The sequence below is a fragment of the Arvicola amphibius genome, chromosome 2 (genome assembly GCF_903992535.2).
Source record: "Arvicola amphibius chromosome 2, mArvAmp1.2, whole genome shotgun sequence".
Classification (NCBI taxonomy): Eukaryota; Metazoa; Chordata; class Mammalia; order Rodentia; family Cricetidae; genus Arvicola; species Arvicola amphibius.
Genome location: NC_052048.2, coordinates 161501922 through 161646100, shown reverse-complemented (window position 1 = coordinate 161646100; position 144179 = coordinate 161501922). Strand labels below are relative to the sequence as shown.

Here is a 144179-nt window from a genome sequence, read left to right as displayed (position 1 = left end):
TTACTTAATTTCTGATGTGGGAAGTCCTTCTGTATATGTGGTGCTTTTATTGGTTAATGAATTAAGCTGTTTTTGTCAGTGGCTTAGCAGAATAAAGCTAGGCGGGCAAACTAAACTAAATGCTAGGAGAAAGAAGATGGAGTCAGAGAGAAGCCGTGTAGCCCTGCCTGAAACAGACACTGGATGCTGGATGGAACCTTACCCAGCAAGCTACAGCCATGTGGTGATACACAGATTAATGGAGATGGGCTAGTTTATAATATAAGAGCTATCTAAAAATATGCTTAAGGAATTGGCCAAACAGTATTGCAAATAATATAGTTTTGTGTGATTATTTTGAGTCAGGGTGGTCAGGAAATGAGCTAACAGCCTCCCCCTACATATTTTCATTTTGGAAAACAGTCTGGCAGACTTTTAAAAAGTTGACCATACTTAACATAGGATCTAGCCATTTTTCTCCTTGAATATGAATTACTTCGTAATATTGAATAAAAGCACACAATGGAAAGAATATTCTGCACAATGAGTTGCACAAAAATGTTCATAGCAGCTTTATTTATGATGAATTCCAGATGAAAGAAAAACCAATTTCCATCAATTTGGGTAAAGAAACTACAGAGCATCCATGCAATAGAACACAATGTAGCAGTAAAAAAGAAAGAACAGTTAACACACATCACTATAAATGAACCCCAAAATATTTATCCCAAACATCCAGACAGCAAAGAATATGTACTAACTATATTATTCTACTTCCATATAATTAGGAAATGAAAGCTAGTCCATATAAAGTAGAAGATGGCTCCCACACAGGGAGAGTGAGATTGGGAAGTGAATTACAGGGGAGCATTGAGACATTCTGGTAAATCATTCTGCTATAGGCAGGGTTTGCTGCTCTCTATACTACTGTAGATGCTCTGTTTTCTATGTATCAATTCACCCTCAACAAAACTTTGACAGTAACTTTTTTTTTATTAAAAATATTTATTTATTTATTATGTATACAATATTCTGTCTGTGTGTACGCCTGCAGGCCAGAAGAGGGCACCAGACCCCATTACAGATGGTTGTGACCCACCATGTGGTTGCTGGGAATTGAACTCAGGACCTTTGGAAGAGCAGACAATGCTCTTAACCTCTGAGCCATCTCTCCAGCCCGACAGTAACTTTTTAAAATGATTAATAGCCATATATACAAAGAAAAGAAATCAGTGTATTAAATACACTTAATATTTTTTAACAAAATTAACAAATATATTTGAACTCGTTTCAATATACAAAAACTTTGACAATGTAAATTATCCATAAGTAATAGCTCACAAGTATTCACTCTATTACCCACTATTACTAGCCCCCCATTTTTTATTTTTTTGTTTTTTCTTTTTTTTATTAAAAATTTCTGCCTCCTCCCCACCTCCCAATTACCCCCCTCCCTCCTCCACACCCCTACCTCTCCTGTCCAGAGAGCAGTAAGGGTTCCCTGCCCTATGGGAAGTCCAAGTTCCTCCCCCGTCGATCCAGGTCTAGGAAGGTGAACATCCAAACAGGCCAGGACCCCCAAAGCCAGTATGTGTAGTAGGGTCCAAATCCCGTGTCATTGTCCTTAGCTTCTCAGCAGCCCTCATTGTCTGCCATGTTCAGGGAGACCGGTTTTATCTCATGCTTTTTCAGTCCCAGTCCAGCTGGGCTTGGTAAACTCCAAATGGATCAGCCCCACCATCTCAGTGGGTGGGAGCACTCCTCGCAGTCCAGACTTCCTTGCTCATGTTTTCCCTCCTTCTGCTCCTCATTTGGACCTTGGGCAGTTCGGTGCACCAATGTGTGGCTCTGTCTTTATCTCCATCCATCACCAGATGAAGGTTCCCTCACGGTCCTGACTTTCTTTCTCATGTTCTCCCTCCTTCTGCTCCTCGTCAGGACCTTGGGAACTCAGTCCGGTGCTCCAATGTGGGGCTCTGTCTCTAGCTCCATCCATCGCCAGATGAAGATTCTATGGTGATATGCAAGATAATCATCAGTATGGCTATAGGATCTGGCCTTTTCCGACTCCTTCTCCTCAGCTGCCCACGGAACTAGCTGGGGGCGTCTCACTGGATACCTGGGAACCCCTCTAGAGTCAAGTCTCTTGCCAACCCTAAAATGGCTCCCTTAATTAGCATATATGCTTCCCTGCTCCCATATCCATCCTTCCTATATCCCAAGCATCCCATTCCCCCAAGCTCTCCCTATCCTCCCTTTCATGCTTTGCTCTCCCCATTTCCCCTTGCCCCCAACCTACACCACCCCCAAGATCCCAATTTTTGCATTACAAACTTGTCTGCTTCCAATATCCAGGAGGATAACTATATGTTTTTCTTTGGTTTCACCTTCTTATTGTCTTCTCAAGGATCACAAATTATAGACTCGATGTCCTTTATTTATGGCTAAAAACCGATTATGAGTGAGTACATCCCATGTTCATCTTTTTGGGTCTGGGTTACCTCACTCAGAATAGTGTTTTCTATTTCCATCCATTTGCATGCAAAATTCAAGATGTCATTGTTTTTTACCGCTGAGTAGTACTCTAATATGTATATATTCCACAGTTTCTTCATCCATTCTTCCACTGAAGGGCATCTAGGTTGTTTCCAGGTTCTGGCTATTACAAATAATGCTGCTATGAACTATGAACATAGTTGAACAAATGTTTTTGTAGTATGATTGGGCATCTCTTGGGTATATTCCCAAGAGTGGAATTGCTGGGTCCTGAGGTAGGTTGATCCCAAATTTCCTGAGAAACCGCCACACTGCTCTCCAAAGTGGTTGCACAAGTGTGCATTCCCACCAGCAATGGATGAGAGTACCCCTTACCCCACAACCTCTCCAGCACAGGCTATCATTGGTGTTTTTTATTTTAGCCAATCTGACAGGTGTAAGATGGTATCTCAAAGTTGTTTTGATTTGCATTTCCCTGATAGCTAAGGAGGTTGAGCATGACCTTAAGTGTCTTTTGGCCATTCGAACTTCGTCTGTTGAGAATTCTCTGTTCAGTTCAGAGCCCCACTTTTTAAATGGGTTAATTAGCAATTTGAAGTCTAGTCTCTTGAGTTCCTTATATATTTTAGAGATCAGACCTTTGTCAGTTGCACGGTTGGTGAAGATCTTTTCCCAGTCAGTGGGCTGCGTTTGTGTCTTAGTGACAGTGTCCTTTGCTTTACAGAAGCTGCTCAGCTTCAGGAGGTCCCATTTATTCAATGTTTCCCTTAATATCTGTGCTGCTGGGGTTATACGTAGGAAACGGTCTCCTGTGCCCATATGTTGTAGAGTAACTTCCCACTTTCTCCTCTATCAGGCTGAGTGTGTTCCGATTAATATTGAGGTCTTTAATCCATTTGGACTTGAATTTTGTAAATGGTGATAGATATGGATCTACTTTCATTCTTCTACAGGTTGACATCCAGTTATGCGAGCACCATTTGTTGAAGATGCCCTCTTTCTTCCATTGTGTACTTTTGGCTCCTTTATCGAAAATCGGGTGTTCATAGGTTTGTGGGTTAAGATATGGGTCTTCTATTCGATTCCATTGGTCAACTTCTCTGTTTTTATGCCAATACCAAGCTGTTTTCAATACTGTAGCTCTGTAATAGAGTTTGAAGTCAGGGATGGTAATGCCTCCAGAAGTTCCTTTATTGTATAAGATTGTTTTGGCTATCCTGGGTTTCTTGTTTTTCCATATAAAGTTGATTATTGTCCTTTCAAGGTCTGTGAAGAATTTAAACAAGCCTGCAGCAGGAGCTGGGGGAGGGGTCTGTGCTCTCTTCCAGGGCAGGTTGCCCCAGGGTCGCACACACTCACCAGTCCAGATGGAACTCCTCTGCACCGGATCAGGGATTTCTGGCAGCCCAGGGATGCCGCCTGGACAAAAGGGCCAAGGTGGGGGCAGGGCGGGATGGAATATCACACAGTGAACCTCGCAGCACAATCTGAAGGAGCCCGCACTCCCTTGCAGGAATCCCTACATTTAATATTTTTAAAAGCAAAACCAGGCCTTACTTTCTTTCTATGACTCTCTCCCACAAGCATTGCTCAGTAATGGAGCTCCATTTCCTGTTCTGTAGCACAGCTTGCTTCTAGGACTGAGCTCTGAGATTTTAGATGCTGAACAGTCTCCCTGTGGCTCTCCCTGTCACTCATGTGTATCTCCTATTTGCAGACTTTCACTTTTTTATTGAGATAAGCCATGAAATAGATGTCAATTTCTATGGTATGAGAAAAGAGACACAGTTCCTCACATAAATAACAGTATTCTGTTTGCCGAAGGGCTAGTTGGGATCATGCCACACTCAGTTGCATGCTAATGAGTCAAAGACAACATTATTTATTTATTTATTCATTTATTTTTATTATGTATACAATATCCTGTCTGCGTGTATGCCTGAAGGCCAGAAGAGGGCACCAGACCTAATTACAGATGGTTGTGAGCCACCATGTAGTTGCCTGGAATTGAACTCAGGACCTTTGTAAGAGCAGGCAATGCCCTTAACTGCTGAGCCATCTCTCCAACCCCCCAAAGACAACAATTTGTGAGAACACTATATATATTGTAAAGTACTGGAGTAGTAGAAATTGTTGCTACAGCTGCTATTATTAGTTAATTAGAAGAGGGGCTGATGATTATTAATTCATTTGACTAATTCAATTATTTAAGTGACAGAAAAGGAAATCCTACATTAATGGAAGTATTAATAATAAAATTAATATGAAACTGATACATAAGAATGAGGCACATGCATCATATGAACACCCCATGATGTATGTAAGCACAATGGCATGTTAGTGCAAATAGGCAAGGGTGAGTGTTTATACAAATGACAGTTTTAGGGGCTCAGACTATAAAGATGTAATGCATTTTAAGGGAGCTGAGGATGTTGCATGTGAGATAAAGCTGGCCAATGAATGTCATAAACTCTTATTATGAGGTCAGATAAGCTTGTATGAAACAACCCCTCTCCCACTCTTCTACACATTAGAGGGTATCATCTTAAGACAGAGAGGCCACAGCCTCCTGTGCTCAAAATCCTCTCCAGCGCCTCTATTTTATTTTGCCTACCTCCTTTCTTTATTTCCCTTTGCTCTGCTATGCTTTTGTCAGACAAATAAAAGTTCAATTTTCTCAATCCTTCACTTGTTTTTTTTTTCTGTTTGCTTGTTTTTGTTTTTTTTTTCCTGTGAGAAATAATATATGTCAATCAAATTCTTATAAAACTTCTTGCAAATACATTTTTAAAAGAGAAATGTCACAATGGAAGGTAACCTAGGATTTCAGGATTTTTTTTCTTTTCATTTTGAGCACATAAATACATAAAGTTTGGTTTTTATTCTACTCCAAACATTTCAAAGGATTACACACGAAAACAAGTGTTGTTGGATCCGGGGGGGGGGGGGGGTCACACAAAGATGGGGACAGACCACTAAAGTCTAATAAACCAGAAGCAAACTTTATGCCGGAAACCAGAAACCAGAATCCAGGAATAAAAATAAAATAAAAAAAAATCTCCATGGGACATAAAAAGCTTATCAGGTAGCTGAGACCACAGCCAGCAATGGTGTTTGTTAGGCTGTGGCAGAGGCTGGTTTCTGAAGCTGTCTTTTTATAGTAGGGGCACCAAGCATTAGGTCTGAACAAAGGAATTTTTACAATCTCAAGGTAAATCTTAAATATAGATTGCCTTATTTCACAATCTCTATTAACAGAGTTGTTTAGTTAACTTAGTGTTTGCACTTATTTATTGTCTTCCCTGGTACTTTTAGGTGATGTTTACTGAAGCCCTGTGGTCTCTCCTTTGATGCTGCCAGTTTCACATAGCAGGGATAATGCATAACCCAGAGGTCATATATCTGTTTTCTAAAAGTTGACTCAGCTCATATCTGTAGGCTAGCTCTCAGTTTGCAGAGAGATGTTTTGGCCTTGTAAATTGAGCTATGGGTTGTAAAGTGGGGTAACCCACTGTTAATAGTTAATTCCAAGCTGCTGAGAAAGCTGCTGACAGTCTGTTCTCATTCTCTTAGGCGTACAATTTGATATTTCTTTATTTCTACATTCTTATTTTTGTAATCTACATTTTTATATTTTTATTCTCGGACCCTTCAGTATTTTCTCGCTTCTCAACTGAGGTTTGAAAGTTGTGGAATACTTTGGAAGCAGGTTCGTTTTTCATTTTAAAGGCTGAGAAAGGTCTAGAGCAGTGGTTCTCAGCCTTCCTAATGCTGCAATCCTTAACACAGCTCCTCATGTTGTGGTGACTCCCACCCATAAAACTATTTTTGTTGCCAATTCATAACTGTAATTTTGCTCCTGTTATGAATTATAATGCAAATCTGTGTTTTCTGATGGTATTAGATGACCCTTGTGAAAGGGTCGTTCAAGCCCCAAAGGGGTGGCCAAGCATTCTTCTCTCTACCCTTCCCTGTTGCCTTGTTTGGGAATCGGAGATTGTGGATGCAGGCTCCTGCTGTGAAAACATTCACCCTCTGAGAGCTCTAGAAAGAAACCCTACTGTAGACCCATATTTCGATATGCACAAGAGCCATAGGCCCGGTCTGAGGTGGTTACGTAGCTTTGCAGACAAGCTGTCTCAGCCTAACAACCACCTAGATGTGCTGCTCCTATTTTCTTTTTGTCATTAATGTAGATCACCTGAGGAGAGGTGTTGGCTGAAGCTGATCAGGATGTTTAGTGCTCCTTCCTTTCGTAATTTGGAGGATGTCTTATAGAGATGCTAATTCATGGCCTACGTGACAGCTAGCACACTCGCAAACAGGTGGATACGGACGTGACAAAAGGCCATTCACCTGGTTACTTAGGATACAGCCTAATGTGTCTTCCCACTCAACTAAGGGGATGATATAGAAACTGTTTGGAGAATAAACATCAGATCTTGCCCTTCAAGGATGACCGTGTAAGCTGTGTCTGATGACTCCTGGCGACTCTGTTCCAGTCTAGTTAGGGAAAACAGTTATCTATGTTGGGGCCCTCACGGGCCTCAACACCCTACACTTCTGCCATGTGCTGATTCCTCTCTTCAGATCCCTGCCATGCTGTCTGTCTGTGATGTTTAGATCTGAGCTCTCCTTAAAGTCACTGCCATGCTGTTGTCTGACTTTCTGTCTGTCTACAGCATTAATAACCTTTCTAACAAATTTCTACAATTTGTCTCATTGTCCCTTACAGTCTCCACTAATCTCATCCCAGAACCACCTTCCTCAGAGAACAAATGAATGTGAATTCCTCAGCTTAATGGGTTCTAGTTTTCCTAAGTATAGGTTCCTTTAACTATGAGGCAATCCAATAAATTATTCTTAAAAATTGATTTTAAAAGAAAAGTCCTATATTGAGTGGCAAATTCAGTCACTTTCCAGGAAGGTTTCTGGTTTATACAGGAAAGAGCAGTCAAGGTAAGACTAGATGTCAGATATAACCCTGTTCGTATTCTTTGATCCAAGAGTTTCTTTGAATTCTACTGACAGCATCTTAGTGGTCTGTGTCTTAGCCCCTCACCAAATCTTGCCATTTCAGTTTTCAGCACTGCAAGGAAGCCTTCTTAAAACTTACTTGTCAATACTCTTCACATTTTCTGTGATTTCCTGACTTCCCGTGGCTTACATCTGATGCTGTTTCCACTGTAACCTAAGGCACAGGAACCTGGTAGCTCAACCCACGTCATCACACCTCTGTGATGTCTTAAGATCTTTCAAATGACTAAAACATAAATTCTCCAAGGCTCAATTTAGGAAACACGATTGTTTTAACCATTGTTTCTTTTAGTAAGATGAGAGCCATTTTATCTGGAAACTGATTAGTCAAGCAAGTTGAACGAGGCTAAATACCTTGTATCGCCTACATTTATCTGATAGTACATAGGAATATTTTCCATTGAGAAGTGTAAAATGTGTGCACATGCGTGTATGTGTGTGTGTGTGTGTGTTTTAAAGAAACAAGTTACAGAAGAGTCATTTAATTACATACAACACTGTTTACTTTGATATATTTTGGTTTTAGCTCAATGGCTTATGTCTTATTTTATGCTCAGAATTCAGACAAAAAACATAATCCAAGTGAATGAGGCAAAACAAGCATAACTTTCTTAGCAGAGACCTATTGCCTTTCCCAAAAGGAACTAAAAAGGTCTTCCTCTGCATTAGGGTGACTGTCAGTAATTCTGGTTTTGCATTTCTTCCTTCCCGAAGCAACAACTTGCTCTCTAGCATATCAGGACAACTATAATTCAATTGAGTAGACTTGCAGACCCCACAGATGCCAGGCAGAACACGGAACCCTATTCCTAAATATGTGATTTGTATATTTCCTCTGAGGATCATAGGACATTTTAGAAATTTTTGGTTTTGAAAAATTTTATATGGAACCTAATTTTCCTCCTGTTTCACTAATTAATATTCTTTTTTTCCATTAAATAAAAGGGAAGTATTTATTTTTGCCTTTTCATGAATATGGAGCATCACAGAAAATATTAACTGTACAATGAGCTTCCTATTATTGATAACATATGTAAATAATCAACACTGGAATCAGAATTCCCTAAAGTACACTAAATTTCTTTCTTGCTCTTAAGAAATTTATATGAATAGGATTTGTATTGAACAGAAGAACTGGACAATAACTCATCTTGGCATTCTTGAGTAGTTTTGCTAAAGCAATCCACTAATTAATATTCTGATAAGCATTCTAGTACAGCTTAATCTCCAACACCCATGATTTACAAATTTGAGTTTTAAAAACCAAATCAATATAGTAAAGCATATATATATATGTATATATACATACACACAAACACACACACACACACACACACACACACACACACACATATATATATATATATATATATATCACAAGAAAGAAAATATGTCTATCATGGCTTCAAGATTAGATACTGATTTCTTTACTAGGCAAAATCCTAAGAATGAAAAGAATTAAAAATTGAAAGTATTGCCACTAAGAGAGTACAATGGGCATGGAGAATTGGTTTAATAAATAAAGGTCTTCCTACACAAGTATCAGGGCCTGAGCTCACATCTCCAGGACCCACATAAGATATCTGTGTGCAGTAATGTGCCTATAAATCCTGCATTGGAAAGGTAAAGGTGAAAAGCAGCCCAGAGCTTGCTGGCCTGCCTGCCTATGTGTATCAATGAGCTGCAGGCTTAGTGAGAGAGGCATTCTCAAAGAAAAGTAGAGAGAAATTGAGCAACACTTCTGAGATTGATTTCTGACCTTTACAGACATGTACTTACATGTACACATCAAACACACAGACACACACACACACACAGACACACACACACAGTACAAAAGTGTGCCACAGACTAGGATGAGATTGATCTACATGTACATTTACAAATCATTTAGAAAAAATGTAAATAAAAATTCCATAAGATCTTATTAATACTGTGTTCAATTTCAAGGCTCAAAATAGTGCATTTATAGAATCCCATACATCACTGGTAGAAGTATAAACAATGACCATAATTTTGAAAGATTCTGTTATATATAACAATAAAGAATATTCATTCTGTGATACAGCATTTTATTCCCTTAATATACAACTCAATAGAAATATGTGCACAAAGGTGTTTATAGAAATATTATAATAGTCGAAACCTGGCTAAAACCTAAATATCTTTTATCAATAAAATCGATAAATTGTTGTCATTTTATTGTGGAATACTCTAGGGAAGCTAAAATAAACACCAAATAGCATTGAAGAATTTTAAAAAAAAATGCCGGGTGTTATCTAGACATATATGATGTATGTCTAGAAGTCCTAGAACTTGGGAAATGGAGGTAGGAGGGTCAGGAATTGGAAGGGAGCATGGCCTAGATGAGGCCCTGTCATAAAAACAAAGCTAACAACAAAGATAAAAATCAAAAAAGGCCAAACACATACATATTCCACAGAGAGAATGCTGTGTGACTGTATATGCATGCATATGTATAAACAGACATGCACACACACACACACACACACACACACACACATACACACACACACCACACCTGGCAAAGCTGAACCATAAAGGTCAAGGTGATTGTTATATTTAGAATAAAGCATTCATTGAGCTAATTAGTTATGATTTTTGTTTTTTCTCTACATATGTGGTAAGATTCTGTCCAAATTATTTTTTAAAATATCGGCATTGGAAATTAGAATATACTTTCATGTTTCAGAATATTTCAAAATGATTTGGCTAAAAGGCAAATGCAAAGTGTCCTTATAGATGGAAGTGGAAAGAGAATAGAGGCAGTTGGTATACAGATTTGGCCAAGACAGAAGCAGCCAGTAACTGCTCACCCAAATGTAAACTATAATGAGCGTATCTGTTTATATGCACATTTAACTTGCTAATTCCTCAAACTTTAATTAAACTTTTGTGAAATCTTCACAAAGATGCTGTGGTTCTTAGCATTTAAATTAATGCCACAGTCTATAAACACAATAATGCACATCCACTCCCTGTTTTACAGATAATCTTTTTTTTTTCAGTTTTGAGTCATAAATGGCTAGTCTCAAAGCAAAAAGAGTTTTGACTTATAATTATAGTACATCTGTCTTGGAAATTTGTTTTTCAACTAATGAGTAATGAAAGTGGGTTTTAATTATGAGTATAAAGCTTATCTCAAATTCTAATATCTATATATCTTGAGTATTCCCATTTAATTTTCCACATTTTTGTTTAAGAAAGTAATTAATGAGAAATTTCTGTGTGTGCTCATTGTCTACCCCATAACTTTCTATCTCCCATGTTGGAATATGTTTACTCTTTTTCACACAGCACAAAGCTATTATCATTTAATTAAAAATATCCTATTAAAGAGCTGGCCTCTCACTACACAAAACTTGATGCTAAGTCTAATGAAAATTTCATGTGTAAAACACTCTGAGCTGAGGCAGAGGCATATTTGTAAGCCTTGGATGGACGATAGATTCATGCTGCTGTCAGTGAACCAAGATGTTTGCTTAACCTGGCATCCAGACTGTGCCCATCTTCAGGAAAAGTGCCCTGTGGAAAAATTACTCCAACTTAAATGTAGAAATTTAATGGAGCATAGTACTCCCATGGTCCTATATTTAAAAATTATATTTTGAAATAAACATTAAAATTTAAAAATCCACAAGAAAAAATTCACAATTTGCAAAAGTAGTATCAAAACGAAAATTAAAAACATTTAAAATGTATTAAAATGTAAAGTTAACAAATACCTGTTGTGTTAGTCTAAGGTAGATAATACTGGGTTAAAGGGCATAATCATTTTCATAACTGTAATGCATATAGGTAGATTGTTACTCAAAAATAACAGTAACAAGTTCTTTGTGTGTTGGATTATACTCCTTTAATTGGCTACTTATTTGTCTTTTACACTACATCTAACTTGCTAAAATCACACCATTACCAAAACTGCCACTGTGTGTATGAACTGATGTTTCCAGGAAAGAAACAGCCAGACCTTCCTTCCTTTCTTTTCTTTCTTTCTTTCTTTCTTTCTTTCTTTCTTTCTTTCTTTCTTTCTTTCTTTCTTCCTTCCTTCCTTCCTTCCTTCCTTCCTTCCTTCCTTCCTTTCTTTTTCCCCCTTTAACTAGCTCTCTTGATAGCCATTCATCCCCCACTCATGAACCTCTGTGTCTTATCTATCATCCTTGTGACTACCAGACAAGTGTTTTAGAATGTACCAAACCCATTGTTTTCTCAACAGAAAAGCTAAGAACACCATCAGATAACATGGAACCTATAGAGGAAGAGGTTTCCCTACTTTCTGTAACCCATCTCATGTTCCAATCAAACAATGTATAGTCTCACTCTCTGTGTGTGTCTCTCGATCATGTCTGTGTCAAAGCAGGCATGTGGAGGTCAGATGAGTGGATTCTCTCTTCTACTGTGGGGTCCTGGGATTGAACTCAAGTCCTCAGACCAGTATTGAAAGCACATTAGCCCACTGAGCTCTCTTGTACATGTACTTTTATTTTGTTCTATACATGTAGAAACATCATAAAATATTTTCTACATTAGAACAGCATATACAGGGTAACCAGAATCCATATCCTCTGGCCATAGTCACTAATAATTGGGAACATAATAAACCATCTCATATTACCTTCAAGGTTAAAGGTGGGATGGTTGGGGGGGGTTGTATCTGATTACGCTATGTAATTTACACTGAATATCTTCATCACCTGTTCTCCATTTCTTTTCTTTTCTTTCTTTTTTTCTTTCTGTTTTCTTTCTTTTTTCTTTCTCTTTCTTTCTTTCTTTCTTTCTTTCTTTCTTTCTTTATTTTTTTTTTTTTAGTCTTTGAGTCTGGAACTCACTGATTTGACTTGAAATGCTTGAAGCCCACATAAAGTTAATTGTTGAATCAGAAACTGTAATGCCTTTTGCAAATAGGCTCTATCAACATGAGAAATCAATATGCTATCCATATAGTAAATAAGACATACATTAGAATACTTTTTTATGAACTTGTGAGAGGGCTGCTTCTACAGACTTTGGACACAAGGTTGGGCTTGTTTTTAATGCTTTGTGGCAAGGATTTTCATTGATGCTGTTGATAAGACCTCTGAAAACTAGGTGAAGGTAAACTAAAGGCAAAACACTGGCAATCTTTGGGGTGCAAAGTTATGTAAAGAAACAATCCTGCAAATCTATTACAATAATATTAGAATTTTGGGGGATGGCCATTGGAGACAGGAGGCCAGGCTGTTTTGAAGTTTCCCAGATTAGTCTGGGCTTTCCCACCAGCAGCAGGGGGTGGAGGGGGAGGGAGCTTTTGCATCAGTTATGATAGTGCTGTCCCTATGGAAGCAGACAGGACTTCCAGTTCCGTTCAGTGAAAGTCCTCCTGGCATTGGGATTAGGGTGTGGGAGGCTTTTTTTTTTTTTTTTCTGATTTATATTTGAGTTGAGGATGAACATTTGGGCTTTTATTACCCCCTCTCTTAGAGAAGCAATGTTTACTGATATGTCCAAACTGTCCACATGAGACGCATCTAGATCCCATGTTTCCCTGATTAAGCTTTGCTTTTTTTTTAAGTTTGAGAGGCTGATTTAAGTGCTCGTTTAAGCATTTTCCACATGGAGTAGGTCATGGGAGGCATTTGCTGCCCATTTTTTGCAGCCCATTCTTTAATATCCTTCCCAACAGTTTCCCAGGACTCAGAGTCCAAGGTTCCATGATCTGAGAATCAAGGGTTTACTGTCCATACAAAATTAAGAAATTCAGCAAGTTGATTAGAATAACTATAAGGCCTTTTATCTTAAGCGTATATTGGATGACTTCTATAAAAAGCTTTTTCTTTTTCAATTTGGCTTATCCTATAGTTAAAGATTCTCAGAGAGAATTTAGGAGGGGTAAGAATTTTTCTCTTTACTTACCCCACCCCAAATGAGATTCCGGCACCTCAGGTTCTGGAGTAACCTTTGCAGTGAGATCTTGTCGTAGCTGGACCATTAGGGAAACCTCAAAAATATATTCTAGGAAAAACTGTGTCTTCTAGGACAGTTTCTGATAAGTGCTCTTTTCCATGTAGTCTTGAAAATCACCTTTTTGCTTACCTGTATTCAGGCACCATAACATCGAGGTTTATTTTTGCGTTAAGCCCATTAAACATTGCAGGGTTCAGAAAGATTCACTACCATCTCATTTCATAAGTGCGAAGATGTAATGCAAAATCACAAAAACCCGTATAGAAACTACCAAAGGACTATATTATTTGAACAGGAAAGAAATTTATATTTTTTCTTGAAAACCAAGACTAGTTTAAATATAAATACACTAAGATCTTCCAGGGTAGGCACTAAAATATTTTTTTTTCTCAAAAAGGGTAGATTTCAGATTAAGGAAGGCAAACATCTTCGTAGGATGAAGTATCTTTTGTGCTTATGCCTAAGAGTGATATAACTGGATCTTGAGTTAGATTGAGTCCATCTTCCTGAGGAATGGCCACACTGATTTCTCTAGTTGACTGTACAAGTTTCACTCCCACAAGTAATGTGTGAGTGTTCCTCTTACTCCACATCTCACCAGCATGAACAGTCACTTGTGTTTTTGATCTTAGCTATTCTGGCAGGTGTAAGATGAAATTTCAAAGTAGTTTTGATTTGCATTTCTTTGATAACTAAGGATGCTGAACATTTCTTTTATAGTTTCTTACCTATTTGAATTTCCTCTTTTGAGAATTCTGTTTTGATCTGTACCCTGTTTTTTAGTGGAGTTATTTCTTTAATAGATACCACGTTTTTTAGTCCTTTATATACTTTGAATAGTGTATCTATCCCTCTATTGGATGTATCGTTGCTAAAAATCTCTTTCCATTCTGAAGGCCGCTTCTTTGCCTGAATGATGGTGTTTTATTGATGTACAGAAAAATTCTAATTTCACAAAGTACCATTTCCTAATTGTTGATCTTACTACCAGTGCCAATAGTGCTTTATTTGGAAAGTCTTTTCTATGCTAATGAGTTTGTGGCAATTTCCCCACGTCCTCTTCTGTCAGATTCAGTGTATCTGGTTTTAAGTTGAGGCCTTTGGTCCATTTGGAGTTGCGTTTTGTGAAAGGTGATGAGTACGGATCTATTTGCATTCTTCTCCATGCAGTCATCCAGTTTGACCAGCACCATTTGTTGAAGATGCCGTCTTTTTTCCAGTGTGTGTTTTTAACTTATCAAAAATCAGGTTTCCGTGGGTGTGTGAGTTTATGTATGGATCTTCAATTTGATTCTATTGATTAATATATTTGCTTTTGTGCTAATGCCATGCTGTTTTTATTACTGCAGCTTTGTAATGCAACTTGAAATAAGGAAAGCAGTTCTTTTTACTATTCAAGATCGTTTTAGCTATCCTGGGTATTCTGTGTTTCCATAAGAAGCTGAACATTGTCCTTTCAATATTAGTGAAAAATTGTACTGGAATTTTTATGGAAATTGCTTGGTTAGAGTTACTCCAATATATTTTATATCATTTGAGGCTATTGAAAACTGTTTCCCCCTGGTTTCTTACTCAGACAATTTGTCATTTGTTTATAGAAGGGCTACTGATTTCTGTGAGTTAATTTTATATCCAGTTTCTTTGTTGAAAATGTTTATCATCTGTTGGAATTCCCTGGTAGAATTTTTAGGGAAACTTATATATACCATTATATCATTTGCAAATGAAGAGTTGTCTTATTTTTCTAGCTAAGATTTCAAATATTATATTGAAAAGGTATGGAGGGAGTGGACATGAGAAGGGTGCCAAGTCTGTGTTCCATTTTGTGAGGCAGAACTTAACTACTTTCAGAAAGTGATTGGTTACTTCCATGACATTCATGCTACTATAGCATCAGTGGGCATGTCTTGTCAGTCCTGTCGTTATTGCATAGTTCACAGCTGGGTAAAATTGTTTATTACTTTTCTTCTCTGGAAAGTGCACAGTGCCCGGTAGCACTTTTAAAGCTAGCTACGAGGGGTGAGGTTTTCAGTTAAGTATCAACTTTATTTCTCGGTGTTTGATGATTCAAATGTGTGGTATGTTCTTGCCATCTCATTTTGGAGGTTCACCAAGAACACTTGCAATAGCATGTAGTGTCTGGGGAGTCTATAGGATCTCACTAGCCAACAACTGCAAAATAAAGCAACCAGATCCTGGCACTCAACTTCTTGTTAGCAGGTGTTGTCTGGGAGGGCCATTTTTGACCTTTTATAGGGTAATTCATTTTAATATATGTATATGCATGTATCCAACTTTTTTCTTAATAATGCCTTTTTTAAAAGTCCCTGGTGGCTTTTCATCCATCTTTAAGTAGTCTCTTAAATTCTTAACGATTAATTCATGTTCTGATATTCTGGTATTTTCCAGGATCATATCATACCATCTCTTGCTGACCACTCTCTTGAGATCTTCCAGTTCCTTGAATCCTCTTGCAATAATAGTAGTTCTGTACATGTTCTCCCCTCTTCCAAAGAAGTCCTCCTCTGTACACTTCACAGTCTATCTTCCCCAGATTAATCACCATAAGTATTGCTCCACCAACAGTGATTACCAATTTAAGCAACCCGGCCAAGTTCTTTAGTTCTTCACTCACAGAGCAGTGTCTGCTCAAACAGCATGCAATCAGTTATTTGTATCATTTCTTCACTAAAAATCTTTTCTACTTGATTGTAAGCTACATGCAAGAAGGGACCACATCTAATTATTTACTTGAACCCCTATACATAGAATCCCAGAATATCAAGGCTACAGAATACTTACTTATTGATTAAGAAAATTTTGGTGCCAAAGTCAGGAAAATTCTTGGACTGGAGTTGAGAGCCTTCAGCTTGCTATATTTGTCCAGATATCCAAATAAGAGAGCTGGAGGAAATCTTTACAGAGCAGTCTTCTGCTGGTTTTATAGCCATAAAAGATGTGCAAAAACCTGTTAACTGTGTAGGTAGCCTTCCACAACACTCTGTCTCTTACATATTTTTTGGTGGACTGTGGGTCCTGTTAACCCATGGAGAACCTTGGGTTTGAGTTTGTCTCTTCTCTCAGAGAACGAGGAGGATTACTATCCCCAGATTTGTTTTAGCAGTGCCGAGAAAAGGCAGGTAAGCAGAAAGCAGTGAGTTTATTATACCCTTTACATATATGTAGACACAGTTACAAAGATCAGTAATTATCAGGCTGCAGAAAACAAAGACTACCATGGGTATAGAAATGAATGAGCACTTTGTTTCTTATACAAAGTGAAATTGGCATCCTATCTGAATGGAGGGTGAAGCATAGTGAAAGTAAAAATTGGAAAAAAAAAAACCCTTTTGCCTTAAAAACAATACTTGGAATAGTAATTTCTAGTGCAAAAAATCTTAGCAAGACATTAAGAACACATTCTTCAAAAGATACGAAGTTAAAGTAAATGTAGCAACTTTTCTTGGTCTAGTAAATAAAATACAATGGTTAACTTTTTTTTCCCCATGGAACTGCTATTTAGGTAAAATGTATCTTAACAATCCCACATATGTACCATTATGCCTATATCTTAGCACACATACCTAGTAATTTGTAATACAACATTCATTTTGAAAGAGCGAGGGAAAAATAAGCTGGGAGCTTAAAGCAGGAGAGACAACTGTGGAGTTCAGTGAGAATTTTCCATTTGAATAGGAGATGGAAATGTTTCCCTTCAAGAGTGGACCAAGAAGGCCTTACAGATTCCTAACCACACAACAATAGGCACTTAGAGTGCCAAATATTTATGCTATTTTCTCTCTGAAGCCCAGATATTTTATGCAAAATTTTCATTTGAATTTCAGGCAACATTTCAAAAACATTTTGCTTAAGAAAAAAAATTCTAACCCAAAACAATCAGCAATCTGTTCTTCTCATGTACAACAGAATGCAGCGTGAAGCTTCCATCATCAAGAGCCAGATTCACTGCATCCTGCAGAAGATTCTCAGTTTTCATCCTGTTCATTCAAATAGGTTGTGGAGTATATCCTCTCTATTTTCTGCTTCCTCTCCCTGGACTATAACCACCTGGAGGGAAGGAATAATTTCACTCCTGATTTTAACCTGGCATTCCATCCTGGATGGCGGGTATCAGAGCATTTCTTTACTCAGTTTATAGAAAGACTACTCATGTTGAGGAAAAAAAAATCATGTGTTTTAGGAAATTTTTACATGTCCTGAGGAAGAACATAGATACTTCTTTCATATTTCAAATTATGTATTTTATTATGAGTCAAACCAAGTGCATAAACTTCTCCATTTTTGCAGTTCTGGTGCTTAGAAAAAATGAAATGATAACCAATCTACAATCTGTAGAGCTCCAGAGGCTAGGTTTAGAGTAAGGGAAGAACAGATCTCATTAGGAAAAGGAAATAGAATAGTTATGGATGGATTGAAGGAGGAGCTGGAATGGGAGGAGCAAGTGGAGGAAGGGAAGAGAGGGAATATGGGAAGAGACAGCTAAAATTAAGGGCCATCTGAGGAATGGTATGGAAACCTAATATAGTAGGAGCTTTTTAAAATACATACACATGAAGGTGATCCAAATGAAATCACCAAATAATGGGAGAGACAGAACCTCAGTAAAAAGAAATAAAAAAAGATTAATACCCTCAAGATATGGCTGTGGGAAGAAGTATTTCATATCTACTTCGGTCCCTGAGAAAACCACATTAGGTCCAGGCAGTGACCACAGAAATAACTTACCACAAATGGCCATTCTATATGCCCAAAGTCAGTTATCAAAAGTGCTACAAGAGAATTGATGGCATATTCATTCTCTCGGTCCTTGATTGTGTGCTAGGCAAATAAATGATGTCTGGAGGCCCAAAGTCTCTAATATTATAGGGCACAGGGACTTACTGTACATGACATAGGACTTAAATCTCAGTGTAAGAGAAGGGATGTACAAGATTTGATATGTTTCTTATTCCCTCAAAATATGATACTTCAAAATAAAGACCCTTCCCAGTCTGTTAAACTGCTAAGACTTATTTTATTTAGTGAAATCATTCTGCTCAAGTCTGTAAGACCAACTCCCTTAGTGCATCAAGCAAGCCATCTTCATCCCAGGCACAACCAACAGGGCCAACATATTTACCAGGAAAGGAAAAATCATGAGAGGCTGAGATAATAATACATGCAAACTTGACCAGACAGATGGAGGTAAGAAAGCATGAAAAGTTATCCCAAAGCCATAAGGGTCTGTGCAACAGATCAGAACGTGAGGCAGTCCTTTTGGGGGAATACAGAGGTCTCAACTTAGGTGGTAGCTGTGTGCAGATATAGGGTATAATTTCAAGCAAGGACACATGACATGGCTTCCCAGGCCCATGCCTTCCCCCAGGCTCTTAGGTGTTTATGCATATTTATATTAGCTTGGTAAAAATTAGTCTTATTTCCAGCACTATTACTTTTAAAATTATTTAATGCATAGACTTAACACATTAGTAATAAACAATGAGTCACTAATACTGCATTAGTGTCTCATTAAGGAAAGAAATAACATCCCCCCCCCACAGTGTCATTTAACTAGGAGTGAGCACTGATTTGAATTCTCTACTTCACCTTCCCCATGTATTTTTTCTTATCAGTCATAATGCTACAAGTGGCAAGTAATTGCTTAGCCATCTTTTCATGAGAGACTTATAGAGCCAAGGGGTCTGGTAGTGGCCAAATCAAAAGGTAAGACTTTTTGGTGAATAAAGTGGCTGTCTTTTGCTCTAGATTTTTTTTTTCTGTACCTGAACTCTCTGTTACATACTTGGGGATTAATTCCCTAGTTCAAAACAGTTTCCCACTGCCAGACCTCCATCTCTCGTTCCTAGGTAAATGCAGAGATCTTCCTTCCTGCAATTATCTTTATCAGCAGGCATTTGGCAAGTGTTTAGAGTCCAGGCAAAGAGCATCCCACCTAAGATATTCACAGATCTCCAAGGACATAGAATTATTATTTGCCCAAATTGCTACCCTGCTTTTACCTCACTCTAAAGATTCCTAACTTTTTATGCTCATTTTCACCTCACTTTACTGATGATTTTAGTTCAGGATTCTCAAGGACAGCAGAAGAGATAATTAACTGCTACCCAGAGAAAGACCCACAACACCCACGATCAGAATGGTTGATAACAGTATAGCCCAGTCCTGATAACTCAGAGGCCTGGCTCTCTTCTTTGCTTAGAGCAGTAAGTCTAACTCCAGACCTAGGCCTGTAGAAACTGCACTGTCTGGTGTATGTGCTATCTGATCAAGAGTCATCAGCTTTCCCCTATTTACCTAGGTTACCTGGTCACCTACCTGGTTACCTCTATGCTTCCTAGAAGAAAAGAAACAGTGCGCTGATTTAAAACAAAACAAAACAAAAAACACAAAAAATACAATCTGTGTCCTATTCATAATTGTACTGAAAATAAATCTTTCTAACCACCCAAAAAGGTAGTGCAGTGCACTAACCTCCCCGTCTAGAATCCCCTGATGATTTAATTCGTTTCTTAACTAACTTTCTCCACTAAGGAGTTCACCAGACTTGTACAAGCCACTCCCATGGATCTGTGGGTGTGTGAAAACTCTTATCTGATTTTTTATGGGGCAAAAGAATTCAGGCCTTGGAATTTGCTAGGGCTGGGGAATTACTGGTTTTAAGGATATACAAGACTGGGAATATTTGTAATGGGTAGAACAAAGAAGAATAATGTAGAACTAAGGACAATGTATAAAAAGGAGAACAAGTAATGGGTGGAACAATGAGAAATGATAGATGGAAGAGAGAATAATAAAGACAGGTGGACAGATGGTTCTTGTTGTGAGTAGATTTCTTACCCCTCAGATCTTTACCTTCAAATTTTTAGCCCCCTTTAGCTATTCGTGTTGTTTTTAATTGAACCCTAAAAGGGAGTCTTAAAGGCTAGAACTTTTAAGGCTCCCATTATCAAAGGAGTCTTAATCTGTGCCTATTAAAGATTGTCCTATGAATCTTTCTCTGTGTCTGTCCCTAGCAATGTGTACTGCTTTCTCTTTTTTCAACAACACTACAAGAATCACATGGAATGAGAAATACTTTACAGAAATATTCAAGAGTTTTATAAAGGATCAAGTCACTAACTCCAGTTGACCCAGACAACAAAGAGTAAAACAAACCTTGTTTATCAACCAACACCTGTAGGTTGTGTTCAGTATTTTTTTGTGAATATTTATTTATAAGGTTGTTTTCAACCTATATTTGCTATTTCCAGCAAATGATGATCATAACACACACACACACACACACACACACAAGAGCATGGATGACTATATAATTTAAAATACAGCTGGATGGTGACACACCTTCAATCCCAGCACTCAGGAGGCAGAGGCAGCCAGATTTCTGTGAGTTCAAGACATAGTTCCAGGACAGGCTCCAAAGTGATAGAGAAACCCTGTATTAAAAAAAACCCACACACAAAATAAAATTACAAGATTGCATTAATTTAGGTTGTAAAATGTGATCATAGGGAAAAGCCCAGGCAAGAAAGATTGGTTGTTACATTTGTTACATTGTTCTCTGAAAGGCAGACTAAACAAGCAGACTGAGTACACAGCAGGACAGCACTCTGGAGTTACATCAGGGGGAATTATTAACTCAGCTGTAAAAGTCCCAGTCTCTTAGAATGTGAGAGTTTATTTTTTTATTATAATACATTGCCACAGCTTAATCTCTCATCTTTTTAGGGTGTGTCACGACATCAACCATTTTAAGACTGCTGAATTCTATAATGTAGCCAAGAAAGGATTATTAATCAGACATTTTATAAACCTAATGAAGAAAACAGATGAACTCTCAACTGTGCTAATATAAAATGCTAACTTTGATGATGCTGAAATGCAAAGATCACCCAGTGAATAAAAGAGTGAAATTTTATCTCAAAAGTCACGGCCGGGGACTAATGTTATAGATAGCACAGAAAGTTTATTTGTAGCATAAAACACATTTTTACTGCTATAGCCTAACATGTGAGCATGACTAGCTTGCTGACAATGCGAGATGCCAGTCATTTTTTCTTCTTATCAGGCTCAATGATCATATTGAACACAATTGTTCAGATACATGGAGCGAGCTTTTTAGGTCCACAACTATTAATACACTCTGAAATAGCAGCTTGGGTAGTTCTGCTTTTAATTCAATAAAACTAAGATAAGATGCTTTGTTTACTTAACTGGAGCAAGGACTTCATTACCAGACTTAGTGCTGAATGGTTTTGATAACTCTGTATTCTCCACCCCAATAAACATCATTAACTTTTGTGCAGCTACATTCAAGCATACGAAAACAGCATAGATAATTTTTCTCTTGTTTTCTATATTCCTGTCTCCTTGAAATGGAGAACATTTTAGCTAGTCTTCTATTGTCCTCAGTTCTGGCAATTACAAAATATCAATTGAAGGTTAGGCATGATGTTCAAGTACTTAATAACTTAAAGTTGGGGTGTCTCATATTCAGGTGGCATATGCTTTCTTTGTATAGTCGTGTATATTTTATGTGTATATATTAATAGAACATTCTTCTATAATAGTTCTCGGAAAATAGAGGGTTGCTTAGACTTGAAGACAAGATTCAAACAGTATGAGGTCATAGATAAGAAGCAGTCACTGTATTAATCTGGTAAGAGCTCCAAGATGTGCTAAGTTGTGAGTGCTCTGCTCAGATTTAGTCCCTTTAGAAAACATCAATGTTCTCACATAAAGCATCTGCTTACATCTTCTGGAATGAAATGGCTCCTGGAAGTGTGTCAGCAATCACTATGAGAGAGACTCCTGGGTACTAGAAGAAAGAAGTGTCTCCTTTGGTTATAAATCCCTGACACCCAAATGTTGTGGGATATTTATACATGGTGTGAAGGTGTAGTGCTGTGATTGGTGTAATAAAAAGATGAATGGCCAATAGATAGTCAGGACATATAGATGGTACTTCAAGCAGAGAGGAGAAATTTAGGTGTGTGAGAGAGACCCGAGGAAGCAGAAAGGGTGGCACGTGATAGAACATAGATGAATAGAAATGGGTTAAGCTATAAGAGCTAGTTAAAAACAAACCTATGATAAGGCCAAGTTTTCATAATTAATAAGTCTCTGTGTCATTATTTGTGAGCTGGTGGCCACCCAAAAATTTGACTACACCCAAATTCTGTTTCCTCCTTCTTCCTGTCAGATTCTTTATTGTGCCCAAATTCTGAATACTCATAAGCCTCAGCCTTGTCCTAAATGAACATCTCTTTTCATTTCCTCATTAATCATCTCATTGTGTCCACGACTCTTGATAGCCTTAAATACCCATGAGTCAAATCAACATTTCTATTCCTGATATTTCCCTGGAAGTCATAGATGATGTATTACTTAATATCCCTACAATTAGCTAAATGGCATCTCAGATTTAATTTTACTAAGATAGATCTCTTGTCTCTCTTAAGTCTTTTACAGCTGAGTAGAAGGAACTGATTCCCTGTTACTCAAGGCAAAACCCAAGAATCATTCTGGATTCTAGTTATTCCTTTTTAAGTATTCAATAAATTAAAGAGTCCAAATAGTATTATCTCTAAAATATCCTTTCATCATCATACCCCTGTTTCTAAATATGGTCCAAATGAGAACAATCATAGCATCTCAAGAACTTTTTGATGAAATCCCACATCTACTATTATTTCCCTTTAGTCCATTTTTTCCATGATAATCAGATCTCTATCTCCTCCACTGCTTGCTTCCTCCCTGCTGCTTTGTCTAGTTACAATGCTCAAATGGTTTTCCCACTGCTCCTAGAACGCAATCTATACTTCTTGAACTACCTAGAAAGTCTTACAAATTTGACTGCTGCTTATTAGTATAAAACTAATCACACTGCTCTATCTCTTTTTTATACTGTGCCATACAAGCATGTGGACACACACACACACACACACACACACAAAGAAAACACACACAGACATAACATTTTTTTTTTTGCTTTTTCATACCAACTGCACTGTGGTCCTTCATATTACTAGTGTTAATTTTTTTCTGTGCCATTAATCTTCACAAGGATTACTTTGCTTTGCATGTCAGCCTGAAACAGTTACTGATACTTAGAATGATGAAATACACCAAAACCTCAAACATGGAATTAGCAGCAGACACTGCAAGCTCAAATTCTGGTGACTCATCATCCCACAAGAGAACTTTGGATGAAAGTGTCCCATGGGAACTTGGAGTGCAGACTGTACGCATATTGTGCTTCCAGTTCTAGGGAAAGCGCCTGGAGGAAGCCAGACTACCATTGCATTCACATCTGCCTGGTGGCTTTCAAGAAAAAATTTAAGAGAGAGATAAGATTAGGCAACAATTTGTCAGCTTGCACAAGGTTAAAAGACTATAATACCTCTTATATGATATGTTACAAAGTTAGGAGAGTATAGCTGTATCTACTGTACCAAATATCAGATGAGAATTGCTACTCAAAGCTTTGTGCAAAAAGAAACATCAGTGCCAACAAATAAAGCATCGATTCACACCTGAGGCAACTTCATCCTCTAGCCCCTGGCCTCATAAAATATCTAAAGACCTCTGTCCTTCCCACTGCGTACTGTTAGCATCCATTGGATATTTGCCAAGGATGCTGCTATATATATCCTGCAGCACACAAAAATTCCCTATGCAGTAATAACAAATTAGAAATATGTATTAGCACTGAGGACCTCAGGTAAAAAAAAAAACTTATGGCAAAGAGATTAAGTATGTCTTCCTATCTGTTAATTCAGGTGAAAGAACAAGAAAGACCCTTGAGGTTGATTTGTGACAGTAGATCTGACTGTAACAAAAGAACTCTGATATTTTAAATTTTTATATTTAAGACTTCTCACAAGTTGACTTTAGGCTGGTTATGGTATTATTTCTTCCATGATGCCAAAAGGTTCTGACTCACAGTGGTGCTGATGATGAAATGAAAAGGAACTTTGTACATGCCTTATTCTGAACTGATACATTGGGGCCTTCAAGGGAACCATGCCATAGAGACAGAGAATTATATTTTTAACATTGCCTTAAAATTATTTAAAAATCAAAGGTTTAGGTGTCTTAAAAATTTAAAATTTGAAGTGTGTTTTTGTTTACTACACTTTGAAATTTTTTTTGAGATGTACTGACTTACTATGCATGCACACAAAACTTTCCTGTTCTTTGTCATAGTTTACCTTTGCCTATGTCATTCCTGTCATGCAATCAGTCCTAATTTTCTTATCTAAAACCTACAATTACTAATCAAGTGCTATCAACAGCACAGTTCTTAACAGTCAAAAATACATTAAAAAACTCGCTGTGCTAAAAGATTTTTAAAAATTTGTTGTACCTTTTGATTACCTTTATTTTATCATTGCTCATTTTCATATGCAACAGAGTTAATTAAGGCCTCTCTTTATAGTCACAAGATATGGTGGATTCATTGTTGTTAATTTGCCAGTAATCCTGTCAGCCCTGCTAATCTGAATAACATGGGTGTAGAGTCTTTTATTTCAATCTAGATTACAAATATTAACTTTCACATCATACACATCATACAGAAAATGTATGTGCGAATGTACAGAGTTTATAGAATGAATTCAAGTTAAAGAAGCTGTGGCAGAGTTTAAGAGGCGTCAGTGGAGAGAAATGCAGTAGAGTTAGTATCAGCCATCCTCAGGGAAGAAGCTGCTGCTAGGGCTGTGGGAGTCAGGGTAGAGCAAATGGGCAGAACTAAGTAGGAGCAGAAATAATGGGTTAGGGTCAAGACTGGAGAGTAGGTGGATTAGCGGAAGACTATGAATGAGCTACAGAGGACCTAGATAGACTGAAGCTTCTTGGATAGTCTGGAGTTCCCTGCCTGTGGATCTTCAATGGGTGTAACAGTTATCAGAAGAAAAATCAGTTTGGGGCTGTCATGATCACAGTGCTAGAAACCCGTTATTTTATGTGATCTAAGTTGGAGAATTATACCCTTTCTTTGGTCTATTGTGTAGGGGACATTTTGGGGCCTGTTTTTCCTGATATGATTTTAATACACCCTGGTGCCTCCACAGTCTCAATTGGTTCTGATAAATTTGTAGGGTTGTGTTGTAGGGAGGCTGCTTGTTTCTTCCTAGCTGCTCAGCCTTGAAATAATCACACAGAAACCATATTATTTGCAATACTGTTTAGACAATAGATTAAACTTGTTTCTGGATAACACTTATATCCTAAACTAACCCATCTCAATTAATCTGTGTATCACCACATGGCTGTGTCTTACCAGGTAAAGTTCCATCCAGTGTCTGTCTCTGGTGGGGCTACAGAGCTTCTCTTCTGCTCTTTTTCTCCCAGCATTCAGTTTAGTTTTGCCTAGTTCTGTTTTGCCTTGCCATAGGCTCAAAGCAGTTCTTTATTAATCAATGATAATCACAGCATACAAAGGGGAATCCCACACCACCTCCCCTTTTCTGTTTAAATAAAAGGAAGGTTTTAACTTTAACATAGTAAAATTACATATAGCAAAACATGTATCAAGCAAGAATGATAGCTACAATATTTATATCTACTTTATCTTTTATCGTATAGGAAACCTATAACTATCTATTCTTCAATTCCATCAAAGACCACAGAAGGATATAGTATTTCCTAAGTAAACAGTAAGTACATTTAAGCAACTTCCAAAAATCTAGAATTGACAGATATCTCACTGCCCAGACAGTCACTCAAAGTTCTTATGTACCATTGTGGGCACCCATCTTCACTCTACAGGCCCACAGTATCTGGCAGACTTTTCCATGAATCAGGAAATTTCAAAGACAGTTCCACCTATATTGGAAGTTTGTCAGTCACTTTTTACTATGTCCTGCAGATTGTTTGGCAGTCTCTTTCATGAAGCCAGAACCTTGAATGATTGTCTCACCTTTAGGCAAGTTTAGAGTAATTTCTCTGTGGGTTCTGCATGTCCAGTTTATATGGCATAACATCAAGCAGTCCAGGCAAGAGCAGTTTCTTGCCCAAACTTCATAAGGAGCCTCTTTGATGCCTATCCTCTTGAAGTAGATTGGTGCTGCCAGGAGAAAATGTGTCTCATTGTCATGAAAAGTCCTAAGACCTTGAAACATTTTAAATGCCATACTCTGTAGTCTTTGAAAGATCTGAAGAATCCCTATCCATCTGAAATACATCTCTGTACATGTAGAAAATACCATAACTACAAGCTTAACTATTGTAGATGATTACTTATTAATCATACCCATAGTTCTTAATTATACAATATATTTTTAAATAAACTGCACAATCACAATACCTTAAACAAGAGCAGAAATATACATATAACAAAATTGACCTAAAATTTGTATCAACAAGCCAAGATCCATACCAATGCAAATCTCTATAGCATATCCCCCTTCAAATGCAAACAAACATTTATAAACAATATTTTGGAATTTGGGTGTAGTTTTCTTCAAACTTCTTCTTGCTTTTTGTCAGAAGAAGTAATTTGGGGGTGGTTCACGGCAACCTTTCCAGGTATCTTGGTCCATCAAACCACATTAGTCTGGAATTAATCCACAGGCTCTCATCCTCTGTGGAAGCAAAAGAAGAACCTCTTTTTCAAAGCAACATATCCTTAGGCCCAAATTTTGAAGACATATCTTTAAAGTATATATGTTGGTTACTTAGCTTCATTACAGTAAAAAAAATTTAAAGAAAACACAATAATATACATAATCTAGATTATCTATGTATTTTCTACCTTTACGTGGTCTTATATTTCTTTACTCCTTTTAATCTATGACTGTCTGTATTCTGTTTCTTTAAAGACTTTGTTTTACTTTTTAAAAACCATTTATGTCTTTTTATAACTCTCTATACTTTTTTTCTTCTCTCTCCCAAGCCTACATACATTTATCGAACACTGTGACCCATTTAAAGGACTTTTTCCATCTGAATTTGTCTTTAGTGTGTATCTGTAATCCTTTTCTGACCAGGACTGCTTCTTAAAATGCTAAGTGCTTCTTAAAAACCTTAGTGGTGGCATAGCTAGGGCAAACAAGGCCCTTCTTGCTTGTGTCACCCAGTCCAACATGGCGGGGTGGAGGGTTGCATGCTTAGTACTTCCAAATCAGTCTGTGCTGCATGGGTTGTTCCAGAAAAACAGTGGCATTTGTTTGTTCACCAGGAGCACAAACATCCTTCATCCTCAAAATTGAGTTAAATGTTGCTTTTAAAATAAAGTATCTCAGGCAAACAAACAACTTGAAAAGCCATTGTTTCACACAATATGGAGGCACTTAGAATAGGGCACATCCTAATCACAACAAATGATTTAGGACATTGTAGAACAACAGAACTCTATCCCAGGAGCAGTACGATCTAGATATTGGCTCATGGATGATTAACAGGTATGAACTGATTTTGAAACCACAGGGACTCATACCTAGATGAGCTACTCATATATTTTACACTCAGATACAACTTTAACCAATTACTCTCCTGATTCTCATTTCTCATCTGACAAAGGGGAGTACTGTAACAGACAAGGTTTTGGCTTCTCAAGCTCTGGAAGTGAAAGAACCTTCCCCATACAGTCCCATTTGTTACACTCAGCAGCTCTTTGCTCATCTTTTCAGAAAAGTACACCTATATATCATTTTGGAACAAATTGTTAATAGTGTTCATGTCCCACTTTTTCAATCTATGTTACTAATATTAGTATTTAAGATATATGACTTCAGGGATAATATTCATAAATTAGTCAGCTATAGAAAAATAATTCTGACCATATTTTAAGAGACCTAACTTTATCTAACTTACATTTTTATCACAGGATGCAAAATTTCTACTGATTTAAAAGATTCAAAACTATGCAGTGGAATGGACATGCATAAAATATAGAAACAATTAGATATATAAAATAGGGTAAGCGATAAAATCAAGAATCATCTAAGTGGGGCAGCGTTATTTGCCATTGGCTATAGTATTACAGTTTGTCAAACCTACTTTGTTCATATTGTCAGAAGAAATAGCTTTGATAGCATCATTTATTGTGTCTCTCCTCTGCCCTGAATAAAGTAGAGAATGTTGAGAGTAAGTGTATTTTCCATACACTCTTATTGATTTTTATTTCTGAGGAGAAACAGGATTATAAATGCATATTATACTATTTTAATTAGTATTACGTATGTGACGTGTGTGAGTGGTTGTAGTCAAAAAGATACCTCATGACATGATGAAATATCCACAGTGAGACAAAATTAAAAATGAAAATTGGCCATGGGGGTGGTCCAAAAGGTGTCCTTCCTCAAACTTGTCCAGGAGAGTTAGTGTTGAATGTGGTTTACACTGAACTTGAAAACCAAAAGCTAGATTGTGTCTATGCATAAGAAAAAAAATATTGTTCTGAGTGGAAGTTGGTTTTAATAATCCCCTTATTTGGGAAGAAATAGAAAAGTAATAAAATTGTAACAAATAATGCATTGAGAAAACTTTGATGAAATGTAATTTTTTCTCCATGAAATATAATTTTTTTAATTACACAGTTGGAACTATTTATTTAACTAAACATAAAGCTGGAGATTTCCAAAGGGGTTATGTATGGTATTATATTAGTTCTCTGTTGCTGAGTTATAAATTACTATGGTACAAAGAGCCTAGTGAGGGCTGGGATCTTATGTAGAGGTTCAAGTAAGAGAAAATCCATGATGTTGAAAGTACTCTTTTTGTTTTCCCTTGGCTAAAAGATTCAAAGAGACCTTTTTGTTTAAAAATGTTTATGGGAATACGGGGTGGTGACTAGCTGCCAAAATTCTAATCTAACAAAATATGATCTTAGGAGTGTCCATCAACTTGCCCACAGACTAATGGTTTCAGTCAAACCTCTTGCTCTTCCTTTGCTCAAGAGGAGGTGATGATTTCAGTCAACAGGGTCCTTGGTCACTTTAGAGTCTCTTGGTCACAGTTCACCCTTTGCCTGCAAATAATTCACATCTGTTCTACATGCAAAGTACATTTTCACTCTTAAAATTCTTGAGAGTCATATTCCAGGATAGCGGCAACACATAATCCAAACTCCCATCCCTTAACTCATGTTTCTGGTGGATGAGTCTCCAGAGTCTGAACTGTCAACTGGAGTTCCCCAGAAGCCACTGTTTTACATATGTGGACTATGGATCTAGTAAACAAATTATCCATATTGATAGACCCAACATGCAATGGTGTGATAGGCAAGGGATGAATGTTACTGAATTATAGGTTAGAAAGGTGGGGAATAGAGGGGAAAATGTTGCTGGCTTTTACTAATTACAAGTCAATCTAGCCAGACAAAAATTAGAAGTTCCTTTGAGTTTTAAAGGAAGGAAATACTTTCTTATAACTCTTAGTCTCATCTTCTGGGTTCTTGGTTCTACATTTGAGTTATTTTCTTTTTATTTTATTTATTTATTTATTTATTTATTTATTTATTTATTTATTTATTTATTCATTCATTTATTGGTTTTTCGAGACAGGGTTTCCCTGTAGTTTCTAGAGCCTGTCCTGGAACTAGCTCTTGTAGACCAGGCTGGCCTTGAACACAGAGATCCACCTGCCTCTGCCTCCGAGTGCTGGGATTAAAGGCATGCGCCGCCACCGCCCGGCAACCTTTGAGTTATTTGATCGTGACTGTTCTTTTTCTCCGTCGTCTGCGCTCATTGTGCTCCACAGCAATCTTGTCATCTGGTTCACTGTATTTGTTATCTAGTTCGTGCATCCACTGTCTAGAAAGTAATTATCCTGAGATAGGAAGATTTTGCCTCATCTTTGTTTCTCAAACACCTAGGAAAAGATACTTGACAGAGATGTATTGAACAAATAAGTAAACTTTGATCCTACTTAACCCAGCAGGCTTTGCATATCATTTTGTCTGATATTATATATATATATATATATATATATATATATTATAGTATTATATAATATTATATTTATTATATTATATAGTAGAAGAATAGCATCAGTAAACTATGGGCTAAATATCTTATTTTAAAATATTGTATAACACTTGCAAATTAGAAAAGGATATATACCTAAATACTTATAATTATATACACTATGCTTAATAACTTACAAGCAAGTTTATATACTTCCCTTTACTCTTTCCCATGAATTTTATATTGACAAAAAGAACTCCTTTTTATGTCATGTGTTCATTTTTCACTTATAGTTTCAGGTAATATGATGGCCACTATTATTATTTCTACTAGTTATAACATTGTTGAGCATATGTATCCATTCTAATTTAAATATTAGAATTTTATGGTAGTTTTGTTGAAGTAAATAATACTGCAATGGTTATTCTTCGTAAGTAATACTTTTCTGTTATTTGAGTTATGTTGTTTGGGTAATGTTTCTATAAATTTACATTAGATAAAATTCTATGAATTTGCAGGGTTTCAATTAACATTATCACAACTCTTTAAGGTGTAGTAATTGGTCTTCCAAATTAAAGATAAAAAGGAAACATCCTCATGGCATCTTTTAAAATACTTTTATTAATAACTAGAGTCGTGGCATTATTTTAGTCATATTCTTCAACTTATTCAAGGGAAAAACAGTTAAATTTAGCAATGAACTGGCATTTCTACATATAAAATTCCCTCATAGTACAACAGGCTTTTTATTTTAAATCATTCCCCATATTTGTCTTGATTACTACCAGAATTATGGTTTTTCCTTCAGGGTAACTTATATTAGTTATTCCAAACATGCTTCCATACTTGTACTTAGTTTTAGAAACAATATCAAAGCCCAAGAGGCTGAAAGGGAGCTAACTATAACATGAGCTAAACATTAATGCAACCAGTTCACATCCTCACAGACTGATCTTTCCAATGCATAAGACAGTCATGAAACCACAGCTGACTGTAAATATGTTTCACAGAAAAGGGTTTTTTTTAATGGAAAATATGTCTTTCATTTAGGTTTATCTACCAATGAATACTATCTCCAATATCTTTCCATTGGTGGAAGTATAATCCATATCCATGTGCAATAGTAAGGGGAAAGAGAAGGTCAGAGAGAGACTACAGTTAGAAAACATGACTTCAAGTCCTGGCTTTCCACATTTACAATAAGGGAGTAAATTTAACCTGGTTAATCCACATCTGGCTTTTCTCCTGTTAAAATGTAGCAGTGACTTACTCTATGCTCACTACTGTCACTTTGAATACTTTTGTTCATATCTGTACACCATCATAAGGCAGGGGTAGTAGCCTCTATTTCTCAGATCCCCTCTGATTGCATTATTACAGCGATCATGCTGCCTTGGGTCACAATTTCCTTTCTCTGTCTTCTGCCTTCGTTGCTCTCCAGAGCACATCCTGTTATCTGGTAAACTGTCTATCAAATAGTGTGCGCATCCACTGTCTGGAAGGTCATTTTCTTGAGGAAAAAGATTTTTTCCCACCCGTATTTCTATAACACCTATGAAAAGATACACAAAGAACATTTATTGGATGAATAAATAAAATGTGATCCTACTTAGCCCAGTATTTGCATATTATTTAATCTGTTATTTATTATCTTTTAAAATTATTTTATCGTAAAAATATACTTTAAGTGATGTGACAAGACCTTTTGGTTTTTGGTTTTTTATTTAGTAAATAAGAGGAGCATATTTGGCAAGAAAAAAAACTTTAACAGTGTGCTTGACTTCCTCTGACATTTTCAAAATGTTATCTCTTTTAAAGTGTCCATTCTATTTGAAAATACCAGTAGATTAGATAATGCATTCAGTAGAATGTTTAGGCATGATGGATCCCCAATATGGAGGTTATAATTAGGTCAGCATTAATCTGTGAGTCTAAAGAGCCTTCATATCTAGTCTCGGTCAGCATGGTTCTGGCAGCTGAGGTACATTCTAATACAGTCTTGGTCAATACAGTCTTGGTCAGTATGAATCGATAAGGCTGGGGAACCTTCAGATCTGCTTTGTATATTTTCCTGTATAAGCTCACAGAAATGGACAAACTTTGATCTTATAAATTTGTATAGAGAAAAAGATGTGAAAACAATGTCCTCATGTGATCAAATTGAAACAAACAAATATGAATTTTTTCCCTAGTTCTACTAGTCAGCAGTGTGACTTTTAATAAGGACATTTAACCTACCAATCATGCATTTTTCCATTTAAAAATAGCAATAATATTTCTTGTGTGAGGTTGTAAGAATTTGTGGCATAAAACATACTGTAAAAGTTTTATGACAAGATTGTTTTTCATTTGTTACATAATTGGTAAATGAGAAAACCTTTTTCTTAACAATCTAATTTTTTATTGCGGCCACATGTACATAATATAAAATGCACCATTTGACTACTTGAAAATTCACACTTTAGTGGCATAAATACACACATTGCTATGTGATAGCCATAAAACACACCCTGCTTTTTTTTAAATTTATTTATTTATTCATTATGTATACAATATTCTGTCTGTGTGTATGCCTGCACGCCAGAAGAGGGCACCAGACCCCATTACAGATGGTTGTGAGCCACCATGTGGTTGCTGGGAATCGAACTCAGGACCTTTGGAAGAGCAGGCAATGCTCTTAACCTCTGAGCCATCTCTCCAGCCCCAACACACCCTGCTTTATTTGGAGTGGGGAAGCATTAGCGGTGTCCTTGAATTCCTCTCACACATTCTCAAAATGCTCTTTTAGGGAGTCAAGTCACTGTGTCAAATAATATAAATTATAGAATGGAGAAACAGTAAAATCATTCCACTCCTCCCCTCTGCTTCTGTTGTAACTAAGATGGTGTAGTGAGTTCAGGGGACTGATTTGAAGCCCAACCTGCACAATACCAGGGTGACAATGGCAGCTTTTATAAGTTCTGTTCTTTCTATAAGTGCTCTATCGCAAGTTACAGGGGACAGTGTCTACCTTTTAGGGTTCTTGTAAAAACTGAGATGGTAATATCTATGTCGACTTGTATTTTACCTGATACATGCTAAGTACTCAGAAAACTTATTGTTAGTAGTAATTAAGGTGAGGAAAATGACACTGGACACCTAATCTTGCACCGTCAGACACAAAATTTACAGAAAAACAAAGACAATGTCTCACCATGTCTAACCACATCTATAAAATTCTTTAAATCTCCCTAATATAGGACACCTTTAACCAGAAGAATATTTACTAAAAAAACAAAGCACGTGTCAATGAAGTCACAGCTGTACACAAAAGATTCAGATATTCTCTGAAACAAGGAAATGCACTATTTTCTAGATGGGAATGTGCAAGCCTGGCAACAGTTATTAGTTGCTTTCTGGTTTTCTTTTGGATAGTCTGGTTTGGGGATCTATTGTCAGATAAGACCAGCTTTCATAAAGAAAAGTCTTAAAAGCATGAGCTTCTGTGGTCGGACGGTACCACTTCCCGTGTAGGACAGTGCAGTGTGTGTACGAGCTTGCTGATTTGAAATGGCAGATTCCTGTTTTTCTTTATTACTTTTGTTATTTATTTTTTAAAAGAAAACAATCTTTTTTCATTATACATAACAATCCATGTTCTGCCTCCCTCCCCTCCTCCCATTTCCTCCATTTACCCCTGTCCCCATCCCCACCCACTCTACAGAAATAGTAAGGCACATTGCTTGGGGAAGGTCCAAGACCCTTCCTACTATATCTAGGCTGAGCAAGGTATCCATCCAAAGAGAATAGGTTCCCCAAAAGGCAATACAAGCAGTAGGGATAAATTCTGGTGCCACTGCCAGTGGTCCCTCAGTCTGCCCTAGTCATGCAATTGTCAACCACATTCAGAGGAACTACTTTGGACCTATGCTTGTTCCTTTCCTGTCCAGCTGGAGTTTGCGAGCTCCCATTAGCTCAGGTAGACTTTGTCACTGGATATACCTGGAGTAGGCCTCTTGTTCATTTCCCAGCCACCTAGACTTTTGAAATAACCATACAGAAACTGTATTAATTAAATCTCTGCTTGACCTATTTGCTCTAACTTCTTATTGGCTAACTTTTACATCTTAATTAACCCCATTTCCATTATTTTATATTTTACCACGAGGCTCGTGGCCTACCTGCAAGGTCCTGGCATGTCTATCTCCTGCTGTGACTCCATGGCTTTTCCCTGATTCTGCCTCCTTTCTTCCAGCATTCAGTTCATTTTTCCCTGCCTAGCTCTCTACCCTATCACAAGCCTAAGACAGCATACAAAGGAGAATCTCATATCATGAACCCATCCTGGTCTTGACCTCTTTGCTCATATTCTTACTCATCCCTGTAGTCAACTAGACTTTGGGAGCTCAATCCAGTTCTCCCAGGTCTGTCTCTGCCTCTGTTTCCATCAGTTTTTGGATGAAGATTCTATGGTGATATTTAAGATATTAATCAGTCTGACTATAGGGCAATACTAGCTCAGGCACCCTCTCCTCTACTGCTTAGGGTCTTAGCTGGGGTCTTCCCTGTGGATTTCTGGGAATTTCTCTAGAGACAGGTTTCTTACTAGCCCCTTAATGGCACCCTCAATCAAGATATCTCTTTTCTTGCTCTCATCTCTGTCCTTCTTCCATCTCAACTATCGTGTTCTCTCAAGTTCTCCTCCCCATTTGGCTTCTCTCCTAGTCTTCCCCTTCCACCCTCCTTTCTCCCCCGACCCCATGCTCCAAATTTTGTCAGGCAATCTTGTATATTTTGACTTTCCAGATGAATTTACATGTTCTTCTTAAGGTTTACCTTGTTACTTAGCTTCTCTAGAATCACAAACTATGGGCTAAATATCCTTTGTTTATAGCTAGTATCCACTTTGAGTGAGTACTTACCATATTGATCTTTTTGGGTCTGGGTTGCCTCACTTACAATGGTGTTTCTAGTTCCATCCATTTGCATGCAAATTACAAGATTTTTTTTTTCCGCTGAGTAGTACTCTAATGTATAAATGTGCCACATTTGTTTTATCCATTCTTCAGTTGAGGGGCATCTAGGTTGTTTCCAGTTTCTAGCTATTACAAATAATGCTGCTATGAACATAGTTGAACAATTGTTTTTGTAGTGTGATTGAGCATCTTTTAGGTATATGCCCAAGAGTGCTATTGTTGGATCTTAAGATAGGTTAATTCCCAATTTTCTGAGAAACTTATTTCCAACATGGTTGGCCAAGTTTGCATTCCCACCAGTAATGGATGAGTGTTCCTCTTACTTCACATCCTCTTCAGCATAAGCTATCACTGGTATTTTTGATCATAGCCATTCTGACTGCTATAAAATGGTATCCCAGAGTTGTTTTGATTTGCATTTATTTCCCTGATGGCTAAGGATGTTGATCTTACCAAACAACTCACTGTCCATGGGTTCTTGGATTCTGTAAAATTTTCGGTTTATCAACTTAATTCTTAAGTGTGAAAGAACATATCTCTTGGCTTCATCCCAATAAAAAGAAACATTAACAAGGACAGGCAATAGGACAGAAAACATATATTTTTGTCTCCTTCAGCCAGTTTTACATGAATAGTCTTATACAAATGTGTTAAACTACACAAACCACAGACATTCATTCCTAAAGTTCCAACTATGATTATGTTCATTTGTATTGCTACAAGTCACGTATCACAATTTTAGATTCTTTAAAAGAATGCACATATACAGAAAAAGTATCCACTTTATCCTAGCACTACTAATCCTATATCTAAATGATGTATCAATGTTTCCAAAGCATTGAGCCAAATAAATAGTTTAATGCTCAAATTTAACAATGAAGTAGTAAAAATAAAATCTTTTCTTGAGGTCTGAAGTCTCTCTATGATGAGGTATTGGTCAGTGAGAAAGCCTATCTCTAGGGAATAAAACAGAGAGTGAAAAAGGAGTACAGCTGATACTTTTCTCAGGCTTCTTCATGCATGCATGCCCTCTCCCAACACATACATACATACATACATACATACATACATACATACATACATACATATACCATGTATGTACACACACAGAAAAAGGACTCTACAATTTCCTATTGGACCTTCCAGTTGAGCTATATATAAACCAGGAGAGAATAAAGCATTTAACTGACTCTGTTGTTTCAAAGACACCAAGATGAATAAAAAAGAGCAGGAACCTAGGTGAGTACTCTCAGGAGGCTTCTTTGTGGGAGTTGCTCAAGCCCTTTGAACTTCACAGTTCCCTTCAGTAACCTGAAGTGAATCATGAGGAAATCTTGATGTCCTTCCAACTTCTGTCATTCTTTTGTTCCCTGACTTTGCTGGTGCCCAACTTTGTTATCATTTCTAGTCCTAGAAACTCTTTGGGGAGCAACAGTAATTTACTCCCTCTCAGGTACCAATACCTGTTGCAGGGAGCGGCCACTTGTTTGTCCCAGCCATCTGGCTAGCTTAGCCCCTAAATACCCACACAGAAACTGTATTAATTAAACCACTGCCTGGCCCATTAGCTCTAGCTTCTTATTGTCTAAGTCTTACATCTTAATTTAACCCATTTTTATTAATCTGTGCAGTGCCATGAGGCAGTGACTTACAGACTAAGTTTCAGCAGCATGTCTTATTCTGGCAGCTGATCCATGGCATCTCCCTGACTCTGCTTTCTTCCTCCCAGAATTCAGTTCTATCTTCCCCGTTTACCTAAGTTCTGCCCTATCAGGCCAAGGCAGTATCTTTATTCATTAGCCTATACAAGCAACACATAGAAAGAAGAACCTCCTACACCAATTACCAAATAAATAAGATACAAAAAATAAACTAGAAGAAAATTAAAAACAAAGATGAAATAAAATGTAGCCTTGCCTATTACCTTATACATAGTATTTGCACTCACATAGTGATAGTCCTCAGATACTCATTTTGTACATATCTACTTTTTTTTTACTCATTTCTCTTCTTTTTATGTCAACTATAATGCCATAGTATTCACCCTTCCTTCACCTTCTACTTTGTGACTATATCTCATACTTTCATGTCTTTCACAAATCTTAACTATGTGTCTACTATAAAGCTCACTCCCATCTCTTCTCTATGTATTCATTTGCTTAGAGAAATGATACCCTTTCTTCATTAGCCTTCATTGGTCTCTATTAAATATTCTTTCAAATGTGTAGACAGTAATAGTTTATTCCATAATCATCCATATCCAACAGCTGAGAGAAACAATAATTATGCATCTTTACATCAAATTATTTCATCACAGAAATTTTTGGCCATCAATTTTTATTTTTCAACTATCAAGAAAAATCTAGACTAGATAATTTCTCTAGCTCTTTTATTAGTAACACTACATTTGCTTCAAACTACACATCTTAAGAATATATACTGTTTTTTTTACTAGGTCTGGGTTACCTCACTCAAGATGGCTTCTCTAGTTTCACTATTTGCATGCAAATTTTAAGATGCCACTGTTTTATCATTGTTTTCCACCACTGTGTTGTACTCCATTGCTTAAATGTACCAAATTTTTTTTATCCACTCTTCAGTTGTGGGGCATCTAAGTTGTTTCCAGGTTCTGGCTATTATGAATGGTTCTGCTATGAGTACAGTTGAGCATAGGTCCTTGTGGTATATCCTTTATAACAACTTCATTATATCTCGCTTCCCCTTAAATCCCTGCCACCATGGTCTCTTCCTAATTTTCTGACATAAAGCAAAGGATAACCGGCCTATAGTCCACAATCCTAGAGAAGCTAGGTACAAGGAGAACCCTAAGAGACACATACATGGATTCCCCCTGGGAAGGGAAAACAGACAAGATCTCCTGAGAAAATTCGGAGCAAGGGGGTGGGGAGAGAAGGGAGGGTAGAAGGGGAGAAGCAGGGAAGAAGGGGAGGGTGGAGGAGAGCATGAAGGAATGATATGCTCAAGAAGGGGTAAGGATAGTGAGGAAGAGAAAGGAAAGTGTTATCTTGATTGAGGGATCCATTAAAGGGCTAGCAATAAAACATGGCAGTAGGGAATTTACCAGGAATCCACAAAGATTACCCCAGCTAAGTCTCTAAGAAACAGTGGAGAGGATGCCTACACTGGCCTTCCCCTGTAATCACACTGATGACTACCTTAATTATCATCATAGAACCTTCAACCAGCAACTGATGGAAGCCGATAGAGTTCTACAGTGAAGCACAGGCCCAAGCTACTGTAGACCAGTCCAAGAGAAGGAAGAACATTAATATGAGCAAATGGATCAAGACTATGATGGTGATACCCCCAGACACAGCTGATCTGAGCTAGTGAGAGTGCACTGACTCTGGACTGATAACAGGGGAACTTGCACAGGATCAAAGTAGGCTCACTGAATATAGGTGATAGTTGTAAAACTTGGGCATTCTGTAGGGCCACTGGTAGTGGGACAAGGATTTATTCCTTGTGCTTGAAGTAGCATCCAAGAGCACATTCTCTTTGGCAGGATATCTTTCTTGGCTTAGATATAAGGCAGGGAGAGAGGAAAGGCTTAGTCTTGCCTTGAGGTAAACAAGGGCCTTGTTGACTCCCCATGGAAACCATACCCTTTCTGAGGAGTGGATGGGTGATGGCATAGAGAGAAGGGTGGAGCAGGAGGAGGGGAAGAAGTAGGAACGGGGATAGCTGTGTAAAATGAGAAAAGATTGTATTCAAAAAATTCTTTTTAAAAAAGGAAAAAACCTGAAAAAAATAAGGGTGAAGAGAAAATAGTCAGAAAGGGTTAAATCGGAGACTCAGAGGGCAGAGGAGAGGAAGGAATTGACAGGGAGGGAAAATAACACTAAAGGTCCTTCAACAAGTTGTTTGGAAACTATATTAATTAGTTACATATTTCTGCACTAAAACACCATGACCAATACAACTCATGAAAGAAAAATTTTATTCAGGCTTGTAGTTTCATTGGTCAAGGTCAAGGATGTGCAGTGGACATACGTGGAACGAAATAGCAAGCTGAGAGGTCACATCTTGAATTTCAAGCATAAAGCAGAGAGAGTGAACCTGAAATGCTGTGGGTCTGTCTTTAAATTCTCAAGACTCACCTTCAGCAACATGTTTCAACAAGGCCTCTTAACCATCTGGAACAGCAGCATCAATTAGGTATCAAGGATTCAATGCTTGAGACTATGGGGGAACACTTCATTCAGACTGTCACAGAAACCTACCATAGAGCAAGTTGGATTTGGTGGGTTTTCGAAAATTATAAAGAGTTTGTTGGGTAAGAGAAAGGCTGAGGTGAAACTGGGAGAGTTGTTTGGGGAACACAGGGCTGTTGTGATGAGCAGCAGGCTGCGTTCCCACCCGGCTCCCGCATGGATAGGAGTGGCGGGCTGCCTTCCTGCCACCCGGCTAGCTCCACTCGAAATAATTACATGGAAACTGTATTCATTTAAACACTGCCTGGCCCATTAGCTTCAGCCTCTTATTGGCTAATCTTCACATCTTGATTAACCCATTTCTACTAATCTGTGTAGCACCGCAAGATGGTGGCTTACCGGGAAAGATTCTAGCCTACATCCTTCTTGGGTTGGAGAATCATGGCATCTGACTCACTTCCCTTCTTCCCAGCATTCTGTTCTGTCTACTCCACCCACCTATGTTCTGACCTATCAGACCAAGCAGTTTCTTTATTAATTAACCAATCAAAGTAACACATAGAAAGAAGACCCACCTACATCACAGGGCCTATGACATTATACAAAACTCTTAAAGCACTAATACAAATAAAGTAAAGCTACCGTTATATGACCAACACTGTTTTTAATCTTATGTAACATTTTCTATAGATAAAAACCAACCACATAAACAAAATACCATGGCATGATTAACTCTAGGAAAAATAATAAGCTGTCCAATGTGGTGAATATTTTGATAACTGATTATGGGTGATTCACCTCTGAGTAATGGCTCATAATGAAGTATAAAATCAAAATGGGCTTGGCCAAAAATTGTAATACTGAGATCTGAAAATGGGACATTGATTTGTAATTGAGCTCTGTAAGAATGTGATTTTCCAAGAGAGGAATGATGCGGTTAGGCTAAGTCACCATCTTCTGTAACAGGCAAATATCTACGACTAGAAGACTATGTGTTGTAACATCAACAACTGAATGCCTGAGAAACAGCAATAAACCATATCACTGAGTAATATAAATCCTATAGGAAATACATAAAATTAGAAAAGCTAGAATAGGAATTGAGGCTAGAGATACTCTTTGACTTAAAATTTCTGTTCGTGGTAGTCTAACTAAATATGTATATATTTTAAATGTGTTCAGTTATGGATGAAAAGACCATGAACTTGACCTGCAAACCAAAAAGCAGGGCTTCAAGCATGTGTAATTATTCTGTTAGTGATTGGACACAGGAGAGTTTTAGTAATATGTTTCATAATGTATTTAGTGATGTGTTCTTAGACATCAATGTGACAATAACCATTTTTATTTCTATAGCCATAAAGCATCATGGCCACCAGCATTACTTAAAAATTTATGAAAATAAGTTATTTGCAAAGTATGTTGAATTTGCTAATTAAAACCACAGCTTTAAAACAGTTTTAAAAACCCTGTAATTATGTGCTATCTCATAAATTTAATGAGTTTGTTATTCTGTTCTACAAAATTAGGGGAACAGAATTAATGGCATTTAATAAAGATAGGCAATTGCTAAGCCTCCAATTAGTGTTTACTAGTTATTCATGGTTTAAAAAATTATTTGTTAGGCTAGTTTTATTAGTTAGCAAAGTCCTATCTTTATAATGCCTAGGGGCTCACCTCTGCCTTGTGTTATGTGTTCTAGAAAGCCTTTGAATACGAGTCATCTCACAAGCATGGGAATGTCAGTCTGTTATGGGCCTTGGAGATCAGAAGAAACTGGAGTATTATTAAAATGCTCTCAAAGAGTGCCAGCTGGCATGACAAAGGTAGGTATCCCTAGAGATTCAGAATCATCTCAAAATGCACATTCAAGCACTCTGTGTAGATAAAGTCCAACCTCTTTAATATATTCAAGAGGAAGCAAATACATCAACCAGAAGGTATTCCAGCCTGAATATGTGAATAAACAAAAATTCTTGGAAGAAAAATAAAGGGGGGGGGGTGGAAATTCCTGAAGGCTTCTAAAATCTACACCCTAAGGGTTTCCACAGGATAGCAGGCACATTGAATGCCCAGGCTACAGCAGCTGGAACTTGTTTCCAGGCATCATTTAGGAAGAAGTTCATTTGCTCAGATGGTTCCTTCCTCCAATCTGAAAAGCTGGATTTTGATATATAGCTTTATGGATTAAAACTACCTTTACCGATAGTCATTTAGGATTGTTTTGCTCCTTCTGTTTTCTTTGCATAGGAGAACACAACCAAAGGACACTTAAATCGTTTAACTATTTAGGCGTGTAACTCTTCAATTTATGAACATAGTACAATGATTTTTGCTGAATGAGAAACTCTCCTTTGCATCTACCACAGAATATTTGGCAGGATAATTATAATCATTAAAACTACAATATAGACTTGTTACTTTTCATTTCAGAAACTTGACTTTACTGCAAATTTCATATTATTACTACCCACAACAAGTTTCTTTGGCAAGAAATTGAAATAAAGGAATATCAGGGTCAGATATGTTTCTACTTAGTTAAGTATTTTAAGTAGGTCAATGTAATAACATAAAATTTTAAAGAAAAGAAAGAATTCTAATAATCTAGGTTGATCATGCTAATTTCTGGAATTTGATATTTTCCTCATAAACTTTGGTAGAGGCTTGTTTTTAAGAGCTATGGAAAATTACCCAGTTACCATTGGTATGGGAATGGCATTGTTGATGAGGATCAGGGAAAACAGCATGAGTTTAGTTGAAATGTCTGAGACACCCAGGTGGCTGTGGAGTAAAGGATGATGTGCAGGTCTCTACAGAGTCTACTGTCAGGCACAAAGTCTCAACCAAAAGGGAGGGATGTAACAAGCTGTTTAATTTCCACCTATGTTTCTAATTTTAAATGAAGCTAGGATTGAAATTACAGGCTACGGTATTGACATTTTCCTATGACTCATTGTTATCAGTCTGCCTTTTTTTTACCTAGTTCTTGAGAACAATAGGAATTCTATGGTATTTTGGGTTGCATCTTAAGTGAGAAATTGTACTTCTTAATAGTTATCACAAAGGCCTTTCAACATTTTTTGTCCTAGAACATAGATTCCCACTGTAGTACATATAAAACTATGTATATTATATATGTATGTATATGCATACACACATATAAATACTACATACTTGTACATTATCCATAAAACCATGGGAATAAAAAGACAATGTTCTATTAATTAAATATATTTGCATCATGAAATACAATTGAGCATTTAGTGCCTCTTACAATGATAGTTTTTCCAAAAGTATTTACTTGCTTTTCTCATCTGTGCTAAATAAGAATTTTGTTAGTTTATTTGATAACTGTATCCTATTACTTCAGATACTAATAAGGAATAATTCATTAAGTGTAGATGGTATTGCTATATAAACAAGACCAAGAAACTTAAAATTACAGAGAGGTGTTTAAACTGAGACGCTATGGAAAATACAGCAAGTGTTCCAGTAAATTTGGATTAATTTATGAGTGAATATTATCTGGTTCAAAGAGCAAATGTTAGAATATCTGCTTTCTTGGCCGTAGTGGGGAAGTCCCAAGGTTGCTTAGTTGGTTAGACAGAGTATTTTTTTTAAAAAAATTAAATATTTTGTCCAGTCCATCACACTTTCCCCTCCCTCCTTTCCTTCCATTTCCTCCCTCCCCTTCTCTGCCTCCCTCCCCCCTCCCCCCGCCCCACCAAGACCAGAAAGGGCAGGTCTCTCTTGGATACCAGCCAGCCATGGCATATCAATTTGCAGTAAGAGGAGGCATTTTCTCGCCTATTAAGGCTGGGCAAGGCAACCCAGTAGGACGAAAGGGCTCCAAAAGCAGTTAGCAGAGACAGAGACGGCCCCTGCTCCCACTGTTAGGAGTCCAAGAAGACCAAGCTGCATAACTATAACATATGCACAGAGGGCCTTGGTCCATTCCATTCTTGCTCTCTGATTGGTGGCTCAGTCTCTGTGAGCCCCTATGATCCCAGGTAGTTGATTCTGTGGTATCCTTTTATTTGTGGTATGCTTGACCCCTCTACTTCCCACAACCCTTCCTTGCCCTAGGCCACAGGATTAGCCAAACTCAGCCTGATGGTTGACTGTGGGTCTCTGCATCTGTTTTTATCAGTTGGTGGGTGAAGCCTCTCTGATGAACAGTTGGGCCAGGCACCATTCTATAACAGATTATCATTAGAAATCATTTCACTGACTTTTCTTTTTTGCCAGTCATATTTGGTTCAATCCTAGGTCTCTGGGGTATCATGCCTTTGGGTTTTGGCACTCAGGGGTGAGCTCTCTCTTTGGGTATGGGTCTCCAGCCGGGCTAGTCATTAGTTGGTCACACAATTTCTTTATCCCAGAATGTCTTGCAGGCAGCACAAATTGTAGGTCAAAAGGTTTGTCATCGGGTTGGTGTCCCAGTCCTTCCACTGGAAATCCTGTCTGGTTTCAGGCTTCATATCTGTTTAGCTAATGTCGCCCTCATAGATTGCTGGGAGTTTCCATTGCACTAGGTTTCTAGTTCGTTCCAGAGATTTTTTTTTTTTTTTTTTTTTTTTTTTTTTGATTTTTGAGACAGGGTTTCCCTGTAGTTTCTAGAGCCTGTCCTGGAACTAGCTCTTGTAGACCAGGCTGGCCTCGAACTCAGAGATCCGCCTGCCTCTGCCTCCCGAGTGCTGGGATTAAAGGCGTGCACCACCACCGCCTGGCGTCCAGAGATGTTAAGGCAGAGTATTGTAACAAGTTTTTCTGTTAGCGGGGAATCTCAGGGTGCAGCTTATGGTATCTGGAAACTTAAAAGTCATTTTATGACTAATGTAAGCTTTGATTAGAAAATGAACAAATAATGCCTAACATATATATTATTTACCTGGATACTCTAAATTCATGCATAAATTTGTTGACATATACTTTTGTTCACTACAGTTGTACTACTGTGACAGAAAATGTAGCAAACTTAATGGAAGGACAAAAGTTGTATTTTGACTCATGGTGGAGTTTATGTTTATGTTTATGTTTATGGCAACAGGAGCATATGACTGTGACTGTTCCCATAATGTGGGCAAAAAAGCAGCACTTTAAGGAGCAAGGACAGCACAGGACTCTGTTCTAAGACTTATCTACTCCTGGTGATGTACAAAACACTAACCTCCTTTTGGTTGGACAGTTCCCTAAACAGCACCATGATCTGTGGAACAAGCACTAAAAACAGGAACTCAAGGACTTTCATAAACAATTCAAAACTATTTCTGGCTACCCCAAGATAAAGCTCACATTTGTGAATGTATTTCTATTAAGTTCAATGTTCAAAACCTTTGGGTGTCATTGTCAAATCTTAATATGTTGGAGAAGGGGCTGCTTGTTTGTCCCAGCTGCTCAGAACCAAAATAACCACACAGAAACTATATTAATTAAAACACTGCTTGGTCCCTTTACTCTAGATTCTTACTGGCTAACTCTTACATATTAATTTAACCCATTTCTATTAATCTGCATATCGCTACATGGAAGTGGTTTACCAGCTCCATGGTGTCTCTCTAACTCCGCCTTCCTCCTTCCATGCTATAGGCCAAGCTAGTTCTTTATTCATTAACCAATAAAAGCAACACATAGACAGAAAGAGTTTCCACATTAATGCAAGTTGGTTAAGGACTCATTACAATGTGTACCATTCTCTTACACATATTATTAAAGATTGTTTTTATACAAGAAGGCTAAAGCACCTTTAATCTACATTTGTAACCAGATAGGGTGATAATTTTTCTACAGGTGCTGTTATAAATCTGGCTCACAATTTGTATGTCTTGCAGGCCCTGATTCTCTTTCTATTTGCCTATAATTTCATGCAAAAGGCAATATATCTATTAAGTAGAAACTAGTCAGCTCCAAAATTTTACTCAAAGTCAGCTGGCTTCCTCTTTCATGCTCTTGGGCTAGTAGATGTGGTGTGTCATCTCAAACTTATACCTCTTTATTGCAGTTCCTTGGACTCTTCGGCTCTCCAACTCAGCAATGCATATACTTATGACCCTTTCCAAAAGTCTCTTTAGTTCCGAGTCAGAGTCCTAACTAGTCCATCTATATTTGCCTGAGATTATTCATATCAATAAAAAGTATCACTTCCCAACAACTAGCTTCCTATTTGAACACCAGGTATTTCTGATGGGTGAACTATCTTTTTCAGCAAGTTAAAGATTGTTCAAATGTGCATTGTTTGAAAAAATAACCCCTCTCTGGGTAGCAGGGATATCTATTGTAGGCAGTGGAGCAATGCCCAGGATGTTCAGGCTCAGGGGCACTTTTCTTCAGCAGATTTTTGCTGCCTTGTGTAGTTTGTAAAGTTAGAAGAGGGAACGGCATGGCGTGATGCAAGTACTATTGTGTAACTCACAAATACGTTAACAACAAAATCTGTTCGAAGGCTTGCTTAATTGTTATCCAAATGTGAAAACCTTGGAGGCAATCCTCTGTATTTAGTGAAAATAATTATTATTCCCTTTGCCCTGGTTTCTAGCTCATACACATACCCGTCTATAGCTTGTCTTCTCTTCTGTTCCCTTTCCTGTTTCCCTCCCACAAGCCTCCCCAATACCACAAGCAAGGTAAGTCTTCTTTTGGTTTCCCAACTATTTCTTGACCTGCTGGAATTAAAGAAAACATGGAAGTTCTCCTAGCTTGTCATTAACATAGAAAGTCCTTGCTAAACCTTTGTCTAGCAATAAACATTTGTATGTGTTACTAAGAAAATAAAGGACAGAAAACAGGCTCTCTTCTTTAATGCATGAAAGCAGTTGACCATCTTGCATTCCTGGCTACAGGGTCTGCTGCTGCTGAGTTCGACTTAGACGTAGGACACACAGCCTCACCTTCTGAACATCAGAGCAGTGTCCACTTGTATTTTCGGAATTACACAACATTTGATTTTTACAGTCCAGGAAGCTAGTTACGTCATGAACATCTTCACTTCCTAAATTCAAACATAAATAATAACAACACAGACCTTGAAAGGTATTTGCTTACATATTTGTTCACAAAGTTCTATCAATGATTTCAAAATAAATCTTGGTGGGAAAATCTTGGTTAAAATAGCTCACAGTGTAAAACAAAATGATTGGCTTGCTTGTGTACTGAATAAGCCCAGCATTATTGGGTAAGCCTACATGATCAATACTGGAAGTTAAGCTCAGCACTGAACATTACCATGCTGGAAGTTACATCATTCCAGGCAAGTGAGGACCACTGGTTCATACAGCTCAGGTAGCTTTCTCAGAAAGTGGCCATTACCACTCCATCTATGAAATCCACCATAAGGACTTCTCCCTTTTACTATCCTCTACCTCTGTCATGGACCATTTTGGGATATAACATCATCACCACTCTAAATTTATTTATTTATCTTAATTTATGTGTGTGTTTGCCTGTAAGTGCATCATGTACGCAATAGCCGAAGAGGCCTTAAGAAGGTATCGAAGTTATAAGTGGTTTGTGAGCTGCCTGATAGGGTTGCTGTGAACTGTGTTCAGGTCCTCTGGAAGAGCAGCTGATGCTCTTCACTGGTGAGTTGTCTCTCCAGTCTATCATCCATCTCTAAAGTTATTGTTCTCTACGTTGTTTTTTTTCTGTTTGTATCTTCTCAATAATCTTTCACCTTCAAAAATCTCATTTTGTATATTTTTCAAGATTTCTCATATGATTAGGCTTAAGAAGAGAGAAAAAGAGAGAGATAGAAAGAGAATTATGCAGAGGAAGAGGTGGAGAAAAAAGGATTAGAAAATGGTAAAACCAGGATGAATGGTTTTTGAGCGACCTTTTGCTTCCACCAAAACACAGCTCTTTTCACCACAGACAGGGCACCAGACATGCAAGAGTTAAAGAACAGAGATGGAAGGAAATTTGAGGTAGTTATATGTGCACTTAACTTGAAATGTCTACGTTCTTTGGAAGGTCCCGTCATTTTGGCTCTCAGCCACAACTTTCTCATATCTGTGCTAGATTATTTATACTTGGGCATCTTATTAACACTTCATTTCGCTGGCTTCATCCTGTAGTCAGTCAACTCTCTCTTCTCACTCAGAGCTTCAGACCTCCACTATTTAAAAGTTTCTGATAATCTCTTACCTCCATTTCTTCTTCTCTGTTCTTAACCTTATAAGGCCCTTATTACTTCTTGGGAACCTTGGAATTTTATAATCTAATAAGTTCATAGTTTTTTTCAAAACTTTCATTTTTATTCTTTTGGATATATTTTATTTTCAATAGTTTCATATATGAATATTATATTTATATCATTTACCCTCCCTCTCTCATCTCTCCGATTCCTCCTCTGTCCTCTCATACTTCTCAAATTCATAGCATCTAATTCCTTACTATTATTGTTACATATGTACTTATGCCTATCTACACAAACACATACATATATAAACTTATAAACCATATTCTTTCCCATTAAAGATACTCTGAATAGGAATAAAAAGCTTACTGAGTAGATGGAATGAAAAAGAGGCATTATGAGACTGAAGGTGACCCACTTTAAAAGCCTGTACTACCTTTGAAGAGGACCACATTTTGATTCCTAGCACCCACATCTGGTGGTTCACAAAGGCCTGTGACTTCTGTTCTGGGGGCTCAATACCCTTTGCTGGTCTCATTGGACACATGTTTGTAGCATCTCTTCGTCCCAGCTCAACATATATGCACAATTTTAAAAAATTAAATATTTTTAACAAAGAAAGTTAAGGGGACTAAAATGAGGAAGTGGTTAACAAACTCTCAGTTCCCTTCATCGTAAATAACATAAGATTATACCCCAGAGCTGAGATGAGAACTTTTATATGAACTAGAAACTCCTACAATTCCCCACATTCTATTCCACTTTCAAGGAGGAACTTGAAAAAAAGATGAATACATCATTCAACCAAAATGTGCACTGGGTGTGCGCTGAGATACACTATCAGAGATGAGTGTGTCACTTTACACGGGTTCTCACTTGCTTTCACTCTTGTCTGTCACTAAGGTCTTACCTGAGCTGGTCAGCAGGCCAAAGAGGAGAAATGCTAAGAAAAGGTAATGAATCTTCATTGCAAAGTAGCTCTGAAACAACACAGCATTTTAACAAGTAAGACAGCTCTGTGGAGATGCTTTTAGAATCAGGATTGCTGGACAGAGTGCTATTTGTGGATGATCAGGAGCTTACATTCATTGATCTTAGTTTCCTGGGCAGTCCACTCCCCCACTGCTGCCCTGCAGGCTGCCTGCTTGCTTTGGTCATATTGTGACATAAATACATCATTATTGCATCATCACAGCACGCCTTGTTTATTCCTTTCCCTCAGGGGTCTCAGTGACCACTCACAGAGGTCACCCTCTGGCCTTTAATCCCTTCATGGGTTTTTAGAGGTCTCCATTGTACCACACAATACCATTCCCATGCCCCAGGTGAGCACAGTGCCTGCTGCTATTGTATGTTTCCTCTTTTCTCAGTTGGCATCCTGTTCACGGAGGTAAATGCTGACCTGAACAAACCCATGGGGTTGTTTATCGGACCTGAATCGGGACAGCCTCCAACTCAATGTCTTCTCCACACCTATCCTAAGTACAGCAGACAGTGCTGAAAACCGTGGTGTGGTTATGCTGTTACTGCTTTCAGCTGCTCATCTTGGGTCTTTTTTTCTTTAAATGTGAATTTCCCAAGGAAAGGGGCTATATATCACCGAATCTTGAGCCCAGCACAAGGTCACACATGATAAATGTTCAAAGAAGTTTCTAGAACTGAAAAGCTGATCTTCTTTGTCACTGTTATTTTCTCTTTTATCTACTCCTTTTCCTCCGTGGAACTTGTTCATATCAGAATAAGTCCCTGGCCCTCCGATTGGAGCACAGATTTTTAAAATTTCCCCTCCTTTTATGAAAAAATAAAACATCTCTGTACATTTCCTTTTGTCCACTTCTATAAAGACTAGAATAAAGCCGGGCGGTGGTGGCGCACGCCTGTAATCCCAGCACTCGGGAGGCAGAGGCAGGCGGATCTCTGTGAGTTCGAGGCCAGCCTGATCTACAAGAGCTAGGTCCAGGACAGGCTCTAAAAAAGCTGCAGAGAAACCCTGTCTCGAAAAACCAAAAAAAAAAAAAGACTAGAATATTCCTGACCTAGTTTTTTTGAGAGCCTCTGTAAGCTATATTGACATCAGGCTGGTCACCAAAATATATGAAGAATTCAAGAAACTAGACATAAAAATACCCCAAATAACACAAATTAAAAAATGAGGTGCAGACTGAAGCAGACAGTTCTCAAAAGAGGAAACTCAAATGGTTGAGAAACACTTAAAGGAATATTCAGCATCCTAAGCCATCAGGCAAATGCAAATCAAAATGATGCCGAGATTCTGTCTTACTCTTATTAGCATGTCTAAGATCAATAACACAAATGACAGCTCATTCTGGCAAGGATGTGGAGCAAGGGAACACATGGTAGTAAGAATGAAAACGGGTACAGCCCCTTTGGAAATTAGTATGTTGATCAAAAAGTTGGGAGTAGATCTTGCTCAATATCCAGCTATTCCACTCTTGGACATAAGCCCAAAGGACACTTCATTCTACCACACAAAACACTTGTTTGGCCATATTTAATAGCTTTATTCATAATAGCCAGAAATTAGAAACAACCTAGATGTCTCTAAACTGAAGACTAAATAAAGAAAATGGGGTACATTTACACTGTGGGTTATTACTTTGCTATTAAAAACAATGACATCTTGAAATTTACAGATGAATAAATGAAACTAGAAAAAAAATCATCCTGAGTGAGGTAACCCAATTCTCAAAAGACAAATGTCATATGTATTCACATAAAAGTGGACATTAGCTGTTAAGTAAATTATAATCAAGCTCTACTCCATAGAGCAAGCAAGGTTAGGAAAGAGGAAGGGTCTAGGGGTACACATATATCTTCTAGGAAGGGGGGAAATAGAATAGATTTTATGGGTTCACTGGGAGCATATGGGGAAATGAGAGGGGCAGAGAGATTGGGTTAAGGGGTAGATGAGGTGGAAGACTAGAATGTAGGCAAAGGAGTCTGGAACTGGCAGACTTTTAGGGAGTGATGTGAAACCTAGTGCAAAAGAGACTTCCTGGAATCTGTGAAGGTGACTCTAATGAGTACTCCTAGAAACAGGGGATATGGAATCTCAGCTAAAGGATTTCTTATTGCAACTTGGCAGCAGGGCCACATTGCCCAGTGCAACACCTTCACATGGAGAAGTTGAACCAGTGCCTACATACTGCATGCCTACATTCTAGTGCCTTTGGTGTGCGAAGTTACTCTGCAGGCTATCAAAACAAAAGCACGGACACCTAACCAGCCACAAAACTTTTAATCTACAATCTCTCCTGTCTGGAAAATATGCTGCAGCAATGATGGAACAAAATTTGTGTGAGTATCCAACCAATGTCTGACTTCACTAGAGGCCCACTCCAAGAGAAGGATCCCATACCTGGAACTGCTAGTGTAACCACAAACCAGAGAGTAAATAACTTAGAGACCTAGGTTAAAACCAAACACTACTGACCCAAACAAAGAGTATCAGTAAAATAACTCCTAAGGATATCGAGCTATACTTATAGTCCAGTGCCTTATGCAGTCATCTCCAGTGAGACTTCTGGGGACAGCATATGGGATCAGATGCAGAGAACCATATCTAGACATTAAGCACACAGAAAGTCTAAATGGAAAGTCTCCATCATCTCCATCCTCTCAGAGCTCAGGGAATCCTGCAGAGATTTTAAGAACCAATGTAGATGGAATAAAACAGGAGAACCAAACCCTTTGAATCAACTAATCAAGGCACATAGGAGCTTCTTACAGAGACTGAAGCAGCAAACACGGGATCTACATGGGTGTGTACACTAGCTCCTCTGCATATATATTATAGCTATTAACTTAGAACTGTTATGGGACACCTGACTGTGAGAACAAGTGGGTCTCTGGCTCTTGTGCCTGCTTTTGGGACCCTTTACCTCCTGGTGGGTTGCCATGTCCAACCGCAATATGATAGTTTTTGCTCAGTTTTATTTTATCTGTTGTTGCTGTGTTTGGTTGTTATCTTTTAGAGGTCTGGTCTTTTATAATGAGAGACAAAAAAAGGGGAGTTTCATCAAACTATTTATTATAACAGTCCTCAGTGTGAAGAGACAATATAATATCAAGAGGCAGTTTGATAAACACTTTCGATGACATCAAATTTTATGGTTCACGTTTCCAGTTCTCTAAGTATTTGGCTTAATGAAGATTTAGCATATAAAAAATTTTAGTCATTTATATCTATAAAATCCCCTTGGGAATGTAGTAAAACTGTAGATTCTCCACTTGAAAACAAATCAACCCATGCAGTAATCCATAAAAACCCGTGTATAACCTCAGACTATTTCAGTGCCTTACTCAGCCGCAGGGCAATGCTTGAATATACATGGATCTCTGTTGTAGGGCAAAGCAGACAAAAGGGAAAAGTAGGAAACTCAAATGATCAGAAAGCTGGGCAAAGCTGGAGCATCAGAACCAGGGCCACTGCTGCACAAGAAAGCTGAACAAGACCAAAGACTATGGCATGGGTATAATTTTGGCTTCAGAATACTAGTTCAGATTAATTACTGTCTCACTAGAAATACACCAGTAAAGGTAAGGGGTACAAAGCATTGCCTCCCTACTGTCTTCCACAAACAACCATCATAGAATCACTAGACACCAACGACAAAACTTCTTTAATAATTAGGATAGTTTAATCAATCAATTAATATGAGTTGTCCCACAACATGTTTTTAAATGGGCTATAGTGAATGAAGCTCGAGATCATTTGATGATGTGAATTGCCTTTCTTTCCCTCTTTCTTTTTTCCTTTCATTCTTTATTTCTCTTTCCTTCTTTCTTCATTTTTACTTATCCTTTCTTTCTTTCTTTCTTTCTTTCTTTCTTTCTTTCTTTCTTTCTTTCTTTCTTAAAAGTTTTTTGAGAAAGGGTTTTTCTGAGTAACAGTCCTGGCTATCCTGGAACTCGCTCTGTAGACCACGTTGGCCTTGAATTAATAGCAATCCACCTGCCTCTGCCTCCTGTGTGCTGGGATTAAAGGCATTTGCCACTACTACCTGCCTGCTAAATGCTTGTTAATGTAAACACAACATAACACAAAATTGAGCAAAGCTAATACTAGCCCGAAATTTTCACATAAGTTTCTATGAGAAGCACAGAACAAATATCGTAGTGGATATAAACATGGTGAATGGTGAATGTTCTTCAGCTGCTCAATGGGCCAGGACTAAGAGGTGAACACACACACACACACACACACACCAGGACAATCCAGCCAAGAAACTGAGATCCAATGAGGTAGGGTTATTACTCAAATTACAGAGAAGTGACGAAGCTTCTGTATTCTGAAAAGAAATACAATTATCTACACAGCAAACAAGAGGAACCAGTAGAAAGCTGTGAAAATGTTTATGGAGTTTGGTAACCCAAGCATATATAAGAACATTATATTAAAAGTCTACAGCAATGAAACAGAAAGTCTAATACTTACAGTTGCAAAAGTAGAAGAATACAAATCTATTAAATATTCAAAGTATTTTGGAGGAACATTAAAAATTTAACCAAAGGCCATAAAATTAGCTCTGGATAAATAGAGAAATCTCTGTATCTTTTGGATAGCTTTTTTCAAATGAATTCAATAATATAAATCTCACTCAAAATCCTATCAAGCTCTTTGCTGTTTATGTAACAGAAAAATAATTCAAAAATTCATCTATAAAAAAGACACACTGATATGCAAAGTGTTTAAAAAAGAAAAGAAAATTTGACCTCTACATTTATTAGTAAAATGCTGCATAGTATCAATAACAGAAATTGAATTAACCCTGAATTATACAAAAAAGTCAATTAAACAATACACACAATCTAATAATAAGATTGATGGATATGGAAATATAACCAATGGAGTATATCTTTGTGGAAAGAAACTTTTCTAAGATATAAACACTGATGGTATCGCAGAACAAGGAAAAATTAAACTTTTATCACAACCTAACATAAAATGAAACATCTATGCATGAAAGAATTTGAAGAAAATCATAAAGAAAATTAGTTGATACCGAGAAGAAACAAATTCTTGGATCTATTTTGGATGACATGAGATAAGTTAAGGACAGCATTTATGAAGCCATCTTACTTCAAATCCTAGCTCCTTTACCAGCTATGAAATTGTAATCAAGTTATTTCATTTCCTAGCCCCACAATGGGTTTGCCACGGCCTAATTGTGGAATGTTCCTATAAGCTCATGCGAATTTGTTTGGTTCTCATTTAAATTTTTCTTGAGACAGGAACTTGTGTAGCTCATACTGGCTTCAAACTGAGCATGCACCTAGGTTAACCTTGAATTTCTGATTCCCGTGTGTTTGCCTCCCCAGATCTAGTACTCTGGGAGTATACTACCATTCCCAGAGTATGCCATGCTGAGGACTGAAAGGTTTCTGCACCCCATAAGCTCCTCTGCCGGCTCAATTATCCGAATCAGACCAAATCAAGCTGAATTAGAAAAAGTTCAGGTTTAGTGAAATCAAACGCTCCCAAATGGCCTTCCAGTTCCCCAGAGAGGAGACAGGAAAGGAAGCCCAGAAAACCACGTGTTTGTTCTGGTGTGTGTGTGGGGGGGGGGGGGGGGGGCGGGACGACAGTTTAAATATCCCATGGGAGTGGCCTTAAGCATTTATGAGGAGGGGTTATCCTTATGTGGCCTTTCTTGGGTGGAGTCTGGACTGAGGCAACTCCCAGGGGAGAGAGTTTAGGGTGGATCTTACTCCCACCATTCCAGACTTTTGGGGTATATGGATGCCAGGAGCGGGGATAAGGCCTTCACCCAAATATTTCAGACTCTTTGGATATATGTATGCCAAGGGCTGAGGTGAAGCTTCCATCAGATCAGGGATCAAATCCATGGCTTCCTAAACAAAGCTACGTCTCTAGCCTCAGGCTTATGCGTGTAAACCTGTTGTTCCTTGGCTGGTGCACTACTTGGGGAAGCTGTACAGCTCCAGTGAGGTAGAGACTCATAGGAGAAAGTGGTTCCCAAGGGGCAGGATTAACATTAATAACCTGCCTTCTCTCTTTCTCTACTTCCTACTCTTCTAGGATGTGAAGAGGTGAGGAGCCGCAGCCCACAGTCGTGCTACCACGGAGCCGCTTGCCACGATTCCTTCCTCATCATAATATCTAAAGTTATTTCTCCCACATATTCTGACACACTGATGGGAGAAATAACAAATACAGGTGTTAATAATACTACCTAACTCATAAGTTAGTTAACTAGTTAATTAATAATTGAGAGAACTAAATAGGATAATATACTGTTTTCCTGGGCTGTAATAACAGTTTAAGTTGCCACAAACTAGACAACTTAAGAAAAACAGAAGAGTTTTCCCCCCACATTCCCCACAATTCTAAACACTAAAGTCTGAAATAAAGGATTTGACAGAGTGTGCTTTTTCTGAAAGGTATTGGGGAATCCACCTTTGCTTCTTCTAGACTTTCAGGTTTGCCTACCACCTGCTCTTCCCTGACTTCTAGATGCCTCCTTCCATTGTCTCCCCTCATCATTATAGGAGCATGCTCCAGTGTGTGCCATTCCTGTTCTTATAAGGACAGCAGTTGTATCCTGTTAAAGGAGCACCCTATTTCAGGGTGACCTCAACTTAGTTTATTACTTAGTGCTCTTGTTTCCTAAGGCAGTCATATTGCGAAAGAGTATAGTCTCCTGTGGGACTACAATGTATTCTTGTCACAGAGACACAACTGGAAATGGTATTTGAAAGCCCTTGGAACATAATACAGTCATGAAAGCAGAGGATGGCAACAGTGACAGCATTTATACCGAACTATCTCCCACTTTACAGGTACTTAGTGAAGACTGCTAAATGATAGATCGTTATATGTTTATATTTTTAACTTGAGAAAAATCTCAATTTAGCTCTCTGTTAAACTAGGAACTTATTTTATATCTTTAAGTGCAAGGACGTACCATGGTCTCCTCTTACATAGCCCAGAGTTTACAAAGCTGTCTATTTACAACTACAGTTGAGATGGCAAGATCACTGCATGGCATAAACTACTGATAGCCTGTTTTAGAAGCAGTCACAATGTTACTTAGTCTCTTATTAAACATGTTAAGCTTATTTCAATTCATGCTTAGAAGCAAGATGCTAGCACTCCACCATTTGGGGCTGAGGTCATATTACTGGTGTTCAGGGTTGAAGCTAAGTATTCCCAGGTTCTTGGCTCTTATCCAAAGAATTGAAAATAGAGAGTGCCAAGATTTGCAAAAGATGCAAGGTGATTTTTTTTAAATTTAGCAATAGTTAATTCAGGCTATAGAGCAGTGGTTCTCAACCTCTGGGTCTCGACCCTTTTGGGGTTGCAGATATCCTGAATATCAAATATTTATATTATGACCCATAAGAGTAGCAAATTACAGCTGTGAAGTAGCAATGAAATAATGTTATGCCTTGTGGGGTGGCTACAACTTGAGCAACTGTTTTAAAGGATGATAGTGTTCAGAATGTTGAGAACCACTGCTATAGAGGGATACATTGTAAAGCCTGACATGGGCCAGTGAGTCAGAGTATCCAAGGGTCTTTATTGTCTAGATATTCCTTTTACAGAGTTCAAGAAAAGGAGTTCAGTAGCTAGACGGTGTTTCATGGGCAATTTTCTATTTTGATTAATAGATTAGGTCATTCATTTATATCTCTTGTGCACAATGCATCTGATCTTAATCATATGTACATCCAATTGTGGGTATAAGATGGTAATGTATATGACATTCTTCCTAACACGTATTAGAAGACAGTTTTGTGTTACTGTGCAAATATGATTATGGCTGGATCTGCCTTTCTATTGTTTATACCTTGGTACCTTGGGAATACACTTGAGTCAAAGCTGTCTCAACTAACTTATTATTGAGGTGGAAAACTTACGTTATCGTTAAGCGATAACAGCCCAAAGCCAGTGGGGGACTGAAGGGATCCTGAAGTGGCTAGGGGGGCTCTTTGGAGCTAGGTATCTGTGTAGTACATTCAGGTGAAGGAACTAGGCTGAAAATAAGCTATTGTAAGAGGGGAGGCATAGATGTGTATATCCTAGACAAATGGAGCTTCCAAAGTCCTACACTACATCCTATGCTTGGCACTTCAGGCAAGCTCTATTGATAACAGAATCCCCGTGGGTAACATGCGAAGTGTACTGGAGATTTATAGCTCTGTAGACTTCTCAGTAAGCCATCCCTCCCCATGTCACTGGAACCAGCAGCTGCCACTGCTCATTTTCCGTTTTCTAAAAGAATACTGGCAAAATGCCTGTCATTGTCCATTCTGATAGTGATTTAAAATGCAGAGATGAATGAGAGAAAATTGTCAAAATTGGATTAAATCATAAGGATTATCAAGATGGAATTCTCAAATAAAAATTAAATAGATTTAAGGTGCTTTGAAATCTACGGCAAGCAGAAAAATCAATTCAATTTTCAGACTTTATATGAAGAGACAGATAAAACACTATGTCAAAATTGTGCCTTATTTTCTTAAATGTATTTTTTAAAGGTGTATTTTGGGGGCACCTACAATTTTGGATCTTAAATGTCTTTAAAACAAATCTCTGACCAATTATAACCTGCAAAAATATAGGGGGCTACATCCACCAACACCATATGAAATAAGAAGATTCAATCATTGCATTCTAATTTGAAGTAAATATGTAAGGAAAGGAGCGTTGATAACTAAAATGGTAATGAATGGGAAATGAAGAAAGAAAGGATTATTGCTTCTGTTTATGAAAAACTTAGCCACAGAACTTCACATAGAGAAAGAGGTTTCAGGCAAGTTCAGAGAACATTCAGCTGGCAAGAGACCACCCCATTTTTGAGAATGTCAAAAAAGAAGATGCCAAAGCAAGGAGCTGGAAGGTAGGGAACCATACACCAGAAGGGGAAGTCCTGCACCATCTTTGTTCAAGTAGTTAAGCTGATAATCAAAAGGACTCGGCTCTGTTGTAAGGCAGAGGCCAGTTTACCTAAACATACCCAGAAGCCTATTTTTCTTTAAACTTGGATCCCAAATAGAAAATTTAAAGAATCAGCCAGACACGCTGCAGGAACACTAAGCAGGGACTTTGTAAATCTGGATCTGGATTTAGGGCTAGACATTGTTTTTCAGGGTTTTGTTATTGTTGTTGTTGTTGTTTGTTTGTGTTTGTTTGATTTCTTTTTGTCTTTGGATTCCCTTAAGAAACCACAGAATTTCTCTATCTTCTGAACACTGCTGTTAATCACTTGGTACACATATCTAAGATTATATATATGAATCTGACTTAAAAGATTTTCATTTTAATGGAAATAAATATAATTTAGGTCTATATAATTTTTAATATTATATATATATATATATATTTCAGTTTTAGAGACAAGGTTTCTCTGTAGCTTTGGAGCCAGTCCTGTAGATCAGGTTGGCCTTGAGCTCACAGAGATCTGCCTGCCTCTGACTCCTGAGTGCTGGTATTAAAGGCATGTACCACCTCTGCCTGGGCTATATTTGGACATTATGTATAGGCACAACTATACGCATACTTGTAAACATATGTTCAGGGCAATGTTTACAACAGTTCACAAGCAACTCAGTATCAGGGCAGAGGATGGCTAAGGATGATCACTGCCCTCATGGCAGTGCATGTGTTGAACACAGCTCTGCAGAGCAAGAGTGACTGACACATGTAGATGTGGCCTTGCAGAGGTCAGTCAAGCAAATCTATACTCACACAGTAGAATTGAAATTCTGTTTTCCTCCTCTTCATGTTCATTGTGAAGAGTCAAAGCAGACAATTTTTTTCTGAAAAGTGGGAAAGGAGGGAACAAGGAACAGACTATATTTGGGAATCATAATTCCTATGAGTAGCAGGAGCTATGGTTACATTACAGAAACCTGTGAACTCTCCCCCATATGCATAAACTTATTCTTATCTTCTGATTTATGTTAGAGACAAGGAGTCCCTTTGGGGAAATTCTGATTTTTGAGAAAAAAGTTCAATTCAAAAGTACAGATTTCAAACTCAACTGATGGATCAAAGTAAGAAACAGGTGTTGTGGAATAATACTCATGCATACTGTAAAGATTTGTCACTCCAGCTGGACTAATAAAATGTTGATTGGCCAGTAACCAGACAAGAAGTATAGGCAGGGTGACCAAACTAAGGATGATGGGGGACAGAAAGGTGAAGTTAGAGGAGTCCCCAGCCAGGCACAGAGGCAACAGAAGATGAACATGCCATGGTAATTCAGGTACCAACACTTGGCAAAGCATAAATAAGTAATATGGACTAACTCAAAATGTAAGAGCTAGTTAGAATAAGCCTGTGCTATTGGCCGAGCATTGACAACTAATATGAAGTTGCTGTGTGGTAATTTGGGAAGCAGCTGCCAGGTATTTGGGAACGGGCAGTCAGGCCAAGAAACTAACATTTATAAATAGGGGAATGTAGTGTGAAGCGGCGGGGCTGCGTCCTGCCACCCGGCTGCCGGCTAACTTTACACCCGAAATAATTACACGGAAACTGTATTCTTTTAAAACACTGCCTGGCCCATAGTTTCAGCCTCTTATTAGTTAATTCTCACATCTTCCTTTAACCCATATTTAGTAATCTGGGTAGGACCACGAGGTGTGGCTTACCAGGAGAAATCTTAACCTGCGTCCATCTCGGAGAGGAGCAGCATGGAGACTCACTATGGCGAATGCCTGAAGCGTCTCCCTAACTCTACTTCCTTGTTCCCACAATTCTGTTCTGTCTACTCCACCTACCTAATTTTCTGTTCTTAAAGGGCCAAGGCAGTTTTCTTTATTAATAATGAAAGTAACACATAGATACTCCTCCATCACTTCCCCTTTTTCTGTTTAAACAAAAAAGAAAGGCTTCAACTTTAACATAGCAAAATTACATATAACAGTTATCAAGCAAGTATTACAGTTACAATATTTAAATCTATTTTATCTTTTATCATAACTAAGGAAATCTATAACTATCTATTTATTCTTCAACTCCATCAAAGACTCCAGAAGGATATAATATTACCTAAGTAAACAAGTCATATGCAACTTTCAAACTCTAGAAATGACAGAGACAACTCGCTGCCTGGACAGTCATCCAAAGTTCCTCTGTACCGTTGGGGCATCCATCTTCGGGCTTCAGGCCCACAGTATCCAGCAGACATTTCCATGAAGCAGAAAAATTCCAAAGACAGTTCAGTCACTTTCTGCTGTGTCCTGCAGAACGTCTCGCAGACTCTTTCATGAATCAGGAACCCTGAGAGACCATCTCACCTTTAGGCAAGTTCAGCAGTCCTCTCTCTGCGGGTTCTTTGTGTCCAGTTTATGCAACAGTCCAGGCAAGAGCAGTTTCTTGCCCAAATGGCTAACAAACTCCATAAGTAGCCTCTTCGATGCCCATCTTCCTCTCGAAGTAGATTGGTGCTGCCAGGAGCAGACGTGTCTCATTGTCATGAAAAACCCTAAGTTATTAAAACATTAAATGCCATATTCTGCAGTCTTTGAAAGATATGAAGAATGTCTATCTAACTGAAATATATCTCTACATATCTAGAAAATCTAATAACATGACTACAAGCTTAACTATTATCAATGATTATCCATTAACAACCTATATTTCCTAATAATACATTACATTCTTTAAAATGAACTACAATCACAATAGCTTAATCAAAATCAGAAATACATATACATATAACAAAATTGACCTTAAAATCTATACCAATGCAAATTATTCATATCTATATCATCTCCCCCTTTAAATGTAAAAGAACATTTATAAGCAATATTTGGGAAAATGGGCGCAGTTTTTTCTCTCCAAACTGCTTCCTGCTGAATGGGGGCGTTGTTATTTAGGTCTTTTATGGTATAACCTGTCTGCTAGGTTCATCTCAGTCGGCAGTTGAGCGAAGTAATTTTTTGAGGGTGTTCACAGCAACCTTTCAGGAGGGCGTGGTCTATCATACCATATTGGGATAGAAGCAATCCACAGAGTCTCGTCCTCTGTGAAAACAAAAGAAGAAACTCTTTTCCAAAGCATCATGTTCTTAAATCCAAATCCTGAAGTCATACCATTAAGATGTCCATTTTGGTCTAGACTGGCAGCCCATATAATGAAATGTCTCTCTGTATTTAGCTCCTTTACAGTCAAAAAAATCAAAGAAAACACAACAAAATACATAATCCAGACTCTCTGTGAATTTTCCATTTTTATGCGGCTTATTTTCATTCTATCACTTTACTTTATTCTGTCTCTTTAAAGACTTTAGCCTTTTTTTAGGCATTAACTTTATTTTTTATATTTTCTTCTTCTCTCTCAAGCCTACATACATTCATCCAACACTGTGACTCATTTAAAAGTCTTTTATGTCTGAATCTGTCCTATTGTGAATCTGTAATTTTTTTTTACTATCCAGGAGCACTTTTGTTTTGTGCTTTTAAATCGCTACACACTTAAGAATCTAAGCTGTGACATTCCTAGGTCAAAAATCAGGTACTGCGGCTTGCTACGCCCAGTCCAACATAGCTGAGCCGCTTGTGACTCTGAATCAGTTGCAGCTCTGAGCTGCAGAGCTGCGGGCTGCTCTGGATGTTGGCTCCACCTCTCTCCAATTTCAAAATGGAGGATGTACCATTTTTTACTAGCTCTGGGGCCACCAGGTAGGAGCCGCACTCAGCACTTTAACTCTGAGACTGAGCGTGCAGCACAGAAACTCTTTTCATCCAAGTTACAGCCAAATCTGACGCGCAGAGCAGTCTGAAAACACCTCTCTCTCTATGGCGGCAGGAATCCGCAAATGCTGTCCCGCTCGCCTAAGCCTGATTCCGCCATCTGCCCAGGTGCAGGAAGGGAGCAGTGAGCCATTGGCATGGTCTCAGAGAACTTTCTTTCCGATCCCAAGCGGGCAAGGTTTTTAAGTGGATTTAGTCACCACGTTGGAGCGCCAATCTGTAGTGTGAAGCGGCGGGGCTGCGTCCTGCCACCCGGCTGCCGGCTAACTTTACACCCGAAATAATTACACGGAAACTGTATTCTTTTAAACACTGCCTGGCCCATAGTTTTAGCCTCTTATTGGCTAATTCTCATATCTTGCTTTAACCCATATTTAGTAATTTATATAGCACCACGAGGTGTGCCTTACCAGGAGAGATCTTAACCTGCATCCATCTCGGAGAGGAGCAGCATGGAGACTCACCACGCGACTGCCTGAAGCGTCTCTCCCTAACTCTACTTCCTTGTTCCCACAATTCTGTTCTGTCTACTCCACCTACCTAATTTTCTGTTCTTAAAGGGCCAAGGCAGTTTTCTTTATTAATAATGAAAGTAACACATAAACACTCCTCCATCAGGGGAACAGAGAGGGTCAGAGGAAAGCCTCAGGAAAGATTCCCCAATTGGGATGGGAAGAGTTTGGCAAGGTGCCAGATTGGCTGACGAGCGGGTGTAGTTCTGGATGTAGCTCACATTGGGTGGGGTATAGCTGCAAGGCAGGGTCTTAGGAGTAGGAGAATGCCTACGGGGACTCTCTGAGAGAAGCCTCTGAACAGCAACTCATGGTATTCATGACAAAGAATGGAAGAGTTGTAGGTAAAGCCCATAGAGAACTACCCACATTTAACTGGTGTGATCCTGGAAACTAAGGAACATTCTGAAGGCAGGCTATTTGCTTGTGGAATGAATGTCTACCAATTATAAGTATTGAAGCAATAATAATGAAGGTAGAGTTACTGAGCCCTATGTCATTTAGATCTTGGGAAATTTGTCTGATACCATACCACCTGACCCCCATTCCTCCTTACAGGAAAACAGTTTTCTTATTCCTCCTAAGAATATAGCTTATGTGTAATCTGTAGAGTCCTGGGTTTGCCTCATTCTGAGGGAGTATGTGAAGCTTTTAATAGGAAAGCCAGGCTCCTTAGAGCAGAACTAAATACGTATACATACATATATATGTATATATATATGTGATGGAATTTCTTGCTTTGAAGAAGGGAAGAGAGAAAGAGAGAGAGAGGGGAGAGAGAGAGAGAGAGAGAGAGAGAGAGAGAGAGAGAGAGAGAGAGAGAGAGAGAGAGAGAAACAACAGAATGCAGGTGCCTGTCATTATTTCTATCAACATGCTAACCTTTCATCCAAAAGGGAAAACTACTACCAACCAAGAATAAAATGGCTTAAATGCTTGGGTGATGATTGGAGAGTGGAGAGCTGATATAGTCAGTTCAACCATGGAGATCTGAGCTGAGTTCTCAAGACTTTTACAAAAGCTAGGTCTGTAGAGGCGCTTGTGTCTGTAACCCAAGCACTGGAATAGCAGGCATGGAGACAGACAGATCTTTGGAACTCACTCACCGGTCTTGTAGAATCAGAGAATTCCAGATTCGGTGAGAGTGAGAGATCCTGTCTCAATAGATAGATAGATAGATAGATAGATAGATAGATAGATAGATAGATAGATAGATAGATAAAAAATAAGGTGGAGTGCAACCGAGGAAGACATCTGACATCCATCACTGGCCTACATATGTACTTATACACCCATGCATGTATACCTGCATGCTCATGGACACACACACACACACACACACACACACACACACACACGGAAAGAGACAAATTAAGGAAGGAGGAAAGATAAATGACATGGAGTCCTTATCAAAGCTGGGCAAAAGATTACCTGGAGGACAAGTGAGGCTGCATAGCACTGACCGGGGTTTGAGTGCAGTCAAAGATGTCATACAGATGAAGTTCTGAAAGTCTAACAGTGTAACTGGGATCAAAGTCAAATAGAGTTGTGTGCCAGCGAAACCTCCAGGAGTAAGACAGAAAGGAGCTGACGAACCACATATGTATGCCTGGTCTGAAGGCCACCTAGTTACAGAGTCAATAAAAGAGTGTTCTCATGGCAGGGGTCAGTTCCAAGATACAGGAAATAACCTACCTGGAGATCTGGGAGCATGGGAAGAGTTTGTGGATAGCTTTAAATCGACTAGATGAATTACTTAAATTATTACTTTAAAAGTTGATTATATTGAGTCATCTTCCTATGTCATGCATCAATATTTAAAAGGTTGGATTCTGATGATAGCCAATAGCTATAGTTTTAATTACAATAACTGTCCAAAACAAGTTTACAGAATGAGCAATTGAGAAATATTCCCCAAGTTTCCAACAAACTTAAGTGGGCACTTGGTGAGGAAGTTGGCTATAAGATTTATAATTGTGAATGTTATATGTCAGAACATTCATTTTTGTATTTAAAATGCAAAATTTGTCATCTTTATTATATGTCATCTACTCAGAATCCTTGTGTGATGAATGAGGTTACATAAGAAAGTAATTTCCTTTGTGGCCAGAGACTGTCCTTTACTGTCCAGGATCCAAACAATGAAGGGCCACTCTGTGGGCCCATTGTCTGCTTCCACATCTGCCATCCCCACTTACATTCTAGCATAAAGGGAGGTCCACAATACATCTGACATTCTCCTTTAAGCATCAGGATGACTCAGCCATTCTGTCCTGTGACTAACAAGGTCTGGATGTTTACAGATTACTCCTGTCAACCCAAAAGTAGTTAAAGAGAAAATTACTCACTCCTGGCAGACATTTGTGTGACCTAAGGTTTGAGCTATTTCTTAGAATTTATAACCTTGACAGTTAATTTTGTAGGTCTCTTTTAAAGCCTGTCATTTAGCACAAATTGACGTTTAAGCAGCTTTTTAAAGGTCTAGTGTAAAATTGTTAAGACAACCTGTTTTTTTCTATTAATATCACCTTTTTTATTACTAACGTAAGGGAAAAGAATCATCGATGTTCTCCTTTTAACATTTTCTTAGGAACTGGGGCTCGTGGAGTGCTAGGCTTCCTGAGCCTCCTTATTCCCCCCCGGAAAGGTGAGTGCACTATCCACCTGTTCCGCAGTCCCATGACACAGGACAACCAGATGCAATAAGGAGTCAAGTTGAAGCAGGAACCAAATTTATTACTTAGCTTATATATGTTAAGTGACATCCTGTGGTGTAAGGGCACCTCCAGCCAACGAGAGGCAGCCAAACCCTCCCTCTGGCTGGAGGGGCACCTACCTAATTTTTGCTGTCTCATCCCCAGTCAAATTGGAGCCAGGCTTTTCTCTGACCTACAGGCCTTGAAGTATAGGCTCTGAACTCAAGCCAGGCTTTTTTTTTTTTTTTTTTTGTTCTATAGGCCTCAAGGTACTGAGATAATTTTGGCCCAACAGCGCAGGAGACAGGACATCTTCAATTTTGCTTCCTTTCTAAAGAAAATAACTTAGATTAACACAAATTCTTATATACAACAGGATATTAGAAAATGAAGACCGTCACCAGCTGAGAGTTGTAATGCATTTAATAACACAGGGTTAGAGTCTAGAATGTGTGTGTGTGTGTGTCTGTGTGTGTGTGTGTGAGTGAGTGAGAGAGAGAGGAGAGAGAGAGAGAGAGAGAGAGAGAGAGAGAGAGAGAGAGAGAGATTATTTCAAAATGTTTTTAAAAAGGCTATGCAATGGGAAATGAACAGATATGTGAACTAACAATTTATAGAAGACAATTGTAAAGGCTACATAAAAAGATTAACCTTACTTCCAATATAAAACAAGTCAAATGAACACTGCAAAATGCTGTTTACATCCATAAGAATTCCTGAAAGCGAGAGGTGGTGGCTTGAGACAGTGTCTGCATGCTGAGTGTTCACTGTGACCCATATCTAACCAATGGTCAGGAACTTTCCAAGCAAAAGGCTCTTGGACTGGAGAGTGCTAATTTTCTGAGTAGTTCTAGGCAGGAGGGAGATGACGCCAAGTAGCAGCTTGTAACCTAGGGGAAGAGTCCAGGAGGAGTAACTAAGAGCACAGCAAGATGGAGGAATCCTGTGCAAATCCTTTGTCCACAAGGGAAGGGTATTGTTCTTCCAATCCCCTGAGGAGCTTTTGCTTTGTTTTGGTTTGTTTTTTGGTTTTTTGAGACAGGGTTTCCTGTGTAGCTTTGGAGCCTGTCCTGGAGCTAGCTCTTGTAGACCAGGCTAGCCTTGAACTCAGAGACCCACCTGCCTCTGCCTCCCTGAGTGCTGGGATTAAAGGCGTGCACCATTTTAGTAGGACCACACTAGTGTCTGACTTGGCATGCACTGAACTCTGGGGGGTGAGATATTTTCTTAGCAATTTGTTTCTTTTATTGGTTGCATTAGTCTGTTTCAAGCCTAAGGTTATAGATTAACTAATCAGATAGAATGCACATTTTTTTTTTTAATGAGGGACTGAAGAATACCTGAAGGGTTTTGGTCATAACAATATATATAATGTGATTCTTTGGGGGAAAAACCAGGTTCTGGTTGATAAATAATAGGTACGTGTTAATCCTGAGATTCACTGCAGAAAAACCAGTTCTACCATTTTGGCCAAATTAAAGCAAGCTTTTTATTAAAATATTAAATACTGACTGAGATGTAATTTGTTCATAACCAGTCCATGGAAACTTGACAGGTGAGTGGCCATGATACTCCTGTTGGTGGCCATACATGGAGAAAAAAAAAAACCTATGGCCACTGTAATTTCCCATGAGGCTTTGCTGTTATTTTCTATGAACTACAGTTCCCAGAATCCCAGAAAGTTTTCTGGTCCATGGGCCCATGGGTCTTACCAGTGTTCTGATAGGAAGTAGTAAAGAGGTTCAGACAGCATTTAGGCTTGTTGCCAGCCTTCCCTTACGTGAGATCTAGGTGTGCTCACTTCCCAACGATGTAATTATTATAAGGAGAGCTGATCTTCTGATCTCAAAAGTTGTGAGGTAAAACAAATAAATTCACAAGGCTTAGGACCATAAGTTGGTATTTTTGAAGATAACAACCTGAAGCTCGTACTAAATTTAGCAATTTCAGCTCAGAAAGCATGGAAGCTTTAAAAAAATGCTACTGATAAAAGCTTTGGATTATTAGCTCTAGCTGATAAAGAAATAGTTCAGCTGGAAGATGAATAACCTCTGGGACCCGCCCAGCTACGCCAACGAGGGGACATTGGGTGGTACTTAATGACCTATTTGTGATATTTAAAGAACACAACTAAATTAGCCCATTGGAAAACAGATGTGAGTGTAAAATCAAAGCATCTTGAGACATTTAAAACTGTTTTCCTAAATAAGTCTTGGGTTAAAGGAAAAATCACATTTAAAACTAGTGATAAAACAGAGTGCTACACTTCCTGACTGTGGCATATGGCCAAAGCAACACTCCAGAAATACACATGGGTAAGAACATTTGTTAGAAAATGACATACAAAATAAACAAAATGATCTCTCAACTCATGATGATAAAAGAACAAACAAAAGGAAAAATTGGGAAGAAGAAATTTAACAACTGAAAACATAAATTAATGTGCTCCATCTAGACTAATTAAGATGAAGTGAATTATTTGAAAAATATAGTAAAAAAACAAAAATTAATGGCAATTCTGATGAGAGAGAGGAAGGAAGGCAGAAAAAAGTACTAGATACGATTGTTTAAAATGTGGTCATCTGGGCTATAGAGATGGCTTGGTGGTTAAGAGCAAACACTGCTCATTCAGAAGACCTGACATGGGTTCTCACCACCACGGTGGTGGCTCACAACCTCAGTCCATCCAGCTCCAGAGCACTGGACAACTCTGGCCTTCATGAGCACCTCTCTCTCTCTCTCTCTCTCTCTCTCTCTCTCTCAGAATAATCTTAAGACGAGACTCTCCACCAACACAAATAATTCCAATCAGACCAAATTATACCAAAGCAATGCCCTTGTTTATTGCAACACTCCTGTGTGGTAGGGAAAGCATGGTGAGGAAGGGGTGGGGAGACAAGGGACACACAAAACCCAAAGGCCACATGTTCTTTTTCTCGGTTGCAGCCTAAATAGCCTGTGTGAGTGATCCTGACCCTCCCTGGGGAGGGGTCAGTGCTTGGTGGGCTTTTCCTGAGGTGGATTCTAGACCAAGGCAACTCCCAGGGAGAGGGGGCTTGAAATGGAGCTTTCTGCTCCATTGGCACTCCACTGATGCTCTAAGGATGAATGGCAGGGGCTGGGGTGATATTTACAATCATCTTAGACTCCTTGGATATAGGGGTGTCAGAGGGCTGGGGTCTCACTTTCAATCAAGTATCAATAATATTGATGGATAACAACATAATTGTATAAAAATTCATACTATCAAACCTAAAATTCTATAGAAAAGAATTTTTAAAGATACAGAGTATAAAAATATAATTAGAGATGATATAAAGCTAAGTAGAGAGGTTGTCAAAAAATAAAAATAAAATTTTAAAAAGGTCTCTGTGTAAAAAGAGGCATCAGTTCTAGACTATTTCTTAAGTGGATTCTGCAAAACCTTTGTTGGAGAGAATTTAAAATACTTTATGTAAATTGGGGGTAAAATAAGTAAATAAGTAGTAAAGCTTCCTGACTTGTTCACAACAGTAAAGGTTGTAACACCCGATTCTGTGTTACCCCCTCGGTACAGTTCGCGCGCCACTGTACCTTATGCGAGTCGGACAAGGGCCTGGAGATTGAAAGAACACACAAAGAGACCTGGGTCACTGGGAAGGAGATCAGCCGAATGCCATTTATTTAGCCTTGGGGAAAATCTTAAATACCCCACTCCTGCCCAAGGACTCCCACCTAGGCAGGTGGGAAATTACCATACCAACAATAGAGTCAACAATGCCCTACAACAAATCACCAGGCGGGGCAGAGGGAGCACAGGAACAAACAGGATGCTTAGTCATCTGACCAGAAACTGTCCTCAAGATGAGCCCCGGGCCCTACAAAAGGTGAGCACAACATCAAAGTAAAGAAAGGCTGCTTCAGGTGTCCTTTATGGAAACCACAAATAAGATTGCAAGGATACAAATATTGTAAAGAAATTATAAGCCAAAGTTCTTAAAGTTCCTAGAATACACTAGAGGAATGTATCATGATGAAATGGGACTTTTTATAAAAAGTGAAAGATGTTTAAACAATATTAAATAAGTCAATTCCTTCAAAAATAGGAAAAGAAAAACAAGGAAATTCTTTTCGGTATCATGCAACTGATACTAAAAAATGAGTTGATCCAAAGTAAACTCAGCAATCTAGGAGTATCAAGTGATAAAATACTCCATAGAAAATTAGATTTGGTTTCTTCTGTATTGGCTGTTTTTTTTTTAAATTTATTTATTTATTATGTATACAACATTCTGCCTCCATGTATGCACACAAGCCAGAGGAGGACGCCAGAGGAGGGCGCCTGATCTCATTACAGATGGTTGTGAGCCACCATGTGGTTGCTGGGAATTGAACTCAGGACATCTGGAAGATCAGCCAGTGCTCTTAACCACTGTGCCATCTCTCTAGCCCTTGGCTGTTTTTCTTATACTTGTAACAGATATGTGTGGCAAAAGTAACACAAGAATGGAAGGGTTTGTTTTGGATGTAAATTTGAAGATATATCATCATGGAATGGCAGCTGGAACATGAGGTGCCTGGTCAATGTATCCAGAGGCATAGCAGCTGGAGCAGGAGGCAGCTGGTCACAATGCATCCAGAGGCAGAAAGCAGGGCTGCAGCAGTCTGGTGGTCAGCACACATTCTTCCCTCTTTTTTCTTAGATCGCAGTTTAGAGGACAGTGCTGCCACCATTCAGGGTGGTTCTTCCCCCCTAGTTAAAGCTCTCTGAAAATATTCTCTCAGATATGCCCAGAAATGTGTTTCCAAGGTGATTCTTAATCTCGTTAGGTTGGCATACTAACAGTTACAGTCTTTTCTGGAATTGCTTTGGAGTAAAAGACAGTTTTTCTTCATTCCAAGAAGGTAGCCAACTTATGTTCTAGGTTCTCACTACTTTCAATCAGGATGCAGTCTGTGTTTACAGCTAGAAAAAGAGACAGCCTTTGAGAGAAGTGGGCTGTCCGATTGGAAGTTCTAGTTATAGGAAAGTATTAAACTGGGTTTTACTAAAGAAGGCGGGCAAGAACTTTGTCTTGGTAGACTCTGAAACAAGAGTGCAGTCACAATGAGAACTCAAATGAAGAAGGTCTTAGAAAATGGTGAGTTAACGGGTCAGGATGGCCTTAGTTGGCTGGGATCATTCTTGGGCTCTGAGATGATCAACATCCTATTGACAAATAGGTCATGACCAGGGTTTGTGGGAGCTGAGCTAGCATGACTAGAGCCTTTGACACCTGTTGAGTTTGGGTGCATGCTACAGCATATTCTTTTAAGAGTTTGCAGGTACATATGTGTCTTGGTATACATGTATGTTGTTTGAGTATACATATGTATACATTTATGTATACACTCATGTATGATACTACAGATTCAATTTATCAATTGTCAAGGAGATTTACAATATATATGTGAATTATTTTAAAATTTTAATAACAAATTAGATAATTGTGTCAATGGGGCAAATAAACATTATCATAATGGGGCTGGCTTTCCTGTTACCTAACATCAACCAGCATTTGGCTTTACAGAGAACCGTCCTTTCCACTAGCCACAAAAAAATCTATGAAACACCATGAAAACACCATTATAAGAATTGTCTGAGATGTACATTTAAAAGACGTATGTGTCCTCACTATCAAATAAGCAGAAATTTTCATTTGTAATACAGCTTGCAGAAATATAAATAATGTTGACTTCTTAGAGGTCCATTAATGAAATTTTAAGTGCCCGTGTTATTTAAATGAATATCTTTTCTTCCAGGAGTAAGTTTATAGAAATTCATTTGAGAAAATTCAGCAGTTTTTACAGATAACCTAAACCTATTCAAGAAGAAAAAAATGTTAAATTAATTAGGCATGCCCATTCAATGGAATGAAAAGTAGTCAGTTTTTAATAGATGTATCATATAAAATTATATGCATAGACATTATCCTAAAAAAGAAAAAGAATTCCAGGATAAAAACAGATCGATTACTCACAGAATCCACACCGATTCTCTTATTTTTCTCGGATGGTACAACGACATGGAAGTAGATGGTCTACAACCATTTGTTAGGGGGATAGTAGGTGAGTAACATTGTCACATGGGTTTTTCAGGGAGTTCTACTAGAACAAGGTCAGCTGCTTCCCAGCTGCCTGAGGGAGAATCAAAATTCTAGCTTCCTGAGGGAATAGGTTTTCCTCAGAGACAGATGGTGAAGAATTTTAAGTTCCAATCCTTTGGAATATAAAAACACTGCTTGAGGGAGGGTGGGATAGGAATTTCTGAATTTCTTCCATTAGGATGTCTCTGCCATCAGGGAGATGACTTTATTCCTCCCTAAGTGGGAGCAGGTGGACCTGGGGACACAAGGTAGTCTCTGGCATGTCAGTCTTAGTTCTGGAAGCCAAACAATGTAGAAATATCAAAAATTCTCTTCCTGACAATATTCTTGCCCTGATAAGTATTCAAATAAAACAATACAATGCAGATTTATGATGCTGGCACTCAGTGTAATCAAACATAGAATGCCAAGTGGAAAGTCAAGTAATAGAATATTATATATGTGTAGTGGGTAAAAAAATTCAAACTGGCTATCTTTTAGGAGAGAGAAAGAGCATAGCATTTAAAAATAATGTTTATTTTAGTATATTTATTTGCTATTGAATTTTTAGTAAATCTAAGAGCAACTTAAAAATTTTCTTCTTTTCTGTATTTTTCAGTTTCTTTTACAATAAGTATACATTAATTTTAAAGTAAGTCAGTTTTTTAATAGTCAAATTAATTCACCAAATCTTCCCATTTCAGAACAGCCACAAAATGAACAGATTCCATGTTATCATTTACTGTAGAATTAGGTTTATTGCATTTTCCAAAGGGAAACAGTACATCATTATTGATGGAATGAAGTTCTCTTTTGGTTGATGTTCATCAATATTAGTTTATATCATATCTGCTTAGCATATTTTAAAACCTATATTGTCTGTTTAGCATTGTAACTTGTACTGAGTGGTTTCTATAAATGCAATTGGTTCTTCCTTGATCAATTCAGTCTGTTGAAGCTCAGAGAGCTGTGTTGTAATAGGATTCTCTGTAGTAAGCAACAGTATGGGAAATAAATACAGTATGAAGCAAATAAAAGGAGGCATTTTCCTGCCTGGAGATATAAGAAAAATTTCACATATGGTCTCATTTGAAAGTACCTTTTAAAGATACCTGGTATGTCACATCAGAACGCTGATGTAATTTGATAATTTTTTTTCAACTTCCTAGAGTCTAAAGATCAACTTCTTAGGTCTTTTGTTTTAAGCCAAGCTTCCAGCTTATCAGAGAAATTTGGTGCGTGAGAAGACAGAAGATAAATGCCTGTGATGGAGCTGAGTGGGGTCTCGAGAAATGTTTCTAATAAAACTGGGGCAGGTGTTCAGCTGTACTCTATGCCCAATTATTATAAGCTCAGTTTATGCAAGGAGATGCTGTTAACTAAATTAAGGCAGAAGCTAACGTAACAATTAAGTTTTGAAGCTCAGTTTCCTTAGACTCAAAGTGAAAAGTGCTGTTCTGTTTACACGTCCACTCTCCATTGCTCCAACGTATGAACACATCCTCAAGAGAATGGGGCCAGATTGAGACCAAGGGGAGATCTGCATACACTCTCTAGCTTCAACCACTTTTAGTTTCCTGCTTTGACACGAATTCTAGAGCCACCTGCTGTTACAGTTTGAATCTGGAATGTCCCCAGAGCTCCTATTTGGAGACTTGATCCAGCTACTGGTGCTAATACTGGCAGATGGGAGACTTTTAGAGGTGAGGCAGAGCTGATGCAAGTGTGTCCTTAGAGCAGAGCCCTGCCAGGTTACACCTGCTCCCTGACTCTGGTCTTGTCCTCTGTTTCTAGGTTCACTGTGATGTGAGCTGCTCCAGCTTTGTGATCCTTCCATCATGAATCAAGCTGCTGTGTGTGCCTTCTGGGCCACAATGAGTGGAAACTCTGAAACTGTGTACCAAACACATCATTCACCCACCAAGCTATTTCTTTTATTTATTTATTTATTTATTTTTTCCACCAAGCTATTTCTGTCATGAATTTTCTTCACAGTGATGTGAAAGGAACTATCCCACCAAGCTAGTATGTTCCCATTAGTTTGCTGTATGCAGTTCTTCTGAGTATGGTCTCTGCTAAAGGTTACATTGTATGTCAGGCATGGGATGGTATTATTGTTCAGATCACACTGCTGAAGGCCAGCAACCCTGTCACTTGGGTCTACAGAAATGTCATGTAGCTTACCTTTTGATATTAGAGAGTAAACTCCATAATCAGTTCACCCTAAAGTTTCCGCATTAAGAAGGCCATGGAACTTCTTATCTATTAAGAAGCTAGAGGCTCTTCCACCTTTCCCTGTTCTCAGTCCCCTCTCCTCATGGCATAGACCACTCTGGTTCTTCAATCCATATGTATCCCTAAACTCCATCCCCAGGAAATGGACTTGAGGCTTATCCTTGTTTTTCTAAGACAGGATCATCTTCACTAAACTCTCTAGCCTAAATCCAGTGTTCGTTCAATGTTTCATGTTTGTGGACCATTGGGAACGTTGCTGACTGGAGGTAGTGACAGGATAGGAATGAGGTAAGTTAGAAGTCCATAAAAGGTGATGGACAGTATCAGCAACATTTGGGAGCTTATTAGAACTGCAAATTCCCAATCCCCACCCCAGGACTGTTAAATCAGAAAGTGAAGACTGGAACCTATTCACCCGCACTTTATCCAGCCCTTCAGCCCACTTACATTCAAGAACTGGAGCACTAAGAGACCACAGTCATCAGCATGCAGCTAGCTAGTGGCTTTAATTTTGCCAGCTATCTGTTATTTATGTATCACTAAGAAGGAGGAAGCATGGCGGAAATAATTCATGTGAGAAAAATATTTTGCTATTTTTCTGAAAATAAGTGTGTAATAAATAATCAGTAAAAGGTTCATATGTGAAAGTACCCTTTCAATTTCGAATAAAACACACACCCTCCCAAAATAGCTAGATGAGTATTATTGTCTCCACGGCTTCTTGAACTCAAAGGAACTGAAGATAACAAAGCGAAGGGACTTCCTCAGATACTCCAGAATGAGGGTATCCAGGGTATCCTAGGTCTGTCATTTAGAATGTGCATAACCAGGGCAAGTTACTTTAATCTGTCTGTGTGTAAGACATCTATATTTTAAAAATAGACATATTGATATTATACCTAATTTATAAAGTTTAGTCATGAAGGAAATATGACAGCTAAAATGCTCTGTATCCTGAATATCCATACTGTTTAACATTATATACACACACATGCTCATACAGACACAACATATAATGACCAAGTGCTAAATGATTTTTAAATTTTATTTACCCTAGTAACTTACTAATTATTGATTAATAAAAATGATTACTTTCATCAGAAGAATATGTTTACAAAGAATTTCCTAAACATGCAAGGAAATTCACCTCTTTGTGTCAGTCCATGTACAATGAATGATGTTACACCTAGCAAGGAGATACAGGGATGTCTCTAAGTAGAAGCAATACACCCATACTGAAAATAAACTAGTCAGTAATAGCTTTATTTCCAGGTCCTTTGTTAAATTACATTGGTAAGTCCTTTTAAAATTATTTTTATTTTTAATTTAAAAATTACTCTTCTCTCATACATTGCATCCTGATCACAGTCTCCCCCTCCTACTAGTCCTTCCCCACCTCTACTTTTACCCAGACCAACTCCTCTGCTTTTCTTAAAAAAAATGAGAGAAAAAAAGAAATTAGGCCTCCCAAGGAAATCCATCAAAATGGCTTAACAAGATACAATCAAGACTGAGTATTTAACCCTCATATCACTGCTGGACATGACAGCAGAGTGGGAGGAAAAGGATCCCAAGAGCAGGTGAAAGAGTCAGAGATATACACCACTCTCATTGTTGGGAATCCCACAAGAACACCAAGATCCACAACCATAAGGAATACGAAGAGAACTTAGTGCAGACTACACACAGTCTTCCGGATTTTCGGTTCAGCTTCTGCGAGCCCCTTTGATCCCTGCTTACTTGATTCTGTGGGCAGTGTTCTTGACCCCTCTATGTCCTAGAGTCCTTCACCTGCCTTTTTTGTGGGGTTCCTCGGGCTCTCCATAGTTTTTGGCTCTGGGTCTCTGCATGCATCTGCTCCCATCAATTTCTGAATGACAATGAGGCTAGGCACAAATATATGCGTATAGAAGAATATCATTAGGAATCATTTCATTGACCCTTTCTTTTTTGCCAGTTGTGTGTGGTGCTAACCTGGGTCTCTGGGATGCCCTGCCTCTGGTTCCTGGCCATCCAGGTAGTGTTAGGCTGACTCCCTCTTGAGATATGAGCCTCAAGTTGGACCAGTCATGGGTTGGCCTTTCTCACAAATTCTGTGACCACGCCATTGCTCCACAACATGTTGCAGTGGGGACAGACTGTAGGTTCAAGGTTTTGTGGCTAGGTTAATGTCCTAATCCCACAGCTAGGAGCCTTGCCTTGTTATAGCAAATGGGCACTTTGGGCTCGGTTTACCCCATTACTAGGAGGCTTCACTAGAGTCACTCTGGTAGTTTCCAGGAAGGTTTCTACATCACCTTTCAAATGCTCCCCAATTCCAGTTGTCATTCTCACTACTGTGTCCCTCCACTACCACACTCCACCCACCCTATCTCTCCTGTGCCAGTCTCCACTTGTCCCAGTGTACCTGTGAAATCTGTTCTATTTCCCATTCCCAGGGAGATCCATGTATCCTCCCTGAAACCTTCCTTGTTACTTAGCCTCTTTGGGTCCGTGGATTATAGCATGATTATCCTTTATTCAACAGATAACATCCAGTTGTAAGTGAATACACCCTATGTTTGTCTTTCTGGGCCAAGGTAATCTCACTCAAGATGATTTTTTTTTCTAGTTCTGTCCATTTGCCTGAATATTTCATGATGTCATTATATTTAATAGCTGAGTAATACTCCATTGTATAAATGTACCACATTTTCTCTATTCATTCTTCATTTGAGGGACATGTAGGTTGTTTCCAGTTTCTGGCTAGAATGCAAATAGATCCATATCTATCCAGCCTGCACCATACTCAAGTCTAAATGGATTAAAGACCTAAGAAAAGCAGAATTGCTGTTTCTAAAAGAAGAGAAAGTGGGGAATAGCCTTGAATTTATTGGCACAGGAGATAATTTCCTGAACAGAACACAGAACTAAGAATAACCATAAATAAATGGGACTGCAAGAAACCGATAAGCTTCTGTAAGGCAAAAGACATGATCATTGGGGACAAAATGACACTATGAAAAAAGATTTTAACCAACCCCACATACAACCGAAGCATATATATATATATATATATATATATATATATATATATATATATATAAACAAGAAACTAGATATCAACAAACCTAATAATCCAGTTGAAAATGGGATACAGATCTAAACAGAGAATTCTCAACTGCGGAATCTCAAATGTCGGAGAAACACTTAAAGAAATGTTCAACATTCTTAGCCAATTGGGAATGCAAAACTTCTAGGAGATTCCATGTTATACCTGTCCGAATGGCTAAGAAAAAAACACAAGTGCTAGTTCATGCTGGGTGTGGGTGTGGATTAGGGAAATTACGCCTCTGCTTCTGGTGGTTATGGTGTTATTTTGTTTGTGCTCTAACAAATAAAACTTCCTTGAAGATCAGAGGGAGGAGTTAGCCACTAATTACCAAAGAGGGCAGGCAGTGGTGTCACACACCTTTGATCCCAGCACTTGGGATTTCATGCCTTTGATCCCAGTCCTTGGGAGGCATAGACCTTTAATATTAGCCCCAGGGAGGTGGAGATAGGAATATAAAGTGGGTGAAGACTGGATCTTGTCTATTCAATCTGAGGATTAGGTAGAGGTAAGAACTTTAGTGGCTGGCTGTTTTACTTCTCTGCTCATTCAGCTTCCATCCCCTAATAGTTGACTGTGGGTTTTGATTATTAAGATCAATTAGAATTGTGCTACAGATGGGAGTGCACACTACAACAGCCATTATGGAAATCAACATGGTGGTTCCTCAGAAAATTTAGAACCATTCTACCCCAAGACTCAGCTATACCACTCTTTACATTTGTTTTGGTAGTATAGCCACTGCACAAATACTCTGATGTATAACTGTATGATAATTTTCTAATGCTTTTCTTTGACCATCTTGCCTTGGAGGCTAAAGCTCTGCTGTGCTGTATTTTTGATTCAAAGTAATTCGTATTTCATCAATTATTAGTTGGCTATTTAATCTGACAATGTCTTGAGGCCCTTTTTTGCATATTTAAATACTCAGGAATGTAAACTGTCTAAGCTTGTGTGAACTTCCAGCTTAATGAGCAAGCCTTTCAACACTGTTTCTCAGATGGACATGTTTAAGAGTTGTACTATGAAGTTTCCAAAAGGAAGACTTTAACTGGGATGGGGAAGGCAGTTACATTTCAAGTCCCTGTTGATTTTTTTCTTGTCCATGCAATATACATATTAGGAAACATCCTATTTTCTTCCCTATGTGAATGATATATTATTAAATTTACTTCATCTAGATCACATGGGTCTACATTGTGATGAATCTATCTTGTCAATGAAAACAGATCATAAAGAGTTTCTGACAGATGAAGAATCAAAGTTCTTGATGCCACTGTAGGCTCTTTTCCCATATATTTCTTCTGGCTATTTCAGAAGTGACCCCAAATTCTGGATCTGCATCCCAAACACACAGCCTATGTTAATGTCAATGTGGGTCACAATTTGGAGGTCAGAGGACAACTTTTGAAAGTCAGTTCTTTCCTTCCACCAGAAGATTTGAGGTCAAATTCATGACAACAGGTTTAAAAGCAAGTGCCTCTTGAGACATATTATTACCCAACTCCTGCACCACATAGTTTTTCTTTGGACTTTTGGTCACACAATGAAAAAGGTAAATAACTTAATATAGTTCTACCATGGTTTCTAGCCAATGTATACTTTCCAATAATAAATGTTGTCACAACTATAATTTTCCAAAAGATAGAAGCCATATGACCACCATAATTAAATAATATAATTGTATTTTATAAATTTAAGTAATGTCCATATCTACTGTAGCAGAATTTTAAGAATCTTTAAGACTTCTGTCTCCTGTTTATTAAGTTACAGTCTCTAAGAGCTGTTGTGAAGTAACTTTAGAAACCTAAAATCTTGACTTAGCTGACCTTAAGATACAATGTAGTACAGACAGACCTGTCCTATTCATAAGCATCATTTTATCTGACTGTCAATAGGGAACAGAATCACAGAGATTTGAAATGTGAACAGAATTCAGTGTTCAATAGCTGCCCTTGAAATTGGAGAGAGCTACATGCAAGTCTGAAGACCAAATTCTAAGAGCTCAGTTACATTTCCAGCCAGAAGTTAGCAAGGAAAACATGACCTCATTTGTACAGCTGCAATGAGTAGAATTCTGTCAAAATCCCAAATAAGCCTTCTAAAACTAACCTTATCCTACCTATGCATACATTACTTCTGGCCTCTAGAACTGTCATCTCAGCATTGTTTGAGCTGCTTGATAATTTTGTGGTCATCCATTAAAAGTCAATAAATAACGAATGTACTATCATTCTCAATGGTCATCTTTCTTACATATCTATTATTTCCATGGAGCTTTGTTTGAAGATTCTGACTGATCACAGAAACAGAGAGGCTACTAGGTGACCATCAGGAGAGGTTTGTGGTTCAGGATCATTTGTTTGAGTACAGTTTGTTAGAGGAAAATGACTCATTTAACTTTAATAACAAACCTAAGTAGAAAAATCAGCAGAACTATTTAATCAAAATGACTAACAACTATAGTGGTATTTTATTTGTATTTTAATAAATAAAGCTTGCCTGAAGATGAGAGGACAAAGCAGTCATTCTAGTTAGCCATACAGGCCAAGGAGTGGGGGTAAAAACCTTTAATCCCAGGAATTGGGGGACAGAGGCAGACAAATTTCTGTGAGTTCAAGGCCACCCTGGGCTACAAGAGATTGAATCTGTCTAAAAGAGAAACAGCTCACAGAAACGTGATCCCAGTACTTGGGATCACATACAGAGAGAGGAATATTAAGGGCAAGAGGCAGGAACACAGTGCAGGTGGAGTCTGAGGTCAGTGAGAGCATTTCAGGATTGCCATTTTTTGTCTGTGCCCTGGCAGAAGTAGGATGTCTCTAGTGGCTTGGTTGCTTTGCCTTTCTGATATTCAGCTTGAACCTCAGTATCTGTCTCTGGGTTTTTATTGTTCGTGCTATAAACAATCACTTTCAAAATTTGGATTCATGCTAAGAAGTCTGGGCAGAGATCTCTGATGAAATTACATGCCTGATTCTACAGCAAGCGATATTCCAATAAAAGCAAGCAATTATGAAAACAAAGAGGCAGAACTATGTTAGATGATTCCCCTGGAATGCACAATTAAATTCATACCTTCCAGCCTGCAAAAGCAGGCTTTAACACTTTACTGCCTGCACACCTCAGTCATGCTCAGCTGTGTTTCGTTTTGCCAAATTTTCTGTCTTCTCTCAACTGAAGTACTAGGACTGGAAGATATGAAAATTGGTAGTCTCTGGGGATGACAGGGAAAGGATATTAATGAGAATTCCCCAAGCGAAAGCAGTACAGAGATGTCTCCACTCAGACTGGAAATAGTGAAGCATGATTCTTCAATTAAAGCTTAACCAAGTGAGTAAGACCCTGCAATACAGAACAGTCAAGGAAAATTAAAACATCTCCCCAGGGATTAGACTACAAGTTAAAACAATTAAAACATAAAACTATGAATATTTACAAATATCATTTGCAAAGCCAAAGTTATTGATGACTCAACCCCATTCCTAGGTCACAAGTCCTTAAAGAGCCACAGGGTCTTGCAGGATTTGAACAAAGCATTTTCTGACATAGAGCCACCACAGAGGCAAGGCCAAGAGGCACAAAACAAAGAGTCAATGAAACACTCCTCAGAACCACAGGCATGCTGACTCAGAAAGTCTGACTTTGATCATTATGATATGTGGCTTGAAGGGACTCTGATAGGCATCTCATTTGAAAAGCATTAGCAGCAAGCAGCTTCTTCACTGTTGTCTAGCAAATATGTAGTTCTCAAGCTATAACAGTTATCTCCTCTGCGCTAGCTATTTGGGAGACTTTGGATTTCTGAATTATTCAGCTACCTCCCAATTTTTATGTTCTCTCATGAGTGAGATCATTCCTATCTTTGGCATAAACAGTGGTGAATAAGGTTTTTCCCATAATTCTTTGCTGCACACTCTTATCAGTTCAACATTCATTGAGAAGCTATAATGTGTCAAGCATTGGGCAAAGTATTTGGGATTTAATAGCAAAAGAATTAAGAAATAGCACTTTTCACAGTATTTGCTGCTTGTGACATTAAAAACAGTAAATGCAACACTCTATGGTAAGTAATAGGATAGGAGAATACAAGGAGGAGAGTGTTCTGGGCAGGGTGAATAGATCCTATGGAACTGAAAGGTAAGAAGGCAGCCTGGGATGGTGGGAAGGAGGTGTCTGTTTGTGGGCATGTATATATGTTTTTGTTTATGAACACAGTGATTGTTGGGGAGAATGTGAATGATAGGATCTATAGGAGAGGAAAGTAGAGGCTAAATTATGCCTCCTTCAAGGTAATCTCACTTTAGCAAACTTGCCCAGAGCTATTATTCAAAGGGTTAGTAATTTTCCTAATGTGACCTCTCTGCCAACACAAATATCCCAATCAAGCCAAATCACAACATACCAAATGAAAAAATATACAGGTTTAATAGGATTCCTGCACTCTCAGATGGCCCTGAGGGGGAACCGGGAAGCCCTGAATGCAACCACGAGAGGGAGGGGAAAGAGACCATGCAGAAACTTTCCTGGAAAGTAGTTTAAATAAACTGGGGAGTGGTCAAGATTTTGGTGGGCTGTCTTGACACTCTTCCAGGGAGGAGTCAAAGCTTGGTGGGCACAGGGACATGGCCTCCAAAGATGGAGACCAGAGACCAGGACTTGGGACTTACATTCGAGACTGTTTGTATAAGGGGTAACAGGAAGCTGAGGTGATATTTTGACAAACATTTAGGCTCTCGTAGGAAAAAGGGGCATTGACTCAAGTCTGGCTACTTCCTGCGGGATAGAACAACATGGGGTAGGGGAGAGCTGGGTGTTGGTGGGTCCAAGCTCAGCAAGTGGTGTGGCTGGAAAGGCATCCTGTGTACTGTCATCTGGGAGTCGCCAGGCATCTGTTCCTGGGGAGGTGAGAAGGCAGGTGCCTAGGAAAACAATATTGTTATAACCAAAGATGAGTATGCCAGGATAAGGAGCAGGTAGGCCCTTCATTGTGGCATCTTGGAAAACCAATGGGTGGAAGGTCCTGTCAGCTGGACAGACCAAGTGTCCTGAGTAGGCGCCCGCTGGAGCCTGGAGGGATGGTACACAGCATGGGTGTCCCAAGAGCTTGGCAGCCACGGGGGTGGTGAGGATTACCGTGTGAGGTCCTGTTCATTGAGGTTCGAGAGACCTAGGACTTAGCTGTTTGAGGAGTACTCTGTCCCCTGGGGAGAGCAGGGCAGGTTTAGGAGCATTAGGGTCCACTGCTGTGGGGCAGGAAGATAACTGTCAGCATGTGAATGGAAAAGGGACCTTAAAACGGAGAGGTAGGGTAGGTACCCCGCCAGTGGAGGAGTTTGGACTGGGAGGTGATGGTTAAGGAGAAGGGGCCTGCCATAAAGCAGCTCAAAAGGGCTCAGGCCCATAGGGGAAAGTGGGGTGGCCCTGAGGTGAGTAAGGGCAATGGGGAGAAGAAAGGGCCAAGATAACCCGAGTTCAATGGAGAGCTTGATTAGTTTTTGTTTGATGAGTCCATTGGCCCTCTCCACCTTTCCCGAGGATTGTGGATGGTAGGGGGTGTGGAGTTTCCAGGAGATGTGAGAAGTTCTGACAAAAGCTCCATGACCCTGGAAGCGAAGGCTGGCCCATTGTCAGTCTGGATGGTTTGTGGGCCACCAAACCGAGGAATGATGTGGTTCAGGAGTACCTGAGCCACAACATCTGCTGGAGGCTTGAAACACTTCTATCCATCCTGTAAAAGTGTCCACGAGTGTTAAGAGATCATGGAGTTTTTTTATGAGTAGGCATATAATTGAAATCAACCTGCCAATCTTCACGACTGGTGTCCTCAAAGCTGGTGTAGAGACTGATGTATGTAGAGAACTCATTGTTGATTGGCCTGGGCATGCGTCTGGCAGGAGGAGTGAACCTGTAAAATAGAATCTCAGAGATGGGTGGGGTACAAAAGGGGCTCCAAGAAGCAAAACAAAGCTTTGGGGAAGTGGCTAAGGATATCTCAACCCAGTAAAGGTGCTGGGCAAGCAGGTATCACTAAGAAAGAATGAGAGAAAAATTGTCCTGCAAGAATGCAGAGCAGTGGCAAAGTGTTAAGTGGGGAGGAATGGGTCCCGTCTACCCCCATAACTGAAATTGGTGAGGGGGAACATAAGGCCCAAATGAAATGTTAGAACAGAATAGGTAGCTCCCATGTCCAAAATAAAAGTAATTGACTTACCCACTACCTGCAGCTTTACTCTAGGCACAGATAGAGTTATGGGATATACCAAGTCTGGACAGGGTCAATCCTCTGCAAGGCTGAGAAGTTCAAAGGCTGGCACAGTTTCACTTGTCAATGTTGGTGAGGCTGCACCTTCATGGTGTGACATAGAGGACAAGCTCACATGGGGGCATTGTGATTTCCAATGTCCAGGTTGCTGGTAGATAGGGCATAATCTCAAAGGAGGCGTAGTGCAATATCGTGCCACATGACCATTTAGGCCACACTTGAAATAGCTTGCCTGTGAGGTTGACTTAGGCTGGGCTCCATCAGGGTAGAGTCTTGTGGTTGTCTTCCCTTGTCCCCTGTCCTGGGACCTTAGGGCAGCTGCTAAGGCCTGGGCCTGTGGATTGCTTTTGCCTTGTCTGTCAGGAAGACTCAGCAGTTTCTTCTCAGGCATTAAAAACTTTAAAGGCCATTTTCACCAATTCCCATATAGGGGTTTGGGGACCCTCCTCAACCTTTCTTAACTTTAAGCAGAAGGATTAGTAGAAAAGGAACCTAGCTGCTTTTCTGTCTGAGGGAGATCTGAGAGAGAAAAGGGAATACGAACTTTCATAATGCCATCAACTCCTGTCACTTCCCAGAGAGCACAAAGAAGGGTGGAGCTACGGTGGGATCTGATATAGGAGACTGGGGAGGTTTGGGAGGGGCTAGCCCAGTGTGCAGGGGGTCCAAGGGTGGGAAGATGAGGTAGGAGGGGGAGAGGATGATGGGTAAGGTGGAAGTTGACCTTGAACCTCCTCCAGGGTTGGCAAGGGAGGGGGTAGATAGGGAAAGAGAGAAATATAAAGAATGCTGCTCCACAGAAGGGGGATGGGTAGTGCGGGCTTGAGGGAGGGAGGAGGGGGCCAGTGCCTCTGGCTGCATGGTCCAGCTGGAATTGTCAGGGTTCCAATTCCCAGATGACTGGGAGTTTGGAGCATTGTGGCCTTAGCTATCAAGACCGATGCTGCGAGACACTGGCTACTAAGGGAAGGGTGGGAGTGCAGAGCCCCCAACCATGAATATATGTAATCTCTACCCATTTGTCTTTATGGCGACAAAAATTGTCTAGCTCCCAGAGGACTGGAAGCTCAAGGCTTCCTTCTGGTGGTCAATGTGTAGTGCATAGGGAAATTAACCGTTTGGGACAGAATGTTTTGAACAGCAGTAATTTATAAAGATTTTGTAAGAGGCATTCCAGGGGCGACAGCAGACTTAGTTTTGAACTGCAAGTTCCCATTCTAAAGTCCATGTCCAACCACGTGGCCTAAGTCTTTTACAGCGTGTCCACTAAAATAGCTCTTAGGCCTCACGGGGTCATGTAAATTGAATGCTGGCATCCCTAGAGCAAACAAAGTCCATCTCAGCTAGTCTTGCTGGTCTAGCTTCTGAGCTGAGATCAGACTCCTGGCATGGGCCTGTGGCTTCCACAAGAGTCCGATAATCAACGAAAGTAAGTACGAATGGGTCCTCCAAAAAATCCTATAGCGTAGACAAGAAAAAGGGACTCACTAATATGCAGTTGCTGTAGCCCAGGAGTCGGTTTTAGTGTGGTGTGGAGAGCTCAGATTGTAGACTAGGGCCCTACCCGGTGGACCTCCAAGATGTTAGGAATTTTCCTAACGTGAACTCTCTGCCAACATAAAAAATTCCAATCAAGCCAAATCACAGCATGCCAAATTAAAAAATATCCATGGGATTTCTGCACTCTCAGGTGGCCCTGAGGGAAGCTGTGAACACAACCACAGGGGTGGGGGGAAGGGGAGGGAAGAGACAACGGGGAACTTTCCAGGGAAGAAGTTTAAATAGACTTGGGAGTGGGCAAGATTTTGGTGTGCTGTCTTGACACTCCTCAGGGGAGGAGTCAAGGTTTGGAGGCCAGTGACTGGGACTTGGGACTTACATAAGAACTCTGTTTATACCAAGACAAAGATAAGGGCCAACACTGCTTTAAGGTGGGTTTTACAGACAATAAATTTTTTAACAGTTTAACACTCTCAGACATGACAGCTTTTGTGTAAATTCCAAAAGCTATGCAACTCTTTAGTCTTTAAGAAACAATCATTCTGTATAACACTTTTCAAGAGAGACCGTAAAAGTCAGTAGTAACCCATAAAGATAGTTGCTGTATACTTAGGTGTGACACCAAGGTTGATAGGCTCTCAACTCACAGTATCATAGACTTCAAAAATCATGGCACAATCACATACTAAGAGCAATTAGGTCTTGGTAGTTATAAAGATTCATTTTGAAGACAGCGTCTGATAGAATACCCTCTATCATACTTTCTTTGCCCCAGTTCCAGCAAGTTTATAGTGATCAAGATATAGTGTTTCTGGATCACATTAAATAATTGAGCTGTAGGTCTAGAAATAAATAACTCAAAGTAGAAAAAAGTTTAGGATATATGTATCTAATGTATGCCATAGGAAGAAAATGATGTATAAAGTACAAAGAAGCACTTGATTTGTTAGTTAGAGTTGTTGGTAGTATTTTGGGGGAGGAATGATGCCAATGCCTGGTCTGACAAAGGCAATCACAAGTGGACTGAGGCTGGCAAGTGAGTGCAGGCTCATGCGGAGAGTGAGACGTACATCCATCTGTAGTACGATGTGAGTTCCAGTGAAAACTTCTTTTTCCCAAGCTCCAAAAGGAAGAAGGGACAAACGGCTGTCTGTATCTTCTGTGCGCATATCAAAGTGCATGGCTGGCCTTTAGGCTCCCTCGGTATTACAAGTGTCTGCTACAAATTTTAAAGTCCATGCTAGCATTCTAGCTCCTCTTGCCTCATCTCCTATCCTAAACTTCTCAACTTACAGGCTTCCCCTCCCCTAGCTGCTCATTCACTTTATAACTCTGCTATTTTAGCTATGCTCACTCCCTTTGTCTTTCTGTTTCCCTCCTTCCACCTCTCACAGGGTCTCTTCCCCTACCCACTTTGTTCCTGCTTCTCTCATGGCAAGGTCAAGTCTGCTGGTCATGTTCAGTCTACAGCTTTATCTATCTGCTATGAACACTTCCAGTGGACTCTGGATGTTCTCTTTCTTATATCTGCAATAAAACCTTCCCCTGAACCATACTTTGGAACAGTCATGTTGTGATCCCTTTCTTTCTTTGCTCTCTGGGACCTGACTGGGCATGAATTGCAACTGTATCTGAAATAATAGCTACTGTTATTAAGTTATTGGGAAACTAGAGTTCACTAAATATACCCACATACATTATCTCACTTCTTTTCATTTATGCCAATTATAGAAACCCAGTCCTCACCTGATCTATTGAAACAGTAGTTATATAAAATGAATGCATTTACTTTTTTTGACTATTGTATTCTTATCCAGGTCACATCCTTAGGAAATCAAAATTTCTAGTTTAATACGATTTTAAAGTTTAAAGATGTTGCCTTAGTTAGGGTTTCTGTGGCTATGAAGAGACACCATGACCATGGCAATTGTTATAAAGGAGAATGTTTAATTGAGGTGAGGGCTAACAGTTTTACAAGTTTAGTCCACTATCATAATGGACAATACAATGGCATGCAAGTAGACATAGTGCTGACTACATGTTGACATGCAGACAACAGGAAGTGAACTGTGTATCACACTGAGTGTAGCTTGAGCAAAAGAGATCTTAATGCCCAACCGCACAGTAACACACTTCCTCTAACAAGATCATATTTACTTCAACATGGCATATCACCTAATTGTGGCACTTCCTTTGGGGGCCAATTTCTTTCAAATCACCACAGATGTAGTGCTTCATTATATAAGTTGTCTCTATTTCTTTCACCTGGGCTTATTGTTCAAGTTAGGCTGTATTCATTTTTGAAGCTAACATTTCTATTAGCAAATTATCATAAAACAGGAATACAGGTCAATAATTAATTATGAGCAGGTGTCTCTCTCTAAGACTATCTTTTATAATAGTAATTGGATCAAGTAATAATAGAAATCCACTATTCCACTTGTATATATAGAATTATATAGATAAACCAATCACAGAGATTGCTTACCCTATATTCTACTATTTTTCTTAGTGTGGACACAATCTGATCTCTTTATTCAGTTGACAAGCAATACATATAGAATAACTTTTTAAATGCAAATTTGTTTAATTCTTTTTAAAAAATTTATTAGATTAAAAAATACCAATCAAAGTTCCCACTCTCTCCCCTTCTCCCATTCCCTCCACACACCCTCTCACCCCACCCCTATCCAATCCTCAGAGAGGGTAAGGCACAATGCTTTGTGGAAGGGCCAAGGCCCTCCCTACTATATCTAGACTGAGCAAGGTATCCGTCCAAAGAGAATAGGATTCCAAAAAGCCAGCACATGCAGTAGGGATAAGTCCTGGTTCCATTGCCAGTGGGCACTCCGTCTGCCCCAGCAATTCAACTGTCAACCACAATCAGACTAGTTTGGTCCTATGCTTGCTTCTTCTCAGTCTGGCTGGAGTTGGTGAGCTCCTATTAGCTCAGGTAAACTGTTTCAGTGGGAGGACCCATCATGGTCTTGACCTCTTTGCTCATATTCTCATTCCTTCCTCTCTTCAACTGGACTTTGGGAGCTCAGTTCAATGCTCCAGTGTGCTCTGCCTCTGGTTCCATCAGTTGCTGGATGAAGGTTCTAAGGTGATATTTAAGATATCCATCAGTCTTACTACAGGGCAAGTCAAGATCAGACCCTCTCTTCTCTATTGCTTAGAGTCTTAGCCAGGGTCATCCTTGTGGATTCCTGGAAATTTTTCTAGAGCCAGGTTTCTGCTAACACTATAATGGCTCCCTCAATTAAGATATCTTTTTCCTAGCTTTAATCTCTGTCCTTCCTCCATCTCAACTATCCCATTCCCTCAAGTTCACCTCAACCCTCCCCTTCTCTTCTCCTCTTTCTCTTCTCCCCTCCATTCTTCTCCCACCCCCATGCTCCCAATTTTATCAGGTGATCTTGTCTGTTTCCAAATTCCAGTTGGATCTATATATGTTTTTCTTTGGGTTCACCTTATTACTTAGCTTTTCTAGGAACATGAAATATAGGCTCAATGTCCTTTGTTTATAGTTAGTATCCACTTATGAGTTAGTACGTACCATATTCATCTTTTTTGGCCTGGGTTACCTCACTCGAGATAATGTTTTCTAATTCCATCTATTTGCATGCAAAATTCAAGATGTCATTGTTTTTTTTTCCACTGAATAGTACTCTAATGTGTAAGTGTGCCACATTTTCTTGATCCATTCTTCAGCTCAGGAGCATCTGTGTTGTTTCCAGGTTCTGGCTAAAGATGCTATGAGCATAGTTGAACAAATGCTTGTGTAGTATGATTGAATATCTTTTGAGTATATGCCCAAGGTGATATTGCAGGATCCTGAGGTAGGTTGATTCCCAATTCTTTGAGAAATCACCATACTGATTTCCAAAGTGGTTGCACAAGTTTGCATTCCCACCATCAATGAGTGAGTGTTCTCCTTACTCCACATCCTCTTCAGCATAAGCTATTATTAGTGTTTTTGATCTTAGCCATTCTGACAGATATAAGATGGTATCTCAAACTTACCTGATTTGCACTTCCCTGATGGCTAAGGATGTTGAACGTTTCTTTAAGTATCTTTTGGCCACTTTAGATTATTCTGTTGAGAATTCTCTATTTAGTTCAGTACCCCATTTTTAACTGGGTTATTTATAGTTTTAATGTCTAATTTCTTGAGTTATTTGTATATTATGGAGATCAGTCCTTTGTCCAATGTGGGGTTGGTGCAGATCTTTTCCCATTCAGTAGGCTGCCTCTTCATCTTATTAACTGTGTCCTTTGATTTACAGAAGCTTCTCAGTTTCAAGAGGTCTCATTTATTTATTGTTGCTCTTAGTGTCTGTGCTACTGGGGTTATATTTTAGAGAAGGTTCCATGAGGTAAGAAGTTGGGTATAATTCTGATAGGTTTACCTTTATATGTTATTTGACCCTTTTCCTTTGCAGGCCTTAATATTTTTCTTTATTCTGTATGTTTTGTGTTTTGATTATTATATGGCAAGGGGATTTTTTAAAATCCGAAATATTGGTATTATGTAAGCTTCTTGTGTCATCATAGGGATATCCTTCTTTAGGTTGGGAAAGTTTTCTTCTATAATTTTGTTGAATATATTTTCTGTGCCTTTGAGCTGAAGTTTTTCTCCTTCTTCTATCCCTATTATTCTTAGGTTTAATCGTTTCATGGTGTCCCAGATTTCCTGGATGTTTTGTGTTAAAAAAATTGTCAGATTTAATGTTTTCTTTGACTAATGAGTCTATTTCCTGTATAGTATCTTCAACATCTGAGATTCTTTCTTCTATCTCTTGTATTCTATTGGTTATAATTGTCTCTGTAGTTCCTTTTTGTTTACCCAGATTTTCCATATCCAGAATTCCCTTGGTTTGTGTTTTCTTTATTACTTCTATTTTAGTCTTCAAGTCTTGAACTCTTTGCTTCATCTGTTTGTTTTATCTCAGGTTTCTTTGAGGGATTTATTAATTTCTTCCAATTTTTTGTTTGTCTTTTTCTCCATTTCTTTAAGGGAGTTTTTCATTTCCTCTTTAAAGGTCTCCATTATTTTCATAAAGTTATTTTTAAAGTCATTTTCTTCTGTTTTTTCTGGGTTAGGATGATCAAGTCTTCCTGCTGTGTGGCCACTGGGTTCTGGTGTTACCATGTTGCTTTTTAGGTTGTTGGAGGAATTCTTGCATTGGTGTCTACCCATCTCTTCCTTCAAATGAGGCCAGTAGTGTCTTTGAATCTTGGTCCAATTTTTGCTGTCTGAGTGTTTGGGAGGTTTTTTTGTCTGCTCTGTACTGTTAATATCTGTCTCAGAAAGCCTCTGAGGTCTCTATAAGCCTGCTCTCTTGTTCTTCTCTCCTGGTTTTCTCTCTTGTTCTTCTCTCCTGGTTTGCTCTCTTGGTGTTCTCTCTTAAGGCCCTGAGTGTTGTAGCAAGTTCTTTGTTCCCTCCATATCATAGCAAGCTCTCAGCTCTTAGGCAAGGTGTGGCTAGTAGTTTGGGGGTTCCAGGGGGTGGGTTTGGGTCTTGGGGGAGCCAGCATGCAAGAAACTCTCTCCTGGCTGACTGGAAAAGCCAAAGGAGTTGGGGCAGTGGCCTAGGGTTTTTGTCCCACTTTTGAGGTCCTGTAAGGTGGGGTGTCCCGCTGTGTGACTGTTCACTCACCTCTTAAGTCTCCTCAGTAATGGAGCAAGTTGTGTTTTAGAGTTTTACTGAGGTTGCAGGAGTGTTTAATTCTTAATAGAAAAGCATAAAAGAGATTTACTTCTATAATTAGCTTGAAAACCAATTTCAGGGTGTACTCAGTTACTTGATAAGTGTTGTTGCATAGAGAAAACTTGAAAATATAACCAACCTTTAAGCAGATAATCTCTGTACTTACAGGAAAAATTTTGTCACTCATGGCCCTTCAGAAAGATTCCTGTGGTAAAGTCAAGAGATCAAGTATCACTAAGACAAAGGAAGGTAGAACTTCAAGGAAACTAGTATTCAAACTTAGTGGATGAAACCAGGCTCCATACAGTATAAACATAGAAACTAAGAGCCTACCTAACTGAATTTAAAATAAATATAGAGTGATTAAGTGAATAAAATTCAATGCACACTCTGTGTGCATCAAACACAAAATATCTCAGCCATATTACAAATGACAATGACTATACACCCTTAAGGGAGGGACCGTCATCACAAGATATATGTTCTGCATGAAAATAATGCAATCTATGACTGTCAGATATAAGAGCATCAGGTATAAGACCCTCAGATTGCCACTGAATAGCTGGCACCAAATTTGGTGACCTTCTCTGTTTCAAGATACGTTGTTTCTAACAAAGTTCTTTCAGTTTAAGATGAATATTCAGACCTAGAATCCAGATTTCAGTTCTAGGAAGAAATAGCTTAAGCATAGGGAAAGGAAGATAAGGAGCCTGGGAGAAAACTCAGTTGCCCAGGAACCTGCCTGCAGCCATGAGAACCTGGACTTATGTCTAGAAGCTATGTAAGAAAAAAGCCAAGCACAGTAGTGTGTGCTTGTAGTCTCAGTTCTGAACATGTGGTGAGGGATGGTTTCCTGGGGCTTGTTGATCTCTCAGCTTAGATGTGTCATACCTTAGGAATGATACCTTAGCTTACCCTTTGGTCTCCACACACAGAGATATGTGTGCACTTGTATAAACATGGTCATTTGCACAGACTAGAACATCATGCATACAAACACACACACAAAAGATAAAGAAGCATAAAAGATTAGCATATTCATATATTTGTATATATTTAAGGAAAGAAAGTGTGAGGTTAAGGAAACATTTGGCTCATGAACAGGGAAGTAATGGGTGATTGGTGACAATAAAAGGTGCAGGCTGAGAAAGAAGGGGGCCTTGTACCAAACTAATAATGAGGGGGTAGAGGAGAAATGAAGATAAGAAATCCAATCTATAAAAATAATAAAGAAAAGTTGCTGCAAATAAGGAAGGTAGTTGCTATGCTGATTAATCTGTCTGTAGAGTGCTGTAAACAACTGGTCTGGAAGATTTCTAATCTTAATTGATTAATTTATCATCATAAAATATGATCTCAGATATTCACCTGCCCATGGCTCATCCCAATAATTCAAAAAGCTTTCTAGTGAAAGAGTCCCTTTTGTGAAACTTTGTATGCCTAGAAATGATTAGCTCATGTGTCACTTAGTGGACTTTCATTAACTATCCAATCAATCACTAATTCAACCAATGATAGATCAAGATCAGGGGAAGTTATTTTTCATGTCTAGAAAGAGCTGTGTGTGTTTGAGGCAAAGAGGATGAAATCAATAGAGATGAGAAATTGATCATGTTAAAAGATGGATGGAAACTGCAAGAAGAGAAAGCTCCAAGAAGTATTGATCAAAGATTGTACCCTGTCGTTCCAAAGCCCTGCTTCTACAGATGCTTCCCATGCCTCCTTCCTCTGTCTCATCAATATACCTATCCTTCAAGAGAGCAGTTCTTCATTTCCTTTCATTTCCATGCCACATATATCTCCCTACTCAGTCATAACGTGAAGTAAATATCAATAAAATGAACTTTTGTAAGCTTGCATTGTTTTAAAACTGCTCATAAGCTGAAAGAGAAAAAGTGAGTGTTTCACATCTACCTTCTTTTTTACATGGTTCTGTAGACAATATTTTTTTTTTTCATTCAAGAGGAAAACAGAATGACTTCACTCATTGGTAAAACCTGAATGTAACTGATCTCACAGATGTGAAGAACAGAGTGTTAGTTACCAGAGACTGGGGAGCCTTGTCCAGAGAAACAGGAAAATGTGCGCCAGTTGATACAAGTAGACAAAAATAGGAAAATGTAGTGTGCATCCATAGCACGCATAATGAAAATGTTCTGTTTCTACAATGCTGGAAGGAATAATCTTAACTGTTTTTACTCACAGACTTTATAAGAGTTTGAGGCAGTAAATACTTTTACTCTGATTTCAACAACACACGACATACACATTTATCAAAATATTACATGGTACCCCAATAGTATGTATATTTATGCCACTTAAAGATTAATGAACAAAACCTAAAATCCCAATTTTCCAAACTTCATCCAATTTATTCCCTGAAATTTTTTTTTTATAATTCTAAAGGTGATTAGCTCATGAAAAGAGGCATCCTGATATATTCATAGTTAAAACATGGGCCCCAGTATCACAAAGACATGAGAAAAAAATGATTGTTTATTGGTTAAGGTCAACTTCCTTGTCTAGTTTTAGTTTAGTAGCCAGCACATCATAAGCATTCAGTCAGTGAAAGACTGTCATTATCTGAATCCTAAATTACCTGAATAGATAGAGTAAGCCCAGAAAACAATATTTGAGACAGTTACAAACCCATGGCCTCAGTCTCTATCAGCAAAACTACCACTGACATTATTATCATTGTCCTTACCTGGAATGTTTGAGAATATTTTTATTATTTTTAACTGTATGCATGGCTCTGGGTTTTGGTTGTGTGCAAATAAGTGCAGATGCCAAGAGAGATAAGAGGTATCATATTGCTTGGAGGTAGAGTTACAGGGGCTTGTTAGCTATCTGACTTGGGTTCTAGGAACAAAAACTAAGTCCTCTTCAGGAATAGCATGCATTCATAACCATGAAGCCATTCCCGTAGCCACTAGAATCTTTTTAAAAGAACAAAGATATGGAGTCAAGCTCAGCCTCCTGACAACACACAGAGTTAACTATCGATGTCATCCTGTTGTCTTCAAGATGGAACAGTGTTTAAAAAGCACGAGCTACATGTATTGACTTGACGGTTCGGTAGATAAATAAGCATAATCCATTTTCATTTAATTTCCCAAGCACCCAAGCTGTCACTCAAGATCATTGTTATGCCAATGATCTGGCATTAAATATTGTTATAATTCCTGACATCAGATCCAAAGTGAAGCACTGTTTTAGAGTGACATATCTGTGGAAAATTCCCAGTACTTTCCCCTGCAATCTGGGCTGCTGAGGTTTAATTAAAATAGCCAAATTGCAAGCCGCCTCAGAAGATTTTATAATGAAATTGTTGGCTGGCCTTTAGTGATAATGGTGCTACAGACCATTGCCTATTGTCACATGATCTTACTTGATATAAAATTATTGGTTGGTGATTCAATAAAAGAAGCCAAGACTTTTTATTGCTGTCACATCTACTGCTTTTACTGGCAATGAAAGTAGGGAATTTAAAGTTTCAGTTGTCCTCATAAATATACCTAATCATGGAAGAGCAAGAGGATGGATGGCACCTTAAAGGTCATGCATTTGAAAATCTACTGGAAGCTAAATGCAAAATCTTAAGGATTTCAAATTCTATTCCAATTACTAACAGAAAAATATAGCTTGGTCTAGACCCAGGTAAATCATTTGGAACCCCTGCTCCCACTTGCTTTAATAGCAGGAACAAGGCCAGCCAGGACTCAGTTCTGTTGGCAACTGAGAATCCACTAAGTCATCAGGCTTCTTGCTTTCCTAGTCATTTGTTCTCCAGAGAGTATTCTAAAATATGGCTGGGAAGCTTGTCAAAGACAGGCTACTCTTCTCATGTTACAGATATTAGCTCTGAACCTTGGTAAGGTAATATATGTGCTTCAGCAATTCTTTATCCTTTCCAATATACCTCCTATTTAAGTTACTTGAAACTTCACTGTATTGTTTTGCAGTAGGCACAATGTTCTCCTCTTCTACTTTTCAAACAAAAAGATAGCTATCTAGATGTTAACCAAATAATGCAATTTGGCCTTGCTTCATTTCTCTAGTCATGACTCCAGTTTCTTACTGTGACTTGTAGGGCATTGGGAATATATTATTATGAATAGACTCTTAAAACATAGGCAGTAGAAAGAAACTTGACAAATAGGATGACAACAAACCAAGTCACTTTTACATGGCAAAAAAAAGGGCAATAGGGCAGGCAAGATTGCTCAGTGGGTAAAGAGACTTTCCACCAAGCTTGATGACCTGAGTTCTCTTTCTGGGATACATATGACTGAAGGGAAGAGCCGATTCACACAAGTTGTACTCTGTCCTCCACATGTGTCCAACTCCATGCATACAAACAAAATAAATAAATGTAATTTTAAAATTAACAAAAGCACCCCATTCCTCCGAGCTCCCCCCGTTCTCCCCTTCACACTTTTCTCTCCCCATCTTCCCTTGGCCCAGTCTTGCCCAACCCTCAAGTTCCCAATTTTGCCTGGCGATCGTGTCTACTTCCAATATCCAGGAGGATTACTAAATCTTTTTTTGGGAGTTCACCTTCTTATTATCTTCTCAAGGATCCCAAATTTATAGGCTCGATGTCCTTTAATTATGGCTAGAAACCGATTATGAGTGAGTACATCCCATATTCATCTTTTTGGGTCTGGGTTACCTCACTCAGAATAGTGTTTTCTATTTCCATCCATTTGCCTGCAAAATTCAAGATGTCATTGTTTTTTACCACTGAGTAGTATTCTAGCATGTATATATTCCACAGTTTCTTCATCCATTCTTCCACTGAAGGGCATCTAGGTTGTTTCCAGCGGGGGCTGACTGAGAAGCAAAGGACAATGGCTCTGGGCTCTGATTCTTCTGCAAGGACGGGCTCTGTGGGAGCCTTCTCAGCTTGGTCGATCACCTTCCTGGACCTGGGGGGAGTTGGGAGGACCTTGGTCTTAGCATAGAGTGGGGAACCCTGATGGCTCCTTGGCCTTGAGAGGGAGGGAGGGGAGGTATGGGTGGAGGGGAGGGGAGGGAAGGGGGAGAAGGAGGGGAGGGAAGGGGGAGGAGGAGGGGAGGGAGGGGGGAGGAGGAGGGAAGGAGATGGAAATTTTTAAATATAAAAAAAATAAACCATGAGGAAAAAAAAATAAGCTTCCAAAAGTATTACAGGCATGTTCAAATTTTGTTTGTATTATTTTAAAAAATATTTTGCAAATAATCGCTGTGATTAATATAATAATAATATGGCATGTTTGAAACCACTATTTTTTGGTAGAATGTCACATTTGTAGCATTAATGTATCAAAGACAGTATGGATTTAGACTGTGCTATGTTTAAGGACTTACCAAATAATAAAACAATGCATATTTCAATTATTACACTATTACTATGACAACTAGTATTATACTTAAATATGAAGCCAGGAGATTCATAATCCAATGCTATATTTAACTAGAATATTTCACATACAGAATTTATTTTTGATGAACTAGGATTAATGGAGTTAATTCTTCAAACCTTTGCATGATTTGTTATTATAATAAAAAATTCTTCATATATCAAAAAATAAATTAGATTTCTCCTAAAAGATGAATACAAAAAAAATAAAATTAACAAAAGAAAAAATAAAGAAAAAAATGAAATAATCAACAGACCAAAATGACAATCTATGGAATGGGAGAAAATATTCACAAATTAGGCAAATACATTTAAAAATGTACAACATTGCCAATAGGGAAATAAAAATTACCTCAGACTAGTTAGAAGGATGTGGAAAATGGCTATCTCCCTTTCCATCCCACTCCTCATCCCCTCATTGTTATGCCCAAGCCTGCCTTGATATTTTAATAATCCTGACTCAACTTCCTCAGTGCTGGCATTATAGGTATATGTTATGCTCATTCAAAAAATGGGGGTGTTGGGGGCTGGAGAGATGGCTCAGAGGTTAAGAGCATTGCCTGCTCTTCCAAAGGTCCTGAGTTCAATTCCCAGCAACCACATGGTGGCTCACAACCATCTGTAATGGGGTCTGGTGCCCTCTTCTGGCCTGCAGGTATACAGACAGAATATTGTATACATAATAAATAAATAAATATTTTTTTTAAAAAAAATGGGGGTGTGAGACTCTTATTTCTTGTGGGTTAGAATTGAAAATAGCAGAGTAATTATGGGGAAAAGGTACAGAGATTCTTCAAAGAACTGAAAATGGAGCTACAGGATGATGAAGACCAATGCTTGGGACACACACAAAGGAAATGTGATCAAAATGGTAAAGGGCTATGTGCAGTCACATGCTGCTGTGGGAGCATCTGTAGTAGCCAAGACATGGAAGATTTAGGGCTCGTATGTACAGTGGAATATTGCTCAGCCTGTATATAGAATAGAAGTCTGTCATTTAAGCCAACAGCCATGGTGCACTGGTTAGATTTTTTGTCAACTTGACACAAGCTAGAGTCATTTCAGAAGGGGATCTTCAACTAAGAAAATGCCTCCATCATCACATTGTAGGCGAATATGTGGGGGCATTTTCTTGATAAATGATTGGATATGGGATAACCCAGACCACTGCACACTGTGAGACAATGGTCTTGTATCCTGTAAAGATTTGTTACTTGTATTAGTTTAATACAAGTAATATATATATATATACATATATACATATATATATATGGAGAGATATAGACATATTTATAGATGTATATATAAATATATATATAGATATAGAAAGAGAGAGAGAGAGTAGGTGGCTTCAAAGAGATGCCATGTAGCTGCCAGATAAGAAAGATGCCCATGCTCCAGTACTGGTAAACCACAAGCCTCATGGTAAAATATAAAAATAATATAAACTGGTTAATAAACTGGTAAGAGCTAGCTGAAAATATGCTTAAGCTATTGACCAAACAGTATTGCAATTAATATGTTTTCTGGGTGATTAATTCTGATCTGGGTGGCCAAAAAAAATGAGCAGCCTCTGTCAACAACCGCAGAAGGTGCTATCCCCATGGTCATGGGTGTCATAAGAAAGCAAACTGAATCAGGAAGTTATGGTGCATGCACTTGGGAGGCAGAGGCTGGCAGATCTCTGTGAGATTGAGGCCAGCCTGGTCTTATAGCAATGTCTACACAGAGAAAAACTGTCTCAAAAAACCAAACCAAACCAAACCAACCTACCAACCAACCAAACAAACAAACAACCAGCCAACCAACCAGACAAACAAACAAACAAACAAAACAAAACAAAACCCCCGCAAATTGAGCAAGGCATAGAGAGCAAGTCAGCAATCATCACTCCTTCATAGTCTCTGCATAAGCTTTTCTGCCCCACATCCAGTTCCTACCCTGACGTCCCTCAGTGATGTGCTTTGATTGGTGTCTGTCTATAAACCAAAAAACCCTATCTTACCCAAGTTCCTCTTGGTCATGGTGTTTTATGTAAAGCTAAGTAAGACAGATGATATTAGAGGGTGGTATATATGTTAGACAATATTAATCAGGAAAATAAAGTCAAATAACCACATGTTGTCACATTCATGTAGAAATTAAATCACTTATTTCAAAGCAATAGAGAATAAAATAAGTTACCAGAGCCTGAAAAGTTGATAGGTAGGGGAATGGAGAGATGATTAAAACTTATAGGGGTACAGTTGGACAGGAAGAACAACTGCCACACCGAATTCCGTAAGAGTAAACTTATTTTATGTCCATCAAAAGCTAGAATGTATCAGAAAAAAAAGCATCTGAGAATTAATTCTCACATTACCACTCAGGTATCTCCAAGATGCTGTGCATTTTCTCTTTATCAGGATCTCCTTGAATATATTATTCTTTTGAAAATGTAATTAGGGCAATAAGAATTCTTATTAATGATGTGGCAATGGCCCACTAAGAATATATATTTTTACTTTTTTTTATTTTTTGAGATGTTAATATAATTATGCCATTGCCCCCACCCCCCCACCCATTTCCCTTCTCCAAACCCTCCTGGGAATATACCTTCCCTTTTTTTCTTTCAAATTCATGGTTCTTTTCTCCTCTTAATTATTGTTACATACACACAAACACACACATACATACACATATTTATACCTAAATACATAAGTGCAATCAGCTTAGTCAGAATAATGTTGCTTGTGTGTCTGTTTTAGGGCATATATCTTATCTTAGAACCTTACCTACAGGTTTCAAAATATGTAGCAAATGGCCCATACTAGTCAGAAAAGGCAATGGACACTAAATGGAATAATTCTTTCACTGTTAGTAAAATAGTTGCTGAGTTCCATCTGCAAACCTTGTTTTTACTTGACTTTCTTCCATAGTATAAATACAGCAGCTATGGAACGTGCCCTTGGCTAGGTTTGATCTCATAGATAGTTGTTAATTGTAAAAATATGAGCAAGTATGTTAGTCCCTCAAACCTCAGATTTTTTACATGTGAAATTATAATGGATAAAAAGAATATACACTGCACTGAGCTCTTAACTGGATGTCAAATGACTGGCTGCATTGGGCATACAACCAAATAAAGCTAGTGTCAATACAGCCTTCCATCTGGACAGGCTCCCATGAGTAAGAATGTGAGTGATGAAATGGGTCACAATTTTCCAAAACCACGGTCCTAGGAGACAGCTTGACCAAGAGTGCATACTCAATAAATACATGATAAATAGATGAATCTTCAGTTCATTCAAACATAAAATACCACAGTTTTTTTTCTTCACAAATTTTTATTTGTTCAGTTAATATCCATTAAATAATTATAATCTGCATTTGCTAAATTACATTTCTGATAGTGAAATGCATGTAAAGGAAGAATATGGCAATGTGGATGCTACCAACTTTCGGACATGTGACAAGTTATATATTCTTCCAGGGTCTACTAATTCTGAAAGTAGAGGGGATTTCATACATTTTTGTATGAGTTGCAGCGCTTATACTCCAATAACCAGAGGAAAACATAGTTAAAGATTTCCTTCTGCTATCTAAAATCTCAATGCATTTATCACTAATCCTTCTTCCATGTAAAGTTGCAATCAAGTATTTCCATTTTTCAAAAGACTTTTTGGATGTAAAATAAGGTTTGTATGTTATGAGTCGTTTCACTGCTTGCTGCATCTGTATCTATTTGTATGTAAGCATTGATGCTTCCCGTGTTTACACATCAGATACATTTGGGTCAACAAGTGCACCCCTGCCAGAAACCCTCTGATTCTACATGCCAAATTAGTTTAAATGAATACATTTAACTCTGTCACTCGACTCACAAGAGAATGACCCCATAACCATATTTCTCCAAATTGTCAACATTTTCTATGTACCAAAGTAGGTAAATAATTTGGTATAGTTAGTTCTCACATTGCACACAATACTTGTTGAACATTCACAATGAACAAGGCAATTAAGACACATTTCTATACTTTATTCCAAATGTCATCTTGATACAAAATGGTATATAACCATACATAATTTCTATTTTTAAGGAACATTATAAATTTAAACCTGTTTGTTTACTTATTTGTTTTTGCTACAGGGTCTAGTGTAGCCCACACTAGCTTCAAACTTGCTATCCCACTCCTAGTCTTCCTTCTCCACTTCTCAAATCCTGGGATTACAGTCATATGGCACCAAACTTGACTCAATACTTAGGTTTGTTAAATGACCGTTAGACAATTTCATTTGAAATTATCAACAGCCAAAGCAAACTGCTCATTTCAGTTAACTCAAACCTGGTTACCTACACCAAAATAACCTTTTGCAACAGAATTCCCACCTTTGTAATAGTTATGGAGCTAAAGGAATAAATAATCTATAGTGTAATTTATAAAATTAATTATTTAGAAATATCTTTATTGATCCTTTGAAAATATCTCCATGTTTATTGATCATATTCCTCCACCTTCCCCAAATTATCTCATATCCACCTCATCAACTCTTCCCATATCTGCCTGCCCTTCCCTCCTCACCCTTTTATGGGTCCTCATTAGTTTTAAATCTTGAGCCTATTTGTGCTACTCACACTCTCGGGTGTGTGGCCATCCAATGAAGTATGGTTGACCTACGAGGGATTTTGTCTGCCTTGAATTTGTACAGGTATTGTGGTTTCTGTTTACCACTGAGAGTCCATATGTACAGCTGCCCTGTCATGTCTGGAAAGCAATGTTCTACTCAGTGTCTCTGTCACCAACAATTGTTCTAACCTCTGTTCCACTCAATGATCCCTTCACCTTTGAGGGAGCTGGTGTGAAACAGATACTCTGTTTATGGCTGAGCATTTCACCGTCTCTTATTCTCTTATGCCTGACTGTTGTGGGATCTCTGTTCTTACTCCTAATACTGCAAAAGGAAACACCTCTGATGAAGTGTGAGAGATGAGCTAATCTATGGGTATAATGGTAACTCATTAGGAGTTGGTTTAATATAATTTTCATTAAAATCAGGAACAAGATAGAAATGTCTACTCTCCCCATTCTTATTCAGCGTAGAGCTTGAAGTTGTAGGTATAGTGCTTTTTTTTTTTTTTTTTTTTTTTTTTTTTTGGTTTTACGAGACAAGGTTATAACAGTCCTACAGTCCTAGCCGTCCTGAAACTAGCTGTATAGACTAGACTCCCTTGAACTCACAGAGATCTGCCTGCCTCAGTCTCCTGAGTGCTAGGATTAAAGGCGTGCTCCACCACTATCAGGCAATATAGTATAGGCAATTTTTGTTTGCTTATTTGTTTTTTGTTTTTATAAGCTTTTTATTGATTATTTACAAATGTCACATCATGCATCCCAATCCCATTTAACTCCCTTTCCTTGTATCTGTTCTCTGCCCTTGTAGCCTCTCCAGAAAATAAAATAAAATTTGCAAGAAAAGTCAAAAAACAAAGACAAAAACCAACCAACAAACAAATAAAAAAGTAAAAGCAAACCAAGCCAAAACAAAACCCAAAATTTCGGTGTTCAGTTGAACCGACCCTGAGGGCATGAGAGTAAAAGAGCTCACCTTGCTAACCCTTGTATGCCAAGTTGTGGCAAGGGTGACGGAACGATGCTCCCCCCACCCCTTGCCACCGCAAGCAGGTGGGAAAGCTGGTCCTGTCCCTCACCAACTGCAGCACTTGGGGGAGTGAGCCCTGCACTCCCCCCGGGCAAAACAACCGAGCTGGCACAGGTGGTGCTGGTGCAGTTGAGCTATACCCAAGGACATGACAGCAGAACTCACCAGCTCCCTGCGGCCTGCTCCATTGCGTGAGCCAGCCTGCAGTGCTGGAGAGCTCTGCTAGGTGGTGATATTGAAGGAAGGCTGACAGGCTCACCAACCTGATGGAGGATTCCCATTGGCTAATAAAGAAACTGCCTGGCCCATTTGATTGGCCAGCCCTTAGGTGGGCAGAGTAGACAGAACAGGAAGAAGGAAGTGAGGTAGATGGCTCAGTCAGATGCCATGCCTCTCCTAAGTGAGAGAGACTGCCATGCCTCTCCTCTGAGAGAGAGGGAGACGCAATGAAGCTCCAGCCCAAGATGGACGTAAGCTAGAAACTTCCCGGTAAGGCACCACTTCGTGGTGTTACACAGATTATTAGATATGGGTTAGTCAAGACGTGAGTAAGAGGCTGGAATTAATGGGCCCGGTAGTGTTTAAAAGAATACAGTCTGTGTGTTGTTATTTCTGGGGCTGAGCTAGTCAGGCAGCCGAGAGCTGGGCAGGATGAAAAGCAGGCCTGCCCGCAGCTCCTCACTACACCAACCCATTCACCACCCAGGACCAGAACCCGGGCTGCTAGCCCACCCTAACATCCATTCCATCTATGAACAGTTGGAGCGTGTGAAGGGGCCAGACCTGAAGATCCAAAGCAACGGATCTCTATGACACAGGCATCAACAGGATATACAAGAGGAGTCCTGGGGAAGGCCCAGTATCAATAGTGTGTCATGAGCCAGAGGTCACGAACCAGAACAATGACTCATTGCAACGAACTCTTACAAGTAAAGATGTCTGGACTAAAGGGCATTCTGTGTGATTCAGTGTGTCACACTACAGCTTGCACGGCGAGATTTGTTTGTTTGTTTTCTGAGACAGGGCTTCTCTGTGTAGCCATGGATGCCCTGAAACTTTTTCTGTAGACCAGGCTGGCCTCAGACGAAGAGATCCACCTGCCTCTACCTCCTGAGTGCTGGGATTAACCGCAATGTGTAGCACAGTCAGGCCTCAAACTTGTGATCCTTCTGCCTCTGCCTCCTTCAACAAATCTTACTACCTCAATGGGCTGCTGTAATGCATTTGATGCAATGCATATGTGCTGACTAGTAGTCATACCGGTGGGTCCCAGGGTGTAGAGATGGGCTTTTCTTTCTTTCTGTTTTTCTTTGTATGGAATACACAAAGATAAAATAGGAAAAAGAAAGTTGTTTAAAACATAAACAATCATTTACATTAGCATATTATTCAAAAAACATAAATATGATTTTCCAAATGCTTAAATTAAAGATAAGTCATTAGGGTAAAGGTATATGGAAATAAGCTATCTACATTTCTTGTTTATATGATTAATATTCAGAGCAAACAATTATTAAAGGCAAAGATAAACCCATCTTGTAGATCAGAATTATTCCTAATTCTGAAGAAGTCAATTAAGGAGGTGTTTAACCTGTTCTGAACAGCATTATATAAATCATTAATGTACATTCCATGTAATTCATGGAGATGTTTTATGATGCAAGCAAGAGTATTCACGTGGACCACATGCCCCTGTCTGTTTTTGTGGCTCTTTATTTATTCACTGATTTATGAAGTACAATGTGTTGCAAAGGCTTTACTGGTAATTATAGAAAATGACTAAGGTTCTCTGCCTAGTAGTTCTCATTATCCTGTAACAAGAGATTCTAGAGAATTCAATTATGTAAACTAAAGATTAAGAATCGTGTCCAAGTATGAAAAAAAGCCCATTAAGCAATCTAAATTTCAATTAATTCAGAAAAAGAATCTCAGCCAACATTTGATTGATTATATAGACTAGTAATTAGTAATCTTTTAATGAAAAGTATTGATCCTCTCCCCAGGAAATCTGGGCTATGTAGGAAACTCTCAGTGGAGAAAATAAAAAATAAAATAACTGATTTTTCATTTACTGACTAGTTGGCATACAGCAATAGACTGTCCCTAACTATCAATACCTTCTGTTTTTGAGCTATAAATTATTCTGTCATTGTGTTAATTTCTACCCAAGTTTAGATTGGAGTTTATGAAGGCTTAGGCTCAGAAGCTGTTACTCCTCTTTTTACTGGAATGCTCCATAACTCTACATGAGAAAAATAAGGTTCCTAAAAAGATTCCCAGTGTCTCCTAGCTTTCTAAACCTACCATGTTCTCCTTAGACGACTGAAGCTCCTTGAGGACTTCTGGCTTCCCTGTCTCTCTGCTCAGTGCATCCTTGAATATGGAGCAGTAGTCTTGATACCACCTTTCCTCTCAAATGTTGCTTCTAGATTCTCTACAATTTTGTAAGTCCCACTGTGTATTTAACATCCCTGACCATTTAATTTTTTTAGTTTTCTTCTTCTTCTTCTTCTTCTTCTTCTTCTTCTTCTTCTTCTTCTTCTTCTTCTTCTTCTTCTTCTTCTTCTTCTTCTTTTCTTCTTCTTCTGATTTCATTGAGTTATATATTTTTCTTTGCTCTCCTCCCTTTCTCTTCCCTCCCCTTCAATCCTCTCCCATGGACCCCAGGTCCCCATGCTCCCAATTTATTCAGGAGATCTTGTCTTTTTCTATTTCCCATGTAGATTAGATCCATGTATGTCTCTCTTAGGGTCCTCATTGTTGTCTAGGTTCTCTGGGATTGTGATTTGTAGGCTGGTTTTCTTTGCTTTATGTCTAAAAACCACTTATGGGTGAGTAGATATGATATTTGTCTTTCTAGGCCTGGGTTACGTCACTCAATATGATGTTTTCTAGATCCATACATTTGCATGCAAATTTCAAGATGCCTGACCATTTTCTTTTTGTTTTTGCTGTAAATGAAACCAAGCTACTCAAAAACATTTTTTGTTGCAATCTTTAAAAAAAAGACTTCCTTTTCATACCTCATTTACACAAAAATTGGAAGGTGAAATATCCTTCATGTTTTCCATTATGGTCTCAAATTATTCCCTCTTCGCTTAGGCAGCTCTGGAACTCAGGCTTTCATTGAACTGTTGGTCCAACTGAGATGCTCTCCTATCCTCGGAATTCAGTTACTTTTCTTTCAGAGCCTACATTCAGACTTAGCATCTTTCTTTTCATGCCCACGTCTGTCATTACTTCTTGTGGTACCAACATCTTAATGTCTGCACCACCCTGACCTCAGAGGCTACTCCTAAATCGTCTTGGCTGCTAGTCTTAGAGCTTGTGAGCCTTATTGTTTCACAGTCTTGGGGATCCCATTTTTGAGTCCCAATTTGTATGCCCTGAGTTCACATACTCTATGAGTGACCTCATCCACCGCTGCAGTTCTCCATATTGATCTTCCTCCCGTTGCTGATGCAGTCATCTTCAATCTTCACCTTCCACTAGGATCAGTTATGGCTATCACATTCGTGATGCTCTTCCTTCTATACACAATCCCTAAAATTCTCTGGTTAAATTTGAATATCTCTTATATTTAGATGAGGGTAGGGAATTATTTTAAACCTATGAATATAAATCTAAGGCTATGTTTCTCAAATAAGCTTGCTTTCCAACACTATCAAATAATAATTTCATAGCTCATCCCCTCTCCCAAGCCCCTCTTTACTTCCAGCCCAGTTTTCTCTTGATTTGCAACCTTGAGTCATCTTTCTTGGAAGAGAGGCATCACTAGGTACAGTCATTTCCATAAATTAATTTTTCCATGCCAATACATGGCTCACTATCTCTCTTTCTGTTATAATAAATATCTCTTCTTGTCCTCAAAAGCTATTCTTCCCTCAGCTTAGGTTCCCAACCCATCACCTGTGAGCTATAACGATACCTCCTAATGTATTTTAAGACATGTAAGAACACTAGGAGGTTCATAATTTTTACGTGCCTAAGGAGGCACTATTTTGCTTAAACTTGAATCTATACTTCCCTAACATATCAAATATGAATACTAATTCTTATCTACCCCTGGACTTACTCCATGTGCATCAAGCATGTGGTGAGTCTGGACTCCTGGTGGTAATTTATTAATTTTCTTTACAAAGACTAGATGTTCATTTTGTATAATCAACAAGCAAATCCACTGTCTCTTATGACCCGAGAGCCGAGGTATCAGTATTCTCTTCTGCTCCACGCAGACAATCATGTACAACGTCGATGCTTTTTGTTTTCAATGAGTGAGTATATTAAACATGTAGCAAGCAAAAGTAAAGGAACAGCTTAAAAAGTAGCAGATAGATAGAAGCAGCAGATTGATAGAAAAACATCACCAAGTCAGGTACTTCCAAGATCCACTGGAGGTAACTGGAATAGCCTGACTGGGAGATTAAGCAAAAGTAATATCAATGCAGTCATTGACAACTCTCAGCATGAAGAAGCCACCATGCTGGGGTTCCCAATTGAGATATTTCCAGGCAGAGCAGCCTTCTCTTTAGGGTAACCCTGTGGCTTTTCATTCTCCTAGCACAGACTTCTACTCCATGGGATAAAGAATACTAACCTTTGATGGCTATAGTTTACCTTCTAGCTGTTCTCTGGTCAAGGATTCAACACAGATGTAAGGAACCAGTGTTCCTCAGGGAAGAATTTCAGATGACATTTGAACTAAACTTGCTTCAGTTTGAGATAAGGTGTTTCCTGTGTTCAGAGTTGGTATTCAACAAGCACAAAGAGCACATGACATTTATCAATATAATTTGTACTCTACCACTTTTGAAGGAACATAGATTGACCCCAACAATACTCTGTTCTGTATTCAAGTTGATATGGTCTGGAGACCTGCATTTCCTCAAAATCCCTATTTTTATACCTAATCTTTAAAGTGATAGTATTAAGAAGTATTTATATTTTAAGGATGAGACCTTCTCATGAGGGGTCAGTATGAGGTCATAAATGAGGACTTAGTAGCCTCAAGAGCTATGAGAGAAAATCATGGTTTACAAGCCAATTAGTTTATGATATGTTGTTATACTTGTCTAGATAGATTAAGAAATAGCTACAATATATTACTGTATTTTCTATTTTTTCCAGTATGTATTAGAATCAAAAGTTTAAGAGCCAATGAAGATATTAGAGATAATTTTACAGGCTCAGAAAGCAGAAAGACTAGGTCAAAGTTACAGGTTAAATACTTGTTATTACAGTATTAGCCTCATGATCTCTAAGACAGATGTTTCTATTTGTGATTATGAGGTTCTTGCTAAGCAGAGCAGATATGACCTCTGCTCTTTGCCTGCTATTCCACAGAAGTGTGTCTTATTTTGGAACTGCAATCCTCTGTCATCTGGTAGTTGTGTTGCATAAATGTCATGCTATGCTTCACATAATTTTATGTAATCTTTGCAAACTTAAAAGATACACATTTATATGGATGGCAAATCAAACTTCACAAAAGTATCAAATTATTAACAGATTTTATATCTCTAATGAGTATTATTTTCATTTTTTAAAGCAAGAAAGGAGTCAAAAACGCTAGTTTAAAATGAGAATTCCAAGAGGATGCTAAAAACAGAATTATGAAAACTCAGCAGTGTTGGCCTCTACCCGTGGCCACAGGGAGAGAGGTGGCATCTGCAAGATACTTTTTTTTGAATGATGCAGTTTCACTCCACTGAATTAGACTCCTCACTAATGAACTAATGACTGTTTAATCGCATCAAAGAATAATAAGACTTTGCTTAGTTTATGCTTCTGATACTTTCATTGATACTTTTAAGTGATTTGCATATTATAAAATTTACTAGTTCTGAGTGTACAATTCTATGGCAATTTTTTTTGGGGAGGTTCTTGCTGTTGTTTGTTTTGGAGATAAAAAAAAATCTATGTGTTCAGGCTGGCATCAGACTCACAGCGACCCTTCCATCGTAGTTTCCTGTGTGCTAAGATTACAGACATATACCATTACCCCTTGCTTCTGATGAGGGTTGATGAATGTACTCAACCATGTACTTAGAGATACTATAGGGACATCCAACAATATTGTTCATAGTTATTTTGTTGATGGTACTAAGGCTTTGTCTGTGCCTTCTCTAATTTGGTAGCCATTGATGACATTGCCAACTGAGTGCTTGAAATGTGATTTCTGGGGCGGCAGTGGTGGCGCTCGCCTTTAATCCCAGCACTCGGGAGGCAGAGGCAGGCGGATCTCTGAGTTCGAGGCCAGCCTGGTCTACAAGAGCTAGTTCCAGGACAGGCTCTAGAAACTACAGGGAAACCCTGTCTAGAAAAACTGAAAAAAAAAAATAGAAACTAAATAAGTAACTTCATTTAATTTTAAACTTACAAACTTTAGCATTTAAAACGTAATTTGAATAAGTATGAGGAGTTCCTTCCGTACATTTTCTTCACCCCAACAAGTGACTTACCATCACCTTGCAGTGCTACGCTGGCCCCCTTTACTGGTGCCAACCTGCTTTCCAGTCCTCCGCAAAGAGGAATGGTCAGTGGATGCAGGCTGACTCCAATTAAAAACTAGAAGAGAATGTATATCTGCTCCCATAACTGTACATTTAACTTTGATGTATTTTAATTTATCTATTTTCATGCTTTTTATCCTTCCTTACAGGTCTTACCTACATAAAAGCTGTAGTTTTAGCTCCTATTAGAATAGACTATTTGTATATGGACATCAAATACCTTTAGCAGTTATTTTTAAAAAGACAGTTTTTCCTTAATTCAAATAAATTATCAGACTTGTCCCAAATGCCTTCACTTTGTACAGAGTAGTTTGAGACTCTGGTTTGTCTGTCTGTCTTCACACCAACTAAGCTGCCTTCTTTTGAAAATAGTTGCTATAAGTCATCTAAGTTGCTGTTGAAATTTTTTTTACTAGTACAGATATTATCAGTTGTATTTTGGAATTACCTTGTCAATTTCTATTAAAAAAAATCCCACTGGGAGATTTAATTGATTTTTTTAAAACTCCATAAATCATTTTAAACTTAGTGGGCATTTTAATTATAATACATTGTACAATCCATGAATAGTGCTACCAATTTAGATCATATAAAGCTTTTCTCAGTGATGTTTTGTCATTTTGCTCAGTCTCGGTTGCTCTTCTGGATACTGGACAAATAAAATATATATACCCCCCTTTTAGGTTACAGTCTACACTCTCTTTCTTCATTTATTTTATAATATTTCATTTTTTAGAGTCTGAGATGGAATCCAGCAGATTTTATATGCTAGGCATACATTCTATTGCTGAACAATGACCATTGCAATTCCAGCACCCAAAACTTAATTAAAATAGTATTTAAATGTAATATTTAAACTTACTTGACAACATATTGCAAATATGTGTTTGAAATTTGTAAGACTATGCACTCTTCATGATTCATAAAAGTAAATTCCATGCAAATGAATGCTAATCATGAGTCTAAAAGAGAAGTTAGAAATCTGCTTTGGTCAACTGTATACCAGCATTTTCAGGTTTTATTATCTTTATAACATATGTACTGTGGTGATGCCTTACTTTTGAACTGCTACATTCTAGAAATTAGAAATAAAAGACATGACTAACCCTATTTTCTAGAAAGGGTCTCATATTTGCATAGCACATAGGTAAGAATTCAAAACCACAATAGTTCTGTTAAAATACCATGATTCTGTCTGCCAAAATTTGCTAAGCGAAATTAAGACTCATGAATTCAGCACATCTGTGTAGGATACAAGAGTTAATTTACAAAATCTCCCTTATCACAGAGCAAAAAAAAAAATGTTCAACATTGATCTTTTTTATGTAAAATCTAAAACTAATAAAGTATATGGGAAAACTTGGGATTTATTAAATAAGTCATACCTCTGGTATGAGCAAAAATATTTTGTATAAAAACTCAAAGCAAAAAAGCAAGACTAAATGAGATTTCACCAATTTAAGAAGCTTCTCCACAACAAGAGTGTGAAGAGACACCATGCAAAAATGAAAGAAATTGTTTGCAAATGACACCTCTGATAATGGACTATTAAGGAACTCAGTGGCAAACAAGTTCTAATTTTAAAATAAGATAAGACCTAAAATGGTTTTCAAAGGAAGACATATAAATAGTTGTGATAAAATGTTCAAATCACCAATTATCAGAGAAATGTAAATCAAAGCCACAATAAGATAACAGACCCCTGGAATTAGAAAACAATAGAACATAACAAGTATTGAAGGAGAGGTGTCCTTGCACACTGTTGTGGGCAATTTAAATTAGAATCCACATTTGGAAAACAGAATGGAAATTCTATAAACATTGAAAACATGGCCTAGTAATCAACTGATGGGTTCTATACTCAAAAAAAAAAATATGTGAAATCATTAAACTGAAGAGACACTTTAGCACTAATACCCAATTCAGCGCAAGTCAAAATGGCAAAACTGGAAACAACTCACATTCGCATCAATGGTTGAAATGAAAAAAAAATGCTAATACCAAATTTTTACAATGCATACAAAGGGTGAAATGCTGTCTTTTAATACAACATTTATGGATGAACCCAAAAACATATAAAAAACTTGAAGCCATTATTTTAAGTAAAATCTAAAATAAAAGACAAGAATAACATGATTTTATTTGCAAGTGGGATCTAAATATGTTAACTGCATATCAATTGAGAGTAGATGTTGCTGGGGCAGTGATTTATTGGCTGAACTGCTGGCTGTGCAAGCATGAGAACTTAAGTTTAGATCCCAGGACTTTTACAAACCTGGCTATACTACCACACCTGCAATCACAGCGTTCTTCTCGAGATGGGACATGAAGACAAGAGAATTTCTAGAAGCCCAAATCAACTTCCCTGGCCTACACAGCAGAGAAACAGGGAAATCATGTCTCAAACAGGATGGAAGGTGAGGATCACAGTAAAGTTGACCTATAGCCTCTACACATGTATTGTAGAACTTATGCGTCTTCACTCACACCCATGAACATGTGTACACATACCTTTACACACACAATACACCCACATAAAGATAAACAACAGACGTTGAGAGCACAGTGGTAGTTACAGAAACTAAGGAGTATAAAAGTAAACTGGAAAAATAAATTGATCAACAAGTACTAAATAAAAATTAGAGAACATGAATTCTGGTGTCTTTTTGCCCAGAATATAACATCAATATACTGCATACTTTTAAAAAAAAAAACTGGAGGAAAAGATTTTGAATGTATTCTCTGCAAAATTATGTGGTTGAAGAGTTATATTTAAGTGTCATACAATGTATACATGTATTAAAATGTCAGAAGATACCCACTAATATGCACAATTTGATGTAGCAAATAAATGTTTCCACAATGAATAATCCCCAATTAAGTGAAGCAAGTCCATGTAAATGAACATAAGGAGCAATGAAATACTAAAGAATAAAGCTAATGTCAGAACTGCAAAGTTTATTATCTGAAAAGAATTAAATATCATTGGAGGGAATTCAAAACTTAAATGGTGGAAAGGAATGTCCCATGTTCATGAACATTTTTTTCTAATGGCTTTGTTGTCTAAGTTGATCATCAGACTAAGTACTTAGAATGCCAGGTGACTTTTTGACATAATTTTACAAGGTGATTTTAAAATTCACATGGAATTACAAGGGATTAAAAGAACTAAAATGATCATGAAAAAGAACATTCTTGAAGACTTTCAAGCTATAAAATAACAACAAATAAGATAACACAGTACTAACAAAAGTATGGCTATCTAGATTAAGTACTATATTGAGTACAGAAAAAATAATAAAGCAATTGATAAGATTATTCATAGAAAATTAATGAGTGGATCAGAGAGAGCAGGATAGAAGGAAGTAGAATGAGCACACCACACATTAAATTGAATTTGAACTGGCCAAAATTGCAAGTGCAAGAGGTAAAGTCATAAAGCTCTTGGAAGAAAATAGGATGAATTTTCATGACCTTGGAATATGTTATAGCTCTTTAATTATAACACAAAAGCACAAGAAAAACACAAAAAGTAGACATACTGGGCTTCACTGTAATTAAATAGATGCTTGAAAGCACAGCATTAAGAAAGTTAAAGGAGTGCTTCAAATGGAAGAAAATATTTACAAACCCCATTTCTAAGATGTATGCAAAGTACAAAAGAAGTCTTATTTAATAACAAAAGGCTATGAAGCCAATATTAAATGAACAAAAGGCCTATAAAGACATTTCTATAAGGAAGACATAGTCATTTATACAGCACAATAGGAAATGACAAATCAAAACCAGGAAACACTGTATAATAACTGCTCAGATAGCTCCACTAAAACACATAATTATAGGTTCTTGAAAACTATGATGCTGTAGTGTTGGCAGAGGCTGCTCGTTTCTTCCCTGGCCACTTAGATATTAAATAAACAAACAGAAACTGTATTATTCAAAACACTGCTTGGCATATTAGCTTATGAATTTTTATATCTAGCTCTTAGAGCTCAAATTAATTAATTTCTATTATTTTATATTTTACCATGAGGCTCATGGTTTACTAATAAAGCTCCAGGGCTTGTCTATCTTTTTTGATGGCTACATGGCTTCTGTTTGACTCCACTTTTTTTTCTCCCAGCATTCAGTTTAGTTTTTCCCACCTAGCTCTATTCTACCATTCCACTGGCCAAAACAGCTTTATTCATTAACCAATAAAAACAACATGTATACAGAAGGACTTTCCATACCATTTTCCCTTTTCTGTCTCAATGAAAAAGACAGTTTTAACTGTAACATAGTAAAATTACATATAATAAAACAGGTATCAAGCAAGAATTACATTTACAACATTTATATCTACTTTATCTTTTATCATAACTAAGGAAAACTATAACTGTCTATTCTTCAACTCAATCAAATACCCCAGAAGGATATATTATTACCTAAGTTAACAGGAAGTACATTATAAGCAATTTCCAAAACTCTAGAATTGACAGAGACATCTCACTGCCTGAGCAGTCACCCAAAGTTCTTCAGTAAATGTTGGGGCACCCATTTTCAGCCTATAGGCCCATAGTATCCAGCAGACTTTTTCATGAAGCAAGAAATTTCAAAGACAGTTCTCCCTATATTGGCAGTATCTTAGTCACTTTCTTCTGTGTCCTACAGAATGTCTGGCAGACTCTTTCATAAAGCAGGAACCTCGAAGGACCATCTCACCTTTATGCAAATTCAGAAGTCATTTTTCTGTGGGTCCTGCATGCCTAGTTCATACATCATAACATCAAGCAGTCCAGGCAAGAGCAGTTTCTTGCCTAAATGGCTAAACAACTCCATAAGTAGCCTCTTCAATGCCCATCATCCCCTTGAAGTAGATTGGTGCTGCCAGGAGCATATGTGTCTCATTGTTGAGAAAAGTCCTAAGTTTTCAAAACATTTTTAAATGCTATATACCTTAGATCTTTGAAAGGTTTGATGATTATTTGTCTAAGTGAAATATATCTCTATACATGTAGAAAAACCTAACTAACATAACTACAAGCTTGACTGTTATAGGTGACTATCTACTAACCAGTATTTCTTAATTATACATTACATTTTTAAATAAGCTGTACAATACCTAAATCAAGAGCATATATATATATATATATATATATACATGTATATATACATACATATGTATATATATATAATAAAATTGACCTTAAATTTGTATCAATAAACCAAGATCCATACCAATGCAAAGTATTAATCTCTATATTATAACCCCCTTTAAATGTAAACATACATTTATAAACAATCATTTAGGGAATTTGGAAGCAGTTCTCTTCAAACTGCTTCCTGTTTTTTGTTGAATAAAGTATTTCTTTTGGGGGGTTCATGGAGACCTTTCAGGGATCTTGGTCCATCAAACAACATTATTCTGGAAGAAATCCACAGGTTCTCATCCTACATTGAAACAAAAGCAGAACCCCTTTTCCAAAGCAATTTAACCTTAGAACCAAATTTTGAAGTCAAGATACCTTTAAAGTATATATGTTAGTTTATTTTAGAAGTCCATACAATGAAATGTCTCTCTGTACTTAGCTCATTCACAGTCAAAAAATTCAGAGAAAACTCAATAATATACATAATCCAGATCCTCTGTGTGTATTCCACCTTTATGTGGCTCATTTTTCTTACTTTATTAATTTTATTACAAGTTTAATATTTATTTTATTATCTTTACTCCTTTAATCTATGACTGTCTATGACTCTTTTTCCTCTTTCTCTCAGGCCTACCTACATTTATCCAACAATATGACCCATTTAGAAATCTTTTCAATCCGGATTTGTCTTTATTGTGTGTTTATTTGTAATTATTATTATTATTTTTTTTTTACCAGGAGACCAGGAGCACTTTTTTTTAATGTTAAGCAGGCATGGCTAGGACCAACTCTGCATTTCTGCCTGCCTGCTTCACCCAGTCCAACATGGCACAGGCATGTTTGCTGCCTCTGAGAGCCATTCTCTCCACCTCAGATCCAGGGTTGTATTGCAGCAGGTCTGTGTTGACATTAAGCAAGTTGTAGCACTCTGCTCACAAACCCCATTTAAATGCTCCATAACCAGACCTCCTGAAAGAGTCAGCATTGCTTTTACAACTAGCATGAACAAAGAAGCTTTTTTTAAAGGAGCTGTGCAGTTTTTTGCTGCTACTGCTAAGTCAGGAAGCCTTCTCAGAGCAAACAGCCAGCAAAACAGAGCCTATTTGAAAATATGTAGTTACCAAGAAGCTGCACTTGGCTACCACTTTGTGGTTCTAGAAGTCCTCTTTTCTTTTCCTAAGCTATTTTTGAACTCATGTGGATCCATACCCCAGATGGTGGGTGCCATTCTGTTGGCCTAGGCAGCTTATTTGTTCCTCGGCCACTCAGACCTGAAATAAACACACAAAAAACTTTATTATTTGAAACACTGCTCAGCATATTAGTTTATGCATATTTATAGCTAGCTTTACACCTCAAATTAACCCATTTCTATTATTTTCTATTTTACAACAAGGCTCGTGGTTTATCAGTAAATTTCTAGGGCATGTCTGTCTCCTTCTGGGGCTACATGGCATCTTTTTGACTCTGCTTTCTGTCTCCCAGCATTCAGTTTAGTTTTCTACCTAGTTCTATTATGCGAACCACTGGCTGAAACAGCTTTATTCATTAGCCAATAAAAGCAACACATGTACACATTCCACTATAGGGAAAAAGAATCATTTAGAAAACCTTGTGTCAGATACTCAGGTGATGTTATTTTATGCCAAGAGATAAAAATTATGCATGCCCACAAATGTTAAAAATCGTGTTCTTGAATGTTTATAGCAACACAGTCAAAAGCTAAAAACACTCAAGTGTCCATTAAGGGACAAAAAGATAAATACAATGTGGTATATCTGCCCAATGAGATATTTTTGGGCTGTACAAAGAATTAAGTTCTACAATGGGCCTGAACCTTAATATCACCAAGCTAAATATGTCTAATTGACAGAATCCAGGAACAAAAGATTATATACTTTTTCTGTTCCTGTTATCTGTTATTGGGTCCTGTAAAATGTATACAACACAGAAATTTAAAGGATGTACAGGGGGTTTGTAGTTCAGTGGGTGCTTAGATATAGGACAGAGTAGAATAGGAGGGGATGTAGGGTAGATGACTTTTGCTTATAGCTCAGGTTTTCCTTTGTAGATACCAAACATTATTCATTCTCTGGAATGGAGACATAGATCAATGCAGGAAAGGGTGCTCTTCTAACATGTGAAAGATTCAAGGTTCTATGTAGTATCAAAGAGCAAACAAATAAACTGCTTGAAATATTCAAGTTTTTAAAATTTACTCTGTAATAGTTTTTGCTTGTCTGTGAATATGTTACAAAACTGTTAGATTTGCTCACTTTCATTGTGAGAATTGTATGCCATATGAACTATATGCCATTAAAACTAATAATAAAAACGTTCCATTAAATTAAATAACTTGAAATATATTTAGTTCTATAGCCCCATTTATTTAAAGTCTGAAAATACATAAGATAAAATTGTAATGTTTTGGGAAACATATATAGCATATGTCAAGGTAATATGATCAGGAAAACATATATTTCAAGACAATGAGTGAGCTTGAACAAAGACAAAAATATGAAGCTAAGATCAGGCAGGGGTCTTCAAACGCATCTATAATATTATGTTTTATTATAAAAGAAAAAGCAAAATAGCATGACATATTTTTCAAGGAATTTATTAAATCATTCTTGCTGACTTCAGTAAGGCAATTGGCATGAGGCAATTGTCCTAATTGCCAAACATGTATCGTCGAGTTTATAGTAATAGAAATTCAGTCTATGGGATTTCTCTACTTTGAATGTTTTGAAAAGAAAGGATCTGGGTCTCTGTTTAAGGATGTCTTGCTGTGTTTTACTGCTGAGTATTTCCTGAGCTCTGCTTTTACTCTGCTCAGTCTCTACCCTTTCATACTACATTTTAAAAATCAAAATTAGATGTAACATAATTAAATGAGCATATATATATATATATATATATATATTGAGGAATTTAACAGACACCACTCTGGATTCTACATGGTTAACCCTGAAGATGACCTGGACCATGGGCTCTGATATTGGTAGTTGTGAACCTCAGATAACCCTGAGTGATAAACACATAAACAATCCTGACTTATCAACTTTATGACCAAGTATTTGGTTAGCTAGATTTCTTGGTCTCTTGCTATAGGAATTACAGTATTTTTCCAGTGTCTTTAAATACCTTTATAAACCAAGTGTTAAAAGTCTGCACTGGATCACTTAGTGCCTTAGTTCACAAACTTCACTGCCAGGATATTTACGACATTTTCTGCCTCTATGCTGGATGTTTGCATCTTCATGCGCTTCTCTCTCCTACCTGTTTGTCATGGTTCTAAGGTTCATACCACAGAGTGCTATAGCCCAATGTCTCAATATTTATGTTTCTTATTATATTTATTAAATTGCCTTAAGTGTCTTAACAACATATTTTTACAATTTGAGTCAAAAGAAGGCAATGACATTTTGTTTACTTTTACTGTCTTTACTTCCTATTCTAAATGATAAAGACAAATATTTAGAAGGCAATCTTTGCATTTGATGTGGGTTGTGTAATGCATTATTTTACAGTATCACTAACGTGGTTTGGAGAGTGCTTTCTTAAATGTTAGTTTACATTTTTTCATTACTGAGTCCTCGCTACTTTTGGTGACAGGTATATATTGTCCTTGTTAGTCTGGAAATAAAGATGCAGCAGTCTTCTGATGTCACCACAGAGCACATTAGCATTCCCTGCTGCTTCTTGTCTTGCTAGAACAACATTCCCCACAAGACTAATCAGAGTGCAACTTTTGCTGTCAGCCACCAAAACTGAAAAGAAATTATTTGCTAATTTTCAAGGAAATAATCTCGGGTTGAATCAAACAAACAGAAAAAAAAATCCAAGTCTAATAGGATCTAAAACAGTGGTTCTCAACACCTTTGATATAGTGAATATCAGACATTTACAGCAAACTTACATTTTGAAGCTATCAGTGAACTAACTTATTTGGCTGGGGTCACAGCATTAGGAAGGTTGAGGACTGCTGATTTAGAAAGATGAGGAACCTGATTTTCAGTTTCTGTGGTAATTCTTTGTCCAATATAAAGAAACTGGTTTCAATCGTGACTCGCTTCTCCCTGTCCTAGCTTGGCCAAGGAACCTTTACTCCAGTCCTCAGAGACCTATACCTGGAAGTATGGGTGCCGGAACGTTTCTAAGGATGTGTGTCTTACACAAGAGAACCTTCTTTCCCACGGAACCTGGTGTTTCCTTCGCATAGAGTTTGAAACCTTCCCATCCTCTCTACATCGCTGAAGAAGTCAGATGGCCTATCGCTGCCATCTCTCCTCTTCTGGTTCCTTCTGTCTTCACCTTCACCTGAGAAGGACTTCCTGGACCTGTCTGCAAAGTTGTTTTCTCCTTCCTACCTCAACAGAACTCTATCTTTCTAAGAGATATGTGTGAAAACCACATATTTTCCTTATTCCTGTGCTTTTTCACACGCAAACCCATCCCCATAAGATCTCCCTATAGGGAAACAAGGAAAGGGCACAGAAAAGTCATGTTTGCACAGGTAACATTACAATATGATTTTTGGGAGTAAGGTTGGGATTTTAATAAATTACTGTTTTGTATAAGATGCAGACAACATGACATAACAATCTGAGTTTTGCCTAAAACATTCTTCATTAGACCTGGCTCCCTTGATCCATAGAAGACCACAGTTCATTTTTTAACTTACTGTTTCCAAAGGAGCAGCTTGAAGGATCCAGCAGGAGATAATGTATATTTGAGGTAATGTATGATGATGTGAAATGGACCATCAAGTAAAGAGCCTGTAAATACATAGAACGCTAGGAAATTGTTTGCAGGCCTACAAATGGATGAGAGGCTATGGCTTAAGAGAGAAGGGTTTAGGACCATACTGCACAGCAAGCTCATTCAACAAGACTACAGAGAAAGGCTGCAGATGTAGAGATGAAAGGATCTATGAGGCCCCGGGTAGCAGGCAAAGTGAATTTAATGAGTGAAGGTGTGGACAGTGATTTTAAATAAAGCTACTTAATCATTACCCTGCTGGGAAGGGAACACAGCTGTCTCTCATTAAGAGCTTAAGTACTGTTCATGCACTGAGATCATGGCTGATTACAGCTAAAACTTGGGAGATGGGTTCTGAAGTAGCAGGATGGGATGGTGTTTGGTGGAAAGGGAGAGAACATTTCTTCTTGGTACAGAAAGATAATCCCAGTGGGCATGAGTGTGCTATGTATCTACCTTCAGACTTTCTCTAACCCTCTCTCGCGATAAAAACTCCGAGTAAAGACCTTTTTCAGTAGTTACTAGTTTAATAGGCACATTTGGGTGACCTCCAGAGAAGAGCTCAGGTTCCTATTGGGGGCACAAAGGAAAGCCAGGGGCTAAAGGTGACTCTGGCTTCCCTACACCCGGAATAAACAATGTTTAGATTTCAAGATCTCTGTTGAAATATTTCTTGTCTTTTAAAATTAAAATTAATTTGTTTATATGCGAATTATTTTAAATAAATATTTTTACTAAAGAACAAATGTCTTGTATCCTGCCACATTACTAAAGGTGTTTATCAAATGTAGGAGTTCTTTTGTAGAGTTTTTGGGGTTGCTTATGTACACTATCATATCATCTACAAATAATGAAAGTTTAACTTCTTCCTTTCTAATTTGAATCCCCTTAATCTCCTTATGCTGTCTTATTGCTCTTGCAAGAACTTCAAGCACTATATTGAAGATATATATAGAGAGTGGACAGCCTTGTCATGTTCCTGATTTTAGTGGAATGGCTTTGAGTTTCTCTCCATTTAATTAGATGTTAGCTGTCGGCTTGCTGTAAATAGCTTTTATTATATTTAGGTATGAACCTTGTATCACTAACCTTTCCAAGACCTTTATCATAAAGGGGTGTTGAATTTTGTCAAATGCTTTTTCAGCATCTAGTGAAATAATCATAAGGCTTTTTTCTTTCATTTTATTTATGTCATGGTAATGTGGCAGGATACAAGATCAACTCCAAAAAATCAGTTGCCCTCCTATACACAAAGGATAAAGAAGCAGAGAGGGAAATCAGAGAAGCATCACCTTTCACAATAGCCACAAATAGCATAAACTATCTTGGGGTAACTCTAACCAAGGAAGTGAAAGATATATTTGACAAGAACTTTAAGTGTTTGAAGAAAGAAATTGAAGAGGATACCAGAAAATGGAAGGATCTCCCTTGCTCTTGGATTGGGAGGATCAACATAGTAAAAATGGCAATTCTACCAAAAGCAATCTATAAATTCAATGCAATCCCCATCAAAATCCCATGAAAATTCTTCACAGACCTTGAAAGAACAATAATCAACTTTATATGAAAAAATAACAAAAAACCCAGGATAACCAAAACAATCTTATACAATAAAAAAAAACTTCTGGAGGCATTACTATCCCTGACTTCAAACTCTATTACAGAGCTACAGTATTGAAAACAGCTTGGTATTGGCATAAAAACAGAGAAGTCAACCTATGGAATCGAATAGAAGACCCAGATATTAATCCACAAACCTATGAACACCTGATTTTCGACAAAGGAGCTAAAAGCACACAATGGAAGAAAGAAAGCATCTTCAACAAATGGTGCTGGCATAACTGGATGTCAACCTGTAGAAGAATGAAAGTAGATCCATATCTATCACCATGCACAAAACTCAAGTCCAAATGGATTAAAGACCTCAATATCAATCTGAACACACTGAACCTGATAGAAGAGAAAGTGGGAAGTACTCTACAACACATGGGCACAGGAGACCACTTCCTACGTATAACCCCAGCAGCACAGGCATCAAGGGCAACATTGAATAAATGGGACCTCCTGAAACTGAGAAGCTTCTGTAAAGCAAAGGACACTGTCATTAAGACAAATAGGCTACCTACTGACTGGGAGAAGATCTTCACCAACCCTGCAACGGACAAAGGTCTAATCGCCAAAATATAAAAGGAACTCAAGAAACTAGACTATCAAATGCTAATTAACCCAATTAAAAAAATGGGGTGCTGAACTGAACAGAGAATTCTCAACAGAAGAAGTTCAAATGGCCAAAAGACACTTAAGGTCATGCTCAATCTCCTTAGCAATCAGAGAAATGCAAATCAAAACAAATTTGAGATACCATTTTACACCTGTCAAAATGGCTAAAATCAAAAACACTAATGATAGCCTTTGCTGGAGAGGATGTGGAGTAAGGGGTACACTCATCCATTGTTGGTGGGAGTGCAAACTTGTGCAACCACTTTGGAAAACAGTGTGGCAGTTTCTCAGGAAATTTGAAATCAACCTACCCCAGGATCCAGCAATTCCACTCTTGGGAATATACCCAAGAGATGCCCTATCATACTACAAAAGCATTTGTTCAACTATGTGCATAGCAGCATTACTTGTAATAGCCAGAACCTGGAAACAACCTAGATGCCCCTCAGTGGAAGAATGGATAAAGAAAGTGTGGAATATATACACATTAGAGTACTACTCAGCAATGAAAAACAATGACATCTTGAATTTTGCATGCAAATGGATGGAAAAAGAAAACACTATTCTGAGTGAGGTAACCCAGACCCAAAAAGATGAACATAGGATGCACTCACTCATAAGTGGATTCTAGACATAAATAAAGGTCAGTGAGCCTGTAATTCTTGATCCTAGAGAAGCTAAATAAGAAGGTGAACCCAAAAGAAAACATATAGTTATCCTCCTGGATATTGGAAGTAGACTAGATTGCCAGGCAAAAATTGGGATTTTGGAGGTGGGGGTGGGGTGGTGGTAAGGGGTGATGGGGGAAATGTAGAGAGAAAAGTGAGGAGGGGAGGATGGGGAGACCCTGGGTGACTGGGATTGTTGGGATGGAGGAAGGGTGGATAGGGGAGCAAGGAAGAAGATACCTTAATTAAGGGAGCGATTTTAGGTTTAGCAAGAGACTTCACTCTAGAGGTGTTCCCTGGTATCCATGGAGATGTCCCCAGCTAGTTCTTTGGACAGCTGAGGAGAAGGAGCCTGAAATGGCCCTTTCCTATAGCCATACTGATGAATATCTTGCATATCACCATTGAAGCTTCATCTGGTGATGGATGGAGATAGAGAACCCTGACTGCTCCTTGGACTGGATAGGGAGAGGGAGGGGAGTGGAAGGAGGGGGAGGGAAATGGGAGGTGGGGAGGAGGCAGAAATTTTTAATAATAATAATAATAATTAATTAATTAAAAAAGAAATAAAGGGATATTTCCAAAAAAGAACAAATGTCTTTATCCCATTTTCCTGCTTCTCAACTTATTCCACAAACCCCACAAATTTAAACCATTTCCAACTCCAGAATTTTTACATGTCCCCCCAGTACCCTTAAAACTATGCTCATCCTATAGTTAACAATATTGTATTGTGCTCTTGAAAATATTAAGAGGGCAGATTTTGAAAATATTTTGCTACAGAAAAATATCAAACTAAAAATAGAAACAATGTGTTCCTTCTTCTCTTCAAAATCATCTCCAAGTCAAGCTTCTAGCTTGCTGCTGCCATAGATGAGAACCCAGCCACTTCCATCACCACTATCCCTTCCTCTTTCTTCTCTAGTTTATAATTCTAAATAATTAATACAGTCATTATAACTACTTGAACATCATCCTCGACTCCAGAATCTGCAAGATGAGGGTGCCAGTAGCACCAATCTACCCTTCACTTTGCCCCCTCCATATGTCATCTACTAACAGCAACTTCTTTGATTTTCTTTTTTAAAAATCACTATGATTTATATTTTTCTGTCTTCTTAGTTGCATATTCCATAATTTTAAAATATAGGTTTCTTAATCAAGTGGTTTCTAAAGTAGTATGTTAAATAGGGTATAGCTCTTACTTTAATTTGGAGGGATATTTAACTTACTTTTTTTTTGGTTTTTCGAGACAGGGTTTCCCTGTAGTTTCTAGAGCCTGTCCTGGATCTAGCTCTTGTAGACCAGGTTGGCCTTGAACTCAGATATCTGCCTGCCTCTGCCTCCCGAGTGCTGGGATTAAAGGAGTGCGCCACCACCACCCGGCTTAACTTACTTTTTATTTTGTCATTTTCATATTTGTATACAATATTTTGTGACCACAGTCACCCTCCACTATGTTTTCCCACCTTCTTCCCAACGATTTCCTGCTTGTACCATCATGTTCCTCTGTTCCGCCTTTCTTCTTTCCCTTCCTTCCTCTCTCCCATCCTCTTTCCTCTTTTCCCCTTTCTCCCTTCTTTTCCTCCTTTCTTCCTTCTTTTATTCCCTTTTCCTCCCTCCATCTCTTTCTCTTTCTCTCTTCTCTCTCTCTCTCTCTCTCTCTCTCTCTCTCTCTCTCTCTCTCTCTCTCACACACACACACACACACACACACACACAAACGTGCTCATAGCAACTGCAAGTTCAGCCCTGCCATATCTAGATGTTAGCAGTTCACAGCACCCTTCCACACCCTTTGACTTGTACAATCCATCCACCTAAAAAGAGGTGACACATACGTGACATAGTCCATCAGGAGAAGATGATGCTGATGTCTTGTTTAGGGTTGAGGCCTCAAAAGTCACTTATTCTCAATAGTTTGACCAGTTTTGTGTACCTGTTTTGGCTTTTGCCCCATGCCAAACAAGACTTCTCTCATTAAGACTGAGAGACAGTTTATAGGTATAAACATAAATGTTTATGTCTTAGTTAGGGTTTCTATTGCTGTGATAAAACACCATGATACAAAGCAACTTGAGAAGAAAAGAATTTATTTTGTCTTTTATCTTGTGGTTCATAATACAGTTGAAATCAATGTAATAACTCAAGGCAGGAACCTACAGGCAAGAACTGATACAGAGGCCATGGAGAAGTGCTGCTTACTGGCTGGCTCTCTGTGCCTTACTCAGCACACTTTGTTATATTAACTGGGACTACAGACCAATCTGGTGGGTGCATTTTCTCAGTTGAAGTTATCTCTTTCCAAATGACAACAGCCTGTATCAAATTGACATAAAAACTGGCTGTCACTGTTTAGAAGGCAGTTTAACTCTATGGATTTTTTTTTGAAAAAAATATCAAGTGGATCTCTTGGAGAGTCTTTGATCTTTCCAATCACAGACCTTAAGTCATGTTGAGAGCATCAGACATGTATGCAAGGGTATTTTGATGGAATCATTTTGATGCAACTTTGCCAAATTTAAAAATTATCTATATTTGAAGCAACAACAAAATAAGAAAGGAATGTGTACAGTAGACTTCTCTAGGCCTCATCAAATCTCTGTGCATGAAGAAAAGTGAAAAATGTATAAGATTATTTATGACAATTTTCGCTTTATCTTAAAACAAATGCTCTACGATATGCACGTCAGGCCACCTCAGAATGTCATGTACCTTCTATCATTCCTACATTTATTTTGTTAAGGTATATCTCCAGAGGAAAATATTAGAAAACTCCATCTTCTGAATTTGGGGCAGACTAGACAGCCAATCTAAATGAGAATAATAGCAAAGCCTTACAGTAGAATATGTCTAGCAATGTTAATAGCCCTGTGGGGAGATGTTGTAAAATTACAAAGAAAAATGCTTTAGAAAAATGAAATCTCTTCTGAAAATGCCAGTGCTAAATCTGTTGAATAAAATATAAACTTAAAATAGAATACCATAATCTCCAGTTCATCTCTTATCTTCAGAGAAGACTAAAAAATGTTATTCTCTTTTAAAACATGTTCTCCAAACAACAATTCAAATGACTTGCCTGAAGCCATAGTAGTGTGCTAAAGGGTTTCCACTATAATCTAGCCCCACAAAGACTGAAGAATGCTGTAAATCATCTACCTGCTTCCATCTGGTGCCATAGATTTTAAATTTAAACAATCATTACATTTTAATGAATACAAAATTGTATGTTATGGAGAGGCTTCATATAGTTTAATAATCAATTAGATTGTCCTATTCCATACAGCCTTGTGTTAGGTACGAGTTTAATTTTCCTTCAGGAAGGAAGAAAATGGGCATTTTCTTGTGAGCACACCCTTATGCATATTGTGTTACCAGGATGTTTTACAGAGGGGAACAGTGAAAAGAAATAAAATAAAATTATGTTATTTTAAAGTATTAGATGTCAGTCGATATTGATTTTAAAGTAACATTTGAGGCTATAAATATGCTCAAGACCTCTCACATGAAGCAACAATTGCTGCTTCTGCTTAACCTCAAACCCAAAAAAAAATCTCTGTCTAAACCTTGAGAGGGGGGATTAGGTGTGTTCTTGGTCAACAATGTGTACATGACAGCACAATATGAAAAGTGCTATAGTTCGTCCCAGGTAAGAATTGATTAGCAGCCAGCCTCTGGGATGTCCTGTCTCCAACATTTAATACAGAATGAAAACTCTAACAGAAGAGGGTGATAAGGAAGTTGACAAAGAGCTGACTGAAGGAGGCTAAGATGAGAAAAAAAATTCACACACAGGATGTTGATTACTTTTGCTGGGTTAGTATATAGTAAAGTTGACCAATACCAGTGAAGGAACCAACAGCAGACACAGAGACTGGGGAAGAGCAGTGTGTGTGCACGGGGTAGAACTTTCTGGAGAACAGCTGTCTCTGAATCTCAGTGATGGGTCACATCTGTGCTAAAGTATCCAAAAGAGTAAGACCCACATTTGCAATGAGCATGAACAATCCTGAAGGACTTCTCATGCCTGCGGAAGTGAAGGACAAGTGCATGTAGGAGGCCCGATGCAGCAGGTTCTGTGCACCTAACGCACACAACGCTTTCGTGTCTGAATGTAGACAGTCCCTGTTCATGCCAAAAGGACGCAGAAATTTCCTGTCCTATCCAAATGCTACACATATTTACTTCTCAAAGGCTTGTGTGAGAATCTACTTCTTTATATCTAAGGGAGATGAAATACTGGATACAATTATTCTCTGACATGCAAAGCCTTGCTCCTATCCTTTGGGGACAACCAATTAATGAAGTGATTATATGCAAAACCAACCTTGCATGGGATGAATGAAAATGGAAGGCCGGGATGGAAAGAAAGTTTATAGGGAGAGATTTTGTTTTAATACAAAGAAAGGAAGTCAACTATACATCTTGTCACCACCAACCAAGTCAGAGCCCCCAGTTAGCATCTTTTACCTTCCAGATGGTCTGTATAGGTATAGTAATTGTTTCTGTGTGGTTAAAAAAATTTTCTTTTGTAAAATATCCACCTTTTGTAAGTTTATCTCTTTATAATTTCTGAAGTTCTGTTTGTGGCTTTGTAATGACTGAAGCCCAAAAGATTTGTGCAGTCTTACAACCTTGAAATCCTTGTGCCCAAAGATACATTATTTTATTCATTTGAAAAAAAATCTTTATTGCATACCTATAATGTCTCAGGATTTGTTCAAGAAGCTGAGAATATAATAACATAATGTCAACATCTCTGTATTCATGGAGTTTTATATTCTTACACTGTAGACATGGGTAAAAACAAGTAAATAGTAAGTATATAACTCAAAGTAGTGGTATGTGTTATGGAGAAAAATGAGCGTTAATAAACTTGGTGAGCAGCAGAGGAGTGCATCTGTTGCTTTAGAAACAAAATAATCAATTGAAGCCTCTCCCTTTGATAACAGGTGGGGGAAGCGGAATGGTGAGAAATAACAAGCAGCATGCTCGTGTTCGTTAGACGCAAGGCGGGAAGCTGGTGCCGGCTTTCAGCAGGGGAGTGAAGTGACGGATGTTGCTTTGGCAAAATCATCTGAACTGCTAATCAAGAGTGGAGGCTGGGGTGTCAAGTGAGGATTCAGGGAGTTTGATTAGGAAGGAACAAATGAGATCATAATCAGTAGGTAAAAATGATGCAGCGTTAGAGTAAATACTTTCACAATAAAGTATGGAGCTGATGGATTAGATGGACAGAAAGTAGAGGATGCCTCTTAGTATTCCTCTTAAGCAATGCGATTAGAGAAATTGCCTTGTACTGTAACAGGAAAGGCTAGGGGAGGGCTAGTGCAGTCAGTAGTTTTATTTAGAATATTTTCAGCTTATACATTTCCTAGACAGAGACATCAACAGACAGTTGAATGTTCAAATGTGGATTTAAAAGTAGAGGGTCAGAATTGATTTGATATAGGATGGAGGCCACCAGCCACATGTAAGATACAGCACATTAAAATAAAACCCTCTCCCCTTCTGCGTGGCCAGTACAGCTCTTGTTATCGTTACAGTGCTGTCCTACTGGAGAGGAAGGTGTCCGTGGAAGGTTTTTCATGGAGAGTATAGCTGGCTAATGGTTGAAGACTAGGAAAAGCTACCTTCTGGGAAATGCTCACAGTTTATTCCACCTGAGCTCGCAAGTGAAAAGACATACCATTATACTCTGAAGCCGGAATGTTCCTCGCATCTCTACTCCTCAGCTGGCAAGGTTGTACAGGAAGAAAAGAAATCTCTAGGAAGGGGGCTCTAGATTTTAGAAGTGGGACTAGGGCCAGGCCTCTGAAGGGTGTAGTCTGGCTGCTGATTCTGCTGTGTTCAGTACACCTCTGGTCACTGCCAATTGCTCCTGTCACCATATAGTGGGATGCTTCACCTTGCTTTCTTTTTTTTTGGTTTTTCGAGACAGGGTTTCTCTGTGGCTTTGGAGCCTGTCCTGGAACTAGCTCTTGTAGACCAGGCTGGTCTCGAACTCACAGAGATCCGCCTGCCTCTGCCTCCCGAGTGCTGGGATAAAAGGCGTGCGCCACCACCGCCCGGCCTCACCTTGCTTTCTTGACTATAATGGATGACAATATCCAGAAACTATGAGCCAAATTAATTTTTCTTTTCCGTAAGTTGTTTGTTCAGCTACTCTGTCATAGTGATGCAAAATGGCGAATACAACAGAAACCCAATCAAGCTTCTTATTTGCATGTAATGTTAAAAATGCTTTGGTGCAACATATGTATAAACACACATATATTGGCATGTGTATGTTTGTGAATTGACCATAAAGGTATATGTGTTTTATTTACCAGTTAACTGAAAGGCATTTATGAAAAGTGAGCGCTAAAGCCCTGATTTTGGTTGCCACCGCTCCTACCCACTCACACATCTATAGTTCATATGAGTTCATTCATTTTTTAATATTTGAGATTATAATTTGATTACATTTCTCCCTTTTCTCCCTCCAAATGCTTCCATAGTCCTTCCTGTTTTTCTTCAAATTCATGGCCTCTTTTTTACTAAATTTTATTTCAGAGATATAAGTATGTGCATATATACATATACATAGGAATATATGTATATTAAATATAGCCTGTTAAGTCTGTATAATCTATCTTTACTTATGTTTTCAGTAATGACTATTTGACACTGAACAGCCAACTGTAGTGCTCTTCCCTGAGGAAGGGCACCCCTCTCATTCCCAGCTTCCTTTAGCTATTTGTAGTTCTTTGTGTAGGATTGAGGCCTCATAGAATTTTCTCTGTCTAGTTTGACACGTTCATCAATGTCTTCTTGTTCAGCTCACATTTGGGCAAGTGTGTTGGTGAGACTTTATGACTATAGCTTCTGATATTACTAGGAAACACAAGCTCCCTGAACCCCTGACTCTTACAATCTTTCCACCCCTTCTTTTGCAATGTTCACCGAGCCTTAGGTGTGAGAGTGTTTTGTAGATGGATTCACTGAGACTGTGTTCCACACTCTGTACTTTGATTTTTATGAATTCTTGGTGGTGTTTATCATTTCTTGTGGGGAAAAAAAACAAAATAGTGCGTGCTATTTCACATTTCATATCGATTCAAATGTTGACCTATTTAAAATACTCAGAGAACTTGCACAGAAACAAGAATCGAAATGCGGTTATATCTTACCTGGGAATAAAAAGGGGGATCATGAAACTTCTGCATGTCCCTTCTGCTTCTGCACATCTGTGCAGACTCCCCTCTCAGAAAAGAGATGCTTTGTCTTCGGGTCTGAACCCTTGCAGGTTCCTGAGTGAGATCATTTACATCACTGGCCTTGATGCTTCTGGGTATCCACACGTAATTTCAGCTTACAATTACCCTACATGCCACATGATTGCAGCTTTCCCCAAAAGACAAGGCATGCTCATCTACATCTTCTTTAAAAATAGTACTTGGTTTTTGTTTATGTGTATATATTCCTGCGTGAGTTTGCATACACCATGTGTGTGCAGGTGCAGGTGCCTGCAAAGGCTCAAAGTGGGCAACTGATCCCCGAGAAACTTTACTTTGGAAAAGTTACTGGGAGTCACCTGATGTGGGCACTGGGAACCTAACCTGGATGATCTCTGTAAAAGCACCAAGTACTATTCATCACTGAGCCTACTCTCTTGGCCCCTGAACCTGCATCATAATGTTGGACTGGCCATTGACTTCTGTGGTTAACAGAATGGAGCAGATGTGAAAAAGAGCCAATACCGAACCTGAATTCTATAAAGGTCATTGCATTTCATCTTAAAGTCTTTTGATGTTGCCTTGAGAGCATGACATGCCTAAAGTCACGTGCCTAGGAAGAGATAGAAAGAGATAGGTAGAGATAGGCCAATGAAGTCCCAGAAAGCTAAGATGCATAAGCATAAAAACTTTCTGATTGTTGCTTGGCCCAGAAATTTGAGTTGTCTTGCAGAATTATTGTTCCCAGATACATGTGACAGTTATAGTCTTGAGACTAAAATTGTGTCCAAATCCTGACTTCATTTTCTTAGGATCCTGCATTATCAACTGTGAACTCATACCTAGAAGAGACAGTTAATGTTGTAAACATATGAATGGCTGCTGGCCCATCTCTGTGGGCCAAGAGACAGATTCCAGCTGAAAGGAGAATAAAGCAAAGTAAGTATTGTGAGCTAAGTAAGCAGCTAAAAAACAATCAACCCCCCCCAAACCAATCATGTGTTTCTTCTACTTAATGTAGAAAGTATGACAGAGCAAGGAGTACCTTAAGGCAAAAATTGGTGTGTACATGTATGTATATATTCATGAGCATGTGTGTGTTTATGTGTGTGAGAGAGACAAAAATTGCCTCTTGCAAGAAAGCTCTGAAATCTGTAGGCAACTAAACTCTAAAGGAAATGAAAAAAAATAAATCTTTTCTTAAAAAAAAGGAAGATATAAGGCAGTGGAGATGCATAAAAGCTATAATTAGAAGCTTTGGGTATAATGTGATCAATGTCTTGCCAGGAAATCAAGTGTGAAATAGAAGGGGTAGTAGGTATTTTCTGCCCCTCAGCCCACAGCACACATTTTGTAAGGCTGTGAGTGTGGGCTGCCAGGCACTCCAGGCATTGACTTGACCCTCAGATGAGGCTCTGAGGCCAGCGAAGAACAGAGCCGAAGTTGAGATACAATCACAGCGATATTAAATTTAACAGGCAACATTAGTCCTGGACTTGAGAGATGAATTTAAAATGAGAGAGCTATTACACAGCAGAAAATGGATTATTCAAATCTGTTTCATAGGAGCAAAACAAATCAAATTGGTAAAAGCCCAAGCTGCTTTTGCTTTAGCCATAGGTGACTCTGTTTCCTCTAATCAGTCTTTAAGACACATGATGACAATGTGTAGATTTCAAACTAGAAAATATTTATAATAATGCATATAATCTTACGTGAATTTAGTATCTAAAAACCCTGATTGCCAAGCCATTTCTGAAAATATGAAAATAGTACTGATATTGCATTTTTAAAACTTTATGGGGGCCGGGCGATGGTGGTGCACGCCTTTAATCCCAGCACTCGGGAGGCAGAGGCAGGCGGATCTCTGTGAGTTCGAGACCAGCCTGGTCTACAAGAGCTAGTTCCAGGACAGGCTCTAAAGCCACAGAGAAACCCTGTCTCGAAAAACCAAAAAAAAAAAAAAAAAAAAAAAAAAAAAAAAAAACTTTGTGGACCATTTATGGAAACAAAAATCAATGGATTATTGTTTTTTCCACTTATAAAAATACATACTGATAAGCATGTCTGGATTACTTGTAATACTATGCTTATTATATAGAACATGTACTAAAATCTATATGGAATAAATAGCAACATATTGTAAACAAGAGCCAGAGGGACTTTGACTTCTCTAAAAAACTGGTATAATTCTGACAACAATACACAATTCATATCAAACATCAAGCTGACTGAAAGTCAAAGCAATTAATAATTATAATAGTTGTCAGTAATTATGAGGACATTAGAGAAGCCAAAAAGGGACTACTGAGAGTTTGCCAAATGAGCAATAAATTTAAACAACAAATTTGAACTAGGCTCTCCAAGGCAATTCAAGACATGATGGAAAGCTGTCACAGGTCCCTCCAAAGAAATAGCACTGAGGTTTGAGATGCAAAGTAGCAGTGGTTATTTGGTGAGTTTAATAAAAAAGTGTAAGGCGTCTTCATCTTGTGTGCTCCTAGGCAGTCTCTCAAGGCAAGTCAATTCTCTGAAGGAGAGCTAAATCCTCTTCTCTGCCCTAGCCTACTGAGTCTGATGTCCCCAAATGCACTAAGAAACTGTATTTGAAATGGTCTTCTGGATGATTCTTTTGTACAGTTGAGCTTGAAAACGTTTGCTTTGGGGAAAATAAAAAAAACTAGGGCTGACACATTTGAACATTCACGGTGGCACTGCATAGCCATCCTGAATTCTAGGAAACCTGAGGTAGGTTCCACTTTTAGGTTCTGCATTTGCAAACCACTCATCTTCACCCCCAGAGGTTAAGAATATGTCTTTCTTTAATCATACTGGAAAGAGAAGGCATGGCTATCTATCTACTATATAAAATTGTAAAACTTTAAGACGCCTTAGGTGAAAATCAAATCCTCTAATGAAGAGAGTGACCTGTGGTTAAACTGGCAGCGAATCTGATAAAATGAAAGTCTAAATTATTAATTATTTGCATTACTTGTTTGGCCTATGTAGTAAAAGAGAACTATTGCAGACAAGATTTCTCATTAAATGTGTTTTTGGATTCTGTTCATGCCATTTCACATTTGAAAAGTGCACACTATACTTAATACACAAATCTTTTTTTGTTTATTGATCTTTAAAACCATATAGCTGTAATTGCATACTGGTTTTGCTACACAACAAGATGATTATAAGTAAAAATCTAAAATTGCCCCCATCTGTCCACAGAGCTTTGTGATGAGTAATTAAGGCAGGGGTCATGTGAAGCTGTGCTTCAGGGATCAGTACTTTTGACAACCTGTGCTGACTCCGTGCTCCCTGTTGTGAGGAGGCTGGTGCTGATGGACAAGAAAATACAGTGGAAAGTCAGTCCTACCTTCAAAGATGTCATCCTCTGATGCTAGTGTGGGTCAACACATGGCTCTTTTAAGGTAAAAAGTCAGCAACATCTAATGAACACATATCTAGGGACCCTGGGATCTTTGGTTTTCTATAGCTGGGAGAAGAAATCTACATTTTCTACCATTATGCAATGATATTCAATCTCAGGATAGAAAACAAGTAACAAAACAGGAGCCCTTAAAACAATTACAGCTATTTTATGATGCAACACAAGTAAACACACACATACAACACACATACCAACACACAGGACACATATACACACACATCCATACCACATTCAATCACACCACACACAAACACACACACACACACACACACACACACACACACACACACACACACACACATACACACATGTGGAGGCCCAAGAATGTGAGTCTATTTTCACCTTGTCTGATGGTCAGAGTTTGAGGTTGCTCAAAACTGTTGCCAACAACCAGGGCTACACATCTTGACCTCGGGTGTGGTTACCTGGTTCTTTTGACAGGTAGGTCCACTCCACCCTGACAAATGGCCACAAATATGCTAGCATACTTCTACTCCTTCTTTTGAATTAAGAGGTTTGACCTTGGGAGTGAGTGGCTGACCTCAGGTTACTTGGTCTAGGGTGGGTTCGCTGCCTAAAAAACAGAATGACAATGAATGGATTAATGGCTTGATGGCTCAAAATATTGAAGCAGTTAACTGTCCGAATTTTCCTTTGTATCATGCTAAAGAAGTCTTTTGTTGCCTTCTTCCCCCTTTTGTATTGGGTATAAAAGAGTATGAAAAATTAAACACCAGAATTTCAGTATTCACTGGCTCCTTCCCAATACCATCTACGTTTCTGTTTTGTTACTTTTGCTTATGTCTTCACACTCTTTACGTATTTCCTCTTCCCCACACTCCTACCCTGGTAAGTAGTATCTTTGTCAAAGCTGGTTTCTGAAAACACATATACACCGCACATAACACACACATACCACATATACACACAAACATACCATACACACACACCACACAATACACACACACACACACCACCACACACCATAGACACACAACACACACCCACTCTAAAGACTTAGACATTTGATTCAGTATAAAAGTTTGGATACAAAGAAGGGCCAGCAGGGGCAGACCTCATTCTGTTCTGTTTGCACAGGGAACTAAAAGTCACGTTGAAAAAACTCTTCCAAGAAGAATTAAGTCACATAAAATTTCTCTGTGAGGACTGTATCAGCACAAAGAAGACCTCGAAACAGTTAATTTACCCAAAAAGAGTCTGAAGGACAGGAAGTGCAAATTACAATATGATAAAAGTTGTTTACATCACCAAATGCTTACTGAGTTTTAAAAAGAAAATAGCAGAGCCTTTGTTCACTAGAACCTGGAGGAAGGGCTAAGCATGCCCTCTGTTTGGGGGAAAAGTCCAGCACCACAGTAGGGAGAGACTGCTGGTATAGGAGGTTCTTCTTATTTCAGGGGTTTAACTAGCAGGGTGGCGGGACGCAGCTTGCTCCTCATACTACAAACTGCAACCTGGACGTGGAGGATGATCAGCCTCTTTCAGGAACAGGGAACAGGTAAGCTCTCCTATGAGGAAATGCTGGATGGAAAAGAGAAGCCAGTATAAAAGGCAATGAAAGCCAAAGAGAGTGCACATTATTAGTACATTATACATATGCAGGAACAATCATAATGGAATATTTTCTAATATGTGTTAATAAAAGAAAAGGGAAGAGGAATTTTTTTTAAAGATTTAATTAATTATTAATTAATTAATTATGCAATATTCTGCCTTCATGTATCCCTGTGGGCAAGAAGAGGGCACTGGATCTCATTACAGATGGTTGTGAGCCACCATGTGGTGGCTGGGAATTGAACTCAGGACCTCTGGAAGAGCAGCCAGTGTTCTTATCCTCTGAGCCATCTCGCCACTGCCAGGAAAAAATGATTTTATTTGTAAACTAGAAATACTTGACTGGTTATATGATAGTCCATGACCTATTTCTAACCTCCCTACATCCCTTTTTCCCTTTCTTGGTTAAGACAGAGTCTCACTATGTGGCACTGATTGGCCTAGAATGTTTTATGTACTATGCAAGCACACCTGTCTCTGTCTCCCAAATTCTGGTATCAAAACCAGGTATTACCACACCCAGCTGCATCATTTCAAAATGTAAAAATTTAGTGATACTTTTTGTTTTCTCACAGGTCAGTGTATCCTGACCTGCAATATCAGATAAATTAGCCACTGTCTCCATGAGGGTAAAAATGATCTCTGTGAAACTGTGAAGACCCACGTTTGAATACACAGAACACACAAAAGACAGACATGTATATGAGCATTTGTAATGCCAGTACTCCTACAACATGGTGGGAGGCAAAGTCAAGAGAATCCCTGGGCGCTTGTGATCCAGCTAATTGGACATTCACAGCAGAAAAACAAGAGATCCTGTTTCAGACAAGACAGAAGGTGAGAACTAATACCTGAGGCTGTGCTCTAACATCCACGTGTGCACTGTAGCATGTGCGACCCCTCCCACACACACACATGCACAAACACACTTTAAAGTTCTCATGTTGCGTAGCAAGCCGGCTCGTCTCTAACACATGATAGCCTTGCTCAATGTCTACCAGCATTGCAACAGGCCTCAATTCTTCCCAGTGCTGTATTCTGCCCATTTAGTTTCTCTGGAACATCTGCCTGCAATAGGTTATTCTTAATGCAGTGTCAAAACATACTCTTTCATTGCAACCTTCCTTATAGTCTATGTACAAGACTGAACAGACAAGTGCCCAACACCACCCTAAGTCAGGTTCACTCATAGGAGATTTGGAAAACTGTGTTATGATTAGAAGGCAGTACCCAGATCTTAGAGGAGATATTCTCCTAGATACAACACTGGTTTTGATCTGGAGGCAACAATTCATGCCTCACATCCAAGCACAGGCCCAGGATGGAAGAAGAACTTCTTGTACTGTGAGTTACTAGTCAACAAATTCAATTTTAGCTCAGATTAGCAACTGTGAGTTCAGCTACTTATAAATAGTATTCATAGTAGAAATTCCCACTCAAGTTGCTGTTCATTCTGTGGCATTTGCCCACACACATCAAAATCTAAGTCTTGCGTTAGACTCTTCTGGGAACTGAAGACCCATTGGAACTTGTTCTCAAGAGGCTTAAAATTCAAGGAAAAAGACTATCAACCAGTAAGAATATTGCTTTGGCATCAGGGAGGCGTAATGGACAAGGGAGGAAAGTACATTGTAAATGGTCCCAAGGAGAAGACGGTGTCCGACCTGAGCTGTGAAAAACAAGGGAATATTTGCTAGATTGGCAATAAGAAAAATGGAGAAAATGCATGTGTAAGGTGAGCAGGGACAACCTTCAGTGCTCAGGAGAGACAAGCAGAGCACATGGTAGGTGAGGGGAGGAGACGGGACACCAGGCAGCATTACTTGAGTGCTCCCTGCACACACTGCTCTAAGTGTCCTACCACAATCATTCTTTCCTCACTGCAGCAGCGACTGATAGCACTATCATTCTCAGGTTCAGACATAGAGAAGTAATTTGTCCAGGCCATTCTCTATTCTAGGAGAATTTGTACCATTTAATCTAGCACCACAATTCCGCTTATTAGAAACCAATGACATGCATAATCAAATACCTTCACAGGACAAACAGTAACACTTCAGCAATGTGTATAATATGGATACCATCATCATTTTTTTACTTTTATATTTTTTATTTATCTTTTTTAGTTTACTTTACATGCCTTTACACACTTACAGACCAGTTTCCCCTCCTTCTTTTCACCCTGCCTCCCCTCTCTCCCACATGCACTCTTCCTCCATCTCTGTTCAGATAGGGTAAGGCCTCACATGGGAATCACCAAAGCATCGCATACCAAGTTGAGGCAGGACCAAGGTTGTCCCGCTTTGTATCAAGGCTGAACAAGGCATCCCAACATAGGGAATAGGTTCCAGAGAGCCAGTTTATGCATCAACAACAAGTCCTGGTCCCACTGCTGAGGACCACACAAAAGACCAAGCTACAAAAATGTCACTCAGAAGCAGAGGGCTTAGGTCAGCCCCATGCATGCTCCCTAGTTGTTCATCCAGAGTCAGTGACTTCCTACAAGCTCAGGTCAGCTGTCTCTGTGGGTTTCCCCTTCACGATTTTGACCCTACCTTGCTCATAAAATTCCTCCACCTTCTCTTCAACTGGATTCCCAAAACTTGGTCCAGTTCTTGGCAGTGGATCTTTGCATCTACTTCCATCACTTACTGGATGAAGGTTCTATGATGACAGTTAGGCCACTGACCAATCTGATTATAGGGGAGGCCAGTTCAGGCACCCACTTCACTATTGCTAGCAGTGTTAGTTGGGGTCATCCTTGTGAATTCCTGGGAGTTTCCCTAGCACCAGGTTTTTCCTAACCCCATAATAGGCCCATCTTTCAAGATATCTCTTTCAGTACTATCACCCTCCATCCTGCTCCAACTAGACAATCCTGATCCCTCATGTGCACATTCCCCCAACCCATTCCCTCTACTCCTCCTGACTCCCAGTTCACTCAAACCATCTCATAGATTCCCTCTTCCCAGGGAGACTCCATGTGTCCCTTTTAGGGTCATCCTTGTTACCTAGTTTCTCTGGCATTGTGGACTGTAGCCTGGTTATCCTTTGTTTCATATCTAGTATCATCTTATGAGTGAGTACATACCCTGTTTTTCTTTCTGAGTCTGGGTTACCTCACTCAGGATGATTGTTTCTACATCCATCCATTTACCTGCAAATTCCATGATGTCATTTTTTTTCCAGTGAGTAATAAATACTTCATTGTATAAATGTACCACATTTTCTTTATTCATTCTTCTGTTGAGGGGCATCAAAGTTGTTTTCAGGTTCTGGCTATTACAAATAATGCTGCTAAAAACATAGTTGAGCAAGTGTCTGTGGTATGGTTGAGATTCCTTTGGGTATATGTCCAAGAGTGATAGATACTACAATCTTGATGACCTCACCTGATATGGAATTGCCCTCTGTATGATGTGAATATGTTTTATTATGAATAAAGCTGTTTAAGCCAATGGCTTAGCAGAGCAAACCTGGGATATATAGAGAACAGGTAGAGTCAAGGAGATGCCATGTAGCTGCCAAAGGAGAAGGGCATGTCGGAACTTTAGGAACCTTACTGGGAGCCCACAGCCTTGTGGCAATACACACATTAAAAAATGGCTTAATTTTTGATGTAAGAGTCAGCTAATAATGTGCTAGAGTCATTGGGCAAACAGTGTTGTAATTAATACAGTTTCTGTATGATTTTTTGGGTCTGGGTCGTCAGAAAATTAAAGAACAGTCTCCTTATACACTCACCCAATGAAGTAAGTACCAAAGCTGGCCAGAGGTCAAATCCTATTCTAAGGAGGCTATGCCTGGCCCTCTAGCAGCAATGAATATATGTATGTTTTAGGATGAACCCAAAGCATTAAAGAGAGTAGATTAAGTGTGGGAAGTGAAGCTTCCCACAACACACACACACACACACATACACACACACACACACACACACACACACACACACACACAGCTTGCACATCCTGGGGCCTATCAGAAAAACCAGGACAGCATAACAAAGAATGATGCTTTCAGAGGAATGATTCAAAGGCAGGGAAGAGATAGCAAATCTAATGTCAGTCTGGGTCAGATCCACAACTCTCAATTTATTGCCTTTGTGCCCCTGAGCAAATTGCTATGCCCTTTAAAGTCAGCTTCACACAAGCAAACAAACAGAAGCAAAATTGTTTTTGGAAAGGGATCGTGTGTTTTCAAAAATAAGACTTTATTTTTTTTACTATATAATGGAATAACAATAGCATATTGCATATGTTATAGTCACAGAAAGTATAAGAGGGCCCCACACCTTAGTACAACTGACACCAGGATGAAAGTACCATTCAGCCTGAAATCCAGCACATAGGTAGGACCGTCTTCCATAACACGAACAAAGACCAACTCCGTCAAGTCCATAGTTCTAGGAAAGCCCCTAAATGTACCAACCTTGTTCTTCAGCTTTAGCAGGTCTGGTTCTGGTTCTGGTTTTGGTTCTGGCTGACTGTTCTTACTAACTGACATGTATCAACCCAAGATATGGTCTTTGCACTTAAATGCTCATCCCAATAAAGGCTCGAGTCTACTGTTGGGTCCCAAACACTCAGTGTAGTCACCCACTGGCTAATAAAGACTTTCTAGTGACCTGGATCCATGTCCTAGTGGTCTTCTATAGTGGATACTTCACAATAAAACCAAGGCATCATCCTTTGATTTTTATAGTAAAACATAGGGACATTTACATTAAGGATAAATTCAAACTATACGTGGCTGTGGTGCCACATGTTAGTAATCCCAGAACTTATAATTTTGAGGTAGGAGAATAGGAGTTCAAGGCCAGCATCAGCTACATTCCAAATTGAGGCCAACCTAGGTAAGCTATATAAGATTCTGTCTCAAAACCAACACACAAACATATATATATATATGTATATATATATACATATATATATATACATATATATATATGTATATATATACATATATATATATATGTATATATATATGTAAAGAATATGGCCCCCATGGGTAGTGGCACTATTAGGAAGCATGACTCTATTAGTGTAGGTGTGACCTTGTTGGAGGAAGTGTATAATGGCGAGTGGGGGATGATGGGGGTGTGTGGTGGTGGGGTGGGCTTTGAAGTTTCCTATGCTCACACTATGACCAGTGACACAGTTCACTTCCTCTTGCCTGTGAATCAAGATGTAGAACTCTCAGTTCCTTTTCCATTACCATGTCTGCTTTGCCTGCCACCATGTCCCACCATGATGATAATGGACTAAACCTCTGAAACTGTAAGCCAACCTCAATTAAATGTTTTCCTTTGTAAGAGAGTCCATGGCCAAGGTGTCTCTTCAAGGCAATAGAAACCCTAATTAAGATACCCTCCTTATATTTTTCTCTAGAAAAATTCTGTTAGAGTTAAGGTTGGTCAATCGACACAAATCTGCAATACAAGCTTTGCAGGAGGCTGAACTGAGTTTAAGGCTATAAGATGAGCTAAAATCCAGCCTGGAAAACTTAGGAAATCCATATTCCAAAGCCAAAATTTTAAAAAGGATGAGAATACAGGTAATGAATATTGTTTAACATGCATGAGATGCATGAGGCCGTAGGTTCGGTCCCCAGTGCTAAACAAACAAATCAACAAACAAAAAATAATACAAGAAAAACAACAGAGAAATATTTGTATTTCAAAACTTCTGGTGAAAGATTACATCCATCTTATAATACTGCATGTTTTGGAATTGTGAGAAATTAATTAGGAAAATATAATAAAGCACTAAAATCTGTTAAATCTCAGAAAGATTCAGTTACCAAGGCCCTGGCAAAAAGATGTTCCATAGTTGGGTCTGTCTTCCTTCCTCATCTTCGTGTTATGTAACCCCTTCATAATACTTCCTTCACTATTTTCATGACATTTCTAGCAGTTTGTCACACAAACAAGACCTCACATAAAACCCCAATTTCCTGTGGTAGGTGCTATGTACTATGTTCACCCCATAATACCCAACTTGTCACTTAGGCTTCCTCTGAAGGCCTTTTCAGGAAGGTGAGGAATTGGGGGTCTGCCATACTTTAGGGGAACTTTCCTTGCTTTCACAGTATTTTAAGAGGGTTTTTGTGCATGTGTGCATACATGCATGAGTGCATGCATGTGTGTGTGTGTGTGTGTGTGTGTGTGTGTGTGTGTATTTGTGTGTTCAAGTGTGCTTACCCATTTGGGCATATATTAGCATTGGGATTTCTTTCTTCAATGACTTACCTATCTTACTTTTGAAAAAGATTCTCTCACTTAACATCAGACTTGCTGTTTTACTAGGTTGGATGGCTATCCAAATCCAGGAATTAACAGCCTTCCTTTATCCCACCCCCAGCCCTGGAGTGATAGGCATACAGCACTGTACTTAGGTTTTATGTGCATTCTGGAGATAATAACTTAGGCCCTTAGGCTTGTGAGAAAAGTGATGGACCTGCTGAGTCATCACCTCAGCCCCGCAGTATTTTCTAAGGCAAAATATTGTTAAAAATAAGAAAATTGGTGATAAGAGGGAAAAAATGGGGGAAAAAATTCCAGAAGAAACACCCTACACATGAGAGAGAGAGAGAGAGAGAGAGAGAAAGAGAGAGAGAGCCTTGCCAAGCAATGGTCAATGAGGAAGTAGACTTTGTTGAGTATATGCTATTATTCAGATATTATCCAGTAGACCTCCTGAGCTCCTGTTCACTCATAAGAAAAGCCCATGGGTTCCATCCCCTTTTCTCAAGCCCTCATTTTCTCAAGCTTATTCTACCTCTTGGCCTCTATTGGTCCTGTTCAAGTCTTTATTACCATCACCATCCTCCCATTAAATCATTGCCATAAGATTTATTTAGATTTTTTTGCATGACTTATTTCTTCTGTCTCAAAGTCCTATAGAGTCATTATTGCTAAGTCTATCTCACAGGTGAAGCAGTGAGCTCTGGGTAGTGGTGATTGGAACTGGGTTTTAACCCTCTCTTCAACTGCACATTACTTAGAAAGGCAGTCAGATTTTCACAGCAATCTCTGCAAAGTTCTGGTGGCTGTTTTTAGTGAAGACCCTAGAAACAAAATCACTGGGCAAGGCTTAGCAATTTTTACGACACCCCTTAACTGAGAACCAATGTGCTTTAGTTGGTTGCCTCCTGAGCTACATGTCAGACTCATACACAGAATGACAACATGCTCCCTATTAGCAATAAAAGGCAAACAGCTTTCTTTATTACTGAGCCAGAAGTCTTCTCATCCTTACTTACCTGGGAGACTTAAAAGACAGAGTTCCGGGCTCCATCCCCAGAGATGCTAAGAACTCTGTGCTTGATTATGCAGTTCAGATGAAACTGGTACAAAGGTGGTCATGGGGACCACTGTCCCAGAAAATCAGAAAACACAAAGGATGGACCAGTCACTTTAATTTCTGGCAATCTAAAATTTTGTGGCTACACTAGGTTTAGAGGGCAAATGACCTTGGAATGACAATCCGAACAGTGATAATAACTACTCACTATTTATACATCTTTGTGTGGATGACAATGGAAACCTGCAGGCGAACTGTAAAATTATAAACTGCAATGCCTAAGCCCAGGAGCAATGGTGAGTGAACATTAGGAGATGCTTCTGGAAGCTCTGCACAAAGGCTCCTTGCTGTACTCCCCCCCTCTCCATCCAACCACCGTCCCCTCCTCACCTCAAGTGAAGGCAGCTTTGGGTTTCAGGATGACACTTCAAAAATCAAACAGAAACCAGAAAATCACTTCTCTGGTTAGCATCTGTGGAGCAATATGTTTACCACTTCTGTGCAGCTCAGAGTCACTGCCAGGAAAAAAAAAAGAGGACAAGGGCTCTATTCATCTAATTACTTCTGCGGAAGAAAAATGTGTTAATTAACTGACCTTAATAATTTATATGTATCTCCACTGAAGGATCATTAGCTTTGCATGCGAGACCTGGTATCTACATCAAGGGTCATTGGAACACCCTCACAGCCTCATTCTGGAGAGATGATCTATTTTTGTTTTCACAGGAACAAATCTACCACCCCCAACATGATTGAAGAATCTTTCTGCAAATTATGGGTTGGCTGTAATACCTTGATTCCTTCAATTTTCCTCAGCACCTCCAGGGGATGGGAAATATTTTTAGAATCACAACAGCCTAACACATTAATTGGATTTCATTATGCTGGTTGCTGATTGGAACATTATACAGTAAAGGCGAATGTGACTATGTGTGTCCTCTGCAGACTTCCAAAACAGAAAGAGGAGGTACACCAAAAAGCTTTGCTTTCGGGGGCAGTTATTAGCATCAGTCAAGTTACAGATTTCCACCAAACAAGTCCCTGCATAGAAATCTGCCAGGCAAGTAGTTTCACAGGCCTTAGCTTTAGCAGACACTCTAAAGGAGAGAAGGAATGGAGATAATCTTATTCCCAAAATAGTGGGGATCCCTAGGTGCATATACAGCTTATATTTCGCAGTTTTGGTTCACATACAGAAAAGGGGGAATGAATCGTGATTCATTTTCAATGAAAACAAAGCCGATTTCCAGAATCATTTATGAAACACACCAGCACCATATATGGAGACACACAAAGACAGAGGATGTGGGTTTGTTTTAAAGGGGCTGACAGAAGATTTTCCAGTTTGTCGGTGTTGACAGCAGAGACGCAGCTGGTCATATTGGCAGGACAGAGCACCTGCCCCTTGGCAGCTCCTGTGGACCCTCCAGCCAAGGCTATCACTGCAGTGTGTGGCCACAGCTGAGCCCCAGAGACAGCAGCAAAGCCAGAGGACACCCACCAAACAAGAGACTGTGCCAAGCAAGACCCAAGAACATTGCCAACACAGGATCTCATCCAGGGCTCCAGGGTGCTATGCATTGCATCGCTGCCTCTCCTCATGCATATGTTCCTCGTGTCTCAGAATAGGACCTTATTTGGAAATAAGGTCACTGCAGATATAATTAGCTAAGAAGTCATGCTGAAATTAAAGGGAATTCTCACTCATTACGTCTCCATAAAAATAAAAAAAAAAAGGACATACAAACGACAAAAAGAAAAGGACACAGAGGGAAACGGGATGTGCCAGTGTGGGTCTCTGCTATTGCTGAGAAGTCAGCGCCAGCCAGGAACGAGGCCTAGAGTGGATCCTCCCCTCACACTATCTGAGGCAATGTGGCTTGGATGACATCTTGATTTCAGGCTCTAGCCTCTGAAAGCCTGAGACAACAAATGCCGGTTGTTCTAAGCACCTAGTTTCTGGTGCTTTGACCTGGTACCCCCAGCAAAGTGATGCAACTAGGCCAAAGACAAAGCTTGGGTGGATAGCCAAGGCTTGACTCCGGGCACTAGAATCCAGCTGCCATGGTCAAAGCCCAGCTGTCGGGCCCGAGACAGCTTGCCAGCTCTTCAGGCCTATTTATCTACCCATGCGTTTATTAGAATGCTTGCATAGCACCCCTTGCTAAGCAGGTTTGCCCTGAGGCCAAAGAGATTATGCTAAGGATGTGGTTAGCCTCATGCCTGGCAAATGGTAAGCATTCAGAATAGATGAATTATCTACTAAGAGGATGCAGGATGAAATTAGCAAGGAAGGGAAGCTGTGGCTATCTGTCTGCAGTCTTTCCCTCCCATGGTTTCCCCCCATGCTCAGTGACTTCCAATAGACATTTCCATCATGGTGCCTCAAGTTATTCAGATGCACGACTGAGTCACTAACACTATAGCTCCCCTCACATCCTCCTCTGCATATCATTGCTTCTCTTAATCACACCTACTTTCAAATCCGGCAGCTTCTCTCTCTGCATCTTGCTCACCGGGCACCTTCATCCCTTTGCACCCACCTCCTCACTCAAAGGAAAATGTCTTTTCCTCCTTGGCCTTTCCTATAGCTGAATTCACTGTTAGTAATAAATGTTCTTGCTCTCTGGCTGTTTTGCCTGGAGTAACCGCCCATTGCAGCTTCCCTTCCATTTTTAAAACTCCCTCTCACCCGACCTGCACCAAACAGCCATCTATAGATAAAGACAGTCAATGGAACCTGGAGGCAGCTTTTCCCACTCATACCTAAGTATCATCAATTCCCTTCTAACCCTAACCCTCCCACAGCTGACAAAAATAAGCCTTTCAAACGGAGAATGAGGTATAATAATCCAACCATTCGCCAAGGCATTAAAGGAGTTCTGTTTCCATCCCTGCCTGAACCTGTATGTGCAAAGCAAGAGGGAGACCTTCTTGAGCAGTGATCCTGGTCCCATTGCCTTCTCTGCCCTACTAAAGTATGTATTGCACCGCTCCTGGACAGAGGTGGAGGACCTGGATCATTGACCTGCACACCCGTGGAAGGAAACTTATTTCACCCAGCAGCTCCTCCTTCCCTCCGTGGAATCACCATGAGTCACCCTTTTGGAATTTTCCAGAACTTATTTCAGAAGCAGCCTTCAGGACAGGCTTGAATAAACAGTATTACACAACGCTGTGGAGAATGAAGTTCTCAGTATTCATCAACATGTGGACAGTTGGTTTTTTCTGCTAGTGCTTCTGTATTTTTTATGGGGGAGGAGCCTGTTTCTTATCACTTCCATATGAATCAAATGATGTCATCTAATAAAACCAAGAGGGGGGAAGGAGGGGGAAGGAATAGGCCCATGGCCTCAAGTGGACCAATCCCTGACTCTAACGCTAACTCTAATACTAACCTTTTAACATTTAGACCTGCGCTTCTGGGATAGTTAAACTGGAAGGCTGTTTGTTTCCATTCACTATCTTTCTTACCACACCAAGAGCTTTCCCTGCAGGAAGTGAGGTACAACAGAAGTGAGGGACCAGAGACAGACACAAACACACGGCCGCACCCCTCAAGGCTAGCTTCAGGCCATACCTACCCCACGCACTCCTCTGTTTGAGATGTTTGAGAATACTTCTTGCTGAAAATTTCCGTGGGAGTGCTAGCTAGCACTTGCATCCACGAGCTTATTTGCACCTGTGTGGATGTATTGATGGTTAATGGCCCACATCTGTTCTGTATTACTGCTTGTTGATTATTTTGTTCAGCACCAGTGCTCAGCAGAAGAGCCCTGACCCGTCAGAGTGGGCGGCCGGCGGTGCTAAACAGGCCGTGGGTGGTAGCCTCTGTTCTCTCTGTACTCTGGTGGCCTCTCCAGCGTTGCTGCCTTTCTAACTGCCACCTCAACAGAGACATTAAAAAGGCCTGAAAACTCATTCTCCCCTGGAAAAAGCGAGAAGAGAACTGCAGGGGCTGAAGTAAGTTCTTTACTCGTTATCTTCTCAGTCCCCAGAGAGCTCTGCAGCAAGGAAAACGCAGAAGATCCTGTGGACAAATGCCGCAAGGCAAGTCATATATCTCTCTATAGAATATATATATATATATATATATATATATATATGTATACATACATATATATATATATATATATATATATAAAATAGATTTGAAATGCATACATGTTTGGAATATATTTAAAAAGACAAAAATCCCCAGGATAGGACTCATCTGTCTCCCGGGAAGCTGGCCATGCCAATACAAGGACAAATGGACTTTTCCCTTTCTAGGGTGACTGAGTTTGAGTGAGGTGTTTCTGAGAAGCCCAAATGCGGTAAGTTCAGTTGTGTCTGCCAAATCTCACATAATGAAACTATTATTATGACACTATTTGAATTATCTGCCTTTGGTGGAAAATTGGGTTAGGTAAGGCCATGCAGCTGGGCCTCTGTGATGGGACTACTGCCACTTTAATAAGAAACATGGGAGACTCTGCCCTGCCCTCAGCCCCACTTCTATGTGAATACTTACTGAGAAGATTGCCATCTACAAGCCAGAGAAAGGACTTTCACCCTATTCCATGTTGGCACCTTAATTTTGTCATCACTGGGTCTGAAACTGTGGAAAAAATTTAATTTCTGCTGTTTAACATATGTAGTCTATTGTATTTTGTTTTGCCTTATAGGGCTGACTAGAACTCCGGAAGCCAGGAATCTGATCCTGAAGCAGTGGAATAAATTGAAAATGGTGAGAAGGCAGCGATTGAATCTATCTCAGCTTTCTAGACC

The 144179-nt window shown here is 38.7% G+C and overlaps 2 long non-coding RNA genes across 2 annotated transcripts in view; both read left to right on the top strand.

Moving 5' to 3' along the window:
- Positions 1-83668: 83668 nt before the first annotated feature.
- Positions 83669-132122, top strand: LOC119808254. Its single transcript, XR_005284412.1, has 4 exons — positions 83669-83746; positions 127898-128024; positions 130311-130513; positions 131952-132122. It is a non-coding gene; the product is annotated as an uncharacterized LOC119808254 (long non-coding RNA).
- Positions 132123-143610: 11488 nt separating this feature from the next.
- The window catches only part of LOC119808253, a 3167-nt gene continuing 2598 nt past the window's right edge, over positions 143611-144179 (top strand). The window contains exons 1-2 of the long non-coding RNA XR_005284411.2: positions 143611-143725; positions 144077-144138. This is a non-coding gene — a long non-coding RNA (uncharacterized LOC119808253). The remainder of the gene's footprint in view (positions 143726-144076; positions 144139-144179) is intronic.